This window comes from Scaptodrosophila lebanonensis, unplaced genomic scaffold (genome assembly GCF_003285725.1).
Source record: "Scaptodrosophila lebanonensis strain 11010-0011.00,11010-0021.00 unplaced genomic scaffold, SlebRS2 tig00001415-arrow-pilon, whole genome shotgun sequence".
In the NCBI taxonomy this organism is placed as follows: domain Eukaryota; kingdom Metazoa; phylum Arthropoda; class Insecta; order Diptera; family Drosophilidae; genus Scaptodrosophila; species Scaptodrosophila lebanonensis.
The window spans coordinates 5,123,924-5,249,180 of NW_022060742.1; the positions used below are offsets into that span (position 1 = coordinate 5,123,924).

Here is a 125,257-nt window from a genome sequence, read left to right on the forward strand (position 1 = left end):
TGCATTTTTGACTTTGAGTGTTACATGCTAAATGGAATATAGAAACATCAGCCACTCTGATCATCATTAACTTCACTGGCAGCAACAAGAAAAAACAGTAACAGACAGAGAAGCTTCGTCATCATCCTGCTACCGCCCTTTATTATTACTATTATTATTTTTTGTGCTTTAATGAAAAGTGCAATTTTCTGCCCACCCACTTCTTAGCGCCCACCCTTATGCGCTCAAAGCAGCTGCCACTCACTTTATAGCCTTATCGATTTTATGCTCAGCTTTTAGCTGCTTCTTTTAGCCCGGCCCTTTGAGCCCTTTTGGCTGTTTGGCTCGATGGCTCAATGGCTCTTTGTTGCCTTTTCCGTTATGCTTTATGCATTTGGCAGCCACTTTGATGACACATTAAGCTGAAGTTCGCTACGCTACTGAGTCATGTTTAATATCATTACACTCTCTCTTTTTTTCGTTAATTTATTTTGTTATTATATACATACATATACAGATATATATATTTTTTTGGTTGCCTACTCCATCAATATTGAACGCTTTTTACAATAGCAATAAATTAAATCAATCCATCAAGCGTGGGCTCGCGCTGCTGATTTTCTCCGCCACTCACCCTCTCTCATTCATTCTCCTTTTGCTGTCCAGCAAAAGCTGGACCAATCAATTATACACACACACAAGCAGACGCACACACACACACTGGCAAACATAAATACATACGTATATACATATACACTGACAGTTTGATGGGTCATGCAATAATTTTAATGAAATACAAATATAAATGAACTTGCGCACAAACAATGACAGCTGCATGTTCGTTTGCTGGCAGGCACCTCCATTCCCCTACAGCCTTCCCCCCTGCTCGACCACCCTCTCCAGCACCATCAAAAGTAAATGTATCTCATAAATCGGTAAAGTTCTCCACAAATGATTTGTGTGAAAAATTATGTGCAGCATTTGCTTGATTAGAGTCGAATGAACGAACGCTCGCCATATTTCAGGTTATCATATTTTTATAAGCTACTTCCATTTTTTTTTCTGCCCCATTTCCTCACAAAGCGTGTGGAGCGACGTGCGGTAAATGTTGAAGTAGTGCCGGCCTCTAAAGGAACGAAAATGCAAAACAAATAATGCCTAAAATGCCGAACGAGAATCAACAGAACGAATGACAAATTTTTAATGTCAATTTGCGGATCTTCCCGCACCAGTGGACTGGCTTTTTTTTTGGCGATTTGCTTTTCATGTTCGTTTTCATTTTGTCTGGAATATCTTTGCACGATTTGTTTTGCTCGCCAATAGATACGAAGGCTTTGCGTTTTATTTGTATTAATGAAATGGACATTTTGGGGTCATGCTAAAGTGATTTTTCAATGTCTGTGTCCGATACGTTGCTTATCTTTTTTTTCTTCTTTCCTTCCCTTCCCACCGATCCAACTTTCTTTTATCCAACTATAGTGCTTGCTGTTTTCCCTTGTTTATTTTGCCTTTGTCTTCAACCAGTCCACCCCCTCCCCCACAACAACCCTTACCACACTGAGGACACACAAATATACCGAAACATACAGCTTTGCCTCTGGGCCACAGCTGCTGTCGTGGCTTTTCAGCGACACTCGCAGCAAAGTGAAACTAATGGCAGTTAGTTTTGTTAAGTCGATAAAACTGTCAGTGATATGGCAGATTGTGCGGGCGCATAAACTCAAGAGTTGCTGCCGCTACCCGACGTTTTATTTTCGCCTCGATTTCATTCATTTTTTTCGACTTTCGTTCCTTTTCTTTTTTTAGGACAACACCTAAGAGTGTCGCGTGTGTGTGTGTGTGAGAGAGAAAGGATTTGCCGCGCGTTATAAATTGTTGAGTTGGGTTAAAAAGTTAAATGAAGTTAGCGTAGCCATTAAATTTTTGTGTTATCAGCGACTTGGGCGCCTTTTTAATGAAGAAATGTGTGTGCACGACAATTACAACAAAAGTGATAAATTTAACCACAAACACACACACACCCACATGTGCTTATACACATATATACAAATACTAAGAGAGTGACAGATATGCATATGTACATACTTTCATATGCACAAATATGAAATTTATACAGAAATAAGTAAAATGCAAGCATAAACACATAACGCAAATGCAAATAAACAGAGGCGACAACGACTCCTGACTCTCCTCCACCAACTACCAACTACCGACGACTGTCGAAAGCAACGCAATGCCAGTTGCTGGCAGACGCATAATAAATTCTACATTTTAAGCTGCACCCACAGTGGAGATGGCATTAAGACGTGACTATGAGAGACATAGATTATGGAAACTAAAATGACTTTCTTTTAGATATTGTAGCATAAAAAGTATTGTTTTTTACGTATACAGTGTATTGTACAAAGCTGCATATATACAAGTATAGTTTACATTTCCTCCTATTCAAAATTAGTTCGTTTTTTTTTTAGTATTTTTAGTTATCATTGTGTTTCTGTATTAACGTTTTTATTTAACGTTTTTTCTTTGAACTGAACTGGCTTCGAATTGCTAGCACACCCTACTCTAATAAATCAAATCATTATCATATCAGATTTGGTTTGCGGATTAATAATGTTTCCTCAAGTATTATGCATGTTTACATATATCCTGCATAGTCTAGTTGCCATAATTCTCATTTAACTGTTTGTAAAGATTTTGAATGTTGATTGCTTTTGGGTCCAGATAGCTTTTGATTGCAAGTGTAACATTTACTGTATATTGTATGTATGTATCAATATCTGTTTATTAGTTTCTCCTTTACAGACACCTAAGCGACTTAGTCGACCAGAATCAAATTTGAAATGCTATTGTGTGTATGCGTGATTGAATTGAAAAAGTTTGTTTTTGAAAATTCAACACACATGAGGGGTAAAGTCGTGGTTGAAGTTTATATGAAAAAATGAAAGAAGGGTGTTCTGTTATGTCAGTCTCTTATTAACCATGGCCTTGGTTGATTAAGCATTAAAATTATTAAAATATTTTATTGAATCTTAAATGTTTTGGGAGTCAGTCATGTAAGTCCGCTGAAATATTTAAAATATTGAAAGGAATGCGTAAATTATTTTTTAACTTATTAACTAAATAAAATTTTGTGATTTCCATTTAATTACAAGCTGTAAAAAAGCACACGAATAATTCAAAGTAAAAAATCAAGATTACCAGCAAATGATAAATTTATTCCATCAATCATTATTTTAAATTGGTTGTGAATAAATAAGCAGACGCTGCGATTTATAGTGAATAAGTACCATGAATTGAGTGTACACATAAGGATGAGAACGTATTGGCAAGGAAGTTCACCTCTCCGCGGAAAATAAATGGTAGAATAAATTTGAAGCAACCCAATTTATTTGTAAAATAACCAGGATATGAAAAAGTGTGATGGGCGCAATTACTCACCCATCTCTAAGCACACACACAAACGCATACAAACACACACTATCACACGCATCTAGCCTGCTCTTCCTTTCACGCTCGCTGCTTAAAGCGACACTTTAGCGCGTTGCGCATTGCCCTGTGTTTGCATTTCTGGGTGTGGCTTTTGGCCATGTTTGGTTAAAGTAAGTGGCATTTTATGTTCCTTTGCAGCAACGGCAACAACGCCCCGAGCTGTAACAGTTGCAGCTGCAGCTGCACCAGCAACGCCAAAAAGCATGCTATGCATTTTGTTTTATGCGCCTGTCTGTGTTATTTTGGCAAGGAGCGTGTGACATGCAAGGAAAATGGCGCACATATTTCCTTCTTTCTGCATTGTCTTCTTCATCAAATGAAATGAGCTTTCAGCTTATTACTTTTTGCCTCTAATGCTTCTGCTGCAACTGCTACTGCTGCTGCTGCCAGTTCCAGTGCCAGTGCTCTTCCTGCTTTTGTACTGCCACACATGGCGTATGCGTAATTAATTATACAGCCTGCACACCTTGCAACCTAAATCAAAGCATTTAACGTCGCTAATCCGCTTAATGTACAACAATGCAATGGAAAACCAGCTGCCATTAGTCAGTGCAGGTGCACTTCGCCAAATTCTAAAGCGGGCGAAGCAGGCGGTCTCCTATTTAGCAAATTAAAATTAGGGCAGAAAAAAAGTTGATGCTTAACCGCAAAGCAAGGCAAAAAATAACAGAATACAAGTAGGGGAAAACACCATGCGTCATGCGCACACATTTTAAAATTCTTGGCACCATATACTGTGTTTGTGTGTGTACGAACTTACATACGTACATATATATATATATAAAGGGATTTTCAGAAAAAAACACAAAATGCCAGAACACGGGCTTAAGCTTGGACAGAGGGCGGGCGACTGGCAGCAGGGAACGACAACGTCAGGTCGCTGTGATTGGCAGCAGCCATCAAGTAAGTTAATTGCCCACAATTTAGTGAAGTGGGTGAACGACGTTCAGATGGGGCCCAGAACAAGCTGTGCGAACATCTCCTATTTATTTCCACTGCCGACTGTCCCCCAGCTCAGCCTGGTCGGCCTGCTCGGCTTGTCCTGCTGCTACTACTGCTGTTGTCGCCGCCATGCACTTAATCGTAAGTAAAACTCATCAATCGAATTGAAGTTGTGCGCCCAGACTGTCGTTCGAGCTAAGCTGGGTCATTCTCTTTATATTTCTACACGCAGCAAAAAACGTACCCAATAAAATACAAGTAGACTTTAAATAGCTGGATCAAAAGCTGCTAACAATTCTCGTTCTTGGCAGATATATAGCTTTATTATTTTACTTAGAAAATGGGTAATCATTGCTAGTCTTGTACACATTTACCGAATATTGAGTATATCTTCTCTAGAATGGGACGAGTTACCTTATGATGCAAAGTAAATTAATATGCTGATTATGGATTATGATGTAAAATTAATTATTCTGAAAGCTATTTGATCCGTACCTCACACTTGTGCTTTATGACGCAATGAGCATTATTTTGTATATCCTCCTACATTATGTAAATGGAAATTGGTTCTCTGATTACAAATTCCAACGTGACATAACAAGATACGTAGTTTCCCTCACTTGGAAGTCGGAAGAAATGTGATAACGGCATCATGTTGATATACTTGTATGATCTGTTTCAAAGGTTGCTTAGAAGGTAGCCCAAATATGATAAAATATCAGCTCAGGCATCAATATTATAATTCTAAAATCGTCCTTTTAATTGAGAGATAGTTAAAAATTAAGCTATAATACTACATATTTTTTCATTTATGGTATACATTGTTATTTTAAATATTTACTTTAGTTCTTTCCCCTTCTTGTTCCAGTTTTTTTTTAGTGTCTGAACTTCTGTTCTCCATTGCAAACTTTTAAAAATCCGTTTTGGTTTGAGTGTGTTTCTCTCTTTCTCTCTCTCTCTCTGTCCGTGTGTGTGTGTGGATGTCTTCCTTTTTTCTTTAGTTGATGTAGGTAGACGGCCAGGCAGAATGACCGCAACGACTGGACTCGACTTTCGTAGACTCAGACGCTAAATCTCTGCCATTTGTGACGCTATTAGTGTGGCCCGACTATATTTGTATATGGTAACGTTCGCCATTATCGTATATTGTGCGTTATTAACTTTTGCCCGCCTGTCAACATTGAAAATTATATGGCAGGCATCCACACCTACAACCCTCCACGCACAGCAACTACTTTTTTTGGTGCAATTTTTTATGCTACGTCTATTCATTACGTGCGTTGGTTACAGAGCAGAGCAGAGCAGCGAAATATCCCAGAACGGCAGAAATGGGGAGGATGGAGTCTAACACTATGTGGTCGCCATTAACGCAGCATACGCGACCGGGCGCTGCTTAGAACATTTCCATTTTGTTATTGTGGTTGTTCGCATGGCAAATAAATCAAGAAATTTTTTACAAATTGTTGTCATCATGTTGACATTTCCGACGTCTTTATCGACCAGACCGACGACGACCGCACGCTGTGTCTTCTTCTATGCTTGTTTTTGGTATAAATAGCTATAGCTGATGTTGCTGTTACTGCTGGGTATGGTCAAAAGGCCACAGCAATTGCCATGTGAAAGAGAGTCAGAGTGCGTTTTCTGTTCTTAGGGCGTGGCGTGCAGATACAAAGCGGAGATTAAAAAAGGTCCTTTGATTCAGAGTTTTTCTACAACAAAAACGTAGGCCATAAATTTCGTTTCATTTAATATTGAAGAGTTTGGCTTTAAACAACTCAATGAATATAGAATAATTGTAAAGGAATATTTCTCAGACTTTTGCCTTATAAAAAACATCGGAAAAATTAGATTTCCAATATGTGTACAGCAGTTTAAAAAGACGAAGATTCCGAAAAGGGAAACAGTTTATAAAATGAAGCGAAACAGAGGCTTTCAAGAAGACTTTAGATGCAACAGAACTTTCACTTAAGCTTTAGTTGAGGTTCCCAATACAACCAAATGGGCTCATGCAGTGTAGCCAGTAAATGGAGCTGGCATTTGTACCAATTAATCTAGTTTTTGATCTCTGGCATACCCGTTTGAAGCTAGGGCCAGCGAAACTGTGTGTTTCAAAAGGCATTGTTCTGCACTTGAACTAATTAGTCTACAGACTTCCTGCACAATGGCCTTACACCTTCAGCTCCTAATTGAGCCCAGGGAGTTGGGAAGAGCAGATGGCTATGAGTAAAGTGATTTAATTGCACACCCGGTTAGGCTGTGGTCACTCACATTATTACAATTTTTGAATAAGAACAGAGTTGCTATTCAGTCATCAGCAAGCTGTCGGCAATATTTTCTCATTTTAAGCTATTATTAATGTTAAAGCGCAACTCTGGTTGCACTAATTATATCAATTATGCTCAAGGCACAAACTTTAAATGACGTGCAATGGCAAAAGCTGCAAAAAGTTTCATTTGCCGTTGTACCACAGAAAAGGAAGGAAGTAAAAAAATAAAGGAGCATGGGAAAGAATGGGTAAAACATTACAAAACAAAATTATCAACGCGGCCAAAGTCAAATAACAAATGGCCAAGGCGGCAACGTTGAAGGCCGCGACAACTTGCAAAGTGAAGTACACCTACCACCACACCCACACCCCTCTTTCCCCTTCCCATGCAAATTCTTGGCACTGCAAAATGTGTTAGGTGGTAGAGTTTTTTACTTTTGTAAGAAATTTAACACTTCCGTTGCAGTTTGTTGCCCGTCGTGTGCTTGACGGGCAAGTTCTTTTAAATTAAAAGGCACTGGGAGAAGCAAGCTGCCAGGGTAAACGAGGAGGCAGGAAGGAGAAGTAGAACAGCAACAATAACAATAGCAACAACAAAAGATGAGGCCAAATGTAGACAAGGCGCATAAATAAGAAATTAGGTTTTTATTTTTATTTATTATTTGCATTTGCCATAAAACTCAGCATAAACATCGGCAACGACAACGAATTGCCAGCATGCGCAACATCATCATGAACGTCTGCTAAATGACTTCCGCTTCCGCTTAAGATGCAGCTACACACAAACATATACGCGCACGCTTCCATATATTCATCAGCATGCAGTGCGCCATTTGTTTGAGTTGTTTTTATTTTCCTTTTCGTCGCGTTTCCCTGCACACTTTCCATGTCCATTTTGACGTTGCTGGCATGTTGAAAAATTACATGAAATATAATGTAAATCGCGTCATTTGTCAAAGACAGCTGTTTTGTCCTTCCGACACACAACACCAACACCAACAACGACAGCATCTGCCTAATGACAATCAACAGCCATCGCTTTGATAACACTTAGTTGGCTCACATTACTCATACGCCCTGTACACATTTAATTGCTCTTTTGAAAGTAATTCGAAATTTCGGGCAAATATAGACACACTCAAATACACACTCACACATACCCATTCATAGAGCCAGCCATTAGACAGAAGCAGAGTGGCTTCACGAGCAGTGATGACGATGAAATATAATTAAATAAACTAACTTTTAGTAAGATTAATTAAATATTTCTGTCTAATTTGCAGCGGAAATTTATGCAAGAGCGCCAAAAGACTTTGCCCTCAGACAAGACGCACAGCACAAGAAAAATGAACAAAGTTTCCAAGCAGTAGCCATGGTTCTTTATCCGTTTATAAGAATGTGGCTGTGGGTGTGCGTGTGTCGGAGCGTGTCTGTGTGTTAGTGTGTGCAGCACTGTAACTGAAACTTTTATTAATTACAAAAGATACCAACACACACGAACACAAACACTTTGCTTCAGCGCGCACTTTCATTCGTCGAGAGCTACTATCTTGCCATTTTCCATGTTTTCCGAATTCCATTCTCTCTCCGTTTTACACCCCAGCTGACTGCAAAGGATATTTGTATTTCACATCTGCATTTGTAGTTCGAAGTATAACACATTTTGTTAGATGCTGGTTAGATCCCATAAGTTGAAATAGCTACGCACGTTTATCTCTCTTTGCAAAATATTTTATAGGAGTATACGTTGATCAACTTCTCCATCAAATTCTCTATCGCTTTCTAAATGTATGTTGTTATTCCAAAATATACTTAACATAAAAAATAGTTTTTATAGTTTAAGGTAAATATTACAACAAACTTAAATTCTAAAAAAGGGCCTTCTCTATTCCTTTTATTCAACATATAACCCGGAGATAATTAATTGCTACAATATACTAAGTACAAGCCCAACTATTTATTCAAGTACACTTTACTAAATATTCATAATCATCTTCGAAAAGAATATAAGCAATTATAAACCCCTTTTTTCCGTTTATATTACAGTGGCTATCAGGATGTTTACCCGCGCACATATTGTGAGCAATCGCCTGGGATTAGGCTTGGGTAAGTAGAGAATCATTGCATGTGTGTGCGTGTATGTGAAATTATGCAACCTAATGCGATTGTATACATAATGCATAATTAATTTGGCTTGACATGCACATTGGCAAACGGCAACTTGTTGCACTAAACAAACGAATGAATGACTTGCACCCATTCCTCCACTAGTAGACCCGTTCCATCGTCTACCTGACACATTCGAAAGTGGCATAACGAGCACTCATGCAACGGCTTAAAAGCGCTTACAAATTGCTACATGAAAATGGCAGTCTGTGTATGTGGGGGTGTGTGGAAAACGAGCGAATGGAAAAAAAGAAACGACTGAAAGCGCAAATGAAGCCGGCTCAACTGCTTCGGCGACGGGTGAAGGGCGCCGCTTTCATCAACACTTTGGGGGCCAGTTGAAAAAGAGTTGGAAACTGAAACTGCAATTGAAGCGCTTTTCACACAGACACGCACAGAGCCAGATGTGTGTATTTGTGTGTTTGTGGATGAAAAAAGGAAGCGCCATTTTAATGAGTCAAGTGGCCAACACGACAGTATGCATGCCAGCTTGTATGGGAGTGTGTAATGGCGCGCATTTGGCGGGCTTTTGTATGCGCGTATTCGCACGAAATAAACCGTTAGCATTCGTTTTTTTGCCTTTCAGCTGAGGCAGTGATGTTAACTTTGCTTTTATAATTGCAAGCCACATGCCGTCGTCTCTCTCTTAATGAGCAGGCAGGCAGGCACTTTGCATAGCTTACATATAAACCGTGCACATAACAACTTTTCGACCACTTGAAGTTTCCATTGGTCGCACACTCGCACACAAACACACACAACAAAATTGTTGCCAAAAAAAAGAAAAGAATGAAAAAAAGAAAGTTAAGCTCAGCTCAACGAGCAAATGGATTTGGCTCGTAAACGAAATAAAAACCACGCAACGAAATGAAATGAGTAAATTGCGGTTTCAAGTTCTCGCTAAAGCGCTGCCCGACCGCACCCGCACACCAAAGCACTCTCCTCCATTTGTACACATATAACAAGGGTTTTCACACGACCGCAGCAGCACAACTGGAGTTGGGGCATTTTTAGTTAGTTGCCTTGGTTATGGTTTCTCGCTATTTGCAATTTTAACAAAACCGCTTTGGTTGCTACAATTTTTAACACATGCTGCATACTTTTTGGGGCTATATCCTATACCAAGCAGCGCCATTGATGTTGTTGCTTTTGTTTGTATACCCTTTCAGGGGCATATAAAGTTACCAACGGTGCTTGAAGCAATGTGAAAAACAATTCTTTTCTGATACGCGACTTTATGTGACAACATTAGTTAATCAAGCTAAATTGAATGGATTTTTAATAATGATATTCAATATGTATCTATGGTAGACTAATATAGTACATATAATTCGTTTTAAACAGTCTTCTATTCATATAGTAACATTATTTAAAATATATTTTTCACCTGCTAAATGTATTTTTTAGCTGCGCTGAATTACTTAATTATTAGCTTAACCGATTGGTGTTCTTGTTTGCAAGAAATTTCATCAGAACAATCGAATCAAATCAAAAAGTTTTTATAAGACACTGGGAATTAATACTTAATGTATTAATACTTATTTATTTATTTATAAATAAAAAACAAAAATGTATAACCAGTTCCCAGCCCGGTATGATCAGAAATTGGCAAATATGGAAAAGAGGGCTTTAAATTAGGAAGGAAAAAGCTTGTATTAAAAAAAAAGTTATTGTAAAGTAAAAAGAGCGTATAAAATATTCGGTGCGTTGATGGTTACAATATTTCTTGATTTTCCTGCTATTGTTAAAGGCCAAATAACAAACATTTTTCAACATGGCTCATATACATGCATACTAGTATATAGAAGCATGTGTACAGGCGGCCTTTGATTGACTTTTCACACATACATGCAGGGGTTCAACAAAAAGGTCTTCACAATTTTTCTATGGAATTTAATAACAAGGGAATCACGCACAATTCCTTCACAACTTGCGCTTCTTTAGCGTTCTCTGCTCATTTTTAAAGGTAAAAAAAAGGAGTCTAATAGTCAATATCGCACAGTAAACAATGTTGACTAGGGACCTGGTTTAGTTTAAGACTTGTGCATAAAATATTGCGCAATATCGTCATGCACACGAGCTAAACAATAAATGTATAATTAAAAACAAATTTTGCTGCATGTATATCGGCCTTGTGTGTGGAACTGAGTGTGGGTGCACTAGGCTGGATATCGATAACAAATGCCACAAATTGAATTTAAATCATATTACATTCGTACAAGGGCAGGCACACGCACACATAGAGAGAGAGAGAGAGAGGAGGAGACAGGCAGACAGATGGATGATTCTGGATGGTTGGCTAGCCCGAGCGAGCATGTTTGCTTGTTTTATTTATGTTGGCGGTAGCAACACGGCATCAGTAAAAACAAAAACTACAAGTGCACAACAATGGAAACTGCAGCAGAATGAAAAACAGTCAGGCAGGCTAGAGACGACCAACTCGTTTCATTTGATATCGTTTTATGCATTCAGAGCACATGCCTGCAAAAGACAAGCGAGCCAATCTGCTTGGCGCTGCCTGCTGCTTCAGTTCTTAATTGTCTGTTATATGCTGAGCTGCCAGTGGGTGTGGGCTTGGCTTGCCGATGAGTATGGATGCGGCATAAAATTTATGCATTGCATTTTGGGATCATTTGCCGCCCTTCTCGTCACTCTTTGAAGCTACGGCTGCTGCAATTTTTGCCAAATTCCCAAATACACAAAAGGCAATAAATAAATGTTTGATAAGCAGTGAATGTGCAGTCACACCACCTCTCCTTTATCTCCCGCCAGCTACCGCATTCTACTATTTGCATAAGCAATTATCGCTTGTCTGTTGTTGGCTTAAATTTCTGTTGCCTACTTTTCTGCGTTTGCAGTTTTAAGCCAATTAGTGTTTCTGTGTGTTTGAAAGTTAAAATTTTGTGGCCTGTGGCAAAAGCTAAAAATGTTTTCAATGAAAAATATATAAATGTCTTCAAAAGCAGAGTTAGTTGCGCATAGTTTATGCAATAAAAGTAGTTCATATATTATTGAAAAATATTTCTATTTCATATGTTGGAGAAATATTTGAAAATTGAGCTATTTAACGCAGTCAGAAGCTATCCAGTTTGACTTGAACTTTAACAAAATACAAACAAACTGTGACTCAAAAGAAAAAGCTAATTGAAATTGAATCATAACATGTAAGGTGTGTGCACTTTACTTCATTTGCTTAAAGTCTTTTTACATTTGTTTTTATTTAAACATCATAAATTAGTTTGAGATTTATATTTTCATTTTGGTTGTGTTTAACATTGAATCTATACTAGAAAATGTTAATATTAGGAAATGTTTGGTCGCAACATAAGAAGAAACTATTAAGGAAAATAAATGATTTAAGCAATTTTCAATAGCTGCAATACTGAATTGACGCAAAAACAGAAATGGAAATGAAAGTATATATAGTACAAATAAAAGTATATTAACAGAAAAGTGCATATTCAGTGGAACATTTTATAATATATATATATATATATTTGAAAATAAATTGCAATATATAATGTCAATGTGATATAACAACTAAATTTCTGAAGCGCTTTTTCCTGCATCAATTAATTTATTTTCATGTTTAATGTAACATACTAAAAAAATGTGCACAAATAAATTTAAAAAAATCACACATTTAAAATATTAATTGTAATATAATATTTTCTTATCTACATAAGCTTTGAAAAAAAAAACACATTTATTAATATCAATATCATGCTAGCTTTGCTGTTCATCATTTAATTAAAAAAATAAGTCATTTTTAAAAAACACCATATTAAATTAATTAATAATTGGTATTAATATGTTGTTTTATAAATTGATTGTAGTGCAGTATAAATATATAAATCAAATATAAATGTTGAATATCAATATCGGGTCGAAAGAGCAGCTTAGGTATATGTATCAAATTTCGGACTTACTTTATGAATACATTTTAGCATCCTGCACTTTTTATTGCATAAAGCTGCTTCTCAATGAAACGCAATAAATTATTTTTCAAAGCTTATCAATTTCTGTCAATAAGCGCTCAACTTTTTCACGGACGCTCATGAAGGCATGTGTTTGTTGGTGTGTGTGTGTGTGCAGTATGTGCTGTGTGTATCTGTTCGTGTACTATCTTAAGTCACTCAAAGCGCCAATTCATGTGAGCACGTTAGTTGGCATCTTGTGCTCTTACTCAGGATCCGCATAGCGGCTGTCGAACGTGTCCTCTCGTGGAACGTGTAGCATGGAAAGGAACGTGGAATCGTGCGTGCTGACTGGGTGACGGACTGGGAGACAGACATGTGTTGGATATTGGCGTTCAAATTTCTTGAAAATTGTAGCGTACAAGGCTGAAAGCTATAAAGCTATGGCCATAGTGGCTTTTGCTTTAGCGACACAGAAGCTGCAGAAATAGTTACGACAAATAAGCAGATTCTAACGGCAATGGATAAGCAATGAAGCAACGATATACGTATATGTATATAGTGTATAATATATATAAACTGAGCTGCAGTATGTCATGTGCATGTATTGTTGTTGTTGTTGTTGTTGTAACACGCGCCGCACGATTTTGCAAATAAATACAAATAACTTTGATTTTCCAACAGTTTCCCGCAGGAGACAAGAGCAACGTCCCTGTTGCAACAACGACAACAGTAACAACAACCACAATAACAACAACAACAACAATTGCGACAACAATAATAACAACACGTCCCCTTGCATCATGTGACGTTTGTGCCCAAGCATGCAAATTAAACTTTATTTGCTAGCCAAGCCACCACCCTCGTTGCATACCTAAGGGCGTCACTGCTTGAAATTGCAGATTGCAGGCTTGATCACATTGCCTGCAAATGAACGACGGACAAAACGGTGAGTAGGGAAAGGAACTGGGGCATGGCCGGGGAATAGAAGGGGCGCAGGCAGGCAGGCAGGCAGGCAGCCAGACAAACACACGAAACGTGCTGTGCATGCAATAAAAGAGCTCTTTTGTGGGATTTCTTGCACATCGATACTGATTCCAACTAACGTCGCACAATATGCTCAATAAATTGTCGATATACATATACCTATGTGGGAGTAGACTCGAACATATTCATACGAGAATACAAATGTACATGTGCGCATGCCTTGAAATTGCATGGTCTATACCCATTATTGAGTCAATATATTTTCAAATAGCAGGAAATATAAATACAAAGGTAAATACTATATGTAGTTGTACATAATAAATATTCACAAAGTTCATACTACACTTTAATAGATATGCCTGTATCAGCAATGCAATAATGCAATATGGTTACCATCATCCCTCAATAATTACTTATTTATAATACTTTGTGGCTTGAATATTTTCCCATACAAATAGCGCCTAAATCCAAAAAATGCAACTTTCCTGCTTTCAATATTCTTGTATATATTGGATATTGTTGTACTTATCACTTAAAGCTAACTCAAATTGTGGATTTGTAGATTTATTTTAATTGGACTCAAAAGCATTCAATGACGAATTTATTTACTCTTTTCATTCAATTTTTTATATACATAATAATTTTCAAACAATGTTGATTGATTTGTGGTATAATATGGTAATGTGGATCTGAAATGAATAAAGGTTTCCAGAATAGTAAGATCGTTGTTAGACTTTTGAATTTATTGTAGTTATAGTTTATTTGTAGTTTTTTTTTTTTTAACAAATATAAGAAAATGGATGGAATTAGTTCCTTTTGATATCAGTTGCCGACTGCAGAAATCTCGTTTCGCTGTTTAATGTTGAAATGCTTAGTTCTTATCCAATTGATTAATGAACTGCGTAGTTTGTTCAAGTGTAGGTATTATATGTTCTCGCTGTTTTAGAATTCTCTTCAAAGTTTACTTCAACAAACCCAAGCACACTAATAAACGTGCGCATAACAATTATGTGAAATTACTCCTAATTGCAGCAACATAAAGAAACCACTAGTACGAGTACTGTGTGTGGGATAACAGAAAGCAAATCGTGTGCATGTACATGTACATGTGCGTGTGTGTTTGTGAGTTGGTGCCTTCCAGTTATTATTGTTTGCCATTTGGCTTTAGCGTTTTTACTCGTAATGTGAAAATAATCCATGTGAAAGTTGCAGAAACTAAAGAAGCAACAACAACAACAACAACTACAATAACAAAGTATTAGCAACAACTTAAGCACACACCTATTTGTGTATACACACGTACGTGTGTAGAGGTAGCCAGGGCAACTTCCGTGGAGCTGCTATTACCAGGGCTGCCGCCATATTGCACAAACACACGTGAACGGCGACGAACGAAAAACTTTTCACGTGCACAATTTGTATTTTATGTTGTTTTATTCATACCGCCCCTACCCCTCCCCCTACATCAACACCAACACCAACACTTGTTCTCTATGACTATTACAAGGGTTGGCTGAAACTCAAATTATATTTTCATGAGCACAAGGCCAACTACAACAAACACGGCGACAAGAACAACAAAAGTTAAGGTAAGAGCAACAGCAACAGGGGAAAAATTAAGTTACGCCACTTAATGATGATGTTGCTTAGCAAATTGAAGCAACTAAACACAAACATAATTGAAACAATTTTCTCATTATAATGACGATGACGATGACGAGAACGAGAACGAGTATAAAGGCCAAAGCATACAGCAGCAGTAGCAGCAACAACAATAACAACCAGTTGGTAACAAAAAACAAAAGAAGCAACACAACCAGGAAAAAAGGGCAAAATGGTTGACGCCAACGTCAACGCCAACATCGACGTCGACGTCAACATCAACGTTGAAGGCACGCAGGTGGCGCTGACGCAAATTGTTTGGCTTAGACGCTACGTAAACAAAGCTGGCTATTGTAGTAGTTGTTGTTGCCGCCAAGCAGGTGAAATTTCAACAATGGCAGGCACACCCGGCCGCCATCGTGTCAAGTAAATATGCGTCGTTTTATGTGTGTAAAGTAGAAGTAGAATGAGGAGCAAGGAGCAAAAGCAGTAGCACTAGGAGCTGGAGCTAGAGTAGATGATGATGAAGTGGGTGCCAGGACATCGTTGGCATCGTCAATGTGGGAAGTCATAGTAGAAGTTAAGCGCGCGCGCTTTTTATTGAAAAACAAAATGAAGAAAAAAAGCATCGTGCTCCTTGAAGACTTGCAAAAAGTTGTGCGACGATGGGCTTAGTAGGTCTACAACTAAATACATATTTATATATATACTTCTTAGTGTAGGGGCGCGGCTTATGCATAATAGGTTCCAACATTTGAAGCCCAGGCATATCGCAGGAAGTTGCAGTCGTTGTGTCTAAAGGAAAAAATAAGCTTAGTCTCGGCACCAGCGGAAGTTGTAACAAGTTAATGGCAGTTTTAAAACAGCAGCCGTCAGGGTACAGTGGTGCCAGATTGTCTAAAAACAATGCTACAAAGGCTAGAGGGAAATATTCACGATAAGCCACAGTTTAGGCTCCATTATCAAAATAATTTCCTTTCAATTTCTTACAATCTCTGATTGTAGGACATGAAACTCTACAAAAGCTATGTACACAAATGCTTTAGTTAAAGGGGAGAGAAAGTTACAGGCGAGCTAATCGACCTTAAAACAATCTGTACATAAAACTGTCCCCTCTAGTGTGCTAACATAACAGAAGAGGACAGAGCAGATGGGAAAAAATGTATTCTTCATGACCATATCGCCTTGCTGACAAATAATACATGTATTTTTTGGATCGCAGAGAGTACTTTGCTGCAGTTGCAGTTATTGGAATCCGATGAGGAACCAAAGGTATTAAAAAATTTCTTCCTGGTATAAAATATTGTTAGTTCCAATTAGTTATAACTTTAAATGCCTTTTAATTCAGCTTTGATTTTGTATTTCACTGCCAATATAACCAATACGACCTTTTAAAATATTATCATTCTGCGAAGGAATGATAAGTATGTATACGCAAAGGAGGCTTTACAAGATTCGATAGGAATGTACCATTAAAGTTTAGTCCATATTCGCGCCAATGTGCGTCTCCGCGACTTTGCAATTCCCGACGACGCTGACGACGACAGTCAGGCTCAAGTGCGCTTTGCTCTAGTGGCTGTTACCTGTGAAGGCTGGTCCCTGTGCTCTGTTGCTCGGCATTTATAAAATGGCCCACAACAACAACAACAACAACTCTATTTAGCTGCTGCCTGAAGTGTATATTGAAGTTGGTGCTCAGATGCCTTGAAGTGGCCGTTAACGTTGCCTAATAAAGTTGGTTAGAAAAATAATAAAAAATAACACAAAAATTAAGTGACTGAGGCGTCTAAAACGAGTTATGCACATACAATATATGTATATGTATGGCCACAGGGCGTATGCGTAATGCTTATGGCTAGTGCTTATGTTTATAATGTGTTTTGCTTACTTTTGTTGGCTTTTTGTTGTTGTTTATTGAACAGCTGGCATTTGGTCCATTGTATGAAGTCCACTATAAGTTGTATTGTGTTTGTAGAAGTCTATATGGATGAGGATGAGAACCCAGCAGAGTGGCGCGGGTGGCACCCATTAGCAGCTCAATTTTCACAACCGACACTTTGGCTTGTTGGCCAAGCTTTTTGGTCGGCTGAGCGCAAAACAATATTTGACATTGGCCATTTCTGTTTTGTTTTGCACCAGCCCTCTCCATTCCCCATTCCCCGTTCCCACATACAGCATACGACATACAACAAAACTGTTAAAAGCCCAAAGCGTAAGTGGACAGAGCTTAATGGAGCGACCGAGACGAACTCAAGAGCATTGCAATTCGATATGATAGAAATTTGAAAGGCCGAACAAGTGAATTAGGAGGGTGTGAGGAAGTTGGGGTAGAGGAAAGCGTATCGCTTAAAGCGAGAAACTTTTCGGGACAACAAGTTTCGCTGATACAAACAAAATCAAATTACTTGCAAATGGCCAAACAAAGGGGTAGCTAAACAAAAGAATATGGAGAGAGGAAGGGGAAGGGGGTGCGTGGTTCGAGGTGCGGGGTTCGGCGGCATGCGTTGGCCAAATTATGTGCGAAAACAATGAAAAAGTTTTGGAAATTAATAACATCAGTGAAAGTTTTCCTTTTCGGTTTTGTTTGTTTACTTGTTATTTTTACTTAAGATGAGCGAACAAGCCTCTTCAAAGAGATGCGGGCGCGTAAACACTGAGCCAGCCAACAAAAAAAAACAGCAACAGCGAGCAGCATGACGTATATATGTATGGGTGTGTGTGTGTGTGTGTGTATGTGTGTGTGTAAGTTGGACTAATGCCTGCAGGTTGACGTACGTGCTGCGGCATTTTTATTAGGTTCGCCCTTCGAAGCGCAAACATTTTTACGAGTCTCGCTACCCCCTCCCCCCTCACAGAAGGCATTCCCAGCCCTCTCCTCATGAATCAACCTTCCCCAGTCTGTATACCCACGCTGTCAAGACAACCAAATCAAGCATAGCCTCACACAGTCATTGAAGCCTTTTAATATAAGTGGGTGTTGGTATATTAGGGAGTTTTGTACCGCTACGTTTCATTGCTCATAAAAAGCAACAGCCCCCGCCAAATTTGTATGTATATATGTGTGTGTGTGTGTGTGTGTGTGTACGTGCACGCGTGAATGTGTGTGTCTGTATGTCACTTTTTGTTTAATTTAATTAGTCATGGTTTCAAAGAGCCCTTTGGACGGCCCTGCACGTCAAACAAATTGGCACGTCTTTTAAAATACTTATATTATTATGCATTATTATTAGGAGTACGCTTTTTTTATTTTTTATGTTGATGTTGTGGGAATTGGGCTGCGACGTCACGCACTGAAATATGTCGCTCAATTAAAATGAAAACACTTAAAATTCAACACTTGAGTATGTGCGTAAAATTAATTCCGAGCACACAATTAAATTATGTTAATTACTTTTTGCCAAGTCTATTACTGACAGCTCCAACCGATTCCCATACAGTGAGGAATCCATGATTGTTGTTGCCGTCCCTTTAGAAATGGGAGACAAACATCAAATAATTTTCAATCAATGCCAATTAAAAGAAGTGAACATAAAAAGGGCAGCTGGAAGAAGAATGTAATTTCAAATTTAATGGCAAGAAAAAAGTGTACATTTATAGAAAAAAGCTGCCATTTGATATTGTTATCAACACAAGGAGAACAACAGCAATAGCAAAAACGACAATCACAACAAGGACGAAGACAACAATGATGAAGGCAAAGAGATATTGTAATAACAGGCAGCCCTGACACGAAGCAAACACCCACAACTATCAAGTTTAAATGCAAGATTGTCCAGCACAGCAAGCGTCAAAATTGCCCGAAGCCAAGACAGTCGACCAAAGGACTGACGGCCCAAAGGAAGCCATGCCAAGTAGCGGCAGTCAGGTCAGGCAATGCAACGCAACCAGACCAGAGCGGAGGTTCGAATGCATTTAGAGACAATGGGCATGGTCAAAGCCGCAATAAAAAGCGACAGCCACAAACGCGCAACGGCCAAGACGATCCGTGGACGAATGTCTTACGGACATGCCGCTGTCTTTCTCTTCAAAAACGGGACAGCAAGAGCGGGAAGTAGAGGCTGGCAGGATGTGGCCACAAGCTAGCGGGTGAGTTCATTTTCAGCGCAAAAATTTAATCAAGAAGTGCAAGAGCTACGTAAAAGTGTCATCCCCCGCACTCTTCACCTACCTTAACCATCCCACAACCTTACTCCAGCACAATTCTTCTCAACCCCCCGAGCCAACCGCACACATTCCTGAGCATTGTTAAGCGCTTGATGGCAATGGCCAGCGCCAACCCCTTGCGTGTAATACGAGATTCGTTCAACATTTACAATGATTTTGTGATTCTGTCGACACTTTATGGCCAGCCAAGCTGACAGGCAGCCAACTGGGCACACGGTATATACTTATATATATATATATATATATATATATACTATATGTATAGATGAGAATGAGTGCGTGTATAGGTGTAATAGAGTAAGAGACTTTAAGCAAGAAAAAGTAGAATCCAAGTATTAAGTTGCATGACGAGAGAATTCCCTGTGAATGCAGTTCATTTCCCAAGATTTTAAACAGCTGATGATGCGGATGATAGCGACAGTGAAGAACGCGATGATGATGATCATATGATGATTGCGATAGAGGAAGAAACGAGAGCGTCCAAGCTATAAACGCAGATTAACATGTGTGTGTGTGTGTGCAAGCTAATGTGATAAAAAGCAAAATGGAGTTCGTTTTCGATTTTTAGCTATGATTGTCCAAACGCAATTCTTGTTTGATTTCAAATATTCAAGGGTTGCGACTGGGCATCGCGGCTCGAAATAAAGAACACTACAACAACAACGAAAAAAACAAGGAAGATGATGAGAAAAAATAAATGCTTGTTATACAAAATGTACGGCTCCAATTAAATTAGCTTATGCAAGAAATACAATTTATGAAAATAAATAAAATAGTAATTTACAATAATAATTGAGAGTATGTGAAGAATGTGGTTAAATTTAATGCTTTTAAAAACTTGTATACCGAGATTACCATACATATCCTAAATATTTAAATATCTTTTTAAGCAAACAATACAAATGTTTAAAAAATAAGAATACAAGTTATATGATGTTCAAAATAAATCATATTTTGCTCATAATGCTTGTTTCTTTTAAATGCTAAAATGTATGTTTAGGGTTACACATTTTTCAGGTGATTTTGGCAGCTGCAAGCCGCCTACATTCAAACAGTCAACATATTAATACTTTATAGTTCAGACCAAAATCACTTGTAAAATAATTACAGTATTTTTGTGTGCTAAATAAATGAACACAGAAATGGTTCTTGCCAAAAATCAGAATTCAATTGTGTAAATGAAGCACAAATGACAGAGTCAAAAATAAAATCGAGAAACACAGAAAAGAGCGATCTTGATGCTGCAGCTGCTGTTGTGGGCGTATTCTCGGAGTAAAATTGTTTCGCAAATAAATTGTCTTAGAATTGACCGATTTTGATTTAAATTTAAAACAAGAGTAGATAATTGTACTTAAATTGCTTGTATATACATTATTTTTCCTAAATTTGTATTATGAAGCTTTTGAAATCAGGATATCATTGTATACATATAGTATATAGTCATTCTGTAAAAATAAAATAAACGCGTGTTGCATGGGTTTTATAACAGTATTCATACCACTTTTGGTGATTGGGGCTTAACAGTCTCTGAAATCCAGGCGGACAGGCGGAAATGGCTCTATCGATTCGTCTTGCCATGCTAATCATAAATAATAAACATTTAACATAGTTTCAAATAGAGCGCCTACCTAATTTTTTTCTAAGTCTGTTGAAGCTCTACGGTCTTCAGAATTAGTTTATGGTACAGAATAGAACCGCGGAAGATTCAATCGCACAATGTTGTACGTCGAAAGCTCTGTTCTACAGCATCTGGACCCTTTTAAGGTTCGACGCCGCCAATCCCAAAATCTGGATACCGTATATCAGTGTTGGCGCTATAAGGCGTTTCAGCGCTTGCAGCATAGGGGCCTAACATCCAGTTGATTCCGGTTATTGGTGAGTTTGGTCTGGATATGAAGCTTAAAGGTGTTGCTACTTGTTAAATAAAACACCTTGGTAGTTAGCTTCCTCTGCTGAGCATTAACATCTACTTGCCCAACTTTCCTACTCCATGAGCTTTACAACCAATGAGTGGATCAGTCATCCCTGATTAGTCCGTAACATCTGTTATATATGTATATGCAAGTAGTGCTATTGTCGCTAGCGAGCTTTTAATAAAGTTGATTAGCAAATAACTTCTCTATTTATTACTTTACAATAGCGGCCACATTCTTTTTTAACAATATGCAGAGTTGGGTCAATAAAAAGTTTATACTTTATTTGACAATATCAAATTAACACTAAGCTTCAGCACACTATAATATTACTTGCTCGATCCCATCTATTGTTACATTTTGCCATTTCATAACTTTATTTCTCGTTGAGAAGAATGGTAATAGGAAAAGTTTCAAGCATTATTCAAAAAAATTTACTTAATAAACGCAACAAATTGTTGTTTAGCATGTTGCGCGAACAACAAAAGGTTTGACAGCAACAATAGCGACATCTAAAATATAGAACATTCTTTGCACATTTTTCCTCAATTTTATTTTATTATTTTTTGTGTTTTTTCTTTCATTCTTTTTTTGCTCTGCTTACCACATCCAGTTGGGGCAAACCACTTTTGACAAATTATGACTTGGCTGCTATGGAGCTTGCTTCCTGCTCTTTCTTCAGTTTTTTGTTTCACACAAACTACATGGCAAGTTGCTATGACAGCGTTGCCATATTATGCAAAAAAGTGCTCGAAATAATAAAGTTAACAGCACTTTAATAGTTAGAACGCCCCCAAACCGCACCCGGCACGAATTCACCCACAACTTTCTGCCAAGTGGGTGGTGAGTGGTGGGTGGTGTGTGAGGGAGACAGCGGCCGGGGGCAGAAGTGAAAAACAGGGGCAACATGTTGCCGAGCAACGTGCGCATAAATGAGGCGCTTATCCTATCGAGCAGCACAACTTGAGCAATAAAATTGCTTCTTCACATGACCAAGTCTGTTCAGCCCGGGAGCAATGAAATATTTTTGCGATGTGCACACAGAAAGCATTTTCCACTCCCCACTCTCCATGTCCCGTTTTCCGTTTTCCGTTTTCCATTTTGCTATTTTGATTTTGCGCGCTTAATAAAAATCGAATTTAAATGCGTCTGACAATGCACAGCATTTGCTTTTAAAGACAGCCTGACTGGCCTCCCATGTGTGAAGTCTTCAGAAGCAGCAACAGCAACAACAACAAATATACTGTCGGTAGTTTTATGACTAGCTGATGACATGACGTTGGCGTAGCCTGCCAATGTAATAAACTTGTAGCGCTTTCGTTTTTGTGGCCCGCCTCGGACTTTATGGGCATGCCCATAAAAACAAATCAAATGCTACCAGCCGCCGGCTAAGGATGGCCAGAAGAGTACGACGAGCAGGACGAAGCGAAAAGGAGGCAGAAGGAAAGAAGTCAAGTCACAAGCCAGCAAGTCGCACTCACTTAATGGCAACATTTTCCGGAGCTAGGGATAACACATACATACATAATAAGCTCCATGCATGCACGCGACTACCGTGGTGTACACTTAATATTGGCAGCAGAGCCACAGGATCGGTTGTGGTGGCGGCTGCTACTGCCACCGCCACCGCCTCTGCACCGAAGTGCTTAAAATAAATGCTCGAGCCCAAAGCGCCAAGCTACAAAGCAACAAAGCAGCAAAGTTGTGCATTATTCAATTAACTGAAAACATGCAAATGAAAACTTCAAGGCGACAAAGCCTCAGGGCCAAACGCACTGCCAATGGGGGCGCGCTGCAAACGGGAAAACCGCAGGGAGCGGGCGGAGGTTCCAGGCTTCCTACAGTGACACGAAAATATTCAATTTTTAAAACATTTTAACTGTGGTTTTCGAAGCAGTCTTAATTTAATAACTTTTTATTGCTTTTCCGATTAACACTTTACGACTATTTATCTTCTACGATACTTGTTATTACAGTTATACTATGTACTTTGAAGAGCAAATATACTGTTTCTCTTTAAATTATTTAAATTACTTATTAATCTTTTGTTGAGTAGAGTAATATCAGCATAATTGGAGATACATTGTATCTTTTAGTTGATATAATAGAAGAAACATTTCAGATAGCTATCGATTGGATTACGCGAAACTGTTGAGAATGGTTTTAAGCCATATATTCTACCAATAATTGGGAGACTTCCCATAAACCATTCTAAGCTCTATAATGTATTAAACAGTGTAGATGGGAAACATTTACATGCGGTATGAGGGATAGGTAGGCTAAAACGTTGAAGGTGGCCGACAAGATAATGGCCACTTTTTGTCGATGTATGTACATATATGGAATCAAGTGCATAGAATTAAAAAAAAACGGTCGGACGAGAGTGTTGTCCTTCATTAAAAAATCAAGAAAACGATATCCCATTTAACACAGAACTGTTCCCGTAATCACTGTATTCAACACATTTGGTCCACAGTGGCATTTACCTGTTTGCAGAAAAACAGAAAACTAAAAATGATTAGGTTATAAAATTGATTTGTTATTGTATTGATCACATTAACTCAATTTATTTTGAACGGGAAAGGTTGTAAATAAAAATAATTAATACCAGCTTTATAACTTAAGGGTTAAATGATCAATAATAGCAAGTTAATTAAGCCTTGAGTGCTATGCATCAAATACATTTGAATGGGTACACTGCCATTTCAGATCTTTGTTAGGTAAATGAGTGAATATATTTGTAAGTTGTGCCATTTGTTCTACAATTATGGGCTTTTGTCAAACGAATAAATTCAGAATGCACCACTGTTCATTAGAGGGGATTAGGGGGTCCTGCTGCTGTTTCCATGCATACATAATTGTGAGACTCTAAAGCGAAACTGCGCAAAATATTTCTAATTATTTTCTCACAAAGCTAGAGCAGTTGCTGGTCGAACGAAGAAGGGAAGCGGGAGGGCAGAGCAGAGAGTTGGTTGGAGCACTCGACCAGCTGCCAAGTTGCCCCGAGCAACGCCGACAGCATTTGCCTTTGAATTTGAGCCCCGGATGCGTTTGGGAGCGAGCGAGCGGTGCTTAGTCAACTATGCGTGTATATCAGAAGTATGAAATGCAATAATGTAATGAGTAATTGCGTCGGCCAGCGTAATAAAGGGACGGCGTGCAGTTACGCAAAAGAAAGAGCGCGCAATGAAATCTGGTAAGGATAACAAGGATGTTGGCAACGTGCAGCGGTAGCAGCGGCGGCAGCGGTTATGGCTGCCATGATTGCGCACGCTGTGTGCAGGCGTTTGTTCGCAAAAGTTGTCAACGACAGCAACTAAAACAAAGGACAGCACGACAGAATGTAGCATGAGGCAGGAGCAGCCAACCACTCAACCAGCCAGGCAACCATCCAGCCCTACAGTTATTCTGGCTAGCGTTCATGCAACGTGGTCGCAAAAGTTCAAGCTGCGCTCACGCGTTTATGCCGCGTGACTTCAGCTGGCTGCCGGCTACTGGCCTGGTCTACACTCGTATTTATAAACTGTATATATATTTTTATATATGTATATGGAAATATATATACATGTGTGAGTTTGTGTCTGTGTGTTTGCGCCTCGTGCCAGCACAACAACCAAAAAGGATATTAATTTCCCAAAGGTGCCGTTTTTGTAGCGAAAATCACGCGTCGCTTCGCGTAGGGTTTTCAACAGGCGGGGGCCTGTCGCCAAAAAACAGCACAGCATTGGCAACAGCAACAGCAAAAATAAAAATTAAAAATAAAATGCACGCACACACAAATTAAAAACTTTCAATAGCAACCATTTTTATTTAAAAATTCAACGCCATGCGCAGGGACAGCAAATGGCGATAAAGGACAAAAATGTTGATGGGTAGAGGTGAGGGAAGAACAAATGGGCGGGATGACTGGACGCGCGATGGTCGTGAGTGGGAACAACGCTTCAGAAAACATAATTTTTGCTGGCAATTAAAATGTCGGTGGCAGGATCGAAACGAAATGGCCTAAAGAATTATACTATCAAAATTACGAATTCGAAACTTGTACACGGAAATTCATCTTAATATGGGAAAAATGATTTGTTTCCTATATTGGTAAACTTTGATTATCATAAAGTTTTCATTCAAAAGAGATGAATAAAAACGTATGTAATTGAGATTGGGGAGATTCAAAACGTATTAACCTTGCAACAAAACAAAAAAACAAACATTAACAACATTACCTTAAATACGTGAACGCTATCTTATAAAACCACAATTTATTTATACGCATCAAATCTTTTTTACGAAGACCTGAGGCTTCTACGTCAGCTGTAGTAGTAGCCTTCTATTTGGTCTTTGTGGTTTGAACTGCGATCTGAACCTTCGATTGCGTCTCTACTCAAGCAGACTTCTGCTCATTAAGAGAGGAGAACTGTCCTTGAAGTTATCTTAGATGTAAAAGGGCCATCTACAAGTGCATCATCGTCTTGACATGGAGTTCCAGATTTAAGGATTGGCTACACCGTCGAGCCGTTTAATAAAGCCTTACAGACAACTACAACTTGGTAGTTAAGTTATGGCCATTTACGCACTCTGTTGCTCTAATATTTAATTAAAAAATTTTTTTTTAATTATCAGACAATTCAATTGTAATTAAAAAGTTGTGTTTGTCGACATAAATTTAAAAAAAAATCATCTGATATGGTTAAAATTAAGGTACATATATATTTTAATATAATCTAGAACTACCTCAACGGAATTCGGTTGAGAATGCTTTAGAAACATAAAATCAGCTGAACAACAAAAACATCCAAATATTTTCTTCTTGTCAAGAATATATATACGAAATCGCTTCTTTCTTTCCGATACACCCTTTCATCATAAAGTAATATTAGCGAAATTCACTTTTTCGGAGATGTTTTAAATAAACACTAAATTTGTACGATTTTTAAAAGGTTGGGTCTTTCTTCAGTTTCGTGGAAAGGAAAATCCAATGTCTCAATAAGTATAGACTCTCTTGTTCGGACACACAATTTTAAGTAGACACGTTTAGTGCAGGAAACAAAATATACAAAATATAAGAGTTTACGAAAAATGATCACAGGCAATTAAAAAAAAACTATTCACAGACTTTTATAAAATTTTTGATTTATTAGTTGATCTTTGTAATATCAACTGCATGTGAATAATGGAACAATTTTTAACTATTTATAAGTGCTTGTAGCACGGCAATGCTGCCTAATGAAAAAATTAAATCAATTATGTCTTCACTTGGTTATTTTATGTAAAATCCTTCCATACAAGTATTCAGGCGCATTTTCAGTTTTTGCAGCAGTTATCATTACGAAAACAAAATTGATAAATCAGTTCATTCTCATGAAAGAGTATTTAGAAACAAGTTCGTTGCCAACAATCGATATAGTTGGAATCCGGTCTAAAATGATAAAGCATTGTTCAAAATATGTATTGTAAGCACAAAAATTGCAGCGAGCTATTAGGAGTACGCTCAAAATTGCGCGCTATAATTAAAACGATGTGCACACACACACACATACGCACACACACACGTACACGCACACACATGCACGCGAATATGCGTACAATATTTTGACCAAAACAATATCGATGCTTTTCTGTTATTGCCGTTACTGTTGTTGCTGCTGCTGCTGCTGCTGTCATTGTTGTTGTTGCTGTTTGTTAGCTGCCAGCATTTCATTAGAGTGCCCGAGGCCAAACCGCGGCTGAAACCAACACATACACAAATAGTCTGAAACACTAACACTCTGACAGCCATAGGGTGAGATAAGATAAAAGCTGATTACTTGCTGTTGTTACTTTTGTTGCTTTTTCCGCTGGTCCTGCAACCAGTGACAGAGATAGGGACAGGGATAGGGACGGGGACAGAGACAGGGACAGGGACCATGGACGTTGGTCGTTCAAGTTGGGCGTTGTTTTACGCTTGTTTTGCACGCGTTGCAAAAATCCAAAGCATGTCCTTTGGCAAAGGGATAAACTACAACAACAACAACGGCAATGAGGACGTCAGCAAAACACAACAGCTGTTGGCGCAAAACAGCGATGGACAGGCCACAGAGAAAACCCGGAGAAGCATGGAGAGAGACAGGGGCGATAGAGGAAGAGAGAAGGGCGCTAAAGTCCCACAGTTTGCTGCCAACTCTTAATTTTACACGCTCGCCGCTGGCGATGGCAGCAGCCACGCCCCATGAAAACGGCAAAACTATGGCTTTAAAACTTAATTAAGCATGTTGGCCAGCCCCCTGCACCGCTCCGCATCCTACCATATTCAACAGACAACGCATCAAACAGTTAGCCGTCAGCCAATGCTCTGTGTATTATCCAACTAATAACAACTTAATAACAAGTTCGAATCATGTGTGCTTCCTAAGCCTCACTTGCACAAGTCCTGCATCATGTAGCCCGGCGGTGGTGGCTCGTGGATGAGTGTTGTCGGCCCCCCCATGGGCTCGCTGGCACAGCGTCCGCTTTTCGGTCCCGCTGTTGGTATCTTGCCGCACTTCAGGTCCGTAAGTATGATCTCCAAATCGAGTTGGGCTACGTCCTCAAATAGGTCATCGTTCACGGCCAAGCACGGCGCATTCACGCACGCACCCATGCAATAGGTTTCCTTAAGTGTGAACTGCATGTCCTGCGAATACATTTATTAATTTTTGACTGAATATAACAACTTATTAATCGTGACATATTTCAAGGTTTTTGAAAATGTTTCACGTTACCCACCTAAAATGTCAAAAATTAATTTGTACCTTCACATATTTTATTGTTTTGAAATTGAATCGCAAACAAATAAAGATATTTCAAAAAAAAGTTATTACTTAAAATTAGAGACACAATACTTTTAAATGTGCGATTAAAATTCCTTGATCTAGAAAATGTCACTATTGAAAAATGTCATGTAAATTATATTCAATAGCCATAACATGTACCAAGAGTATAATAACGGGAGAGTGGGGGATGCATAACGAATAATTATTCTAGCTCTGACCTCTTATAATTAAAAACAGAATGTATTTATATAAAATGAATGGTTGTTAGCTCTACATCGGAAAAAAAAACTTACTAAGCCCATCCCGCTTACGGGCTAACTGATAGTACCAATTTCAATTATTCTAGCTGTTTGACGGTCTGATAGTTGGTTAGGACATATTCTAAGTCCATAGACTTTAAACATTTAAACAGGAAGAATATGAAATGAAAAATAATCACATTTGTTAGGAGGTCCATATATATCTAAGACATATTAAGAAATGGGCTGTTAAAGGAGATGTAGATGAATTACTTCAATTTTAAAGGAGATTTAAAAATATCCTTGCACTTTCGTTAAATATCATATTAGAATATTCTAAAATATGTGTGTCATGCATCCTACCTTGGAGGTCTCGCCTGGCTTCAGATTGAGCATCGACTTGCATGTCTTTAGCAGATCATCGGATCCACGCAAATAACAGGGCGTTGTGGTGCACACGCTCACACAATACTTGCCAACCGGCTTCAGATTGAACATGGTATAGAAGGTGGCCACCTCCCAGACTGCAAAGGGATCCAGCTTAAGCATATTGGACACCTCCTTAATGGCCGTGACTGGCAGCCAGCCATACTGGCGCTGTGCGATATCGAGCAAAGCCATTAAAGCTCCGCGTTGCTCGGCTTCTGGAAAGGTGCTCATTATCATTTTGGCACGCTCCATGTTCCGCTCATTGAACTTGAACTTTTCTGGACCCTGATCGGAAGCATCTGGGGCTGCCTTCTTGCAAAGAGTGCGATTGGCCAGGATTGAGATGCGAGGCAGAGCTCGCTTGAATATTCCCAGCATGTTGATAGATTATAAATAAAGGTGTTTTATTAGAAAGTTGTCAGCTTGCCTTCCAAATACTAGAATAGAATGGAATGAAATAAATACGAGCGCCACCTCATTTGACAAAATAAGCGCCGATTGCTCCATTCAAAGCATCGCATTTCAATCTGGCATTCATTCAACCAAACCCTCTGCGCTTTGATGTTGCTTCGGCCGCCATTTTATTACCATTTATTGGCAATCAAATTTGCATTATATCAAGACTTTTGCCATGGCAACAATTGTCATACGATACAGAGCTAGGATGTAATCACGGCAACAGCTTCCCTACCTAACTGGGACTATATATAACCAAGTGGCGGCTTCTCTCGCCTCCCCATTGACGACTCAAAATTGGTCAAATTGCTCAAATTGTTCAAATTGCGTGCTACACTTAATTGGCAATATGTACGGGAACACGAGAGCAGACATCAAAGTGGTGTGAGTGCGAGTGCAACTGCAAGTAAGAGCCGTGAACATGTGGCATTCAAAGTCAATCACATTGATTGAAGCGATGCTGTTATTAACACCTGTCCGGGTTGTTTACAGCCCCCTGTCCCAGTCCCCGTTTTATTGTTCCTGGGTTAATGGCGCTGTGGCCTCAAAGTCATAAAATCGAATATGCATGTATGCACATATACTTGTACATATACATGTACGTAATAAACATCACATCATGTAATAACCGATTAGGATAATGGCTATTGAATGCATAAAGCAGGTCATAAAATAAGCACAGATATTCATTTTGTACTTAGGGCTTGGAGTGGTTTTAAACAAAACCGATTTGTTGGAAATGCCCTAAAGAAAATGTTAATTATACTTTAATATCTCACAAACAATCTACGGACAATATTATGTCAAAACTTTTAGTAAATATGTATGTTACTCGATTAGAAATCGACGTAATCGAATAGAAAAAAGAGTACCACTTCGACAACTAAGACATGATTTATTTCTCAAAAGATCATCTTTTTGTGCTTCGACTTAAATTCAGTATATTCAGCCAAACTAAGGCAGATTGAAGGCGTTTAATCCTGAGAGTATGCAAAGTAAATTTAAATACCGTTACTTAAGTTCGTCAGATTCTTGTTCCATATGAAACAGCTTGTTAATTATGGAAATAAATCCAATAAATGCACCCGGAGATGATTTCTTTTGCGTGTTACATACTTTTTACAGACCTAATATACCTTTTCTACTGTTACAGGATATACAAAAGTCTATCGAAGTACGTTAATTTGCAAGACCAAGAAATGAATAAAAATGTCAACGAATCGAATAAATATTCAACTTTAATATGGCAATAAATTTTCGGAGAAAGTTGCAGACAATACTCCACAATAGACGGGCACTTTGCTTAAGTTTTATTATTATTATTATTTTAAATATGAACAACACAAATAAATGCACCCTATAAACAAATTAACAAATACGAACAAATTTGGTTTTTATATAAACCCAGGCCTTTCATTTCCATTATTAACAATTACTTATTTTTCAAAATTAAGAAATTTACAACCTCGCAAAGTTAGCAAAAAGTTTCGCGCCTTTTTTATACCAAAACGCCTTGCAGATCGAACAACTGACTTTGAAGTGTTATCAATATTTCAATGATGCATAAAGACCAAAAATATTTATGTGTTTGTTGTTGTTAGGGTATGTGTTTTAAGAAAATAATATCAAAATAAGAATTTGTTGCTACGAAATTTTTGAATTTATGCCAAATATTATTTTGGTTAAATTGCTGTCGCAGGGAAGAGAGTGGGTACAGAGTATAGATCGAATACAGATAAGAGTCCGACTGGCATGATTTTAACATTCTACTTACCTTAAAGCTAAATACAACATTTTAAATACTGCTTGCGTAGTTTTGATTAAAATCGGACTTCATAGTGTAGTATGACCTTGATGAGTAGCTCAACCGAGATGAATTGTATTAAAATGCAATATGCGGGTATATGCAGGTAATGAACTTCACTGGTTGGCTCTGTCTTCTTGATTTTTAGTAGCCCATAACTTTCCATAGCTAAATAAGCTAAACGACTGCAATTGGCCACTAAGCACTTTCCCAAAGTCTTTTGCATGCCACATAACTTGTGCCCCACTTGTCTCGCTTTACTTGCTGGCTGTTAAAGTTTTTGGCAGCCGTTTTTGGGTTTTCAGCACTCAAAACATAATTAAGTGCTTAACAAGTTGTCATAACATGGTGGGGCACCAAAAATGTTTACGTTCATGTACTCGTACTAGGCAGGCAGCAATAAATTTTACTTTTATAACTAAATGCAAGAGTGAAGAAACTCAGAAAGACAAAATCAAGTACAAGCAGAAGCAGAAGCAGAACGAAAAGTGAAATGGGCTATGGGTTATGTTTGAGACGGAGACTAACGAGCTCAACAAGTTGCAAAGTTCTCGATGTTGACGCTGACGGCGAAGGCATAACGACTGACGAACTTCAAGCTGATGGCGAGCTGATGAAGTGGCAACCGCCAAGTGTTGGACATCAGTAGTAGTTGGCAATTCGAGCGCAAAAGTTGAAATTAAATCAAACATAAAGCGGAGCAAGGGACCCGGAGCACAAAGTCCAGTGACGAGTGGCGCGCGTTGACTTTGGAGCGGCTAACGTACTAAGCAAGCAAAGGACCAAAGGACCAACAGACCAACAGACCGACCGAGCGACCGACTGCTTCGCAATGAAATGAAACAAAATGGGACGCAAACGGTGGCAGCATGTGGATGGCGAAAGTGTTAGGAACTTTGTTATATTTTTGTTGATTTTACAAAACTGTGGCCGAGCACGCGCCCAACGGGCACATCAGCAGCAACACCAACCGCACCAACAATCGGACCAGTCATTGCAGTTGCCGCAGAGGCGTGATGGATTAGCAAAGTTCGAGTTTATTTGCGAGCAAGCGACGGCAGCGGATAAATCGGATGAGGCGGATGAGGCGGATCGGGCGGATAAAGAGGATGAGGGGACTGCCGACGGCACAGCTTTGTATGATTTTAATTTTGCGAAATTTTATGAAACTTTGTGCTCACAATTGTTGCAAAGCCAACTAGACCCGGCGGGCATTGTTGGTAATGGGCGGAGTACGCCCCAAGCACAGCTGCTCTGGAAACCGGAAGCGCAAAGGGCGCCCAGCGCACACAGGCGCCTTGTGCTTATAACGACCAAGAAACCATTTCATGTACTCGAACAATTGCAGCACGACTTAGAGGAAAAGCTGAAGAGAACGACAACGCTGAAGCCCTTTCATGTGCTCGAGCAATTGGAGTTGGATGCACAAATGTTACAGCCGCCCAAGCAAAATGCTAGCTTTGATATTGTCGAAGCTCTGGAAATGGACCATGCGGCGCATTTAAAGCAAACAACAACGATAAAGCCTTTCCATGTGATCGAGCAGCTCGACAAAGATCTATCGCACTCCTTGAACCATAGAACGACCACAATTCGCCCCTTTAACGTTATGGAGGAGTTGCATGCGGAGGCGCACCAGGAATCTTTGGCCGAGCATTTGTTGCATGCAGCGACCAGCTCCGAAGAGGGGTTCGAAATCTTGCAGCCGGTGGAGCAGCACAAGGGAGTAGAGCCTGCAGAAGCTACACGGGCAAAGGACAGTCAGAAACGAAAACGCAAGCGCATTCGGAGACGCCGCAAACGAATACGTAAGCGACGAAAGCGCAAACGTAAGCGGGGCAAGAAAAAGCGGAAGAAACGCAAAAAGCGCAAGAAGGGCGACAAGAAGAAGAAAAATAAACGCAAAAAGCAGACCCATTCAACTGTTGTGGGTCAACCAGCGCAGTTGATATTCGCCAATCCCACCAAACAGCCTTATTACTATCCCCATCATTATCCTGCACATCCTTCAACTACTGCAGCTCCCCTGACAACCAAAAAACCCGCGACAACTCACGCACCCTTTAACAAAATCAAATACATTCTTCGGCACAACAGTCTGCTGAAGAAGAAGAAAAAGGAATACCTCAGCCATGTGGGCCATGTGGTCTATCCGTTCGTCAAATTTGTCGCCTTCTTCACCGTCCTAAATCCCTTCACACTGGGCGTATTCCTCTTTAGTCTGCTTTCGCCAGTAGTCTTCGGCTTTCTAGGCTTTGTGGCGCTCAGTGTGCTTGTGAAGCCCTTCCTGCATCTTGTGTTCGGCGTCAAACGGAATGTGGATGACATTGAACGAAAGCGTTGGCGTGCAGCCAAGCGAGCCGAGCGATGGCGCTTGGGACAGCGACCCATTACCATACACAAGCATTACTATGAGCAAAGGCCGCTCCACTCAAAGCCACCCACCGTCCTCCGCCCCGTAGTGGTCAGTGACTGGCGACGACAGCAGCACAACCCGCTACTGCCGGAGCAACGCATTTCTCTGGCCAACAACAGCGATAATAAATTTCCATTTCTTTAGAATAATTTCCCTTAAAAATAAGAAAGCTTCCCAGTGGCACTTGTGTCCATATTTTAAGAAAAACTAACAATAAACAATTTGAACTGTTAGATTAGTTAGTTTTTATACCCTTCGTGTATTGTTCTGTGTTTGTTAACAGCCGTAATAAAGACTTTTAAACAACAAGGGCGTAAGCAGCTTTTTCCAAAGACAGGAAAATATTGATTGAAGGCGTTTAAACAATAATTTATGCATATGATCCATAAACAAAAAACATGAACATCAATAATCAATTAGTGGTCGACTTCATATTACGAAATTTTTTTAGGATTGGGCAACGGCCCCCCTGCGTACGCCCTTGGTAAAAAGCGTATGTATTTTAGCTACGCACATGCACAATGTTCGCTTGTCTGCTTCAATCTGTCTCGAACTGTAAAACGATCCCACAGAAATTTTGCCGTGCCGTTATGGAGAAGACATAGAAGTTCTATGATAGAACATTAAACTCCATCAAGCCCGACTTTCTTGCAGGCATATTCAGAAACAGAAGAAGAACGATACAGATGCTGCTGATTGGCAGCTATATAACTATACTACTATAAGTACATACTCGTATGTATGTATAAACAAGTACATACATATCGTAGCTATAACATAACGCCTGCATCGCCTGCTTCTGTCTGCTATATTCAAACTTTTTAATATAGTCTTTCACACTTGCTGCGAAAGGCATAAAAAGCAAGGAACACAAAGTATAAAATTAAAAATTCCCATTTTATACGACTTGTCAAAATTTTGGAGCTTTTTCCAGCTGAATCGTAGGTTCTTTCTCTGCCCAGGCATATAATGCGTACACTGCGGCGCTGGATGCTCAGTCTGAAGCTGCTCCTGCGGCAACACTGCGACACACTGGCCGTTCTCTCCCTCCTCTGTCTGATGGGCGTGGTGGTGCTGGACTTTAGGCATGTGGCGGCCCGCTGTGAGTTAAGCCATTGGTGCCAGCTATTGGTGCGCATAGAGGGAGTGCCCATGCTTCTGGTGGTGCTGGCGGGGAGTCTGAAGTTGCTGCTCTTATTGGGCATGCTGGTGTGGAGATTTGTTTACATAAAACCGCAAAAACTTTCAATGATTGGAGTCAAGCAGCGCTATAGGCGCTTCATATTAATGCGTCTGCTATCTGCGCTGGATCAGCTACTCGAGATGCGAGTACAGCGCTCTCCGAGATCGAGGCAGCGCAGCTATGAGTTTCTGCGCCGTCGGGAGACGCTCATAGGGGCCATCGAGCTGTTCCGGTGCGACGCTCGCAGGATCTTCGAACGCACAGACGAGCAATTGTGTCTGTCTCTCGAGCATGTCCTGCTCATTGACATGCAGCAGGAGCAGTGGCTGCTGCAACAGGGATATGGCAAGCGGCTGTCGCAGCTCAACGATTCAGACATTTATAAATTGCTATTCGATAGAGAGAAAACTTCAATGAGCGCGTGATGTAAGGTATAACATTTTCCGAACAATGAGTAAAACAAAATTTAATACATACTCGTATACTTGTAGTAAGTATGTGTGAGGTTATGGAGGGGAAAAGGCAATAAAATACATACTATACATACCTAATATTAATAACAATGGCAAACATGCGGCTTCGTAGAAGGACCAGGGGAGAGGGCGGTTGTAGGCTGTTGCATGAACCGCAACCAAGGCAACAATAGCAGCACAACAACAACCATAACTTCAACATAAATGTGTAGCACAACATTTACAAAACTTTTTAATTAGGTTTTACAACAACCAATCTTTCCTGCCTCCATTCATTGTTGTTGCTGATTTTATTGTTTCTGTTAATTTTCTCTTTGCCAACAAGGTAATTTTAATTCCACTCACGCACGCACACATGAAAACGCCTAAACATTGTCAAATTTAAATCAAATCGTGTCGCCAACTAATAATATTAAAGCCAAATTATGCTTTCATAAATCATTTATACACTGAATAATCTGCCAATTTCCAACTTTGAGTCAAAACTGATGGTCTGATATTATTATTATTGGAATTGTTTCTTGCACGAACGCAAGTTCTCGTATGTTTAATAATTTAGTTAAATATGCATAGGAAAATTCAATTTCGCAGTATCTAGGATTATGCAATATACCAGCATAATACATAGATAAATACATAGTTTTCAATTGCCTATTAAGGTAATATGAATAAAGTCCTACTACCCTTTAATTAACTCTGAAACAGAGTAGAGCAGAATTGAACAATATTCCTAGCACTTCTTTACTTCACTTTCTTTATCTATAGCTTTATGATAAGCAAAGACTATCGGGCTAAGACCTAAAACACTGTTTGTCCCAGGTGGCTAAGATTTTTTCCTTTCAAACCAATATGTTCTTTTGCTAAAGTTTCCGGTTACTCATTGCTATTCTGCTCAGCCTTTTTCCTCCATAAAACAAAATATGAAAGGTGGCACACATTTACTCAATTTTATTAAAAAGAAATAATTAAAAGAAATGCGAAGTAACGGCACCAGCTTCAGCATTGGGATTTGCAAACAAGAAGGATGTGCTTGCAAGACTTTAAAAAATAACTAAAGAGCATATGTGACGCACATTGATAGGTTAAATTTGTTGAATACCTTTGTTGAATTTGCTTATTTGTTTTTTATTTTTATTTGGTTATCAGCAACTAGGAACTATTTTGCATATACGAGTAATTTTAAAATAAACCTAATGTACATAGTACAATTCAATAATAATTAGAACACACAAAAGTTTACAATACATTTTCTCTAAATTATTTATCCCAATAATTGTTGAATTACTAAATTATAAATTAGCATCTCTTAAATATTTATCAATAATAGAAAATAAGCGGCAACATACTCTGCTTTTGCACATCTTTTCGAGTTGTCTACTCATTCCTATCGGTCTTGTCTTTATTATGAGATTTGCAATTTAACCTGTTGCTGGCTCCACAAAGTTTAGCTAGTTGAACATATTATTTTATGGACATGAACAAATTACAATTGGTCCTCTAGGTAGTGATTTATGCTCACTCCTAAAAAGTATGTATAAATAACATTTTTCCATATTTCCATATTTCCATTTCGTCTCAAGCATAGAATGACATTCAATGCTGACATTCACTTTCAATTTGTTTTTCTATTTGAAGCTGAATGCAGAAGCAAAGTTGTATATAAATATGTACGAGTATATGAACGTTTATTTGCCGTTTACTCTATTTTTTAGGCTAATTAATAGTTGAAGCTATGATAGAAGTTGTTTTGATAACGTTCTAGTTACCATTACTCTCATTGCTTGCATTTTGTTAACACAATTCAGAGCCAATATCAATTGCGCCTTTGCAATTTGCCAAAGATTTTTACTCTCTATTTCTATCTTTTTTGCTAACCATAATGGAATTGCCTTGGGAACGTCATTTTGTGCGCTCAAAACAAGTTGATTTGCCTTTCTTGGTAAGTACGTTTGTGTGCATTGATGGAAATATGAGAAAATATGCGACTGGGAGAATGAGCTCTCTCCCACCCGTGGTCCCTCTTCTGTCCCTCTATCCTGCTTGCGTCTCGCCTGTAGCCAGTCAATGCCACACAATATGGCGAGGCAACAAATAGTAATAATAAATAAAATTGTAGCCAATTCATAAGGATTTTGCTGCTTCAATCAGACAGGAGCAGGGAGCAAGAGAGTAGTGTGCGACGGTGGCAAGTTTGGTGCAGAGTGCGCATCGTGCAAACAACATTCATTCACTCAGTCATTCACTCCGTCAGTCATTCATTCATATTTGCCAAGTGCTGTTGCTGCCGTTGAGAGAACAATGTGCGTATAAATAACGGATTTCCTGTTATAAAATATTTGTAACGACATTTTATATGTGTATGCCGATTTACACATACTTGTGAGTGGGTGTGCGTGCATATATATATATATATATATATATATATACCCGTACATATTTATATATGAATGTATGTCTTGCATCCTGACAGCTTCGCATATTCCGCAACCAAGGCCACCCACTCCCATACTACTCTCCCAATCATTCGGATGCAATGGCAGCTATATAACATCTTTGTATTGCAGCTGTCAATGCAGCAACAAATTTCATTTTGTTTAATGGCAAATGCTTGCAAGGCAGTGCATTTATTTGTCAGTATGTGTATGTGTATGTATGTGTGTGTATTGTCTGTGTGCTCATGGCCTAAGCATAAATCACCAATACACACATATGCATGTAAGCAAGCGAGCAAAGGTCAAGCAGCTGCAAACAATTGCACTGCAATTGCAATTTCTTGAGCAATTACATTCAGAGGAAAAGTCAATAATTGAAGACATAAGGAGACACTCAAGGTGTGGCTGCGGTTAATGCAAACACTATGTGACTTATCAATGAAAAGCAGCCAAAGCAGCATAATTAAAAGGTAAACTCCAAATTTGCAGTGCCACAAATGAAAATGATTACTTAATAATAGTTCCCAATTTAACTCAATATAATAATAATAATGGCCCAATGCATGAAATGTTTGTGCTCCATGAGTATAGCATCATAAATTGAGCCACAAACACATATACAATGATAACCAAAATGCACACATGGCGTATGAGCAATATATTTTTAATTATCACACATAGCACATAGAATTGGAAATACATATCAGAAATGGCAGCGTGATATTCTTAATTGGCACGTAAGTCGTGATTCGCAAATCTGTATGATAATCACATGACTATTCTTATAATCGTTTTATTTGCCGGTGGAAGTCAAAAGATTTTTATCCAGATCTCGATCCAGATTTTGATTAAAATCTCCACAATACAAAGCTTTAACTAAACAACATCATATTCACCAGAGAAATCCCTTTTCTTTTTGTGAATTCAATAATTTATCTGTTCTAAAAATATATTCTAGTAGTGTACAGAACTGAAATGAAATACTTTTATAAAGTGTTACAAATCTTTCATCTTTCCTTTTAATCGATTATTTACTTAATCATATTAACACAATATTTTTATATATTATGGAAAAAAAATATGGAAAATTGTATATTGCGCAAAGTCTTGACCAAAGGGCTTGATTTTTAAATAAACCACTTTGGATTTCTTTACTTTGAACATGTAATTAGTTTAATTCCCAAATCAAGTCCCAGGTACCACAACTTTATAAAGCCATAAATATACAAAAATATAGATATGAGATATATGAGCTTTTTTTTTAAAGCCGCTTAATGCACAAGACATTTTTATAGCCATTATTAAAAGTAATGTTTACCTAGTGACCAATCAACATTCAATTACCTTTGCACAGCTTTGCCCCATAAAGGACACGCTGAAATGGACGCTCTTCTCTAGATCAAAAATTTGGCACGCCCAAAAACCTAAAAACCCTAAACAAAACAACATTTCCATGATTGTGCCAAAATACATAACACTGACATAATTCCAATAAAAACTGACACGCAAACAGAACTTGTGAGCAAAAAAGAATCATAGAAAACAAGCAAACAAGGAGAAACCTGTGCCTCTGCCTGCTCTTTGGGCGCTGGATAAGCAAAATGCAAAACAACGAGAAGAAATCCTAAAAATTCATATACTATGAAGCACACCGTCAAACCCACATATGAACACAAATTGTATATGTGCTATTTAATTTTGAGCACACAGCGCCCGAAAGTATGCACCTGGGAACGTGCAAGGATACGTAGCACACCTACACACACACACACACACACACAAGTGCAGAAACAGACGCTGTCATATCAAAGACCAAAAAGGCGTTGAAGCACAACAAATTCAATTCAACTACTGTTGCTTTGGCTATCGTTGTGGTTGTTGTTTTTGTTGCTCTTGTTTTTATTTCTGTTTGATAAAAGGATGGTAGCCCGACCAAAACGAACTGAAGTGAAGTGAAGTGGCCCAAAAGTAGTCGCAGGACAGCAAAAGCGGCAAAGGCAACCCAAATAATATTAATATGCAAATTGAGTTTTTTAGTTGAGTGATCTAAGCGGATAACTGTGGCACACGCAGCTGGGCAAGCTGGAGAGCTGGAGGTCGCTTTGGGAGCCAAGCAGGCATCCATCCTTTGTCGTAATGCGAGCACTTTGCTTTATTGATTGCCAACTTGTGTTCGAGAAAGGCGTGCAAGGCGCGCACACGGCAAGTAAATGGCGAATTATATATATTACACGATTGCTATTGGGATGCGACTGCCATGAAATCAATTCAAATCATATTTTATTAAACGTTTACGAGGCCATTTACCACACAGTCAATGCCATCGGCACAAGCGATATAAACTCTATGTACATGTATATGTCTAAACACAAATATACGGGTACATGTATAAAGGCATGAGCATAAGAAAGTGCGTCAGTGTGCTCGGGGGTGCGTTAGTGTGTGGGTTGGCCAAATCAATATACAACATAAATCGGATTGCACTACCAAAAAAAAGGCAAAGATCTAAAAAAAAAAAACATACAAAAATATTTACAAGATACTTTTGCTGAAAAGCGAAATGTTGAAGCCAAATGCCTGCAGCGACGCAACAAATATAAACATATAAATATAAATGCGTCGAGGTTGAGCCAAAGACGGACCGGAGACGCTTGCAGGAGTTTGCATTGGTGTGGGGAGGCGTGCTGTGGCAAGTTATGAAATTTGCTTTTTTGCATGAAATAAATTCCTAAAGAAATTGAAAACGAAAAGCGCAGTAAGCGCAGATTGAAAGCAAACGAGCAAGGACGTCGTCTGATGAGCGACGAGCGGACTGGTGGAAGGCTACGGAACGACAAGCAAATAGACACGGCGACAGGGCTTAGACAAACAGCCGTGCAAATGCGAAGAAATGGCACGTACTGTCAGACCGGAGAGCGATGATTCCATCTGCTTTTCAAAGCTAGCACAGCCGGCAGGAAAAAACCATCAAGTGCAAAAAGAAAAATGGCCCAAAGGATTTGGCAAATGTCACGCAGTAGTAAGGCAGTTGGCTGGTTGGCCACGTCAAGATTTACTTTCCAGCTGCGAATTTAATTGGTTTATATAATTATAGACGGAACATTGGTAAGTACCAACCAACTGCCATCAAAACCCTCGTTCATTATACTCTAAATAAATGGGACATCTCTTTTTTGTATGACCTTAAATAATTCTATATAATGTGAACAAAAAGAATTATATTTGTTTTGGTTATAACATTTTTTAAAATCCATAATAATAATTTGTAGTCTGCTAGCTATCAAGAAACTTTAGTTAAGAAATATTTTACAAAATATTCAGTACTTCGACTCTGCTGCAAAAATAACAAAAGTGAAATAAATAAACTATGATTATTTATTAAATTCTTAGCAAAAAGGTGAAGTCACATTTTTGAAAAAGCTTAACTAAAAAAAATTCACGTGCAAAATAGTAACTAGTTGTAAATATAATACTAATACCCAACAAGAACACATTCTATTGCTCAGACCACGAGTATTATGAGTATGCATAAACAAATGTTCACAAGGAAGCCATTTCTTTATACAAAATATTTATTTTGTTGCTAATTTGAAACGATATTTATGGTCGACTGGCTATAAGTACATACAAACATGCATTTGTACAAGTGCTCAATTAGCCGAATGCTAAATGCGAATGAAATTTCGCCATTGAATTTTGTGGTTGTTTGTAATTTCCGCTCGGCATGCTGTTGTTTATGCTGTTGTTGTTGTTGTTGCTATTCTTTTCAGCATGTACAGCATTTCATGCTTCTCTTTCAAGTCATTTACGAGTACTTTCCACAGTTGCCAGGAGTTGTGAGCCGGCTTGTGCTTCTTCCACCTGTGGCGCACATTTTGCCTTGAGCCTCTGTCTGCCTCGTCTTTTTTTCTTAATATGCGCGGCTTTGCTTTTGTATATACTCTTATGTATGTATGCATGTACATATGTATGTATGTATATGAATATACGTGTATGTTTGCCAAGCAAAAATCTCGTTTGCTTTGCCTCAGTTTTTTGGCTATATTTCGTATTTTTTATTTAACATATGCAAATTAGGTCATTTGCATGTTCCTCAACTGAAGCCGACGCTTATAACGTTGGACAGCTTGCTCTCTAGGAGTGTGTATGTGTATATATATATATGTATATATATAATTTTGGACAGTCTACAAATGTTTGTTGCTTTAAAAGGGGCCGCCCATGATTTTGGCCAAATTGCGTACAGGAGTTGGCATTGTCTAGACATAATTATGACAGGCTTTTCTAGTAAATGTTAGCCCAGAAAATTATGTATAGCTTGCGCAAAGACTACATACTTAGGGTTGGTGGATATTATAAAATGAGGTGTCCCAAAGGTTAGCCATTCCAAATATTGGTTTTACATATTTTTGTTCACTTTTTTGATTTTGAATTTGAAGCAAAAATGAGCAGACCCTCAAAGCTTATGCGTTACTAAAACAATTTAGCACTCTAAGGACATACGTGTATATGATTTGGCACTGACACTCACATAAAAAATAAAATTAGCTGCCTTGGAATTAAGGAAGTGCATTTTAAATTATCTTAACATTAAATAGCTACATGGGTAAACTTCATTAGTGTAACTTTTATAACGTGTACGAATTAAAAACTGCACAAATACATTACTTCAGGAATTTAATATACAAGTATCATTTATAGTCTATGAAATCAATGCGAACCGAAAGTCATTTCACCAGCATTACGAGTTCTTAAGAATGTTTAAATATTTGCATTCCTTGGGTGGACCCACAGTTGGACTCCCCTTTACGTATGCATTCCGTTCCCAAAGTTATTCAACCTATTGAGCGTACCCTTAAATAATTAATTCTCAATACGGGCATAACAGGGTTAACTGAACATCCTTGTATATACGAGTATGTACGTACACCATCTGCCTGTATCTTCCGGATAGGGAGGGAAATAGAGAGTGCGCATAATCCCAATGTCGTGTCAGCAAATGGCATTAGGTTCACTTCACGCCGATATGCCTTCAAGCATGCCTGTTATTTTGTTTACAAGAAAACATAAATCTCGGCGCGTGTGTGCGGTTGCTTGGCAAAGGGAAAACTGCCGCTAGGTGTCTGTGTCTGTGTCCGTGAATGTGTGTGTGTGGGCGAAAGGATTGCCGAGCGTCGCCGTGTGAAATGAAACATATCATCACTTCAAGTTCCACAATCGAAGGACGAGCACGAGGATGAGGATGAGGATGTGGAGGCAAAGTCTGGCGGGCAACCGAAAAAAAGGCCACATAAAAGGCAGACGGCTATCAAACAGACTTATGTAGGAGTGTGTATAGTGGGCATGTGTGTGATCGAGTGTATGTATGTGTGTGTGTGTGTAAGCATGTCTCCATATCTGTGTGTAAGCTTTGGTTTGTGCGCGTCAACTGTAAAATCCTTTTTGACATGCACGCCTTTCGCAGTTGCCGTTCCACATTGACTATGTCAAAAGTAGCCAAGAGGACGCTGGATAGGGCCGACTATAAAAAATGCTGGCACATTGTAGAGATAGGAAGGGGGCGGGCAGCTTTAACAACGTATGTAGATGTAGCAATCCAATTATAAGGAATTTTAAACTATGTAGCGTAAAAAGGACATTTAAAGCGTACACAAGAACCAGGTTATTAGCGCTTTCCCATGTGTAGATGGGAGCTTGTTGGATGAATGAGTGTGGGCAAGTTATTAAAAAGGACCAAGTTCTGCAGAGCTACATCAGTCAACGGCTCACACACACCCTCACATACAGCTGAGCTTCTGTGTATAGAAATTGACGTGAAATTTATATGGTGCCTTTTCCCTGTTGTTGTTTTTCTTTTATTATTTTTCGGGTGAAGAAAAAATATAGCAACAATCCATAAAGTAAATGCAGCATTTAAACAAACAAACAAACAAATAAACAGAGATACGTTGAGTCAAACAAACAAAGCTCTCCAACGACGGAGACAAACAGTGGAGGCCAAAACTGACAGTGACAACTGGCTGAGCGGCGACGCCGATGAGGATGATGTTGCTGCTGCTTTTGCTTTTGCTGTTGATGATGCTGGTCTTCAATCCCCATTCTCCATTCCCCAATCCCCATTCCCACTTGACTGTGGCAAGTATATGGTACGAAAAATTGACATAAGCGGATATGTTACGCAGCGCCTTTCCCCATATGTGGGAGTCGAGTATGTGATGTTGGGTGTGGTTGGCTTTGGGTTTGTATGTGGGTGTACGAATATTCGTTTGTATACCATAGGCAGTGGCTGCATGCGCAGATAAATTAATGTGATTTTTCATGCTGCATGTTTGAGTTTGATTTATGCAATTATATGTCTCAATGTGCATGTGTTCGTCTCTATGGGAGTGACATACAGCTTTTGTCAAATACGTCTAAAAGCAGTCATTTTTTATATTTGATATAAAGCGGAAATGCTAAGAACATTTCCGCTTCGTTACCTATGCGCTGTCAGTAGCAAAAAAGGAATAAATAATTTGGAAATGCTTACTATATATGCAGAATATAGATATACTCTTTCCAACTTGACTATAGATAACGAGGGAAAATATAACAATTGATGTCCGATTTTTTTTAATACCAAACTAGTCATAAGTTTACCATCTACTTTAAATTAAACAAAAGTTTAGCGAAAATAAAATCTACGCATCGCTTTAAATTATATATTACAAGTTTAAATATATGTACTCATATATAATGATGAGCCATATTTTTACATATGCCTGGGCATATAAAAACTTCCTAAATACTTTCAGCATCTAAAAAAACTATTTTACAAGCTATGAAAGTGATAAAACAAAGCCTGAGAATATCATTAAAAAATCCTATTAAGGGCTTCATTTGGATGGATCGAAAATACTTTACACAACTTTTTGCTGACAAATACGGCGCTTAATTTCCTAATTGATAAATGCGAAGTGTTTTGTCGTTCAAAAAGATTCTCAAGTGCCACAAATTTGCAATTAAATCATGCAATTCAAAAATATTTGTACATGTATTTTACTTATAAAATGTTTGAAACTGCCACTATCCGAATAGTATAGAAAATAATCTCTAATCCCAAGATACAAATTCTGTCGTGGTTTGTATTAATATCGACTTTAAACGCAATATATGCGATCATTATTGATCGAACATTTTTATTTCCCTCAATAGCATATGAAGTGATAAAACATAAGCTGCCAAATTCTTGGCAAGAGTATGCAAAAACAATAAGTACTTGTTTGAAGGAGCAGCAGCTGCTATGCGAGCAGTCAAAACAACAATAACAACAACACAGAACAAGCGACTAAAGCATCGCAAACATCTACTCGTACGTTAATTTGTCATGACAGCAGCTTGTCGTGGTCGTGAAGAAGGTTCTGCTGCTGCTGGCCAGTGTGGTCGTTGGAAGAGAACACTCAACTCGCTCGCAATATTACACAACAAATGATATTCTTTTTGCTTGTGCTGGCAGCACAGAGCAAATCAGAACTACCTGAATGTAATCTGGACAGCCATAAGCAAATCCGATTAAATGCAAATGCTGATGCAGACCCACACAACCCGGGCGGTGGCACTGGCGCACCCAATCCGAAAACTAAACCTAAAACACACAGCTTAGTTGCGTAAGTTATCAGCATGAGACTGAAATTGGACGGCATGTCGAGTGACCAGGCACTGCAGCACTCGTCATTCAAATGCTCCAGGAACTGGCACATATGTACATATGTATGCAGACACTACGATGCCATCAGATAAGTTTGAGGCATACTCACACACACACACACACACACAAACACACACAGTCACACACATATCTGTGCACATCAACTGCAGCTGTCGGGCACTGCAGCAATTCCTGTTGGCTGCATATCGGTTATTCTACTAATTATTATTTCAATAGCCTCAGATGCATGCATTTATAGATAGCACATCCATGCTCGTGTAAGACTTACGTACACTTAAAAAAAAGGTACCTCAAATCGTGTTTGTAATGCGATTATGAATCTCACCCAATATTCAGTTGATTGGAAAGTTTCGCAATTTTCCAACCCTTTATATGCATTAAATCGTATGTACGAGTATATGTTGAATCCAAACATAAAATGCATAAATCCAGCACTAGGTAATTCTTTTAACTACCAGTATCCCTATGCTACTTTTGCTATTTTTCAGTCAATATTGTCAGCTTACTTTTAAGCATTTAACATCTCCTCATTAATGAAACTCGTATGTGGTTTCGAAAGAGTACAATTTATAAATGCTGTAATATAACATATGGGGGGGGGGCTAAAGAAAAATCATGTCTGGAAGTGACATTTAAGGGAGTTGAGAATTCAAATGGAACGTCATTAGGATAAAGAACATGTAAGCGCCTTTGAAAAAGAAAACCTTGTTGCACTGGTTGAATTGGTATTATCTTCGCTATAGCCAGCAATTAAAAGTACAGATATAAAAGTAGATATTTCTTGATTTACCAAATTTGTACATTTTTAATTTACATTCATATGAGTATTATATTAAAATAAACACTTGTGTTAAAACTTGACTTAAAAAAAAGAATATGCTTATTTTTTTATTTCGTGAGTATGTTTTAAAACTAATTTTGTATGATTATTACAGTACTAAGGCATGTTATTAAAGAACTAATTTTTAAAAAATTGTTGTAAAAAATTCGTGTCGAAAACTGAAAAAGAGGGCAATGTTAGTTTTTTGAAAATAAATAATGCAAATTTTAGCAACATTCAGAGGATTCAGAGGAGTAAAGTATAGAACAAAAATGGTTTGAAAATTAATAAACAAAGTTGTTATCTATTCCTATGTTGCCTTACATTATACAAGAGTTTGTTCAGTTTTTAGATTAAACACTCATCGGCAGTGTCTTCATTTAAATAAAAATTACAAGTAAAACAATCCTCAATTCATGGGTCATTGTGTTTTTAAGTTAGGAATACGTTTCCTACATATTACTAACAATATGATAATTCTAATGTTTTTAGAATTTTAACTTTTAGTCTGATGTTAAAAGTTTTAAAATTGTCAGAGTGTATTTGTGTATTTATTACGGTGTTGTGTGTTGCGCCTAAGCTCTGATCTGCGGCTTACTGTCATAGCCACTTACATAAGCAGCCCGCTCAAAGCTACTTAATTATTTAGCCGTTGCATACTGACCGAGTGGTCAACCATTGAAATGCTCGGAGACCTGTAAGTGTCGCGCCCGATTGGAACTTGTGATTTCAGCTCTTTTGTATGCGAGTGCATGTGTATTTGAAATTTCTTAAAGCGTTTGCCAATAGCTGCATTGCTTAAAACATTGCCAAATTGTTGGCATAAAAACTCATTTTAGCCATTAACGGCGTCTGACAGTAACAAGAGCATCGAGCCAACCAACCAGCAAGAAGAGTTTCCAACGGTTGATCGGTAGTGGAGAGGGGGTGGCGAAGGAGCGAAGCAGCAAAGTAGCAAGCCAGCTGAAAATGATACGCAGCTTCAAAAGAGGAAATGACAGCCATTTCCATTTTCTGCTACTATATACAAGCAAGTGAGCAGCAGGAAGAACAGCAGCGACGGCGCACAGTGACGCAAATTGCAATTATTTAACGTAATTTTCTAGTAAAGCACTGTAGCTTGCAATTATTATTTGTAGTCTGTATCTTTCTTTCAAAAGTTAATTAAGTAAGCTTTTTAAAGAGTGAGACGGTCATGTAGTATTATCGTTTTATTTCTAATGTCTTTGATTTCTTAGAACTTATTAGGTATTATTACGTATCTAACTACGTTTGATTAGAGTCCGGATGGGGAAATAATATTTATTCGAAGAGTCAAAGACTTTTTTAGATACATTTTACATTTGCAAACTATGTTCATCATAGGTTTAGTTTTGCACTTTTGAGACGAATTGATTGATTGAAATATATAAATAATTTTGTGTTACATTTTTTAAACACCGGTATTGCACATTTAGTCTAGAAGTGACCGTTTTTTAATAATTATAAATTGTTCAACGTATAATTTCATTTCATTACATATTGATAAATTCTGATGTTTTCTAATCTAAGCATATTTTAATTCATTTATTTGAAACGTGATTTTCACATGCCGTACGAAAAAGAATCTGTAGTACGATATCGTCTACTGTGCGGCGTTTGGGAAAACGCACAACTGGCATTGATGGCGTTGGCGCCACGGAAGTGGCAGCCAGTGGGCGAGTCTTTTAAAGTTTAAGCTTGGAAACTACAAAAAATTTCTTGTTTTGTTCAAATGCGATGGCAAATATTTGCTTCAACGTTTAAACATTGTCGCAGGAGGCGCACCAAAGTATGCAACACGCCACCAATGCGAGAGCTGAAGTTTGTTTTTGGGGGCAACACGCATCAGAATTTTATGTAGCGCACAAATACGTGCTAAGCAGCTGCGGGAGGGGGCACGAAGGAAGGCAACAAAAACTGGCAGACAACGGCAAGCATAAAAACTCCACTTCCGTTTTATTTGCGCCAAATTAAATAAACCGAAATATGGATGACAATATTGGAGAATAATAGCGAAAATATTTTTTTTCATTAATGTGCAATGATGGCAAGAAGGGCAGGAGAGTGGATAGCGGCAACAACAAAAAGGACAATCAAAATAAATAAGCTGCAAAAAGAAAAAGCCGAAAAGTAAAAGCTTTGGCAAAGCCGGACAGCCTATTGTAAGTGCCTCTGAATATATACATACTTGTACATATGCCCGTATACTAAGTAGTATAAAAATATTTATAAAGCGTTAAGTTGGCTCTCATCCTTATCGGAATATCCTTATACTCTATATATATGCAGATTAGAAAAGGTCGTAATCAATTCTACAATTCTGATGCAGAAATTGACAAAATGTAAATAAATATGGCAAGTGTTTTATTAAAAAAAAACAACATTCTTTTTATTGTAAGTGGCAAGTCCAATGTGTAGTTTACCCTTCTGTGTACTCTATCCTCCAAACAATCCTTCAAAACATATTTTATTTCTAATTTAAATTGAATCAACTTATTCACTGTCTTTTAAGGTATACGTAGTTATAGGTACTATAAATACTATATGCAAAAAACAGCAGCAGATCGACCTGATATGAGAGAGAAATACAAGAAACATTTATGTAAACCTAACTATAAATCTCAACAGATTTTATGTGGACTCTTCATTAACTCTTTCATTGAATATACATAAATAATTTTACATAAAATGCATATACATATAGTATATATGCATAATATATTGTATATTAACTCTTTTTTTAAATAAACTATTATATATATGTATTGGAATTTAAAGATATCGCGAATTTTATGTTTTTATTTCTACCGTTCTATTTATTTTAATACTTCTTTTTTGAATATAATTGTTCCATTTTGTAAAAAAACGTACTAAAAGAACAAATTCTTTCATCTGTTATAAAAATGTTCTTTCTGAAAATGATGTCTAATTTAAAATGGTTATTTATTACAAAGATTTAAATTACAGTTCCTATTTCTCAGTGGAACACACTCAAGCCACAAACCATACCATACATTCTTACACTAATCAACACAATTACAGCTCAGTCGAAGCAAAAACTTTTCTAATTGGATATGAAGACGCGCACATGCGTTCGCTTGTAAGAATTCCATTCCATAAAATGGCCAAATATTTTGACAGGCCGTTGTGGATGGCAATGGGGATGAGGGCGCAGAATGGCCGGAACTGCAAATGTAGGCGTCGCTGCGGCTGTCAGACATTGCTGCCGCCCAACTGTCTGGGAGCTTCCCATCCAGATTCCAACCGCCTCCTCCTCTCACGTTGAAATGCTTTGACAAATTATTTTTAAGCCAATTTACAACTTGAGAAAAAGTATCAGGAAAACATATCACACCAAAGTGGCAGGCGGGAGTGGTTGGCAGCGGGAGGCGGGTGAGGACAAGGGCGTGTATGTGTGAGTGTGTGTAAGTTTGCAGAGTAGCTCGCGCGTAGGTAAAGCAAATATAATACGAAGGATAAAAGTGTAAAGTTGACAACCCAGGCACATTACTCACTCATGGTGGCAGCGACGACGAGTACTGCGATGAGAATGGCGACGATGGCGACGGCATTAAAATAACCAACCAACCGATTCAACGTCAAATGAACAAAGTACAGAAGCTCACACACATACACACAAACACACACACTGACGCATACAAGAAGGTAGTAACAGAAATGAGCATGGTGTTAGGAGAAAATGGTAATGCGGAATTGCCGGCGAGCGGCGCTAGGCGGAGCCCAACAGAGTCCTCTTCTAAGTATATGCAGCAGTCAAGGGTTCATGTTTGCCTCCGGCGTTGGTTGGCACTTCTTGGCCATGTTCGTTTTGTTTGCGCAGGATGCCCCTTAATATAATATTTTCTCAGTGCTTTCTCTCTAGCGCGGACTCCTCGACAAAATGTCGACACTGTCAGCGGAAGCCATTAATTTTGTCACTTTCGGAAGTGCAGAGGTGCACATGAGACGCTGATGCCAGCGACACCAACACCAACACTTACACTGTCTAAGTCCAGTCCAGGGCAATGCTTGCTAAAGAATGTAGAAAGGACTGGCTGACTATTGACCAGACAACAACCAACAACGAGCACAACGAGTGCCACAATATTGAAAATCATGAAAAGCAATTAAAGTCGTGCACCTGCGTTTCGAAGCACAATTGATGAACATGGGTATGGCTGATGGAGCAGCAGGAAGATAGGAGGAGGGATAGTACATCACCTCACGACAGTGCAGAAGTTAATTGTTGCTTAAGCGCAAACCACAATGACCGCAGAAACAACAACAACAACACCAGCTGCAAGTGCACTGTCAAAAGTTCGCATGACACTTTTGATGATGGCAGCCAACCAACCAGGCAACTGGTGACCGCAACTCAGAACGGCATTCAGTGAGCAGCGCACGCAGGACGCACGATAGACAACTGCAAGCACTCATACTTAGATATACGTGTACGTAGTTGACTTTGCAATTTACTTAATAATAACTATGCATAATTTAATAGCGGTTTCAAACTTGAAATACGTCACATTAAACATTTAGTATCTAATAGTGGCCAGTGCTGGTGCCCGAGAGCCTGAACGATAATTTACATAAGCAGCACAGACAGCTTTGGGCTCGTCAATATCTCACTCTATTAATTAAGAACTATTTTGCTCAGTCTTCGATGACGCACATTATGTTAATGCCGCATTTGCCGAGATTAACGCCCTCGAGCGCCGAGTCTTGTTGTGTGCGCATATAAATCAAAAACTGTATGATAACGTAAAACAGATTATTTCTATCGTAGGCACAATTGTGCAGCTCCTTTTCACTTATGAAATTGAACTTTGGGTTGAGATAATTGCCTGTGCAGAGTATAGCGCAATGAGCTTTGTTGTGCACGGCATTAACGATGTCCTTGGTCAAGCGTTTCTCATCGCGCGTAAGGACATAGCGTGAATAGAAAGGACGACCATCGCCTTGGGGCAACGGCATCAATTGACTGTCCAAATAAACACAAAACAAATGGAAGAGTATCTATATGGATAAAACATTAGTAAATATATCAAACATTTTATAGCGTATGTCACTTACCGCAGCGTCTGTTGGCAAATGCTCCCCCCACTCCTGGCCATTGTGCGCATTTCCCGAATTCCAACGATATGCGGCGATACAAGAGCCTTGCGCCAACTCCTTGATGCGTTGCACCAAATACTCCTGATTGCTGAATGTGTCCAGAAACGGCAAGAGCATTGGCAACATAGGCGCGCAAGTGTGCAGAAATTGTTGATTCTCAGCCATTTGTCGCAAACGCTCCAATCCAACACTGCCGATTTTCATGTCACTAAAGCCGCGTTGGCGAAACAAATCGTCTACATGATTTATTTCTTTGGCCAAACGTTGCAATATAGTTGTGGATATCCACTGCAAATCGATAAATAGTGTTTATGTTAGTAAAGATATACATAACAAAGGTAATATACTACTTTTATACGATGCTAGAAAATCGTTGTTTTTTTTTTTTTTTTTTTATACGATTTGCAAGCCTCGCATTTACGTGATTTTATACAATTTACGCACATATCGCAAATTAGCCAGATATTGAGATAATCGGTCTGTGGAGATGCATTTGATGACTTCAGAGTTACTGTCCTTATATTGGGCCAACCCAAAATCTTCAATGGACGATTGAGTATTCTCTGCCGAGATGGGAGGCGCCGGTGCTAGGTGGTAGATGGTGTTCCTTAGCATGTAGGCTGCATTGTTGCAGTAGTTCCAGAACGAATTTACTGAGCCATTACTGTGCGGGTATTGAGAATCATTCGCTTCCACACGGCTACGGTCTCGCTCACCCCAACGCATAAACGCTGGCGTTTTGCGTACATCATCACGATTCATGTCCTCATAGGGTGACTTGTACGCCGACTCGTTGCTAATATTGCTGATATTCAATGAATTATTGGTGTTGTTAAATGAAGTGTTTGTATTTTGTTGTTGCTGTGAGCTGCGCATTGGACTGGGACTGCGACGCATTGATTGGGAACCCCAACGAGACTCCTCAAACGAAGAATGCCAGTTTACAATAGGCAGATCGTCCTCGACATCGGTGTCAGGCTCATAGCTGCGACGTTTCTTCTGGTGCAGACTTATAGTTTTAAAAGAGTTGTCTGGAAACATATTACTATAAGAAAAGATAGCTGTTGTTGTTATTCTACACCTACCATTTCCATTGTAGAGCAAAGTCCGTTGCTGTTCCGTTCCAAAGTTATAGCCGCTGCTACAAAGGAACCACATATACTTGCCAAGGCACGCCACAGCACACATGAAGATGAAGATTGCGATCGCGTACTCAATCATATACCATAGGCTTTTTTTGAAAACGCCGCATGTCTGAGATAGGTCTAAAATAAGCAGCACCAGAATCACACTGTGTAGACAGCCCCACTTGAGATACTTTATCGCTTGGGCACTTCGGAGACGTAGGTTAAGGCTACGCTCCACGACGGGGCTCGGACAGAGCGGTGAACTCAAGCTTTCTCGCGAATAATTCATCCTGCTTGCCAGTTATTTGCGAAAACGCTGTAAAATTGGCGGCCTATCGAATAAAGTGTGTACTCATCAAATAAAAGTAAAAAATTACAAAACGTGTGTTGGCTACCAAAAGCTCAACAGCTTGCGAACAGCTGTTGCGAATAGCGTAATCAAGCTGGCTGATACAACACTCAGCAGCAATGTGAGCGCGGTTTATATATTTGAAATTTTACTTTGAATATTTTACATTAAAAGAATTTATTTTTTCATATTTCTTGTTTATTTTGATATTTGCATTAATATATGTATATAATTGTCACTTGTTATATGTTTTTGAAAAATATGCACAATTCATCAACTTAGTTAACGTTCCTAGCATATGTATAAAGCGATATTATACGGTAATTACATATATAGAATGTATGCATTGGGAAAAACTAGTGCCATGTTCATTAATACCGTTAGACATATTAAATATAATACTGATTTGATACATAGTACAACACAAACAAAATCTAATCAGATTTATTAATCGATTATCATCTAGCGAGCGCTTTCATACATTTTCGGAATTGACATGAAATTGGTTTTCAAACAGCTTCCATCCTCCTCTAGCCGCTATTTTAAAAACAACGAGAATTTTTGGAAAATATTCTTTTTTTTGATTTTTTCCCACACTTTTTTGTTTAGTAATTTGTCTACCATATGTATTTGTGTGTATAATTTATATGGTTAGTTTATAGCAATGCCTTTTATATATTGTATGTTCAGCTATATATGCATGTTTGATTTATTTTCGAGTTTTCTGTTGCCTTCATAATTTCGGAATAAAATTTAGTTCATAAGTGCACGTTTTCCCCAACCAGCATGCAGCTTCTGCCAGGGATCACGCTTGCCCCACATTCCCTTAAGATTGTTCCAGGTTGGTTCACGCTTGCCCCAGGCTCCTCGGAATTTGTTCCAGCCCTGTGCCTGTCGCCGCTTTCCCCATGCCACATTCATGTTTTTCCAGGCGCGCTTATCGACTGTATTTGCTTCTCCCGACAGGTCGGTCTCCTCATTGGACAGCTGTGTTTGCTGTTGTATTTGTTGGGGGGATTGCTGCTCCTGGTTTCCACTGGCTAAATGCTCAAAAGTATTCCAGTCCAGCGTATTGGTGCCGTCGGTTATGACTAGTGGCACAAAGTGGCCCGTAACGAAAAGCGTTTCATCCGCATCCAATGGTGCCGCCTCTCCTCGCTTACCCCACGAGCTCTGCAGCGATTGCCAGGCACGTTTATTCTTGTCGCTGTACAGATCAGTTTCACTGAGCTGATCCACTACCTGATCCGATAGAGCCGCCGAGTCACTGGAAGCTGCCAAACTTTGAAGACAGCTGAGGAGCATAAGCAACAGGCTGATAATACAGCTCGACGTCTTAAAGTTGAAACTCACGTTGAAAGTCATTTTACTGCAAAATAGAAAAAGACAGAGTACACTTGAGTTGGAGCGGTTGTGAAAGTGAAAGCCAAAGTAAAAGTAAAAGAGCAATGCAAACAGAGTTCAACATTCAAAGTGCCAAAAGGCGCGCCAATTAAGTCGAATGCCAACCACAACATTCTCAACGTGCCGCTGCGCTTTTCCCTCGGGTGGCTGCGGCCTGTGCGCTTTAAATACGAGTACATTTATATATACATGCACGAGTATACAAATTCATATTAACACTGTTTATTCTTTTTTTTTCTGTTTTGTTTTTGGCGTAGGCAATCATTTCCGCCTACGCTTCAAATTACAACAACAGCGCTAGCCAAACGATTTAGCTAAATAAGCACTCTAATTGAAAGCGACCGGGATGGGGTGTAGAGGTGGGGTCGGCGGAGCACTTAACTCCCAGTGGTGTAATGACGACGGCGTTTGAGGTCACGCCGACTGCTAAACTGTTTGGCTGTCAAACTGGCTTTCTGACGAACTGACGACCGGTCGGGGCTCCACTCTAAAAGGCAGCAGCGCATAACAGTTAGAATTTACGGCCTATTAATGCGTTCCTGTTGTTGTTGCCGCTGTGCCAAGAAGTGGGCGCGTACATGCATTACACGGATATCTCAGCAGGATATTACGCGCACGACACGTTAAGCCAAGACTTGCAGCGTGCTTTACTTTCTTCTTCAAAAATGAATTTCGTGCGTGCCGCGTAGGCATCCGCCCCGCCGTTTCAAGTGCCCGAAAATCGCAAAAACCCCATCGTACTTATACACGCATGTACAAGTGTACATATAATTGAGTATGTGCTTATCTTTTCAATGCGGTAATTAAGCCTTATAGCAGGATTCTTCATTTAGATGGCTTGTTTTCTACTCCACTTTGCAAAAATCCTAAAACCTACAATGGAGGAAACCATAATGCACACGTGTGTGTCTTGCGTCCTATTATAGAAGTATCTGAGGTGCTTACTGTGGGATATGCGACTCCCAAAATTGTTGAGAAATTGTACTGCGATTGTTTAAGCAATACATTATACTTATTGGGCAAAATTATAATTTATTATAATTTGGCTTCTTATATGAAATATATCACTAATTTGGAAATGGTGTTCAACAATTATAAACGCTGAGCTGTTACCGGGTAATCCGAAAAGTGGCTAGTTTCACAATGATAGAACAGTTTTAAATTCTTTTTTTTTAGTCTCCTTTCAACTTGACTCACTCTTCCTCCGACTCTCCCACCTCTTCAACTCCTCAATAAATATTCGCCGTCCTGCTCCTCAAAATGGTGCTAAGAGTTAGAGAGCCACATCGTTTTAATAAGTTTTAACAAACTATCTAAGTACACTCTTTGTTTCAAAATTACAGGTATATCTGTAATAAATTTGAATAAGTATAATAAAATAATTCCAAAAAATAAAATAAACTCGTCCTTTCCCGGACCTAGGAAAATCTGGATACCAATTTTGGTTATTCTAGGTTTTATAGTTCCTGAGATCCTTGCGTTCATCCATACGGACAGACGGACGGACATGTCTAGATTGATTTCTTTCGTCATGCTGATTCAGAATACAAGTATATATACTTTATGGGGTCGGAGATTCTTCCTTCTGCTAATAAAAAGCGCACATCACAACCATTCCTATATGAAAACAGAAAGTCAGTTGCTGCTCACTCTGATTATCACAGGCGATAAAGAACCGAGAATAACCCAATTTGTCGATCTACCTTGCCATAACCAACGGAAATTGTGTGATAAGATTCATTGGTTCATAGGATTAACCATAAATTACAAGTATTTATTAAAAAGCCGTAAATGGTTTGTTTAATACCAATTTTGATGGATAAGGGCATGGCAGCTTTATGTTCAGTATAAGGTACAACCTTTGAATACATGGTTAAATCTTATCGAATATAGTAAAATTTCTCAGAATGCCTGTAAGTTTTTCTTGAAAATGCTAATGTGCAGGCAATGCTCAAGATTACAGCCGTGTTTGCTAAGAAACTAAAATATTTCCTAGGCAGGCTAGATAAAAGAGACGCTGCTAAGCGGCTTGCAATTGTTTGTGCTCGGTGCTTGAGAGAGAAAGTAAGTAGTTTGCCGTATGCGGCTGCACGAACACACATATTGATTAGCATACTTACGTGGCAGCCAACGTATCAGCATACGACAAGGAAATGTCCTTTGACAGGCGCACTCGCCGACTTAAGCGCCTACATAGAAATGCTTTTCTAGGCGCAAAATCTTTTAAAACCCCCAACGCGTCAATCATCGATGGGAGCGTGTGCGGAGCTATCTACGCGCTTATCTACCCAATTGTTGCGCGCGTGTTGACTAAGTGATGGCCCGCTTCATGCTGATGATGATGTAAATGCGAATGTGGTGAAAGCGGATAATGTTATGCTTGCGAGTTGGATTGTTTGCTTTTTGTTGCCTACTTTTCTGCGCTGCACCGTGAGTTTAAGTGGAAAGAACACATGCCTTAGCATACAAGTAATAAAAATGTGTAATAGAATAACATAGAACCAAATTTAATACTCTCGAGAATACCTTGATAGCCATTTATAATTAATCTTAGCTAAGAAAGTTGGCACGGACTATTTTTGAACAGCTGCTCGGCCGATCTAATAAAAAATTAAATCACTTGCAGAAAACCACATACACAGTTTTTTACATGAAGTCACACACAAAATTTGTTGAAAGAGCCAGCTTCGAGTTCAAATTTCCAAATGCAAATACAATGCAATGAGTCGGTAAAATCAAAAATAATTTTTTATAATTAAAACTTTTAATTTCGTTGTGGTTATCTCCGAATCATTTCAATTGCTCTGAATAATAATTAATTTTTTTTTATCTTCAGTCATAATATGCTAATTCGAATTTTGTGGAAATCTTCTAGGTTCAGTTACCTCTGGAGAATTACTGATCACCAACACTATGAATAGGGGCATAGCTTGCCGGACTGGCTAATAAACATTCGCCTGCCGGGTGAGTGATTATCCACCTTTACGCTTTTAATTATATTTTATCTTTTTTAATTTAAGTATTTTAATTTTAGTTTATACTTGTTTTTCATTTTTTATTGCTATTTGTTCATCTTCATTTCTTTTTTGTTAGGTCTTATAACGTCCTTGACTATATTCTGCTCTTTCTTCATAATATAAATAAAATACAAATTAAAGACACATAACTCAAAATGCCGATTTTTTAACCACAAACTGCAAGTCTGACATTTTCACTGTTTCCGTTTTCAAATCAACAGGTTGTGCTACTTCATTTGTCGATGGCAATTTCGAAGACAAAATCATAACCACAACCTGTTACTGTCTCCATATTGGCATGAAAACAGGAAATTATTTCTTCGATTGGGCCGTAAATAGCTGTGGAAATAAGGTCGCGAAGCAAACACAACAAGTTGATTAACAAAAGGACACATCGAAGCAAGGCCCTGTAGATGTAATAAAAACAATTTGGCGTAAAAAATCATATATTTTTATAGCAACATAAGAATATTCTAAATATGCGTGTTTGAAAACTATTTTTCGGATTTGTAAATTCATGAAAAAATCTAACCTTCTAATGAAACTTCTACTTATGATTGCCTGTTTTTAATTGAATTTTTGTATTGGTTTTTGTTGATTTTCTGCCCACTATGCAGGTTTGGGTATTCAGTTGGGCCATTAAGTTTAAGCGTTGGTCAAAGTTAACTGTGTGGATTGACTGATTGTTCAAATGCCTTATTGGGTGGTGCCAGTTGAACTTTTGTTGGCCTTCAGTCTTATGCTGCCTTACTTTGCATTTAATTTGTGAAGCTATCGCTGATTGATTGACACGCTCACCAAACTAGCATCGAAACTTTGAACGGCTTTGTGCGCTGTACTATAATGCCTATATATGTACATAGTATATACATACACATCTCTTACTCCATAGCTAGATAGCTACATAGCTGTGGAATAGATAAAATGGCGCGCATAAAATTTTATGACCCCATGCGAAGTGAGTTCGAAAGCTGGCACGTCCAACGCAAGTTGTAATTGAAATTAACTGAAAATATTTATGGCCTTGCTGCTGACATTCTTGCCAAGTGTGGCAGATGAGGGAACAAGCTGGCAAACGGTTGTATTATTTATTTAAGCGCCTGCCACCGCATTATTCATGTCGCCTGGTGCGTTGAATTTGTCTGCCAACAATTTGGCCCAATTTGTTCCATGACCGAGTATTGAAGGCAGATCCAGCAACAACTACTTGTAAAGCACCAGCAATGGCAGCTTGTTTGCTGTAACTCTTCGAAAATAAATTTAAATAATATATGCGCGCTAAAATTAAACAGTTTTCAATCAAGCAAAAATCGCTCCATCCTCATCAGCTCCTCATCATCTTCATCATCAGCATGCACCCACGTGTTGTCTGTCTACTGAGCTATTTCTTCAGCTCCATAAGATATTTTTTGGCAGCGCCTCAATAAATAACAATATCAAATATTTGCAAAAGGATGGCAGTTGCCTATAAGTACGAGCATTCTGTTTAAATAGGTTTTTCCTGCCACTGCTGCAAACCGTAGTGCTGCCCCAGGGCCCATCAAACACCACAAATTTTCGACAGCGATGGTGCAAAAAATCGTCAATGGCAAATTCTATTGGCATTAAAGCAAATTCGTAAATAAACAACATTTCCACAGAAGTGTAAATAAATTCGCGTTCCCGTGCTAGGCGCGTTCGGCCATGCAAGTCCGTGCCTCGTCGAATGATGTCTGAATTTTGCATTTGCCGGTACGACCCTTTATAGGAACCCCAACAAGCGCTTCGCTCTCTCCCCTCACCTTGGCTGATCATTCAATATTTAATGCGTTGAACGTTTTTTTTTCTTTTTTTGGCCACAAACTTGTGCATAATTAAGTGATACATGTGTTTGTGTGGAGCCATAAATGCCTAAGGAAGAGGCAAGGTGGTCCTTCTTCAGGGAAACCGGTAGTCTTGATTGACTGTTTTTTTTTGTTGTTAAGCATCGTCTATGAGAAGGGTGATGAGGAGAGGAGGAAAGCATTTAACGAGTCACTGTGTTTTATTATACAAATGCTGAATCTCGGACCAAAAATACACACTACAGTAAAACCGTATGTACTTAAGTTATATTTCATATTTTTTTAGAAGCCCATATAACTTAAATGCCAATATTTATAGTATTATATTATTACTATTATTTGCTTTAGAATTTATTTTGGCTCCAAAATTACTTTTTGGTTTTAATTTGTATATCTGCAAATCAATTTATTTTTAAAATTGGATACCGCTCTGAAACGTTGCATTGATTCTTCATATTGTTCCCAACAGATAGTATGTTGAGTTCGAACACACATATAAGGCAAAGAAAAAACTCTTGCCGATGTTGCTGCATTTGTAAGTCTGGAATATCGATCATGGAACGAAGGAATCAGTCAAAAGGAACTGAAGTAAGTGATTTGGTTGGCTAACAGCCGTTGAAGATTCATCTTGATGTAAAATATGAAAAAGGGTACACAGTCATGAGGCATTTGCGCTATTTCAATCTTTTTAATGTGTAAAAAGATCCATATTTTCCGGCTAATTAAGTTTAACAATTTGACTCTATTACATTCATCTAAATAATAATAAATTTGCCATTTCCATTGATTTTAGAAAAGAGACGATGGCAAGCAGCGTTAATGGCCGTTAAGCTTTATAGCTGGATTTTGCTAGACTGTTGTAAAACTCCTTATTTGTCTTAAGTATAGTTTATAATACTTATTATAAGGCCATTGTAAACTTGTGAATTGAAAATTTAGGTCATGTTTAGACTTAATAAGCATTATACCAATGGGATCAAACATAGATATTTCGTAGACTTATGTTGTTGTATATTACAACAATTTTTAAATTTTTTTTTTTCTAGAACTGAAACTGATAAAGCCTGCAGGGGTGAAGAGAAATACATAAGATAAATAAAATTGTTGCTGTACATATTCTAGTATCCTTAGATAATGCTGCAAACAGCAGTCACAAAATTGGAAATTATATAGAGAATACATATTGAGAATTAAACTGGAGCTCAGACCTGAATATAGAAGTATCAACTCAATACTGCCTCTAATTTCAAAAATATTGCTCAATTATGTTCAATTTGGCAAACAACTTCCTTAAAATAGTTAAAATGCTTCATAAATGTGATTAAAGTGTCAGCTTGATTCTAAAATGTTGGGAGTCGACCAGCCCATGGCCATATGCATTTATAAAATTAAATTAAATCTGCTGTCACTGTCAATAGTTTTGCCTAAAATACGATTTGCAGCATAAACTCACCTGGGTAGAGAAATTGTATTTTATATGAAAATTTTCGCCACAACGCTGCGTATTTTTTCGTGTTCAGTTCAGCGGATATTTCACAATTCCGTGCACCCCTATTTTATTTATATTATTATGTTCTGTTTGCATATATAGTAGGTTTGCACGTGAAATTACTTTTATAATTGAGTTTGCGGTGTTATCGTGGAATTCAATTAGCGCACAAATATAGCTGCTCGATTACTCTGGCTCTCTAACACTTTATGTCTGTGTACTTTTTCAAAATGAACCGTTATGTTGGAGTAAGCGCTCTGGCTTCTGCATAAACCTGTTGATCAACTGTTAATGGCACACAGCAGTGCCGCGGCTGCCGTTTATAAATCAAAACGGAAGCGAATCGACGAACGATTGGCGGCCGACAGCGTTACACGAACAGCAGCAACGAATGGCGACACGAGTACACAAACGCAAACACACATACACTTACACGCGTACTCATAGAATGTACAATAGGAGCGTGCTGTCAAGCAGCTTTTGTAGTTGGCAGTTGCAACGGAAGTGGCCAAAAAGTGTTGCCTACTTATTGGGGACAACAACAAAGAGCCGCCCGCCTGCTTGCCTAACTACAAGTGTAGAAGTATGTATGTGTGTGTACACTGATAGAAAAAGAGCCCTTCTAAGGTCAAGGGGCACCCTACTTAATGTTGTTACATTTCCTGCCTTAAAATTTCAAGTACGCATCGTACTTGAACCTACTTACTATAAAGCCAAAATATAACAAAATTATGCTAAAAATTTAGAGCAATAGAACGTTGATTGTGAAGAAAAACTATTAAATTAGGAAAACAAATATGTTATAAAAATATGAAATACACTTGAAGCGTACTGAAAAGGCTAAAAATATACATACGTCAAAATATCCTGAATTTAGTACTTTACGCTCTAATCAGATATGGAATAAGAATAAGTTGCAAAACTTTAATTTTCTTTTTCGTCTAGTCCGAACGGCTTAAACCTTTTTGCCCGAATTGGGTGATAGACAATTTTTTTTAGCATACAAATATTTCCAAAGTGGGTTTGGTGTGTATTTACGTTGATTGAAGACATACTTAAAAAAAACATGAGTGGGTTAGTTGAATTTATTTTGTCTGCACAGCTTTATCTTAAAGTGACTCTATTAAATCATTATTGTATGAGCCAAAGAATCAATTACATACTTTCAATATACATTTGAATTGTTATATGTGGTACATGGCATGGAATATTAAATTCTATTACAACTAGAGGTTTTCTGTCCGTGAGTTCCATGTTTGCGTCCGTTGATTGGTTTCTTTTAGTGTAACTTTGCAAATATTGCGAGCGAACAGGTTTGAAATTGGTGGCGGACGCTGTTGGTTTATCTGCCAATCCACCGCCCCTTTGCTCCCCTTTTGGAACATACATACTTCTGTGCCAATGCAGCGTGTTAGACTTTGCTTGGGGCAAACAAACAAACAAAAAATCGTACATACAAGCAGGCACACATACATACAAGTAAATACACATGCATATGCGTGGGCTATGCTCATTCAAATTCATGTACATGCCCCGCTGCGAAACCAACGCCCATGGCAGCATTTGAAATTAAACATTTTTATACCAAACCTTAAGCACTTCTTGAGCATCGAGCATGTCCCATATGCAATTGCACTTATTTCTTTGTCGGCGGTCCCAACAATTCTAAGGCGACGAGGTGATTGCCACAAACCGACCTGCGCTCAAAGTGAGTTTGTGCGGCTGTTCGTGTGGTTTGTGTGTAAATACAATTTTTCCATTTACCGTCAATTTGCGCTGTCAACGAATGTGCACCCCTCCCTCCCCATACAACGATTCCTGACCACATATTCGCAGCCACAGCATGACCAACCTAAATGTCTAAAAACCCTTTTAGTGCTTCATGAATATTTATGACGATACTGTACCGTTACTTCTCTCTTTTTTTATTTTGCAACATTCGATTCCTTTCGAAAACAGGTTCTTCAATTACGACAAAAACGTCAGTAAACGGCATAAGACACCTTTTCGTACACACCTGTGAACACACATACATATGTACATGGGTGGGTTGTGGGTGCTTTGGATATCAACAGGTTTCCATCGATGGAGATGACGACGATGTCGACGATGTCGACGAGGACGGCGCCTGTTGCCCAATAAACGATGATGGGAATATTTATGACACTGCTACCGGTGCGTATAATGAATGGGTTATGCGTCCGACCGCACATCGCTCAAAATGCTGCCTCAGGAAGCCGCCGTCAGCTCAAGAGATAAGGCAATGCATACGTAGTTACTAATTGATTTGGCCGCTGATAAATCGCGTCGGGGAAATGGTATCACGATACAGACAGATACATGTGTTTTTGCCACGCTTTGTTGTTATTTTTCTTGGGACTGTGTAGATTGTAAATCATCTATTTATTATTCATATACAGTCCTGTCTAATTGTTGCTATTAACCTTCGACTTTTAGCTTGCCCCTATTTACGAGAGGCCAACAGTTGGTAACAGCTTTTTTTACAGCACCCTAAACGCAGAACCTTAAACATTAATAACGTGCAAGGCATATACATACATATGTACAAGTATGTACATAATATATGTATGTATGTTATGTTTGTGTGTGTTCTTATTTGACTCATGCCTGCGAGATGCACAACAATGTGATGAAGTTGTAGCTATGCTAGATGTGGTGTGCAGGCGTTAGATGAAGCCTTGGTAAACACCCAGCTCTTTTTTATCCCCTCAAATGTCACATTTGTATGGAAATACCCAGGGTGCTTGCATTGTAAGATGAAGTAGTAGTCGTTGTTGGCAGCTAATAATAATTTGTTTGCACTTTGCATATGGCAGCAGTCAACAATGCCTGCAACAACAACAACAACGTCCTTACATTTTATGTTCTTTGAAATATTGTCAGTAGCTTGCGTTACGGCTTTGTAATAAACATGAATTCATATTGTACTTAAGTTATGAAAACTACTGCATGCAAAAGTAATTATAGGAAAATATCCCATAAATGAAAAAGAAGAAGAGTTAACCGAAGCACTTGCAGGAAATTTATTTGAAAGTAGCGCCAAGATCTTATCGTTGACAGAAGCTCATAGGTACAAAAATGTAATCACACAATGTGTACACTGTAGCATTATTACAACCTTGATAGGTATGCACTTTTTCTCTTTTGCAAAACAATACCGGCTATAGGACTAATGTATAAAAAAGTTGGATAAATGGAAATAATACTACCTTTGGAGCTTCACAACGAGCAGAAGTTCCTAGACTGTGCTTCTCAAATACAATATGATGAGTTTTCAGCCGTAAGTCCTATATTGCCCCTTAGTCTTTTCTACCATTAACTGCTGTTGTTTGTAGAGGAAATTTGTATTTTACAATGGCTACAGCGACTTGGATATATACGAAAACATGGGCGATGACCGCATACAGACGCTCCTCTATGGCTGGGAGGTTTGCAGTCTGCACTGGCGCGACTGCATCACCGAAGAAATATGTCATATTGTGAAGGTGTTGGCCCATCATTCGCTGCAGTTGTGGTTTAGTCAGGAGTGGATTGTGTGCTCTCCCTGCTTGAAGAGAATGTTGCTTTATTACCTTCAAAAAGCGGCTCCAGCATTCAACCAGATCGCAGATCTGCGTGAAATTGATTGGACGTATTTATTACATTTTCAAACAACTCCCTGGCGTGTGCCATATCTTCAAAAAATGTTTGCGCAGCTTAAACAGAATAAACAAACTGGCATAGAGCCTCCCGTTCCAGCACCTACAAGCGAAGGTAAAAGCTTACCCATTGCCAATCATCCACATATTCAAATTCTTGAATTTTTTAGATTTCACATTTCTGCAGCAAGAGGATCTCCATCTCATACTGTTGCGTTTAATAAAGCTGTTCGATGCCGGGAGCTGGGAGGCGGTCAAGCAATTGTCGCTCCGCGTCTTGAGTGCTTGGCTGAAGACGCATGCCAATTCCCGTCTCGAAGACTTGCAGCGAGATCAGGTCTACATCATATTGACTGCACATACTTATCTAATGACTGTCTTCGTGGCAGATGATAATCGTGGCTACATTATAGACAACATGGTAAGAAGCTGAAACAAACCGTTTATGCATTAATCACTCATCTCCTCGAATCTTAAACAGATGTACAACATACGCTTCTATACGCAGAGTATGCAGGAGGCGCGCAATTCGGAGGGCATTATTTATACTCCAGCTCGACTTATTGCCCAGATTTGTGTACTTCTGGGTTTGGGCAAATACGGGTTTTTTGACCATATTATGTTCAAAAAGTTCAACTTAAATCTTGTGACATCTTTTGCTGTTGTACTGGAGGCTTACTCCAGTTATGTTATGGGCAATCAGCTGCTGGACTTCATGGCCATGAATGACAACGACTTTAAGGCTCATTTGCCACAGTTTAAGTTGCTGATGCATCGGTATGTAGAGGAGCGCGAACATAGTGAGCGCTTCCTGCTCAACGAGCTCACGAAGTTGGAAGCACAGCGCAATAGTCATGCAACACCAAATACAGTGCAATTAAATCTAAATCACCAGCAACAGATTTGCAAAGGAAATCGCGCCAGCAACATTGGCAATTATAAAAATTGCGACGATGATGCGAAACCACAACTGGATCTTGACGAAGAACACGATATCCAAATAGATCCCGTATTTCAAAACGTACCTCTCACCGATGAGGTGCTTGAATTTGTATATAATGTGCTAGCACCGCGGGTAAGATCACGATGTTGCTTATTAAAATGTTCAGCTACTAATGCATGTTAAAAACTTTTCAGGACTACCATGGCTGGCAATTTGCTAAAATTGTACTGCTTTTAAAAATCATTGGCCATAAGTTAAATACAATTGAGATTTGGCGCTATCATCCCGGACTCACCACAACATTTATGCTTAATTTGGAGCATAAGTTAGCCGACAACTATGCCGACTTGGCTAAATTATTTTCCGAAATTGCATTCATGGAGGCAGAGTTCTGGTTGACGGCGTTCTATTTGCATCCAATTCGTTCTTACTATGGTGAAGTAAAACGTTGTTCGCGTATAAAAAAGAAGCGTCTGCATGATGATGAGCTATCTCAACCTTCTCCAGCTAAAAATAGGCGTTTGGAGCCAATACCCAATATCAAATTTGAGCTGTTGAGCTCGACAATTGATGTAGATGAAATTGTTACAATTACCAATCACAGTGCGCCCGTCGCCGATTACGATCCCCTCTATAAAGCTTTACAAGCTTTGCGCTTACCACGTAGTATTGTCAATGACCTTCTAACGGTGGCGTTTCAGCCACGCAATAAGCGCTATTCGTGGGCGCTGGAATGGGAAACTCTACATGATCGTTGCAGTGCACTCCTTAACAGCAAGGACTTAAAGAGAAAGTTTGTGGCACTAAATATGGCAGAGGCCAATGATAAATTGAAATATCTAAAAATTGATTATGCAAAATACAAAAATCGTCCACAACTGGACTACGGCAGTATTGAGGAGGGATATGAGAATGCTGCTAACATACCCGAGACTGAAGTCGAACATAGTCCTGACGAGGATGCTGAGGAGAAAAAACCTAGGCGACATACTCGAAAATATTGGGATGAAGGTAATTTTTTTCTACTATATTATTATATTTTTTTGGGTACATCCATTGGAAAGCTAAACTTTAATAAAACTTATACCTTGCAGTTATATCTGAAGAAGAAGAAGAAGAGGCATCAAGTGATTCAGATGAGTATCAGGAAGGCACGGGACGTCGAACGCGTACGCGTGCTGCTGCTGTGGTTGCCAAAGCAATGATTACGGACATGGAACGTGAAATACGAAGTGGCCATCATTCGCACGCACTTTCACCCTCTTCCGCAGCACTTCCGGAAGAGGAAACGCAGCCGGGCTCGCCAGAAACTGTGCCCAAGGATTCATTAACACAGCAAGAAATTGCTCCTGAGAAGCGTCCATTTGGCGAACTTTTACAGGCGCGCGACAAGTTCAAAAACGACACTATCGGCTTTAAAGCCTTTGCAGACATTTGGAGCTTTGAAAAAAATGAACTATCACGGGTAGAAAATGATAATAATGTGCTCTTAGAAAGTAACACATTGTTAAAAAAGTTCAGAAACCTTAAATGTCTGAAACGGGATACCAGTACTGCAACAGAAAAAATTGAAACTATGCCACCATTGCCTGAGGAGCATTTTTCGAGACCCAGAGAAGCCATACGTGTTGAAACCGCTTCTGATATTTTTAATTTAGCTGGACCGTCAATACCAATCGAATATCCTAATGAAGCGGAATCCGATAATGCTATGAAAATGATAAAAGAGACGATTCACTCCCCGTCGACAAGTTTATTGACAGATAAAGTGTTAAATGAGGAAATTGAGATCTCAATAACACCGCCTTTGCGTGAAGAAATCAATGCAGTAGAAGCTGATTTTGAAACCATAATTGTAAAAGAACCCAAGGAGCCTAGAATTGAAACGGAAATGAGATCAGTAATTGAGGAATCTGTAGAGGTTAAAAATTCGACAGGTGCGATTGGCACGGAAACCGCAGCTGCGGAAAAATCGGTCGAAGTCAATATGCACGCTGCATTGAGCTCCGAAACAGAATCGGAGACCGAAACGGCAAGAAATGAAAATAAAATGGTGTTGGTAGAAGTCATCTCAGGAGAAGAGCCCAAAGACGGACCAACAATTGGAGAATTCCAAACGGATCTCTATAAAACTCCGGAGGAAACAGCAGTCGTAAAAGCTAATGTTCTTACACGTGATGAACCCGAAGATGACGCAACAATCAAAGAATTTCAAAACGAACTCGTGGATATAGTATCAGCACAAATTGAAGTTTCTGCAGAGAAGGAATTAGCAGTCAAAACTACAACGTTTGAAACTAAGGTGGATCCCCTTGACGCTCAAGAATTGGCAGATAGATATGAAACGTCAACGGCAGAACCATTACCAAAGCGCCTTAAGGCCATTCCAGACGATAATGTAACTCCCAACACCGGTATAACCGTAAACGAGGAAGAAGATAGCGAGGAACAATACAACGAGCAAGCTGTTTCTTTTAGAAGTCCAACAGTGCCTCCCTCTGTAGAAGAAACGGAGAGTGAAGAAGAAGCTTCTGAAATGAAAAAATTCCGAGATCGACTGATACACGAATGCCTAACACGCCCAGCTAAGGTTCATCTGGTTAGGCTTGCACCACAGGATATCGAAACTTTGCGGGACTTTCGCGTACGGGTCAAGAGAACAGATTTCGAAAACTACTATCGCGAGCAAACTCAAGCGCAGCAACAAATCAAGCGCAGGCGAAGACCGAGTGCCAAATCGCGCAGCAATACAGAAGACAGCAACGCCTCGACTCCCACGTTAGAACTGAAGAGTGTGCGGAAGCGCTATAAGAAATTCGTACATATTACATCCGATTCACCCACAAGTTCACCCGCAATGATGTTGGTTAGACAACGCCTTAAGCACTTCCATCATGTCACGTCCGACTCTTCAACGGAGGCCGAGGAAATATCACGACCGGCTCCGGCTACAGTTAAGCGTAGACGCGGTGCAAAACTTTACACGACACCGCGTAGCTCTAGCGGCCTAAAAATACGAATTTCCAAGAAACGGGCCGATAATGCGATGGCCGACGTTATAGAGCTGTCCTCAGGGTCATCAAGCTCATCGTTGTCCTCGCCAGTGCCAAGCACCTCAAGGGGTCACTTTAATCAGGTGGCCATGCCGCTAGAAATGGATCCGCTGTACGAAGAGGAAATTGTTCCTTACTGCTAATCATATATCAGCAATTGTTTGCTCAGATTTTCGATTTCAATTCTGTGAATCTAATACTAATAAATATGCTCTTCTGCATATCTGGAAAAAAACTCACAGTTTACGGAGTTTGAAAGTTCAATGAATAGGAATCGTTTTCCTACGACTTGGTCAATTGAAAAATACCTCTTATATAGTAAGATCTCTTGCCCCAGATCGACCAAGATTGAATTGGGTAAGAGGCGAAGCCCTGCGTGTTATTATATTTAAGTGCTTATATATATACTATATATGTTTAAATTTAAACGAACCACCAGCAACAACTTCGAGTGCCAGGTGTTAAGGATAACAAAAACAAATAAAACTTAGCTATATATTCTCTACAATCCTGACATAATGTAATAAAATATCGAGTTACTCACACACATAAAATGCATTTGAGGCGCATTCGCCTGACTCAACTGGGCGGACGCTCCCCTTGCCATCGCTCTGGTTTTCGCCCGTGGCAATGATGCTACGTGCTTGGAACGAATGCAGGCGGGGTTGAACATGAACAGGCAAAGGACTGCCGAATTGGACGCACAAGCAGCCTGGAAAATTGAATTTGCCTCGCTTGTTAGAATGCAATTAGCCTGGGGCATATTTGATATTTGCTTTGGCTCACAATACGCATGAATTTTGATAAAATTATATATGTCCACACCGCTCACGAATTGTTTTGTACGGCATGTTTGTTTTTATGCCAATGCTAGCGCCCGAGGCAATGGCTCTGGATATGGCCAATTGTTGTGTCGGCTTCTTAAAAGCGAGCACAATTCGGGGCTGCTGTAAGAGATTCGATTGAAAACCAGCGCAACATAATTTAAATCTAGATTTGTTGGTCAGAACGAATGTACAGAATTCAGGCATAGCGCTTACAATTTACATCTTTATTGATTTGCTGCATTTTAATGTAACATCATTAAATTAGCCGTCACCAGCCACTTGAAGCTTACCAACCATAACAAACGCGTGCGGTGGCGACACGTGGCGGCGCGGCGTTTGGTGTGAATTTTGGTTGCCACTCATAAGTTAATTCCGAACACTTGAAGGGAGTAGGATGTTAATAATGAATTATTATAACAACGCATGAGAAACGCTAAGGGCGTGAGGCTTACACAAACTATATCTGAGAAAATAATTGTGTATTATGGGAAAATGGCTCTAGTAACTTAAAAATCTATGCCAATACTTGTATATGTTTTTAAATAAATACAAAGTATATGTATATTGGTAAGAAAGAAATACTGTTCCAATTAATCAAAGAGTTTAAAACAGCAATATCTTAATATATCGCCAAATTTAAAATAAATAAAGTGATGAATATTCTACTATTTGTTTGCTTTTTTTATTTACTAGATAACTTGCAGAAGTACAAATATTTAAATTAATATTAAATCTACCACAGAGAAAGGTATTATCATGTAATCTTAAATTTAGTATGCAAATTAGTATTTGAAAAAAAAAGAAATCAGTCAGCGAAACATCTTACATACTTGTATTGTAAGCATATTTGATTTTACTAAATTATAAAATAAATTTAATATTATTATTTTTGTTAATTTAAAAACATTTTATGGAGATCACATATTTACTCCGAACTTTTCTTACATATTTGCAGCTGTAAGTCAGCAGTAATTGGTGGAATCTGTTAACTTCATCAAACCGCAGCCCTAAGGATTATCAATTGGATGTTGGGGATTTTCACCAAACATTATTTACAATAAGTTTCACAATATAAAAATGTTCTCTTTGAAAGTCAAACACAAAAAGCTCTATACGGTCAGCTGAACCCAATTAATTAATTAATTTTACTTTTCATTAAACAAATCCTAGTAAACTTATTAACCAAAGGATTTCGAAAAATTCTCAGTAGGATAGATTGCTAAAACACTGTCATATTTTTTTGATTTTAAGGAAATAAAAGAGGTGTTGCTTTATCAAATTAAATTTAAATGGTAGATATACTTAGTTTAACTAAGGGATTTTGAATGATATAAAAATACGTAATACAATAATTTTAGTCTAATGATGAATAAGTCCTGCTCAATGAAGAGAATTAATATATTTCCCATACAGTTGAACTACAAAATTTCTCATAATTTTTTAACCAAATCCATTAAATGGCTTAACAAAATATTCATATGCGGATCAAAAAAAAAACATAAGTTTAAGGGCGCACTTATATAAATAGAACCAACTGGCCTTTTTATTTTCTTGCTGCAATTTTCCACTCGAATTTCAAGCAATAGCTCGTGCCGATAATTTGCACACAATTGACGAGCATATCATGACAAATCTGCGGGGCGGCCTCTTCAAATGATATCTCCTCTATTACAAAAGCCAAAACTGGCGACACACGCCGCCACTTGAGCAGCCGTGGTGGCGCTCAACATCGAGTAGGACACGTGCCGCCCCTGCCCCTGCCCCTGGCACCGGCCACGGCAGTTGCGGACCGGAGGACACATGTTGCGTTTTTGGAAAGTGTTGGCGGCGAGTGCCACGTGCCTGTAATTCGTTTAAGCCCAAAACGATTATTGCGGTTTATTGGCAAAGCTGTGAAGGAGTTAATGAATAGGTTATTTGTACTGGGCGTGAGTTCAAAGTTGTGACAGCAACAAATTGATGATGGGAAGACCACAACAGGAATAAGAGTGCGCTCATGCACTATGAACTTGGCCGATCCTCGAAGCAGAAATAAAAACATCCTTCCGATTGGTTTGCATGTGAAGCGTAAAAAATGCTCGTGTTTTAACTGGCAGTGGTTACTATCGTATGTGTATGTGTGCGTGTGTGTGTGTGTGGACGTTGCAACCCTCTGGCGACAATCACTGCGCGCATATCTTTTGGGATTTGTGCTATGGCGCCGTTCTCGCTGCCCGGACCGACGACAATGCGCCGAGGGTTGTTGCCGCCTAAATCAATGGGCTTACGGCAGCCTTTTCCATCAGTGTATAATATCTGTGTGTGTGTGTGTGTGTGTGTGTCTAGATGTCTGTGTGTGTGCGCTAATGGCTGGCATAAAACCGACGCGCACACTTGGTCAACTTTTAGTTGGTACGGGCACGCGAAACGGTTAACAACAACAAAGCAAATAAGGAAGAAATGTACCAGACCGAACGATAACTCCGAGCTTTAATCAACATGTCCGCCTGTTATAATACCTACAATGCGCAACCGTTCGAGTTTGATGAGGTCGAGGACGATGACGATTGTTCCTTCGACAGCGGCTATGAAAAAAGCTTCGAAACGGATGTGAGCGCCAACGGCACAAATCTCATCACATCGCGCAGACGTCTGGACTTTGATAGCGTTGCGACAGCTCCCTTGTCTTATGTGCCGCCCCCTGCGGGTAGCTGGGAGGCGGGACAAGTGGCAATGGCAACCACCTCGCCACCGCCCGGCTTTGCAGCCCTGCTGGACACGAGCAGCAATCACAGCACGCGGAGCGGTCGCACCCTTGTGGAGCATCTGAACAGCAGAGCCGCTGCCTTCGAGCCCCAACTCACTTCGACGCCCGCCAAGTCTCCGCCGGATGAGGAGACGGCAACGCCACGGGTAAAACGCAAATATGCCGTCGGCAAGAATCGTGTCACGCGCTCCCGCAGCCCCACCCAAGTGGTGCGCATTAAGAAGTTCCGCCGCATGAAGGCTAACGATAGGGAACGCAATCGCATGCACACTCTCAACGATGCGCTGGAGCGTCTGCGCGTCACGCTGCCCTCGCTGCCGGAGGAGACGAAGCTCACAAAGATCGAGATCTTGCGCTTTGCGCACAACTACATCTTTGCGCTGGAGCAGGTACTTGAAAGTGGCGGCACCATTAACTTGGATTTGGAAAAATTGCAGAACTTCACGCTGAGCGGGGAGCGCATCACTAAGGAGCTCTTCGATGCGCTCTTCGTGAATCCACAGCCCTTTCCCATGTTCGGCTGCGGGCGCCTCAATTTCCCCTATGCCCAACAGCATCCGCATCCGCATCCACATTCGCATCCTCATCAGCATGCGTCACACATGCAGTATCCGCATTCCTTGGACTACCCACCATCCAATGGCGCTGCTGTCACAGACTCTCCAACCTCGGTGCATCCTCAGCCTCCTGGCTTTGACTTTGGCACGAGCATGCGTTACTACCAGCAACAACAGCAGCAGCGGGAGGCGCCACCAACGAGTCACTTCTCTCAGGAAAAATATGAGATTTTCCGCAGCAACTTCGAGGTAGCTGCCAATCTGACGCCTTCATCCATAGACCAGGTCAATGCTACGACGTCCATGCATCAGCAAAGCAGCTTCTACTCGCAGACCCCGCCCTGGAAGGACTACAGCGAGGAGTTGGCTCCACAGTCGCCGGCACACACATTCAAACAATTTACCCACCAGGTATAGCACAGTTTTGGGGGTCAGCGCTTTCGTTGGATCATGTTTTTCGGGAGCTATTGTGGTGTACTCGTAAGTTTTCAATGCGTGATATGAACAACTATGTGAAGTTTTCAAAACGGAAATGGCACAAGGCAAAATTTTGATCAATCTTCTATCAAAGATTTCTCATATTCAGAAAGGTCGACCGCAACGGAATCGAAATCTCCAATGCCTTTATGCGATGTAGGGAATGAGTTATACGATCTTTTGCATTTAAGAGCATTGCGAGTAGTGATGACTGCATATGTGTTTCGATTTCTAATGGTTTGATATTCTGTTAATATATTTTGCCTTGTTTCGATCTCGTTAAGACTCAGTTTTTAAATATTACAAGTAAAAACTAAATTAATTTTTGCTATTAGCTTATCAAAGCTAATATTAACAATTAATTTAAAAAGAGAGTGCGGGCTATCGGTAAATTTCAATAAAAAGCTTGAAAAACATTTTAATATTTTGCAAATTCGAATATTTGTGTAAAAACTGAGTTTGAGTTTAATGTTTATTCTTAAATCAAGACTCGGTTGATATTAACATACAAGCTGAATTTTCTTTAGCGATTGCCTGATATGAAACAAAATCTCCATATTTATTCAGTTCCACAAAAGAAGAATCAATTTTATTCAAATCATGTTCCCCCAAATATTTAATTTGTTATTAAATACGTTTTTTATTACAAGACTTTTATGGAAATTGAATAATGCTTTCTTTATACTAAAAATACCTAAAGTATGAAGTATTTTTCAACTGACTTAAATGTAATTTTCGATCAAACTTAAACAAAATCTTTACGTATTTTTATAGCAATAACTTCTATATTCATCATTGCTTTATAGATTGGCCTTAACTCAATTCTCCTTTAAAGTCAGAATATTTTTTAGCTAACTGGAAAGTAACTTGTAACAAATCTCTTTTTTAAAATAAGTTTTTGTAAGAAGGCTTTTGAAAGATCATTAAATCTGTAAAGTCTGGTAGCTCTCCCTTCACATCTCTTATATAACGAATATATCTGGAATCAGTATAGTTCCAAATGTTAACAAATAATACAAATGATATAACTTCCGTCCGATATTAATGTGCTAATCATCGTACTTCTTAATATGAAACACCTTTTCTATGAATTGGATTCTTTTTTGTGGAACCGAATGACTGAATATTTCAACCAAAAGTGCAAATAGCGTACTTTTAGTTCTTATATTCCTTATCGAAGCTCAATCTAAATTAAGTGCGAGAATCTTATGTACCTTGCCATATATACAAATGTATCTCAGCTCTAACTACTAACTACTATAGTATGTATATCGAACACTACTTTATAAACATAAGCTAGTTAGGGCGTTACGAACTGTTGCAATGCGATAACAAAAAAAAGAAAGCGAGCTAGTCATCTTGAGTCAGAGTCAGGTTAAAACTATTACGTGATAAGCCTAAGACAAAGAATTTGTGTAAAATATAAAAACTATTTATTTTTGCTAATAAAGTTGATGATGAAGAAAACCGAGACCAACACATTCAAACTAAAGTCAAGGCAACTAGTTAACGGTAGCTAAAATAAACAACCCTAAGCAGATCGGGCTGTTGTTGTGAATTTGTGTGTGTGTGTGTGTGTTGTGTGTGTGTGTGTGCCTGTATGTGCAGATTTTCAGCTTCAGATTCAAACAAAAGACTTAAATTCAAATAAATATTGTATATTGCCGAGCACACATAAAATCTATGGCTTGGCATTGCTGTATGTGTGTGTGTGTGTTTATTGTAGGGGGCACTTTTGCGCCCTTACAATTCGACATGGGGTGAGTTGAACAATGGAGGATTGCCCGTCACCTGCCACAGAATTACAAAACGAATGTACCAGCAACAGCAACACAACCAACAACAACAACATCAACTGCAGTTAAAGCAGCTATTGCTGCGAGAAGACTGGCAGGCTGGCAGGCTGGCAGGAGGCAGCAGGAGTACCGAAATATGAGCCAGTGGACCTGCATGAATGGCTCTCAAATTATTTAGTTGAATGAACCGGCAAGAGTCGAAAAAGCATTGCCCGCTCTGACAGCCTAACTGAGAGACTGACTGAATGACTGACTGACATTTTCCGTTACAAGCTGCAAGGGTGAGATGTTGCTGCAGCCGTGTAAGATGCCAGGTTTTACGGAACTGCCCCATTTACTGAGAAACGACACAATTCGTTACTGAAGAAGTACATGTTTTCATATTTCTAACAATTTCCGAACGGTTCTGAACAAAGAGCACTTAACGTAAAGCACTACTTTCAAAAGACATAAGAAATTAGGAAAATTGTATTTTGCGAAAGCAACAATTCAAATGATATGAACTGATTTAATTAATTTTAAAGCAATACAGTACGTTCAATTCTCTTCAAATATTTTTGACAAATATTAAAAAAATATTGGCATCTAATATTTGTTTGTCCTGGAAATATAGTAGTTTGTATTTAAAAAAATAAAAAGTCCGGCTAAAGCAAACTTTATCGCAAATATTAGATGACAATATTTGCTTCAAATACTATTTCAAAAAGTAAACAAAGGATAATAGGGATTCGCAATTGGGATTTTATAAATAAAAATATAACATGGATAACACAAAAAATATGTAAGAACCATATTAGTGTTTGCCTAAATGATAATCAGAGTAGCGCATTCTTGAAACACACTTCGGTATTGCATATTTTCTTCCTTCACAGTTTTTAAAACATTTTTAAGTCTTTCATTGATTCGAATGCTTGCAAATGCTGTTGGAATTATAGTATGTGATATGATTGCAGGCATGGTATAGAAATGACTGTTTGGGAACCGGACACAATCATGTTGACTTTATCGAGTCAGCACTGTACACGCTTCTTAAACATAACTAAAGACATTGCGCTTATTCCGCTGCTGTGAGTAAAGCCTTTTTGTCATCTGAGCAGCCGGCAGTCTGTCACATCGGCATCGTGGCGTTTGTCATTTGTGCAGCTTTGTTGGAGGTGTTGGGATTTATCTTTACAATCATCATTATTATATATACAAGGCTCGGGCGCAGCATTGTCCTGATGCTGGTGCCGCATACAAAGGCGCAAATACGCAGCGGGTGTCCTGCTAAGCTGCATTCGATTCCAGGACTGAGGGTAGCCTGAGGGGCGCATTATAAGCCAGCCGGGCATCATTAGCGAGAGCGAGTGCTCCATAGTTTTGCCTCGGGGTAGATTGCTATCGAAGCATCAATGACGGCATTATGCGCTGTACGACTATGCTAATGTCCTATACGATATAGAGACTGGAAAAACAATTTTGCGATGGCTCGGAGACGATAAGGAAACCAAAATGGAAACAAATTGTTGACAGGATGCCGCACAATTCGTCAAGTGCAGGTCCTTTGGGGGTATTTTATGTGCAGCTCAGTGAATTTGTTAACACAAATACTCGCACAGAAAACGAACATTTGTGAGCATAAAAAAGATAAGCCATAAATTTGTTTTTACAATTTGTCATTGCTATTGCCATTGCCGATTGTCAATGAAATGCATTCCAAAACTAATCAAAATTTATTTGCCAAAGAGAACATTTTACGCCTTTTTAGCGAAAAACTAACATGCATGTTAGTATCGCAAGCATAACAGTGCAATATGAATTCATTTTTAACCCTTTTCGCACACGTGCAAAATCCTAACCCTTAGCCCTTGGCACACAAAATTCGCTTTGGTGCTGCAGCCAACTACACGTTCATTTTTTACGAGTAACTTACTCGACCTTTTCCATTTTTTGCACAATATTCATTGCCCTGCTCGAATTGGTTTATCTGTGAAATCTCTGACTGGTTGTTGTTGCAACACTCCGGGGTTTGTAACAGTTTCGGTTTCGAAGGTTGCCCTCCGCTTCTACCTACCTTGCTTGATTCTGAGTTGTGTGCTCATCTAACCGAAAAACATTGGATAAACAAACAGCCGTTCGAGTATTTTGTTACATTTTGTGCCGACTCTCTCGAAAGTGTTTCTTTTTTGTTTTATTTTTTGAAGCCAGCAGCCAATCTGTCGCATTCATGTGCATGTTGACTGTAAGGATAACGAGCGCGGGGAGTGTGTGCATTTGTTAGAGTTTCAACTCTAAAATGTTATGCAAGTTTTCAGCCGTAATCCGATCAAAGCGGTTTTAGTCAAATTTAAGTAGATTTGTGTCACATTGTAGCTGTTACGGGAAAAATGGCACACAACTAAATGTAAACACGTGTAAAGCAAAAAGCAGATCTTGCCTTTTTAATATTAATGAAATGACAAATTAAATACCCATCTCTAAATATTGTTGTTATTTACTGCTTTAATTTAACATATTCTTCGGCTTTTCGTGCTTAGGCTATAAATAGGTAGAAGCCAGAACCATTGGTTCAGTTTTATTTATTTTTATTATTTTGAGTTTCAAGTTAACTAATAAAACTAGCTATCTTTTAGGAATTTCTTAATAATGATTGAGCTTTCGAAGTTATATTCTCTCCATATCCAATTTATTGGGGACGTTTATATTCTTTCGAAAACTATTGTCTTGTCGTATTTTCTGCTTTTAAAAAATAATCAGGAGCTACAGCATTAGAGTATCTTGAACATCACCTACATCAACTTTTATTACCAGAAAAGGAGTATTGTGAAGCATTCAAAAAGGCATAATGGCTTTGGAAAATGAAGCTGTCGATGTACGGATGAAACTTTACAAATGGACAAGGACTTAGCATGTAAAGATGATAAGTTAAAAATATATAAACTGTGTATTATAATGTTTTGTAGTGAGAATGCCTCAATTTACATAAATCTATATATAACACTTCATACCCGTTGATTTCAAAGTGAACGCCGTAAGTAAATAAAATTAAATGCAAATTACGAAAAGCTGACAATGATTTTGAATCCCCTTGTATACTATATAAAGGTAATAATATTTTGTTGATATTTTAGGCGAATAGACTAGGCAATAGTTCTAATTATAGATGTACTCGATGACATTGGGAATATAATTCTTAAAAAGGGCAATATTAATTGTTGTGAGTACGCTTTCTAATGCATAGCACTTACGAAGCATAATACAAAAATTCTATCCGACCACTGCAGATGCTTTCAATTTTTTACTGAGTTATGTCTCCTCGCTTACCAAGCCCTCTGCAACCCCATTAGATATCCAGGCATAGCATTTCTTTTTCCAAATGAATAAACTGTTAGACAAACAATATATTAAACTTTACAACTTCACACCCGCTGCCAACATTGTATGCCAACCATTAGACCTGCCGTTGCCGAGAACGCAACCCCAGCGGCTCGTCCTGCTGCTGCAGTCTGTACCACAAACGATGACTTGATTGTTATGCAAATGAGCACAACCAGGACGAAAGCATGCGCGCAACCCCAGTGCGTGAAGATCCCAACTAGCTCTTGGCTCTTTTCGGCTGTAGTTCATCAAGTGCTCATAAATATATTTGTGCGATGCCAGCCTAATTAATATGCAGCGCCATGTGCATAATGAATGTGACATTTGTAATTTATATTTGCGTATTACTTTTTGTTCATCCTTTTTGTTTTTAAAACTGTGCGCTGTGCATAAATTGAATTAAAGGTTGGCGCTAAAATGTCGTCAAAACATCGGTTTCATGCCCAGTTATGGCTATTGTAAATAAAGGACGAGCGCAAAGGACCATTGAAAGTGCGACTGTAGCCGTTGCCTGATATGATGGCAGTGGTGGTGGAAAGTGATTAATGTCTAAGAAACTATCGAGCTACTGAAATTCTCATTGATTAGCAAACATGCGATGGCGGCTAATCTCAGCTCAAAGGACACTTCCGGCTTAGTGCGAAACGCGCGAAAAACTGGCGATTATATAACTCTATTCATCATATTTTCCGTGCACACCATAAAAAACTTGCAAAAAACTGCAATTTTTACCCCAAATTCCGAACAAGTATTTAACTGCAATTATTGTGGCGTAAATTGCTCGGTGGTAAGTCCCTTTTTATGGCACCTCGGCACAACGGCAAACAATGTGAGCGACCGTTATGATTTTCTATGTCCTGCTAACACGCAAGCGCAAGGCTTTTCCTTTACAATTTATTGTTGCCAGTGCAAAAGGAAATGGTCGATTTCCCCCTACGAACTGTTAGCTCATTAATTGCCTGCATTGTTTGACTTGGACATGTGGTCCGCTAGCTGCCCGACTGACTGACTGCCTGTCTGCCTGTCAAAAAATGAATCTAGGGTAAAAAGTTGATTTGTTTCTATTTACTCGGCACACCTGCGCAGAGTGTCGAACAACTTACGTATTTTTTGTCAGTTTCTTTAGGAATCGGCAGCAGTTTTAGTTACACAAAGCAATCTTGATTCAAAAGCAATACAATTATTTCTTTTTTAACTTACGTACACATTTTAACTGTAATGTCTAATACTTTGTTGTTTTCAGTCCAAAAATGACAAATGATTACAGAATATGTTATGTACGAAACTTAAAATAGGCATTCATTCAGTAATAAATAATATCCTTTTTTAAAAAAAACTGTGTTAACTCAAGCCTTAGAGTTTCGTTATATTATTTCCAGGCTTGGATTATATAAGTAAATTCTCTCTGGAAAACCGAAGTACTGTTTAATTGTGATCAACGAATATAATAATATCAAAAATTTTTAAAAGCAACAGAATTTTCTTTTATTTAAAAGCTCGGTGTTTTGAAAGTATAGAAGAAAAATTTTCCATGCGCTTGGAATTGACATTTAAGGCTACTTAAATTATTGTTTAATGAGTTTTTAGAAATCAGAAATATGCCAAAGGCTAGAATGTGATTTCAATTACATGTACTTTATATTTATATTTATTTTTATTTGTTGACATTGAATATTTAAGGTTTACAATATTTTGTTTATGGAAGCAACATCTTTTCCATCATGTCCATTGTGGATGAGAGAATATTTTTGGGCTTTAAAGGCCTTTCATTTTCTCACATAATGAATTTCCTAAGCCATTCTCTTAAAAGTTAAAATATGCTCAAAAATCATTTTAAAAAAGTTCTGCTCTTACCGTTCAGTTTGAAGTTTGAATAGTTCGTTTAATTTTCGTATTTTTTAGTTGAACAGTAAAACAAGTTAAACATTTTCCGACTTTGTTACATATTTCTATCGGAGCTATTAAGCCCCTGGCGCCCCGGTGTATTGTGAGTATTAATTACTGATTACTTCAGTTTTCCAGCCAGACCAGTCGTTGTGGGGTTGTCATGCTTTCTAGCAACAACAACAACAACGCAACAAAATCAAGCTATGTTGTCACTGTGATTTGTGAGTGTGATTTATTGCATTGACCGACATCATCAATCAATGCTCAAGTGGCAAATGATTAAGCAAATATTTGAAGCAGCCATCCTCGTGCTCTTTACATGGATCTTATGCTAATTGCAAGTACCAAAATAAAATCAATTCTAAACTCGCTGCCCGCTACCCGCTGTCCTCTGTCCGCTGCCCTCTGTTACTTGGCTGGTGTGTACTCGTACTAATAATTACAATCTACCCCCATGAGTGCGAGTATGTGAGCGAATGCATGTTTAATTTACTTTACTTTATTTTTCTCGTCTGCAGGCCAGCACTTGATTTCATGTTGTTGCTGTTGTTGTTGTTTTTCCGTTTTAAATAGTTATAAAAATAACTCCATATATGTGCAGAGTTCGCTCGAGCCAACTAGCAACAACCCCTGCGGACACTTCATCTTACTGTTTACTTGCCACACATCGTTGCACCCTTTGATTTGGCAGCATCATCCCCCGTGCCCGTTATTTTCTGCCCCTGTCCCTGCCTGGCAAGGCTACGCAGTTTGAAAATCTCTCTCGTCTATGCAGTTGCCAGGGGCTAATGAGCGCCGCACATTAGTTTTAACAACATATATTATTTATGGGTTTTTCGCTCCTTTTCCCCCTCTTCGGGAGGAGTTTCTACTGCGTTTTCAGAATTACACAGTGCCACATTTTCTGATTTTAAATTAAAATTGCAATCATTTTCCACATCCCAGTTTTAATTGCAAATGAGAAAGCTCGAGAGCAGCTTGGATAACTTGGGAGTGGATGGAGCTACTGACGCTTAATGGTAATTGAAAATGTTCAACAATTTGTTTCGATTTTGAACTTGGGATTTAATCGAATAATAGTAATAAGAGCAGCTTATGCTTTAGATTGCCTTTGATTATGTTTCTCCAAAACGGAATAAAAGTCGTGTTCCAAAATTTTATCTGATCAAATTGTAAATTTTGCTTTAACTGTATATACCATTGAATTTCTTCTAACTACCCCTTCTCCTATAACCGTTTAATCCCATCTGGTTTATGGTTGAAGACGCATTTTATAAAACTCATAAGTAACGAATGTGCTTACAATATCTTTACAAACTCCTAAATATCAGATTACCTTAAGATATCTTTAGATGAATAAAAAAGTTATTCTACCTATTATAATAATAGCAATGTATTTTCTACTAATTGATATTGTAAACATGATAAGGATATAGAATACTGGGGAAATTGCTTTCACAGATGTTCTCCATTTTCGCGATAGCAGTAAGTGGTATTTCTAATTTCTAATTAAAGGCCTCTGATACCGAGTGGTTTTACATAGATTTAAAAATAGAAGATCCGCTTTGATGTTTTGTGTTAAATGCTATATGAAGAATGGCTAAAGTGATCATTTAATTTTTTTTTGTTTGGCAATTTGTACTTATATCTCAATATTAAAAAATAGTTGTCTTGTACATAGCTTTTTATGTCTTTTCTTTGTAAACATTTAAGTCTAACGTAAAGTATGAGATATTCGAAGACTAGCAATAATGAGAATATTTGTAAGAAAATGAAAAAAATAATCGTTGCGCCAGAACCCTCAATAACATACTATTATTTTGCGTTTGGAGTAACCTTCAGTTTAGTTCTGCTCTTTTTTGCCCCGCACCTCACTTTTTGTTTTATGTTGATGATTAAAACTCATTTGCATAGCACTTCACATATCTATAGTATAATGAGGAGACACGAAAATAGTTGCGTGTATTTTCCATTACAATTTATTTGCACACATGTTCACATTCCAAACCTACTTATACTAACACATACAAGTATACTATATACACAAACACATTGCGCACATAACATTTATAAATATATTTACTTAACGAGAAAATAAAAACATATGCATTCTGTGTGTGGTTTGAAAACTAAGCTTCGAAAAACACGCAAAGGGCGCCCTTTTTCAAGAAGAATGCTGAACTACTACATTTAAATGTGTATTTATTTTGCAGCCGTTTATCATTTTATTAGCAAACAAACTATTGGATAAAAAGGCTAAAATATAAATCTAGACGTGTTAAAATTATCGCGGCAACAGGATATCATTTAAGGGCAAATGACACAAAGAAATGACTCGCTCATTTTTGTAACTTAATTAAGACTATTATTTAAATTGCTATGTCGACTTTATACACTTTAGTTTAAATTATCTTAAGGCGTACATACTAAATCACATGCATACTAGTAGTAGTATGCATAGTATGGACTGTTTGGCGTGCGCGCTCACATTTCCAACCCGTTCCTCGGGCTAGCCCAGTTTGTAAGTCTTTATCATTAATCTTGAGCACTAAATTTCTAAAGTTGTGTTCGTTTGCGTGGTCAGTACACTACGCTAGACCGGGAACTGCTGGGCCATCTGCTAGAAGTGCAGAATATTACTTGCGGCTACAAAGGTCCGTAGATGGGCTCCGAGTAGAGGACGGCGGGCATGGAGTAGCTATAGGAGGGAGTGTGCTCTGTCGGTGAGCGCAGACTTGCCTGAAGACTGCGTTTGCTGTGCTGCTTGAGTCTGTAATAAGATAAAGAAGAAATATAAGTTTTAGTTAAGCTTAACTTTTCTAAAATTATATACTGGAATAACCCATTTTTGTTCCTAATTTAACATGGATTCCTACTATAAGGCTGCTCGAATACAAAAATGGAAACCAATCAATTTTTTTAAAAGACATTTTTTAAAAGAAACTATACTATTTCCGAAAAAACGTATTGAATGCCACCAAAATTTATAAATTATTTTAAAATAACAAAATTAATCAGCAAACTAAGTTCGTCCAAAATTTCACTTAATCTTTACCTAAAACATGTTTGCAGTAATGCAAATGAAATATATATGTACTTTGAAATAATTTTAATGAATTTTAGATAACGTGTATACAGCATTCATTAAGCAGACCTATCAGTATATTTTACGAAAACGTATTTCCTTCTTTAAAAGAAAATAATCCAGAAAAATCAATATACCTTAGCTGGGGATATCCACAACTTTACAACATCGGCCTGAATATTCTTTCCATATTTGTATAAGGCAAGCTTTTAAATCGGATTGTTTAATTCATGAACAAAAGTATCAACTACTATTATTACTGAGAATTTAAATATTTGATAATGTGTATATTATTCCTAAAAACTTCAAAAAATGAATTGCCTATAGGTATCATTATTTTATGTTTATATAGTACTTTTAATTAATTTATGCAATTCATCAATATTCCATATTTGAATTGAAACAAAAAATGCCACTAGCTCAACTTTAAGAAGCTTTTCTAAAAATGAAAAGTTGGAGTAATACTGCTTCCGGTCAAGACTGCAAATGTAACTGTTTTAGAGCAAATAAAGTGAGTATTGCATCTGGACTTAATGTGATGTTATTAATAAGTTTCATTGAAAAACGTTTTTCTCGACAGGTCTCTTTGAAAAAGGGCGGTTACATTTGGATAAATTCCAGTATCATTATAAGGTAGCATTATTATTATTTATTGTATGAAATATTGCTTTCCATGCATACGAGTATATTGTAATATTTTATGCTATAATTACTGTATGTCCCGATATTTTTAGTAAAAGATTAATGAAGTTGAGGTTGTAGTTTGCTACTCACTTCTTCTTCAGGCAACAGGCTGTACAGAGAGCAACAAGGGCAGCCACTCCTATCAGCGCCGCAAGAAAGACCAGCCAGGCACCTGCAGATGTCAACATGCCGGCAAACAAGGCTGCAGTGTGGACCTTTCGGACCGAACAGGACTCCACTTCGCTCACTCCATGCGCCGCATAGATGTCGAGGAGCTCCTGACGCAGTTGCTGCGAGTTCATCAGCTTTTGCATTTCCTGCAGGGGCAAGGCCATGCCGTTGCGGAACATTTGAAAGCAGGAGCTCGTGGCTGTGAAGTCCAAACTCATGTCGGAACGCGTAAAGACCTGTGTGTCGAGCACATGCAGTTCCAAGCCTAGAGGTTTCAGCTTCTTCTGCAACTGCTCCTGGAATGGGCGAATGTTGTGCTGTATCTCGTTGGGAGGGCGTGCGAAAACAAATTTCAACAAGGACTTGTCCCGTATGACAAAGACCTTGAGATTATTGTGCGCATGGCGCTTTGGCAGAGCTGAGTTGTTGGCGGTCACACGCATCAGGAAGTAGCCATCGACGTAGTCAGAAAAGGAGCCACCAGTGCGTAGTTCACCCGTGCGATTATTGAGCGTGAACAAGTTTTGAAGATTTCCCATGGCGAGTTTGCGACTGCGCTTATAGAACTGTGGCACAAAGGTCACATTCTCAATGGACAGAGTAATCGGCGCGGCCTCGGCATCAGCATCTCGAGCCCGCAACGTGGTGACTACTGTGTCGATGGGCACATTAATCCGAATCCCCACGGTTGCGTCCTGCTGGTCGAATTGCGGCAAGTTGTCATCAATGTCCAACACTTTAATGGTGAGCCGCATATGCGAAGGGTCATGTCGATCGTAGGTATCGCCTATGAACTTAATGCCCGACTCGCCAACCTTTAGGCATTTAACTGTCAGCGTGAACGATTCAACGAGCTCGCGATCGATGGGCTGATTGGTCTTCAAAATAGCAACGCTTTCGTTGGTCCGTTCAATAGCAAAAAGCTGCTCGTTATTGCCTTCGATAATTACATAATCTATGGCTGCATTCTCCCCCAGGTCCTCATCAATGGCACTAAAGTTACCCACCACAGTGCCCGCCGGCTGCTCCTCGCTAACAGACAGCACCAAAGGGCCCTCGTCCTAAAAGAAATTAAATATTAAATATATGAATTAAATATGCAAGTCAAACTCAATCGACATACAACTTCTCTTGGAAATCTGGGCACATGATCATCCACATCCAGTACTTCAATCTGCAAGATGCGCGTCACCGACTGCTTCGGTTGTCCATTATCGCTGACCTCCAGCAACACATTGTACATGTTCTTTTCCTCACGGTCCAGCGATTGTCGCGTAGTTATCAGTCCTGTGTGCGTATCTATGGCAAACACTTCGGCATCGGGCGTATCCGGCAATATGCGATAAGTTATGGTGCCCGATGGCGTGCTGGCATCATCCGGATCGCTAGCCAGCACTTGGAAAACGGGCGCACCAACAGCAGCATTCTAGAAAAAATGAGATTTTGAACTCAGTAAATGCATAGCTACCATAGTCAGGCATGGAACCAACTTCTCTGCCTCCTGAATCTACCTCTTTAAAGATTGATTTCAGAATTTACCTTTAAGGGGCTTAACGCTTCTTTTTACTATTTCTTAAAACAAACAAAATATTCGATATACTAAAATACTTGTTCCTATAACATTTGCCTAATTAGTCTTACTATCGAATCTGAATGTTTAACTCACCTCCGTCACATTTGCCATTTGTCCGACTCGAGGCGATACGAAGTAGGGTACACCGTCGTTGGCGCTCACATCACCAATGAAGATTTGAACATCGACATCGGTTGAGAGTGTGGGCTGCTTGGGCACCTGATTTCCATTGTCCTGAGCACGGACAATCAGTGCGTAAGGCTCGGCACGACCTTTACCAGTCAGATTGCGACGCGTAGATATCAAACCGCTTTCTGGGTTGATCTTAAACAGACCGTTGGCTTCACCCTCGTTTGCAAGCTCGTAGCGCACTTCTCCACCGGGCCCCTCATCGGCATCGGTGGCCTGTAGCTGCAGCACAAACGTGTCTATGGGCGCATTCTCCGGTATTACTGTGCTATATTTCTTCTGTCCAAACTCCGGAGCATTGTCATTCACATCGAGAACATCGATAAGCAGTTCCACCACGCTCTGTTTGGAATCGGTGGGCTTTCCCGGAGAGTCCTCTGCCTTCACCTGCAGTCGGATGCGTGGAGTGCGCTCACGATCGATGGTCTGATTGCGGGCCACGATCACTTCCCCGGTGGTGCTGTTAATCTCGAAGAGCGCTGCATGCTCACCCTGCAGCGAATAGACAATTCTGTTATAACCCAAGAGCTCGTCGTGTTCATTGAGCGCCGCATCTTTGTCCTGTGCCTGCACTCGCATCACACTCTCTGGGTACATTTTGTTCTCTATGATGGTGGCGTGGTAAGAGCTTTGCTCGAATAACGGACTATTATCGTTTACATTCTCAACGGTCACGTTAACACGAGTAATAGTGCTTCTCTGACGATCAGCGGAAGTGGCCCGAACCTGCAACTCAAACTCAGCGCTACCACTCTCCGCCAGAGCTTCATAGTCCAAGCGCTTTTTCAGAATGATCTCACCAGTGCGCTCCGATATTTGAAAGTATTCCAATTCCTTTGGCTCTACCAACTCAAAGCTAGTAATCGGTTGCTCATTAACGGGATCTTCAGCTTGAAGTATGAACAGCGCGCTATCAATTGGCATTTCTTCCTTGATTTTAATATTGACAACTGGTCGAGAGCTCGTCCAGCCAGGGTTATTGAACACAGGATTGGTATCTTTGAACGATTGCACATAGACCGTAACCTCAGTAGTATCAACTTGCTCCTCCGGTGCCACTTCCGCATTCAAATCCCGAACAGCTACGGTAAAAATGATAATGGCTGCCACATCATGACGCAGCGTACTGTTCACGAAAATCTCGCCACTCTGGCTATCAATGCGGAAGGCCTCCTGCACCTTGTAGTTACTTCGATTGGCAATGCTGACGCCGGCTTTGGTGGTTGCCTTAACCAAGCCCTGCAGACTGTACTCTAGTCGGGAGTTGAGATCCTTATCTATAGCCTTCACCCGCAGTACGCTCTCGCCTATGGCGGTTCTTTCTGAAACATAGGCCGCATAGTTGGAGTGTTCGAATTTCGGTTTCTCATCGTTAATGTCTTTAACATTCACATAGACAGTCGTGGTTGCTGTTTCAGGTATGGGCACGCCCGCATCCACCGCATTCACAATAATCTCAAAGCTATTCATGTTAGAGTCGCGATCGATGCGTGATTGCGGTGAGACTGTGATCAAGCCGGAGCTGTAAGCAGAACGAAGGTCATTAATATTACAAGTTTCAGAGAGATCTTACGGACGCACTAAGAAAAGATTTTAGCGGAAGAAGCGCGGCATAAAAAAGATATATTTACCACTAAGTATGACTCTAGCTCTTTGTCATCCATTAACTCTCTATTAATCATTACACATTTTTTAAAATAACAGACATTGAAAAAGTTATATTCGATACAGAGAAATAAAGAAATGATTAGGCACTTATTTAAGTAAAAGATAACCCCTTTATAAAAATAAAATGGATAAACCTGCCTGTCCTAGAGGAACCTTTACTTGAAGTTGGGGCTTGTTTGACTTTCTGATTAAGAATAGTATTAATTTATTGTTGGACCCAACTTACATCTCATTTATTTGGAAGTTATCGTTGGCGCCCACAATTCGGTATCGTAGCAGGCTATCCAACCCATCGGGATCATGGGCAGATACTGTGGTAACATTGTAGCCTGGGGCTGCGTTCTCGGGTATGGAAACACGGTAGCTGGGTGGTCCCAATACTGGAACATTTTCCACATTCTGGAAATGACCTCTAAAAATGGGACGCTGATTGCCTGAGATGCCGACTCGAACCAACACTCGTGTGGTAGTGCTCAGTGGTGGTATACCTAAGGTAAATAAATTATTATCATCGAATCAATCGCAATTAGAGATTAAAACTCACCAAAGTCAGTTGCTGACACCTGCAGCTCGTACTCGCCCCGTTCCGTGTCCATTGAACGCGCTGCCTTCTGCAGCGTTATTTCGCCCGTCTCCTCGTCAATGCGGAACACATTTCCCGCAATGCTGTTCTCCGACACAATGGCATATTTCACACGCCCATTACCCTGACTGGGACCGTCGGCATCGCGAGCCCGGACGAAGAATTGTGGCTCGAAATTTGAAGCACCTTCGCGTATAGTTCGGCTGTACTCGCTGTTTTCGAAGCTCGGATGATTGTCATTCACATCAATGACATCTACGAACAGGTTGGCGTTTGACTCACGTCCTCCCCCATCGATAGCAACAACCGTGAGACTGTAGCTACTCTGCTGCTCGTAGTCCAGAATCTTGCGTAAATATAGGCCACCAGTTTCGGGATCCACGTAGAAATTCTCAGCGCCAAATCCCTTCAATATGTACTGCACATGTCCAAACTCCCCTGCATCCGCATCCGTGGCATTCACATAGCCGATGAGCTCATCGGCTGTGAGATTCTCTGGAGCCGCAAACCGGTAAGTTTGCTGAGCAAACACAGGTGAATTGTCATTGGCATCCAACAAATGAACTTCTACACGTGCTGTCGACTTTTCCAGTCCATTTACTGAGGCCACCAAATCGAACTCGAACTTGCGTCGAGCTGCGTCTGGTACATCATAATTCAAGCGACTCGAATTGACGACCTTCACGACAACTGGTGTGCGACCCTGCGCCTCGGCTGGCGCCACCTCAAAGACACCCGCTGATTGCCACACATCACGTAGACCCAGTTCATAGTGACTATTTTCGCCCATGTCGCGGTCGTCAACAAAAATTGAAAGGCCCGGTAGCGGCATGCCATTACCTAAATTCTCCGTGATCGAAACATTGAAGTGTGAATCATTAAATTCTGGTATATGGTCGTCTACGTCCGTTACTACGACGGTAACACGTGTGAGCGAGTAGTCTGAAGGTATTTCGCCATCAATGAGTTCCGTGGCGCGTATGGAAAACACATAAACCCCGCCATTCTGAAGTATTTCCGGGTTTTCGCGATCCAATGGCTCGTTCGTGGTCTGCAACATAGCAGTGCCATCTTTGGGATCACCATACGGGATCAATTCGAAGTGACCAAATGGCTCGTCCTCTAACGAAAGGAAAATATCACGAGGTATTCCGACATCCCCGTCAATGGCTCTAATGGTGAGAATGCTTATGCCTGCCGGCGTGTTTTCTGCCACGGTTGCCGAATATGGAGCATTTGTGAACACGGGCGGATGATCCTGCACATCGATTACATTAATGGAAATGGTGGCAAACGAGCTGAGACGATTCTCCGAAGCACTGTCCGATGCGATGACAGTCATAATGTACGAAGGTCTGCTCTCAAAGTCCAGCGGCTGCTTTAAAGCCACGCGTGCCGTGTAGTTACCCTTTCCCAGTTTGACAGCCCGGACCTCGAAGGTGTCGCAAATGTCGTTTTCCTGTACAGGATTTGAGATACGATTGACTTTTATTTAGTAGTGCTAACAATTTTAAACTATGTAATATCACAAAAGTGGAGAACGATTAGTATTTTTAAAATGAGCAGCGGTAGAATAATTTTGAACAGGGTCCGGTACTGATTGCAGTTACTTGGTTGAGGTGTTCACATCTAGTACAAGAGTTGGAAACATGAAGATATTGGCAAAAATACAAATTAGTTTAATTGCGTGGGTTTTGGACGAATAGCATTTTCCAATACCCTTTTTGTCCGAGAAAGGGGGTCTTACGAGTATATACATGTAAAGGAGATGTAGTAGATGGAGTTATTGGGCAAATGCTTTTACAAGAACAAAAGTTAAGCATTTACGTATAAAGATAGTTCAAGGACGTCTCTTGTTCTTTGATTTCTATGTTGAAAATAAATTGCAAATCTAGCTCTTTCACAATCGTAATAATTTAAGTGCAAAAGTTTCCACTGCTTATTTCGATGATTGATTCAATATTTTATCGCTTGCTCCAGTTCAATAAGATAAGATAAATTGAGATTTGATTCCATAGCGCTATCTTGCGAAGCTGCAACTTACCTCCACACATTTCAGTTGCACCTCCGCATTGATGCCCTCATCGCGATCCATGACAATAATCGGCGGTTCGATGGTCAATTCAGCTCCCACGGGCAGCGATTCGCTGACACTCGCCGAGTACGGGCGTCCGTAGAAGGTTGGCACATTATCGTTGTAGTCGCGGACTGGAATCTCACGGCGCAGCGAGACCGTATTTGGTTCGGTGCCATAAACACCCTCATCCGTTATGCTGATAATCACCTCCACAATGTCTTGGGCCTCACGATCGAGCTCCTGGCGCAAACGCACAACTCCCGTCTCACGATCCACTGAAAAAACTGGGCCGGATATACTGTACTTGAGACGTCCGCCCTCCGGGTCGATGCCTGACGTGAGCATGGAAGAAAAGTGTAACAAATTAGTTGAGTACGAGTTGACAAAGAACGCACGCGACTTGGTAATGTCTACATAAAGGTGTGAGTTCGTTTGTATACATAGCTCTGTGTAAATGGCAGTAAAAGCAGTTTGTCGCTTGCCACTTTAATTACATTCGCTCTCGTGTGTGTGTGTGTATATTTATATGTGTGTGTGTATGTAATTTTTACTGTTCATGGAAGTCGTTCAGTAGTACTACGTTTGGCGAGTGTTTCTGTAAAGAGCGTGTGAAAAATGCTAATTAAGTTCCCACAACCTTATTCATGGCGTTTCTAGTCTAATGCTCTCTGACTTTTAATGGCCTCGCCAGTTTAGTTGGGCGTGGAAATGGTGTTGCTGCCTCATCTGTAAGTTTGGTCATAAACCTATGTACATATGTATTAACAGTAGGGTCTAAGTAAATGCAAGTGCCGGCGCTGGTGCTGGTGCTGATGCTGGTACCGTTTCCCTACAAATTCTGTGACCCATTCCAGTCATACGAAATTTCTCTTTCTTTCTCTTCTGCCTTTTTTGCTCCCTCTAATAACAGGAAACTCACATGCATACATATTTACAATATTCATGCATCAAAATTCCAAAAAGAAGAAAAGAATCACTGCTGGGGGCAGGCACGAAACCCATTAGAAAAGAAATAGACGGGTAAAAAGAAAGAAAAACAAATGGCCTACACGTCCCCGTCGCACCGCGCTCCAAAAAGCTTACAGAAAAAACAAACCCTAGACATAAATACGAGTACATCGTCTGCAACTCCAGACTAAACAAAACAAGAAATAACCAAATAAAAAAATAAAAAAAGACACGGCTTTTGGCACAAACACAGATTTTTCAAGTTTGCTTTAAACATTTTGTGACCACGACGGGGAAGATTCGGTTGGGACTGACAATTGCAGCACGACAACGAATACGAAAATATACAAGCCACAAAACGGGAAGCAAACAACACGTTCTCCAGCTTACACCAACTTACCAATTGTGGTTGACCGGCTGGCCGTCTGGCTAGCTAGCTGGCTGCCTGGCAGTCCAGTCGAATGGGTGTCTATCTACTATGTCCATAAGACTGGCCCCATGCATTGGCGCGTGAGTTGTTGTTTCCACTTTTAATGTACATAATCATTTTTGTACATATTTCTTTTTGGACTTTACACATTTTTCATGATTTCTTGCCACCGTACGTGTATTGGCGTGATTCAGTCTATGCTTGGTTGCCGTCATCAGCGGCCTCTCTTTTTTGAGGCGTGGAAATTTGAGTTGGCTCTGTAATTGCATCTATACTTATGTACTCGTACTCATATGTATGTTGAACAGCTTTTCTACTTTTCACTTAATCGAAAGAAAAAAATACAGACGACTGACGAGCACCTGAGGTTGTTGGTAAGAAAAATAACTTGTGATTTCATGCTTGGCCAAGCGTATTTGTTAATATTTTGTTATTTATTACTGCGCATGGAAACAGAAAACGAAAATCACCCGTAACACCTCATAGCCTTCCAGCTGGGTGTACGTGCAATAATTAACATTACTACAGTATTTATTTTTTATGCTCTGTATTTATGGATATTGGTCAGATCTTTTTAACCGCCACCCAATCATTACCGAATAATCAAATAAAACCATTCTGTCTGAATTAAAATCTTACCAAACTACACTACACATCACTTATTTTGAATATAAAAGGGATTTAAATAAAACATGTAAGCAATTATGTGAGTTTTGATGTTGTTGGATTTCATAAAAATTAGTTTGTGGGTTTGTGGAAATGTATCTACGCATTTCAATATAAATTTATAATATTGCCCAAATTTATATCAGAAAAGGAGGAATTTTAATATTATTTCTACACTAAGTCAAGATAACATTATATTGATTACTATTACAATATACATTCATATAGTATATCGATCAAGAGGTTTTCTATATTGTTAGCACATTACTATTAGAATATAAATACATACATATACTATGATTCCCTTTAACGAACAGACAAAAGCTTTTGTTTCAATTCGCATTTTTCCGTTTAAGATTTATTTAACATATATAATATCTTAAGGTTCTGCCTATGGTTATATACTCGTCGGGCAACAACAGCTGTATCACCTTTCGGGACTGACAGGTGATGTAAAATTATAAATACTCTCCACAATATTCTTAGTATGCAGTTCCAGTCCCACTACTTTTATAAATAAACAAGTTATTGAAACATAAAATATTTTTATGTAATTAAGTTTACCAATACTGATCTGGGGGTTTTTTGCGAATACGGATTTAAAAAATATATTTTAAAATAACACTTTTTAGAGTATAAATTTCTTACACTCATGAGGAGTTCAATGTTGTACGTTTTTTAATTTTTGGGCACATCAATAATAACAAGATACTTTGATAAAAATGCACTTTGGGTTCACCCCTATATGTATCATACTAAATACTGCTTTGCTCTTTCCAATAATTACATTCAAACAGAAAACAAACATGTTTATACAAAAAATACAAATAGCAAAAACAGTAAAAGTGAATTAAATTATCTTGAAATCTAACAAAATATATACTAGTATATATATTATCTATGAATTTGAATAAGAAAATAATATCTACTTGAGACAAAAGACGCTGCAAAAAGCATTGAAGAAAGTCAAATATTTTGAGAAAAACGTTTTTTGTTTTCTATATTTTGTTTGTCAGCATTATCAGCGTTTTATTTTTCAGTTTCCCTAGAATAGTGCTGTTTTGTTTATCAATTCAAAAATTCTCTTTAAAGCACGCCTCATATCTGTTTCCCCATTTTGAAGTCTGATTGCAGACCCAACATTTGAGCGTAAAAGCAAAACGAGTTCAACTTTGGGAAATTGTTTTTGTTAATTATATTAAAGACAATGGCATATCTCTAAATCTTCACATCTAATTTATTAGAGGCTTGTAGTTGGCACTAGTGTCGGACCCAGCCCCAACTAGGTCAAGGCAACTAGCTTAGTCACTCTTTTTATGAAACTATAGCATAATATGCAAAGCTATAATTTACCAGACACTATCCATGTTATGTAACTTTATTCATGGCTGCCAATCAAAGTATTGAATTATATCAAAGTATGCGCTCGTTTCAATTGCTTCCTGCCCACAATTTAGCAAAAGCAATTTTAGCATTTGTGGCCAGTTTTATGTGGCAGTCTTATTGCTTTTGATTTTCCCCCACAACTTAGTTGGAGCTCGGCGTTTTGTCGTTTTCCATGAAACTTTTCATTTCAAACGCAGCTAGCTGTAAACGTGTTTTGTATCTCACGGATGCAGCTTGCAAAACCAACCAACTAAGAGGCCGCTCACCCAACGCACCACATCGAAACAAGCACATACACATACACACACACACACACACACACACACACACAAACTATAAAGATGCATTACTAACACACATCGACATTCATTGAGCTTCCAGTGCAATTTGGCACACGCGCAACGCCAACAGAGTCGACTAAAACAATGAAGTTGATGAAGTTGCTCCGGCGCGACCCACCGATGGTGATGGTGATGGCATCGAATTGCAGAGCCCAGGCAACTGGAACTGGGCTTCTGTGTTAGGGTGTCAACGGCATGGCTATCACACTTTTCAGAAAAACATGATCTCGTGCAGCTTTTGTTTGACTGCAGTTGCCGCTTGCCGCTTTTGTTGAATAATAAGCAGCGACGAAATGTAATACCCGACACTCTCATACGAGTTGGTAAAGTGTTAAACCACAAGCTGCACTCTTAATGAGCTGGCAGCAGTGGCTTTCGAAAGGAAGCGATTGCACCATACTAATGCTATCACTAACACTGCGAATAGACAGACGACTTACCAGCCTACACACTTCTTAATGGAGCTGGTGATGTCTCATGGTCCGACCAAGTAAAAGTTTCGCACGTTCTAGCTGCAAATAAAAGTGAGCGCGCCTGGCCATTATCTCTGGCAAATGGCCAGCACTTGCATCTAATGGCACCACAACAATTGCCGACCACAATTGTGGTCATTACCATTGTCATTATCGTGGCTATTGCTTTATATCTACATATGTGTATTGCAAATACGCATATACGTGTTCGAAGCCATTTCCGCGTGCTAATTCATATTAATGCACACATACATACTCGTAGATACTCGTACATTCACGTAATTGTATTTAAACAACTCTCTTCATTTTTTGTCTCCGGCATTTACATGGTAATCTGATTGATTTGCTGCCCAAATATCGTCAACAAACCGCATTCTTATGCATACACCGATAATGCAAAGTAAACAAATCCGAAAAATAATCAGTGCAACCGCTTTTCACACAAATTCTCGTGCACACGCCATAATCACTATGTTTATACTTGTAGGTTTATAAAATCTAAATTGACTGTGTTTATCAGTTAACTGAAAATTTCGCTTCCCAATTTTTTTATAATCTGCTTCAAATTTGTAAGTTTTACCATTTCCTACAATGCGCATATCCAATATCGTTTAAGACAGTCAAAAGTGAAACTGATTGGTGATTTCACTTAGATAAGAAGGAATTATAAAATACAAATTTGTTTATGCTTGATATATACTTGTATATATATTGAATATTCTACTATGATATTTAACTGTGATACTACAAATTTTGATTAGAGAGTAAAATGTAAAATAACATTTAATCAATTGCTCGAGTATCTAAGAATCCAACCAGGTACAAAAAAAAAAGTAACCCTTTAACCAGATAGTGGAACTCTGCGAAGATAAGTCAAGAATATTTCCTTCAGATAGGTATTAGGAAAAGTTAAGAGTGGGGTTATCTCAATCTAAGCTATAATTCCATTTTTAAGACAACTACTATTAGAAAAAGTTCAAAAAACATTTATGCATAAATTACACATTTTTCATATCAATTTTTATACCCTGTATTCGAGAAGTCTAAACGCCAAGTGTCCGTCGATATGAATTCCGAGAACTTTTGAGCCTCACTATATCATATAGTTTCCATAGAAATCATCCGTTTATAAATTAATCTTATTTTGTCTTTTCATAACCCAATGTCTTAAAATCTCAAAAATAGATAAACAATATCATCAAGCAGTTGTTTTAGTTAAAATCATCGCATCTTTATACTTGTATGAAAATTATCAAATTGCTTTTAAAACATAAAATTCGTCGATATTATTACTTTTACGACTTCAATGTTATATTGTTGTTTAAAATTAGTAAGTGTTGAACAATTTTGAAGACAACAATTTTAAGAAAAGTTTTTTTTTTTTTGTATTATTCAATTCGGAATTTGATGTTTACCCAACGCGCAAAGAAATTAAGTAATACTTTTTAGATACTTTTCTTACTAAATATACGAGTATATTCTTAATATAGTATAAAGTTAGTTGCAATCTTTTTCTACCGCTTATAGCGACTTGTAAGAGGAATAGAGCAGTGTATAATTTATGGATTTTCGCTCAACCCACCTCCTTAAATCTAATATAGATATATATAATTTAATGTAAGCAATATCCATCACTGTATATGTACATGAAGAAATATTAAATACAAATCATACACAGTAGTGTGTGGACAAACCCCCAAATATAACGCCACGAGGTTACGAGTACGCCAAAGTAGGTGGTGTTGTGGCGAACCAAACGCTTAATTTTCAGTTACGAGTACTATGAAGTGAGTTTTGAAAGTCAGCAACGGTAATTTGAGGCATAAAAGTCAACTTACAAAACAAATACAACAACGTCAAATGACCAGAGCAGTAGGTGAAGAGCGCGTTGAACTGCATATGCATAGATGTAGGTAAGTATATAACGGTGTATATAACATATTCAATTATGTACTTATTTCATCTTAATAAATAGACAAGCAACGAACTAACAACGAACTTGCACACTTTTGCCATTGAGCCACTTAATCAGAAGACAAAAAGCTGCAGCTATGCCAAATAAGCAAACACACACCAATACATATAGGTATGTATATAAACATGTACATATATAAAAAACTTTTTGCAGCAAGTGAAAGGCAGTGGCCATTCGGTCACCACAGCGCCCACTAATTGCGTGGGAATGGGGTTTTTGTTTTTCACATTTTGCCACCATGCAGCGTAATTAAATAATTTTTAGTTATGAAACGTGACCATTTGTAACTTTTTGCGTAGCTATTAATTACAGTTGACCCTTGCATTCAAACACATGCCAACCACGACCTCTGCACCATATCTGAGTAGAACTATTCATAGTATAGTAGTATTCTACAAAGGCCGACATACTATACAACCTTCTGTTTCGAAGGAAAATAAGAAAAAATATCTGTATTATAATATTGCCATGTTACTGTTGCTTAATCAACCGATTTCATTAGAGTTCTGGTATTTTTATGGATATTATTGGGTTCAGCTTCCAGGTATCTAGAGAAACTACAGAAGCACACAAAATTTGTATAGAGTTGATAATGTCATCTTTCGTTTCTTTATCTACATATCGTTTTCTCTAGCATCTTATGACTATTATATTATTATATTCGTACTTTTATTTACTCACTAGCTATTGCCAAGATTTTAATTAGGCGATAATATCCGAATCTAAACGAATCTAATTAATAAAATAACACAAAATACAAACTGATAAGCAAATGGCGCATAATTTTGAGCTCAAAGCGGCAAAGACTTTTACTTTCACCGAGCAAAAAAGTTAAGTATTTTGCATAAGAATGAACGCAGCGATTCATGTATATAGAGATATTTAATCCTGCTTCCCAAATATATATATATTAATCAAATTTAAACTTAATTACGCGGCTTTTCTTTTGATATTAAATTTGATTTATAATTCACAAGTAATTGTAGCGTAAGAACCGTAAGAGCATGCTATATTGCCGTAAACAGCAACTGGAAGATAGCGACACACAACCGGAACATCGGATAAATGGGGACATTAGACTCTGTGACTCGACACACTTTTGGAGTTTCGTGTAATGGTAGCCCATTTCAGCTTCAATTCTCATCTCTTTTAATGTGTGTTTATTTTTTCCCAATAATCAATCATTGTTACTCACCTTTTAGCTGATAAACTGGACTGCCGACTGGCGTGTGCTCCGAAAGGCTGAACCGCGCCATATCTCCAGTGCCGGCCACGAATTGAGGCGGATGATTCAACAGCTGAGCCTTGGCCAGACCGAGGCAGCTGCAACCGAAGAGCAGCAGCAACTTGAGCGGCAACATGTTGCTGTTGCTAATTTAATGCCGTTATTTATTTATCTATCCGTTAGCTGGAATTATTTCTTCTTTTTTTTTGGTATTTTCTTTAGCATTTAGCACAACACTTGGCACAATCCACCGAACAACATTTGCTTTTGTTTTAAGATTATTATTGTGTTGACTGTCCGCATGAAAAAGTGTGAATATTCGGTTAATTAAATAAAGCATTTTAAGTTTCAATGCTACAGCAGCACACCCAGACAGCCTTGGACAGTTTATCGTAAAAGTATTAACAACAACAATGACTTCAACAACGCAGCCCATTTGCGCCAACTCAGCGAAACGGGCACTACGAAAAAGTCGCCCGCGTCTGCATATTTTCAAATTCATCGGCTAAGTAGTCTCTGGCATTTGAAATGTTGTTCAGTTGACCTCAATGGAAAAGTCACGCATGCGCGTAACTTGGACAGTGTTTAGTGAATTTGGATAGCTATTAAAAACGCATTGTTTCCCAATTTTGGTAAAATATTCTAAATGAATGCTGAAGAAATTTGCCTGTGCTAACAATTTCACTTTACACTATACTACTTGTATATGCTCGTACGCACACACATGTGAAAAGTGGCACATAATTATGAGGATGATGATGATGCTGATGCTGCTACCAATGATTGGACGGACGGGCGCTGCTCAGACCAAACGATTGGCAAATGTTGCGATGGCTTTCTCGCACAGCAGCCATAAAGGCCATAAAGAAAGCAAGCAGCCGAACACCGAAATGTGCAAAAGCAGCTCAAATAAATAAACGCGAAAACGCAGAACTGGTTGCTGTGCAAACACAGGCTCAGGCGCATACTAGTATGTACATACCGACATATATACGATATGTACATACATATAGTAGTATTTGTGTACATTCGAATCTGTGTATGAGATACACAGCACGTTATGTGCGCTATGGCTGTGCTTGGCAAAAGGAAGCAAACACAACTGACGGTCAAAACAATGGATGCAAAAAGAAAAATATGTAAATGATTGCAACCAAGTTCTAGGTGACGAGGTGACGAAGTAGACTCCTTTAAATGCTTCCTGTTGACTGCATACTTTTAAAAGAGCCTGGTAAGTAGCGTTACTCCCAATAAATGCTTACTTCTATTCAAAAATTGCTACAATTCGACACTGCGCTGCAAAAAAAAAACGCAGCGCAAATCACACACTCATACACAGACTATTAAGTACACAAAAAAGTATGACGCCAAGTCCGAAACTTGATCTTGCCTGACCGCCGTCGCTTTAATATTTTGTGTAATTCTTGAAATAAATTCGCTCCGAACGCGGTCACATGCGAATTGCAAGCGCGATAAACGTCTGGACGGCCCAACGCTCGCTCAACTTCTGTTTTGTGGTCGTTTTACCTGTTGCCGTTGCCGCCTGCCATTCTTGGCCAACTGCTCGCTGTGTGCGGGTCTTGAGAAATACTGGTTTTATGTTATTGCCGGTTTTGTTTTGATACTCATTCCGCGCATGCGCACCGCTCTTTTGGCAATGAAATCCACGACCCGATCTTAACAAGCTACTGAGAATGCCCAAACATCGAAGGTGGCGTTAATTCTGGCTCCGAGTGCCTCATTCTTTAGACTCTCATTTGGTTAGCAGAGGCAAGAACCACCGACACTATACGATATATACGATCTCTCTCTCAATTTAGTAATATTATTGAGTTAGTGAAGACATGTACTGCAACATCTTTTAAATGGAAAAACAGTATTTTTTTAAACTCATAAACCTTAGCTCAGTGTTGCGATTGAAAATTTTACCTTTAAAAGAAGTTTTGGTAAAGAATTTTAAAGTTTTGGAATCATGAACATGAGTAAGTTGGGAAATATTTGTTTGAGGTAACATTTTAGAATTTTAAGTTGACACGCCTTTTATAGGTTTGCTACTATTTCTGGCGCTTGTTCTGATATTTTTAACATCGGCACTTATTACGACCTCTTATCAGCAGAACGAATCGATATAGTCATGTCTGCTTCTTATTCGGCTCGCTTGCTTGCTTCTTCGTTTAAAAGCTATCGCACTAAAGTTTTGAGCTTACGCTGTTTATTCCTACCAATTGAGAACTGATATCAATTTTTACCCTGATTTCATTTTTGAGATTCAAACATATTTGATTCAAGTGAGAACAAAAGACGATAAGACCACGGCCTTATCTGCATTACAATTTTTAAATATCTTGACTTCCACTGCAAGTAAGTTAAAAATGTATTAAGCTGTATGTTGTTAAAACAAAAATTGTTAAATTTGATAGTTGAAAGAGTTTGTTAGATTGACAAAACTGTTACCCAATACGTACAACTGGAACCTTTTCATATCTGATACAAACATAATCGCAAATTTTTCATAAATCGTTTACTCTCAGCCTCTCACGCCTGTCGCCAACAAAGGTGCTTTATTAATAATTTGCAGTCGACATCATAAGTAGCTGGCACTAATCGTAAGTAGCAAAATCAGCAAAGATCCACATGATCATGCTTACGAAAGATGATATCATGGTTTAATGCTAGTATTGCTACCAAAAGCTCTATAACATTGCCAAAAAGAAGATAATGATCGAATGAATGTTAGCGATTAATGTTTGTCAAAAATTATGACTTCAATATGCATATCAAAGCACCTTGAATCGTTGTTTAACAAATTTCACTTTCATTCGTGTTCAACAAGAGCCGTAAAAGTATGACAAGTATTTCTTATAATATTCTTGTTAACCATTTGCCCATCATTGGATTCAGCATTTATACTTGTACCTAATTAATAATTGAAAATCCTTCATAAAAGCAAAAGCGAAGACGCACCAAACAAGTTTATCTTCTCTATCGTATTGGAGTAGGTCGCCTATAAAAGCAGACAGATTTCGGTAGTGGTCAAGCACTCGTTGTTTGACTACCGCACGGAAAACTCAGATACAATATGAAGTTCATCATTCTTTTCGCTGCTCTCTTCGCCGTTGCTCTGGCTGCGCCCGCCCCTGATGCAGAAATCCTACGTCAGGATTCCAATGTACAGCCTGATGGCTACAATTTCGGGTAAGCTTTTGACATCATGAATACGACTGTCGACTAACTCAAACGAATCAATCTTATGTACATCAAATATTATCCGTCGCACAGTCTTGAACTCACCGATGGCACGAAGAAGGATGAGCAGGGAAGTCTTAAGAACGTTGGAACCGAACAGGAAGGCATCGAGGTGCGCGGCTCCTACTCTTGGGTGGATGAGAAAACCGGCCAAACATACACCGTTAACTACATTGCCAATGAGAACGGCTATCAGCCCCAAGGAGCCCATTTGCCCCAGTAAATAAAATAATGTTTAAGTAAAAAATAAATGTTTTATTTCAAACTTTTAACGCCCTGTATCCGGAGAATGAAGCTTAGACGCCACGTTTGATTGTTATAATCGGTAACGGATGGACATAATTGCTGGGCCATCCGTGTGAACATTGATAACTTTTATTTTTCGATTCAATGTGTTCTGAAAGTATAATTTTATCAGTACACTCCATCATATGATTCAAAACAAAAGTCCTTAGTCGCAACAAATTGCATTATTATTGCGACATCGAAACAGTGTCTAGTATTTATAAAGATATTTTGTTCACATTTTTTTTAGCTTTATGACTGTTTCAGCTTATAGTATAAAAGTAAAATAGTTCGATTCGAGAAAAACTCTAAATTTCCTAGAGCATTAACTCTTTCATAATACAAATCTCATTAGAGGTGCTTACAATTGAATGGTTATTTAATAGAATAATCAAATCTTATTGAGATTCCGATTATTCTGTATCGGTGTAATCATGTCATGAGCTTTTTATATACGAGTCTCCCACAACAGAATACAACACTATTTAAACAGTAAGCACAAAATCGTGCAGATAATTGCTGCTTAGAAATTACAGAAAATGTCAATTTACGAAACACCTGAACACTTGATTTCCAGCATCAATACTTTTAACTGCTGCTTAAAGTATGTATTTGTAAATATTGAAACGTCTCCAAGAATCTATTTGATTCAGAAATTGATTTAAAATGAATGTTTAATATTTTTATTTGCTACATATATACAGAGCACTAGGTTCAAGTACTAACATTTAAATGATTTATACTCGCAAATTATGATTATTAATTACTTTCAAATTTAAATATCATCCTTCACTGAAGACTCTGCCATGTTTGCAAGAATGCTCAACGGTAATATGACAATTATTTTCACATATTTCCGCGCTAAATGATTTTTGGTGTTGCAATTAAACGACCCAATTACTTTTTAACTAGAATCATTTTCGCCAGTCTGAGACTCTCCAATGTTTCTTTTAATCCAATTTTATGTATATGTATGTATATGCACATATCTAGAAATTATCTTCAAAGGGACCAAACATTTGGGACGATAAATTAATGCTTACGATTATCTTGGTATACTTATCTTATATTGTTGCACAACCTCTACCCACTACGTCAGATAAATAGAAAAGTCTATTATTAAACCAAAAAAAAAAAAAAATAAAAACAATACATAGAAAATCATAACCAAGACATAAGCCGGAGAAAACATCAAATTTATTTGATATATGCATATCTCGATCGCTCGATCCACAAACGCAAACATTTATAATAAATATGATGGGATTCGCTCACCATTCTTTTGTATCAGTAGAAAAGAACATTTTTGACAGAAAAGTAAATTATAATGTGTATATTATAATGTGTATAACGAATTTGTTATTTTGACAAAACAATTTTAGAATTGCATTGAAAGTGATTTGTGCCTGTGTGGGGAAAGCTTAGTTGAAAGCTTTATCAAGAATCAACGGACAGTAAAAAGCAGCGTTGATTAGCGTCAGCACAAAGCGGAGGCATAAACCATTTACTTATTCGTATTCATCAAGCCCCACATATGGATTAAAATCACTGCGATGACACCAAAATGAATGCTGACGACGCAAGATTTAAAGATTTGTCTCACTTTATATAAAAATATGGGGCTAAGGGGTTTTAATATGGGGCTTTAAAATAGCACATGAAATAATAAACTTTGTGTTCGGAAATAATGTGTTAAGTACGTAACTGTTATGTATAAGGTATAAACTGTACCCAAAATATGCATGGATTTTGAATCATTAAAGCTAATACAATTTCCAGTTACTTGTCTAATATTATAAGAAAACTATAAGGAAAATCGAATAAGCATATAGCAACATTTAAAGTTAAAGTTCAACAAGTCTGCAAGCTCATAAACATAACCAGCTCTAAGTTAATCAATCTGCATAAGTTTTGCATACATTTAATAATAATTAAATTTTATTTTACCATTTATGAGAGAGTATTATTCATCCGAAAACAAAAACAATTTTTGGCAAGTCGTTGTTTTTTTTTTGTTGAACTTTTTTGGAGAATCTAAAATATTTTCTTTTGTACTATTATTTTTTATTTCCCTATTCATTTAATTAAAAAAATCAAACTAAAAATGTACATATATTAATGCTACATCTTAATGCTCACTACTATCAACAGCAAATTAAACTTTTATTCCGTTTTCTATCTCAAGAGATGCATTTATACAAAATTTATCGATTGCACAAACGGAACTATGCCCATTTTTGAGAACTTTTGAACTAGACAATACTTTAGCCACAATTGCAAAATAAAACATATACCTTACGTATATATCCGACCAAATAGATAATATAAAAGAAAAAAGACCACATCCAGAAAAATGTTAAGTTATTCAGATATCCCAATAACATATTTTAGTCGAACGGATTTAAAATGTTTATATTTATAGAGAATGCCAGTTTCCAAACGTGTTTTTTTATATATCACCAAAGACTGGATTATAAATTTATTTCATTCTTTACTGTATAACTTTTTCTTCTGAATAAATACAATTTTCCTAATGGATTGAGGTTTCATATTTTCCTTATAATATACAAGTATATTGAGTTTTTAATACCATTGCTGACAATATGTTAAATTAAATTTTTGGAAAAATAAACTTCATTTATTATATTATTAAAATGCATATAATTATTGTGCAGGTCACGACCACTGTTACTTTCATGCATCTTCAATGCTCGTTTGATGCCAAAATCCTCTTTTTTTATTGTTCTCGTTAAGCAGCGGGCGGGTTTTAGTTTCTATTTCCATGTACATATGCAAATGAGAGCGTCATTGTATTTTGTTAAGTTATATACTTATTAATATTCGGATGACATTTGCAATATGATGGTTAAACTAGCTGTGGCAAATGCATTCAACTCTTGATCGGTGAAACTAGTTTAACTTGTGTAGCATATGCTTCGGTTACCTATAAAAAGTCGCGAATTTTGGCAAAAGTCAAGCATTCGTTGTTCGACTGACCTACGAAAACTCAACTGAAAATGAAGTTCATCATTGTATTCGCTGCTCTCTTCGCCGTTGCTTTGGCTACCCCTATCAACGATGCATCGATCATCCGTCAGGATTCGGATGTGCAGCCTGAAGGCTACAAGTTCGGGTAAGTTATCTAGAAACATAATTGAGGACATAGTATTAAATTAATTCTCATGCCACCGTAAAGAGTTGAAACCAGCGATGGTACAGTAAGGGATGAGGATGGACAGCTGAAGGACGTCGGAACAGAACATGAGGCCATCGTCGTGCACGGCTCCTACTCCTGGGTGGATGAGAAAACTGGTGAAAAATTCACCGTGACCTATGTTGCTGATGAGAATGGTTTCCAGCCACAGGGCGCCCATATTCCCGTTGCTTGAATAAATTAAAAAATAAATAGAAGAGTTTTATTGAACATTTTTGCCTTTTATTTCCTACAAAAGTGGGGTATGACATAACCTAGAACACTGTTGAATAACTAACCAGTTTTCTACAACAACAAAAAAAACAACAGCAGGTTATTTTCAAGCTCATTGTATTTAGGATCAGATCTAATTTAAATCTTTAAGTATAACCGTATATGTTAGAAATGTTCTATAGTATAAATCTCGATTACTATTGTTATTAATGACATCACCCCCAATGCATATCTTTGATTAGTTTCTAAAATTCAATATCGCACAGTTGACAAGCTAAAAACTGTTTTAAAGGTCTCAATATATTCACACGACTATACAAGTAAGCAAAGAAACTATAACATCGCAGGAGGAATAGCAATACATCCGCGTCGCAAAGAAGTTTTTCTTCAGATTATATTTCATTATTTTTTGTATAATTTCTCCAAAGATTATATATTATGTTTTTCTTTATAGTTCATCTAAAGAAATATAATCTCTGCTCTTGCTCTGTTACGGTCTACCTATTTCTTTTAATGTGTATGTATGTACATTTACCTTGTACCCTCAGGAGTTAAAGGCTATATGTACTTGGCTTGTGCGTAGTATAAATATTCATGACAAAACCATCCGTCCATCTGTCTGGATGATTTGGATTTCAGCTGACTACAATAATAATTTTGTTTAAAATTTTCAACGTGTCGAGTTCTGTAGCCGATTAAAATATATTTTCTTCACATACTTTTAGGCTGTAAACTTTAATTAATTTGTTTATATTGGATTTATGAATAAATGAAAGACAACTTAGAACCAATTGCAAAATTGCAGTATATAACAAACAGTATTTGAATAATTAAACCTACTACTTATATTTAAAGCGCATCATCAACCTGAAATTGTATCAGATCTTCGACGGGAAATCGAAATAGCGAAGCGGTTTGCGCCTCCACCGCCAGCTGATCAATGTGCGCATTGCTGTTGTGGCGGAAAGTATTACGTCTTTCTGTCGTCGAGGGCAACAACTCCAAATGGTTGCCCGTTAGTGCGGCTGGTTGTGGCAATTCCGGTGGCAAATCAGCGGCCACAATCGGATGTTCAAAATCGAGAAGTGGCAATGGTTCAAAATTGTCACTACGAGAGATGGTATGATTCGCTTGTTGCTGCGTTTGATTCATTTGTATGTGCTGCTGCTGCTGTGGTTGCTGTAGCGCTGCAGTGCTCGTGGAAACTGAAACCTGGCGCGGCTCTATGGGACTGGGCGGTGCGGGCAACTCATTCGTATTCGCATTGCTGGTGAGTCGCTGCATATTATTATTGCTGTAGAATGGATTGGTTGAGGCTCTCACAGTGGCCGTGGGCTTTTGTTTGGGGAAAACGTTCAAGTGCAGCATGATCTGATTGGACTGGGTGTCCGGACCCTGTTGCCCGCCATTACTGCTCGGATGGGCATAGACACAGTCCTCGGGCACGAATGTCTGCTGCGGAGGATATTTTTGAGGCTGATAGTACATGTGGTGTTGAGTGTAGCGTGTAGCCTGATCCGGAAATCGCACTGGCATCAGACTAGATGCTGGTGTAGGAAACTTAAAAGGTGTCTGATAGATTCCACCTCCCTGATGTCCATGTGCGGCTGATGCGGCTACCAAAGGGGCAGCCGATGGCGCATGTGGGGCCATGAAGTCTGCTTGAAAAGGATGCCGCAGCACAGAGACGGGTCGAGAAGGTGGCAAGTGCCGCATCTCGTCCTTCATGGTGGGTTTGAATTCCTTTGTAGGGGGCAGAACAGGATAAATATCAAGATTCACTTTGAAGGGAACACGTTTTAGATGGGGTTGGTGTGTGGCATTAAGCGAAAGAAGAGACGGAATATTTGCAATGCCGTAGGAATCTGTAACAAAATGTTGCTGACTACCATCGGGGGCATATTGTGGATATTGCTGCTGTAACTTCGATTGTTTCTTTTTCTTCTTTTTGGCGCCCTTACTTGATGGCGGCAACTGTTGCTGCTGTAGGGCCAACAAATTGATGTCGTGAGGAGAGCGCGGCTTGAATGGATACAACTGATCGATGGCTACACGCTGATGAGGTAGTGGTAGACCATTAAAGTATCCACCAGGTTGGTGTGGTGGTCCGAAGAGCTGCATTGGCATGGCCACGGGCATGTGCATGGGCATTGACAATGGAATGCTGAGCTGCAATTGTTTCTTGTGACGTTTGCCACGAAAAAAGTTCCCCAATCCACTAGTCTTAAAATTTTTAATACTGCCTGCAATATGTAGTCCTGTAGGCATCATCAGTAGTTGTGGTAGCGGCGGTGGTGGCAGCTTATTGGGTGCCTCACTCAAACGCAAATGCTGTAATATATCCTGTATGTTATTCAGCTCGGGCGGCGCACCCTTCTTGAATTGCTCCGGCAACGGACCGTCGTACGGAAAGTGGAAGGGCTTTGGCTTTGGGTCGTCTCGAAGCGCCAGGCTGCCCGCTGATTCCGAGTACTGACGTCGAAGCAACGCCGTCGAAGCTGGTCGCTGTGTCGACAAAAGGCGTGGAGGGCGTGGCAACTGATCGCGCAGGATGTCTTTTAGCGGTGTCATTGTCGCCGAGCGCTTAGGCAGCCGTTCATAGAAGTGCTGCTGTTGCTGAACGCCAGGTTTCGATTGTTCATCACTGAGTGCATTATGTGTGGCCATCGATGTTGCATGATGCAGTGATGCACCTCCTGCTGCTGCTTCTTCTGCAGCTCCTCCAGCAACTAGGGGCTGGGGTCGTCTCGCTTTCGTGCGCCATGTTCCGTAAATGGGCTGCTCGCGCGCAGTGTCGTCGGCACGCTCCAATAAGTATGCAGTTTCGCCGCCAGTCGCGTGTTGTATTTGTTGCAGCTGTTGCAGTTGTTGCTGCTGCATCTGCAACTGTTGCTGGCGATATTGTTGCTGCTGCTCGTGCTGTAGCTGCTGTAACTTGGCACGCATCTTGTCAATGTTACTGCGTTCCGCTTCGTGCACCGAACTGTAGCTAGTATTGTCACTTTCAACGCTGACTTCTGGCGTTGTCTCCGCCTCCACTGCCTCGTCACCTGAAGCTGTCACAAAGGGGTTGTTGACTAATTGCTGTTGCTGATTTTGTTGCTGTTGCTGCTGATATAATGCTGCTGTCGACGCGACCTTGACTATCATGAGAGACATCTGAAAAATTGAAAGTTTCTTTTCATATTGTAATACTTTTTTGTTGTAGCTTGCTCACAATTGTGTACACTAGTAAGATGCCCATAATCCAATTAGGTCTGGGTCTTTTTAATTTTCCAATGCAGCGCTTCAAAGGATGCAGCAGAGTTCTATAGCTTAGCTTTGGCCTAATAAACATGTTTCACTTCGGCTGCAAGGTGTGTCTCACTCTATTGCTAAATTTCAACCGTTTCGACGCGACTTCTGCATCATCGCGAATCACAAAGACGACTGCCTGCAGCTTGGATATTGCAGCTCCTAAAAAGCTAAGTATTTGTGTTCAAATAACTACGAGTACATGCTACTGTTGGCTTTCAGGCTGCGTACGTCTGCCACTAATTAGAAAGTTTAATAGTTTGGCTATGAAAGCAAAATGGGCAAGTAAATTAATTGCTCAAGTGTTTTCGTGACGGTGCCGTGCAGAAAATAAAGAGATATTATAGACGCAGCGACCATGAAAACTTTAGATCTGATTTACACAATGCAACTTTTTTAGCATGCGCATGCGCAGCCCAATCTACCGGACATTGTAGACTCGTAGAGTGGCAGTGACGGCGTGAGCCCATTTCCCGATTATCATTTAAAAACACATTTTCACACATTCGAAAAACTTAATTTATTGTTCAAGATTCAGCAATTCGAATAAAATAAGTTCGTTTAAACAGTTTAAAACATAGCTACATAGTCTTGATGCACAGTAGTAAGAAGATGGGGAAACAATGAAATACATTGAAAAGTTAGAATAGACAGTAAATTCACAATTGATACAAAGTGCTCTCTAATTTTATACGCTTCTTCAATAATTAATAAAAACAAACCAGTTTTATTCTTGCCGACGCTTCAATGGTTTCGCGATATTATAGCACCCACGTGAAGCGTTGAAAAATCTTTAAGACTGTATTGACTAGATGTATCTAGCCCTGGACATGTGGTTGGTAATGTGTTGCTAGATATAAAGCATCAGTTACATGCATCTCCTCTTAGTACAATATTATTTCTAGTACAAAAGCGTCACACACCGATCCCCGTCTGCTGAATCGACGGTGACGGGTGTGCAAACTTAGAGGTTGCTTAGAACTCGAATGGGATGCTTGGCTTGGGATATTGATAGCCTGAATGTTTGGTCGTTGCTGGTGGGAGGGTCGGTGGACGAGTTGGTGGACGAGTCGGAGGAGGTGTAGCTCTTGTGGGAGGTGGAGTTGGCTTACGCGTGGTCACTGGAGGGGCTGGTTTGTTCGTAGGTGGCAAGTACGTTGGTGGAGGACGAGTGGGGGGACGAGTTGGGGGAGGAGTGGGAGGACGAGTTGGGGGAGGAGTGGGAGGACGAGTTGGAGGACGAGTGGGTGGTTGTGTAGCTCTTGTGGTCACTGGAGGCTGTGGTTTGTTCGTTGGTGGCAAGTACGTTGGTGGTGGACGAGTGGGTGGGCGCGTTGGTGGACGAGTGGGTGGCTGAGTAGCTCTCGTGGGTGGTGGAGTCGGCCTGCGTGTGGTCACTGGAGGCTGTGGCTTGTTCGTAGGAGGCAAGTAAGTAGGAGCTGGCGTAGTAGCACGAGTTGGTGGTCGAGTTGGTGGACGAGTGGGTGGCTGAGTAGCTCTCGTGGGTGGCGGAGTCGGCCTGCCTGTGGTCACAGGAGGCTGTGGTTTGTTCGTAGGCGGCAAGTATGTTGGTGGTGGACGAGTTGGAGGACGAGTTGGGGGTTGAGTTGGGGGACGAGTTGGAGGACGAGTAGGGGGTGGAGTAGCCCTCGTGGGTGGAGGAGTCGGTCTGCGTGTGGTCACTGGAGGTTGTGGCTTATTAGTTGGTGGCAGATAGGTTGGCGCTGGAGTACTTGAAGGACGGGTAGGTGGACGAGTGGGTGGCTGAGTAGCCCTGGTGGGTGGTGGAGTAGCTCTCGTGGGTGGCGGAGTTGGCCTGCGTGTCGTCACTGGAGGTGCTGGTTTATTCGTAGGTGGCAAGTATGTTGGTGGTGGACGAGTGGGTGGACGCGTTGGTGGACGAGTTGGTGGACGCGTTGGTGGACGAGTGGGTGGTTGAGTAGCTCTTGTGGGAGGCGGAGTTGGCCTGCGTGTGGTTACTGGAGGCTGTGGTTTGTTTGTAGGAGGCAAGTATGTTGGTGGTGGACGAGTTGGAGGACGGGTGGGAGGACGAGTGGGTGGCTGAGTAGCTCTCGTGGGTGGCTGAGTAGCTCTGGTGGGTGGCGGAGTCGGTCTGCGTGTGGTCACTGGAGGTTGTGGTTTATTAGTTGGTGGCAGATAAGTTGGCGCCGGGGTACTTGAAGGACGGGTAGGTGGACGAGTGGGTGGCTGAGTAGCCCTGGTGGGTGGTGGAGTAGCTCTAGTTGGTGGAGGAGTTGGCCTGCGTGTCGTCACTGGAGGTGCTGGTTTATTCGTAGGTGGCAAGTATGTTGGTGGTGGACGAGTGGGTGGACGCGTTGGTGGACGAGTTGGTGGACGCGTTGGTGGACGAGTGGGTGGACGAGTGGGTGGTTGAGTAGCTCTTGTGGGAGGCGGAGTTGGCCTGCGTGTGGTTACTGGAGGCTGTGGTTTGTTTGTAGGAGGCAAGTATGTTGGTGGTGGACGAGTTGGAGGACGGGTGGGAGGACGAGTGGGTGGCTGAGTAGCTCTGGTGGGTGGCGGAGTCGGTCTGCGTGTGGTCACTGGAGGTTGTGGTTTATTAGTTGGTGGCAGATAAGTTGGCGCCGGGGTACTTGAAGGACGGGTAGGTGGACGAGTGGGTGGCTGAGTAGCCCTGGTGGGTGGTGGAGTAGCTCTAGTAGGTGGCGGAGTTGGCCTGCGTGTCGTCACTGGAGGTGCTGGTTTGTTCGTAGGCGGCAAGTATGTTGGTGGTGGACGAGTGGGTGGGCGCGTTGGTGGACGAGTTGGTGGACGAGTGGGTGGCTGAGTAGCTCTGGTGGGTGGCGGTGTTGGTTTCCGTGTGGTCACTGGAGGCTGTGGTTTGTTCGTAGGAGGCAAGTATGTAGGAGCTGGCGTTGTAGCCCGAGTTGGTGGGCGCGTTGGTGGACGAGTGGGGGGTGGAGTAGCTCTCGTGGGTGGCGGAGTCGGCCTGCGTGTGGTCACTGGAGGCTGTGGCTTGTTCGTAGGAGGCAAGTACGTTGGTGGTGGGCGTGTGGCTGGGCGCGTTGGTGGACGAGTGGGGGGTGGAGTAGCTCTCGTGGGTGGCGGAGTCGGCCTGCGTGTGGTCACTGGAGGCTGTGGCTTGTTCGTAGGAGGCAAGTATGTAGGAGCTGGCGTAGTAGCACGAGTTGGTGGACGAGTTGGTGGACGGGTAGGTGGTGGAGTCGGTCTCCTTGTGGTCACTGGAGGCTGTGGTTTGTTCGTTGGTGGCAAGTATGTTGGAGGAACCGTTGGAGGACGCGTTGGTGGCCGAGTTGGTGGCTGAGTTGGTGGACGTGTTGGTGGCCGAGTTGGTGGCCGAGTTGGTGGCTGAGTAGTGCGCTTCGGCAGCTCAAATGGTACATCGGGAGGTGGGTAAAAATAACCCTCGGCTGCACGAACCTTACGCTAGAATTCAAATAAAATCCATAGCTTATTCAAATGTTTCCTTCAGCTAGTTGGGAATGCTTACCTCATGCGTCTCAGCTATGGCAGTGCCAACAGCCACGACGCAAAGCGCCACGACAAAAAGTGCACTTCTCTGTGAATACAAAAGTTAAAGAAAATAAGAAAACAACAGTTAATTGTTTGCATAATAAAAAGTAAGTAAAATAGACGTATATCCGCTGAAGAAAATAGTACATATACGAACATCTTTTATTCCCACACTGAAAGTATGAAGCTCAAACAGCAACGAGTAACTGTGGCTCGACGATGACACTTAATTGCCCAATCGAAATATCAGACACTTAGTTTTTCACGCTCTTGTTAAAATTGGTCAGAATCTGAACGGAGAGCATAAAGTTTAAAGTGCTGAGCCGCCCTGCCATTGAACGCTACAGCTTGCCTAAAGATCAAAGAATCATTTGCATACAGCATTGGGCGCCATTTTAATTCGGCACAAAAGCAACAAATGCACTCTAAATCAGCTGAAATGTATATGGGTAAAACTGAAGACATTCAACTTTGACAGTATCTCTAGGTCACGGCAGTCGTTTGTCGCTTTGCCGTCCACTCCACGAATATCTGTGTGAATTTTGTCATTCGCCACTGCTGCGGTTATTTTTGTTGGGCTCCAAATTTACCCACGGGCTGATTATAATATAACGTGTGATCATTTATCAGCACTAAATAAATTAATAAATATAATAAATTCCAATTTGTAAAATAAAGGAACCACCAACTCTGACAAAATAAACATATAGCTTCCGCCTTAACATCGATCCAATCTCGGCTCTCAACTCTTATCTTTTGCATTTAAAATGCCAGCCATTTACATTTCGGCAAGGTCGTCGATCGTCGATCAGCGACGCGCAAACAGCGCATAGTATTGTCAACGAAAGTGGCCAATGTTTGGTCACAATTAATTAGCTGATTCTTTTATTAAACATGGGCAAGAATCTTGTATAAATTTGGATATAAAAATAGCTATTATGCAACAAACCGGCTCTGCACGTATCAATTTATTTTAATTCATCTTGTCTAGTTCTGGCCACAATGCCAAAAAAAATTACATAATAGCCGCAACACACCATAAAATCATTTTCAGCATATAAGCTGAAATTAGCATAGGCACTAACAAAAATCATAGACAGCCATAAAAACGCCTCGGGTGTCGTTTAAAACCAAATTTTGTTTAATCATAATATATAATATACGAAGATTTCAAATCCATATGTCCATACAAGTTCTACTTAGCAACGTCTTTTCGTTTTTCGTTAAACTTTGCTAAATTTAAAAGATGTTTTAACTTTTGTATGTAAATGAAATGAAATAATTTATGTTAATGAATTTCAACTTTTTGTTGTTCTAACTCGTTTGATGTTTAGGAATTCCAAAAATCAGTCGGGTTTGCATCAACTGTGTGCAAATGAGGGAATTGAGAAGGAATTGGTAGAACTTGGACTTGAAAACTGAAAGTGAAAGGGTTGCACTGTTGCAAGTATTTTGGGCGCCTTCTTTACATTGAATGTGTGTAATGGAAACGATGGGCCAGACAAGCTTGCAACTTTGTCAAGTTTTAATATTGAATGAAAATAAGTGGAGATATGACACATTTTTGGTTATCTTTTTCGTTAATTTTTGCCATTAACAGGTTGCTTTCGATCAGTAATTATGTTAATTTACAACTAATTATCTTGTTTCAGGGGGACGCTGATGCCTGCAAAACTACATACAAACAAGAAAGGCCTTGCATTCATATCGATATATTCAAGGACGCACTTCTTTTTAGGTCATATAACATGTTAAGACAATAAAATTAAATTGAAAAAAAAAAAAACGAACTCCAAAATGTAAACCATTTTCATTCACTGTTCATTGGTATTGTTGCTCAACTTGACCGCTTCATTGATGTAAATTGATTTTGTCAAGAAATAGCTGTCATTTAAATGTTTACAGAGCAGATATTAAGTCTCACTGCCCAAAAATTATAAGCTCATTTAAATTTGAAGTCTTCAAAATGCTGTTATTAATTTTTTCCACGCTTTTTATTGTGCATGCGAAACAAAAGACTTAAGCAACGAACTTGAAAACATAATTTGTAAAGTTTGCTCAAATAAAGCTCACATCAAGTGTCGATTTAGGGTTTTAGCAAATAAGTGTTACAATTGCAAAGTATATTTTCAAAATTCATTACTATTAAATAAGAAATAGTCAAATGCTTAACAAAAGACGTTGGTAACAAACTTGATAGCAATGACAGCATGAATAACTCGACTTGGAGCTGATTTTATGGTTGTTTGCCTAAATATGTCAATTTAAAATGTCAGTTACTGAGAAACATATGGAAAAATGTGCAATGTAAGAAACACGTTTTATTATTTCTTGAATTGCGAAACTGACTTATCAACAGGCAGAACAAACTATATTCTGTAGCTGTTAATGACTTAATGCGCGAAGATTGACAAAAAGTAGCAGTTTGCAATTAAACTGCTGAAGATTCACACAAATAGTGGAAAAACACACACCTGCGTAGCGCAACACACTCTATAGCGTAACGTGTGGGCGCACACGGCGTATGCATAATATTGTGGCTGGGGCCATAAGTGACAACAACAACGTCTCTGCTTGTGTATATTTGCTTCATCTTGCACTTGCACAATTTTCTTTACCACCAAAACGTAAATCATAGACTGTTTGAGCTTTAAATGTCATCGGGGCCCATCGTAGGATGTCGTAAAATGCAAATAAACAAATTGAAAATCGAACTACAGCACTCTTCGACTTTAATTGGTTTGTTCAGCTGCTGCACAAACATGGAGCAATATATTTGTTTATTGTTCATCTTTCTCTCTCATTCCACGAAAGGTCTCACTTGTTTCACTGCACTTTGCACAATTTTGAGTTTTGTCCCTTTCTTTTATTTATTATTTACCATATTGGGCACTTGTCACTGCTACAAGCTGCTGCTGTAGACTGCGAATTTGAGGACAAAATTTAGTTCTCGAATTAAAAAAGTAATCCTTGTAATCCTTGATGCGGCGACCGATCGCATCAAAATTCAATGCACAATTGAATTTGACCGATGCTAAGCTAAAGTTGGTTTAACTTCTAGGTCGAATGTGGGATACCAACTAAAGCAGCAAAACTTATAGATTTTCTATATATACTCGGGGCGTTTGCTGCGCGCGTCGACTGAGCTGCTGCTATCGCTGCTTCTGCTATGTCTGCGACTTGGGCGACAACTGTTAACACACACAGTCTGGCCGAAAACCAAGAGTATCTCACATTTAGCAGCAGCAGTTGATGAAGAAGATGCTGTTGCGGCTGCGCTGTCGTCGTCTCTGCCAGACTGGCTGACCAACCAACCAGTCCAAGTCCAAGTCATTTAGCATGCCAAAAAAGCTGGCTTCGCCGCTTGATGCTTGCTGCTTGCTGCTCGCTGTAGATGTTGCTCTTGATGTTAATGCTGTTGTTATTATTGCTGCCCGATGTTTGCGACTTAACAGTCAAATAACATTGCGAAGATGGTCGCGCACGCGTTAAAACAAAAAGCACAAACCACGTATAAATTAAAACAAAAACAAAAATAAAAATACAAAATCAACAACAACAATAACAACAGCGCGCAATTGCCGCGTGCCTAATTTATTTCTGTTGTTGTCACACAGCTGTTGTTGTTGCTTCTGCTGCTGCTGCTTCTGCTGTTGTTGGCATTTCTACTTAGCTATTTTTATTTAAGCAAATAGCTTATTAGTTATCTACTCGCACACTTAAAGCAGACACTTGGCCGGCAGCTAACACTTGCGCTTGTCTTCTTGAACTCTTGAACGCCTAAACCATTTTTGCTATGCATAGTTTTTTGTATTTTTTACTACCCAGCTTGGCGCACTCGTCGCACTCGTGGGGTGTTAAATATTTGGTCATGCAGCGCTTAATTTGTAAATGAGATTAACAGTGTTTGTCATTCGGCTTGATGTTGTAATTTTGGCAATCCAGCCATCGTGTTCATCAATCGTTTGTACCCAAGGCTTTGAACGAATCGCATCAGTGGCCAAGGTAAATAAATAATAAAAAAAAATATGAAATTTCTTGGCTTGCAATGCATTAATCACCCCAAGCGGTCACTTATTTTGCATGCTTGGCATTGTCTATGATCAAACCAAACTTACAGCTGTGCCATCGCAACCACATCATCGCAACTCCAATTAGGCCTAAATGCAGCTGAACCGGTTGCCAAAGATGCGTGCTTGCATGCCTCGTCCATCGCCCAACTGAACAGTTTAATGTTAAGGTAGGCACAGCATCAGCATCAGCATCAACATCATCATCGGCATCACCATCACCATCGGCCACAACAACGGTCACAGCACCAATAACCAAATGACCTTTAAACACAAACTGCGCTGTCAATAATGCTATATATGACTAAAAGTTGAAGAAGAAGATGAGAAAAAAGTAGCTGCCCGTACACATTTTGTTTTCATTAAAAACGAAGAAGCTACGCCACATGCAAGCTGTCGCATCTTTTTGCGCGTTGGCCGACGCCGGCCCGAAACGAGTTTAGGTGTTGCTACTGGCCGCCACCGTCCCATATCGTCTGGCCCCCACCATCCGTCCATCACCCGTCACCCATCCGCTGCTTCTAAGCCATCATCTGTAGAATTGCAGCGCGTCTGCTTTTGTGTTGTATAGCATTTTGTCTTTGGGCATTTAAAATTAGTTGCATTCTGCATTTATTAATACTTATCTGCAACAAACACAAAATCAACTTCACCTACTGGCAGTCACGCAAAATGCAAAATGCTGCCATATAGCCGTTTAGACATGCTCAAGTAAATTATTAATTTTTTAGCACTTGTCTCCCATGAAGCAATCAATGACTGCCCACGCGCCAAGGCGGTCGAGACATTGACAGCCACCCCATGTTGGGCATACACCGAGATGGAATCGCACTCAACTCCACCAATTGTACTAAAACGACCATTAAGTACACAGTACATATAAAAAATATTAATCCTAATTATAACTTTACAAATGTAGCAGCATTAGCTCAAAGTTTTATTTGCAAAAAGATATTAATAAAGAGGCAAAGCAGTTATAAGCGTCACTCTTTAATCAGTTTCAAAAGACTGAAGTAATAGCTAAGACCTACACACTGAGAAAATCTGAATACGAAATCTAATAAATAAAATCAATCAGATAGATGTTCTGCGGACGAGAAATACCAAACATATATATTTTTGCCTTATTTCAATTATAAAAATGATTATATTTTAGTTATTGTTGAGTAAATGTATAACAATTACAAATGCTATATGCTATATTCAAATTATCGCGAGAAACTGTACAGAAAACTGAATTCAGAGTAATTTTGTTAAAGAATCAAAACATCAATCCGAAATATAGACTTAGTAAGTTTTGATAAAAAATTATCGTTTTCCCTTTCACTGTTGTTGGCACAGTTAAGTAAGATGTGCCGAGTCCTTGAGCGGAATTGAATTAATTAAATTCCGTATCAATGAATTAGTAAAATACTTATACTACCACACTACTATACTATACTATACTATACTATACTATACTATACACTCGATGCTCAAGCATTAAGCCTCTACATTTTATTAAAAATGGATTAAAATGCATATTTTGTGAATTTAAAATGAGCTTTTTAGTCAAGGGAAAAAATGTGCAATTAAATTGTTATTGGATGTTCAACTACTATCTCCAGCCTTGAAAAAAATTAGAAATCATGGAAAAATATACGCTTCTGCAATGCCCGTATGAATTAAAAAGCATAGGGTTTTTCGAGATGTGCGTAAAGCTTCAGTTTTTCCAGGCTTCTGGTTTTAAATTTTAAATTCTGAATTCTAATTTCCGTTCTAAATACAGTTTCCTAAATGTGTGCTGTAAAAACTACGGAATATCGTAAATTTAAAAAATCAAAATAAATTGCACAACAACAAACCCGGCACTATCATGATAACCATCTTTCTTGTATAGGTATATACAAGTGATATATGTGTGCGCCTTCAAACACACAATAGGTGCTAATCCGACGCACAATTGAAGTTAACTTACGTTTACAATCAAACGACTTTGAACTTATTTTTTGATGCTTGCTACCAGACCTCTTTTGGCATATTTAGTCACCACAATGGTTTTGCGTATTTTTTTTTTATTTTATTAATTTTTGTTGCTTCTTATATGTTGGTGTTAGCCCAATAGAGCTTAGTGTGTTAGTAGTGCCGGATTGCGCTATAGAGCTATGTATGTACTTGGCCACTTGTGCTAGTCATTTCAAGTATATGCAATTAATTACAATAAAATGAAGAGAATAAAAACTCATTTGACTTGAGGAAGTCACCCTTTAAAACAAAATTGTATTTGAAATGACCGCCAGCGCACATTTATTAATTGTTCTTTTTATTGCGTAATCTTTGAGAAACCTCCACCCAGAGCGAGTAACTACAAGTAACTTAAAGTTGATGACGACGACGACGACGATGACAAAACGAACAATTCGGGTCACAACTTGCTGTGCACATTTGTTCGGAAAGGCAATGACACTTGTTGTTGTTATTGCCCGCCTGCTGACATTTCGAAATTGTCATTGTGACGAATTTTCAAATTTTGTCTTACATGGCATAAAAGCGTATTTAGATGCACCCAAGAAAACAAACACAAAAGTTACAAGCAAACTTTGCTCTAGGAAAAGAATTTTTTGTCACATCATGGATCGCTTGCAACGTGAAAAGTTTATTATATAATACTCGTATTGCTAGGGAAGTTGATTTTATTTCAAAATAATTTATTTTAGTTTTAATTTTGGCCTCGACGAAGGACGTTTGAATGTGTTGCGTTGTTTGTTTTGCTTCTCAAAGCTTCAGCTATCGTTTATGATGTCTCTGATCGTGAAATCTTTAGCCTGATACCGATAGCGACAGCATGAATAAAATTGATTAAAATTAATTACAAAACTTGCTTCTCAAATTAACGCACTCGATGTCCATGACATGTGCCAATAAATAGAATTCGTGGCGTTGACGCCTGTCTAACCAGATTTTCGACATGTTTAACACTCTATTATGATGTCTTCACAAAACTAATACCAACAACAACGACAGCAGCTACAACAACAATAGTGGAAACTAAAATCCCCTTGATAGTTGTTTTCATTTGATGATTAGAAACATTTAGCTTTTGTATTGGGGTGCGGAAATACTTGCTTGAAAATCAAGCCACATTTTAAGTGTGTATACTAACTATTTCTAAACATATTTTTATCGGAGATCTAATTTATAAACAAAGTATTTAATAACTAATCTATATACTATTCAAATATATATATAATCTATAAACATCTATGAACATTAGGTTTTCTTCTGTAAGCTTTCGCTTGTGCCTCAATTGAAAGCCATTGCCCCCACCAGTCAACGGACAAACCGCAAACTTTTTTCTGCATAATCCACGTAATTAAATACCCTCACGCACAAACTATTAAAATTGAAATCAAGAAACTTCCATAGGCCGACAAATGTCTGCTCAAAATAGTTTCGCTGAATATTTATAAGGGCCGCTGTGTCTCAGTCACAACAAAGCCAAGAACACAAGACATTTGACACTGTGCCTTCTTTTAAGCAAACGTTTATTTAAATTTTGCGGATCTCAAAAAAAAAAAAAAGAATCACATAAGAATCATAAATTTCCCACTTAAAGCCGCAGTCTCAGCAACAAAAAAATAAAAAGAAAAAACAAATCTTTACACAAACTTAATTATACCTGTGATTTATGCAAATTTGTCCTTTATTTACATATGTGCCCATTTATGTATGTTTTTTATTCATGCTATCTTTCAAAGACAAACATGGAAGTACAATACCAATACCTGATATTCAGTCAAACTTGCGTCATAGGATCCACATATTAAATTCGTTTTTGTCACTTGTCAAGCTACTTTAAAAATGTATTTAAATCTACGCTAGGGTAGTCAAACAACCAAACCAATTACTAAGCCCCATTCAGGAAGTTAAAAGGTAATAGTCTGTCTTCAGTCGATTCACACCTTCACCTGCTTCCCTTACGTCTCCTTTGCCTCTCGCATCAAATGGTCTAATAAATGAGACGAAAACGAAAGTTTGTAAGAAATTTTTTCTTGCTGTCCTCCAAAATACTATTTGATTGGTTAACACATCCATACAACATTTTGTTGCTGAGCATCATGGCAACGCCTTCAAAGATTCTGCCATAATTAGCGGCACAATAAATAGTCATTTCTCATTGACATTTTGCAAAAATTATCATTTAAATCCCGCCATGTGCTTTACGAGGTACGCCTTTATATACATACCCATATATTGAACAACATCTTATAAGTATATACACGATTATACATAGACGTTTCTATATATACAGCCACCCAATTAGGCAGAAACGGCATTTTTGATACAGTTTAACAAATTAACCAGTAGTGCCATTTTTCTAATAATATATAAATACATATACTTGTATATGTAAATACTTGATTTATTCCTTCCTTGAAATGTAATTAAGAAAACTTTAATTCACATTACTGAGATGGGTTAAGAAATTAATTAAAATGTACGAGTAAGTATGATAAATGCCTGAATTAAGCTTATTAATTTATCTATTACTATTACTTTATTTCTATATTTATTGCAAAACCATTTTCAAACCATTCCTGAAAAGCAAATATTCTCGAACCAAATTAAACATTGAGAATGTTGTTATCATACCTTTTGATAGTGCGTCTTTCGTGGGCGGCTAATGTTGAACAAATACCAAAAAGAATAAAAAATATAATTATAATTCGCGGCCCATGAAGGAATATATTTTTTATTGCAATACATAGTCGGAAGCGTAGACAAAAAAGATCTCTTAACGCGTTTAAAATTTGATAAAAAGTACCGTAATTTGCAAATATATATAATAAATGAAAATGATTATCAATGGGTTATGAATGGGGCGAGATGTAAGAGTCCTTTAGAAGTATTTGATTGTTGTTCAAGGTAGGCATTAAACAATTTTATGTGTTGAAATATACACACTTGTTGATTAAAAATGGTATTTCAACCCATTATTTTGAATAAAGCTATAAACTAGATTACAATATATGGTAACGCAGAATATATGAGAAATATTAGCTTCTTTATCGATTATATGATAATTCATAAAAGAATACTGAACGCTTTGGGACCATTAAGCCATTAATTAATGCTAAAGTGGCGTCTTTCGGTGCAGTGCACTGTAAATTGCTAACGGCATTTTATTAATTCATACATGTGCGAGTAATCTTTAATTGCATTTAAAATTCATTAAGTAGCTATAAAATTTTGGTTGAAAGAAAAAACTCGTAGCCGCATGCCAGCGAACCTGAAGTGGCTAATAAAGCGTGTTTCCCACCGAAAAATACAAATACAAATGAATTCATTTGCCCTATCAAGGACAATGGCCGTTAACCTGTTTCTTGGTGTAAAATTTATGTTCACAGCTGCGGGCCCATATGCCATTGAAATCCTTGCCATCGCAAAAACAAAAACAACAAAGCTGAAGAAGAGTCGCACAGCTTAAATGCTGACGTTAAAGCTGGCCTGACAAACTTGCCGAGGGTCACGCACTCGAATAGTCTGCAGGTAGTTGATAACCACAGCAGAAACAAAAAACCAGTTCCACAGAATCCGATGTGGGTATTATGTAATCGCTGGAATCTTTAAAGTTTAACAAACTTGTTTGGCCTTTTTACTACACCACACTTACACATGCAAAAGCGAAAGTTTTTTAACAAGAATCTTACATCTTTGCGCTGCACTCATAAATCAAAGACGTGATCATTTGCATACCAGCAGCTAGCATCAGACTAAGAGTTAATGACAGCTGTCAGCAGCGCATCAACTAAACTGAAATTGAGCTAATTTGCTTTAAATATGGGGGAAACCTGAAGAGCTGAAGAGCATGCCAAAACGGAAGGTGCTCAAGTTGACAGCCTTAAGCCGAAATAGCATTTGATTGATGGAGCTACCAAAGTGTTGGCGCAGCGCCAGGCCACAGGTATAGCCTCCAAGCCATCCGAATTTGGTCTATGAATTAGCTGAACAACTAAAACAAAAGTCTCGAGTGCAAATAAATGCGAAAAATTAGAGCAAAACCGATTGTCGTTCACACGCATCAGCCTACAAGGCTGATTGTTTGCCATGCGCAAACATAAAATACTCCTACCCAAGAAAAAATCAAATTAGAAATGCTCATAGATACGAGGGTGGATTAAATAAACAATGTATACAACAACATCATAACTCTACACTCACAGGTCAAAAAATTAATAAATTCTTGATCGCTTCTTAAAAGCTCGTACGTAGACAACGTCAAATCAAAGGACCTTTGACTGGGTCATAGGTTAATTGTGCACGAAAGATGACAAGGATTTGACGTCACATCGTTCGTAGCCCACTGGTAAAGTATTACTAAACAAAATATAAAATGCTCATCCTTCGATTTGGCAAATTTGTGCGGAAATGATTAATTCCTGATTAAAGGACTTCTAGTTATTGACCTCATTAAATATTAGAAGGCATTACGAACATTTGGAAACATTAAAAGTTTATTGAACTAAAGGTAGACGACTTATTAATTCACCCTCGTTGAAATATAAAATGGAGACGCTGCTATGCGCCATAAAAGCTGCCCAATTTTGTGCGTCGGCAAACAGACAATCGAAAATAAAAACAAAATCAAAGATTTATTTAAACTAAGTTTTCGTACAGTCCGCAGCTTGAACGGGTTTTCAATTTAAATTGAAAATAAATATAAAACTAACTGGTTCAGGTAATACTTATTATATATAATATGTAGGTATATAATATAGCGTTATGTGCTCGACGTTGACAACGCTCCGCATTCTACGCCCAAATAATAAAACTCAAAATTAAAAGCAAAAAAATGCAAATTTTCCAGTTTTATTCGTTTGAACAGCAAAAAAGATACACATACAAAAGTTGTTATATATTACTGATATTGCTGTTGGACGTTGTTTTGGACAGCGAATTGTTAACAAATGGTTTATGATTGCAGATAGGCTCAATTTTGATGTTGTTTTGTCTTCTTGGCTTGGGCTTGGCTGAAATGTGTTAAATTTGGCACCAAAGCCAAAGCCAAAAGAGACAGTGATGGCATGTGCAGACTAACGTCTAGAACAAACAATTCTTCCAGTTCTAATGTTTCGACTGACCACCACTGACTGACTCGACCAAATTTGTGATAGCCAGCTAATTAGTTGGCTTCCGCATGTCTTGACTATATATATCATTAAGCAACCAAACATAAAACAAGAAAGGAATGCTATAGTCGAGCGGACTCAACTCTTAAATACCCTGTACCACACCACACAAAAAAAAAAAATAGTAATAATAATAATTAATTTTAAAAATTTTAATTAATTATCAATTAATTTAATTAAATATAATATATTCAACACATGCATATATACATAAGTGTTTGTGTACAATTTCAACATCATACATACATTTACTACAGAATAGTGTCTATGCGTGTTTGTGTACTTGTCCATACATATGTATGCTGCATACCAGCACAAAGTTGAACCAAAGCAGCCACAACAACAACAGCTGCGGGCAGAGCTTCGGCAGAGAATATATTCTTATGGCTTTAACTTCATTCAACATTGAGCTATCATGCTGAAAGCATACGGATACATAAGCACTAACTGGATGTAACTACCAAATTTTATTTCAAAATTCCAAGAATTATGGAAGTTATAAAAAAAACACGCCCTTTCTCAGACTTAGGAGAATGCGGATACAAAGTTTGGTTATTCTAGCTCTTGTACTTGCTGAGATCGTTGCGTTCATACAGACGGTCAGACGGACAGACAGACGGATAGACGGACACGGCTATATCAACTCGTCTTGTTATCCTGTTGTGTGGTCTGCCACGCCTCCTTCTGTGTGTTACATACATTCGCACTAAACTAATATAGCCTTTAAACCTTTGGATACAGGCTATAATAAACTCGATTTTCTGCTGCTATGTATGTTCGCAGCAGGTCCCACTCCAGAGTGCGGCTAAAAGTATGCTACACAAAATGTAATTATAAATCCTTGCCCCCCCTTTTTTATTGCTGTTGTGAATAATTCTTTGCATTGCCTCAGTAATTTATGAATTAGCTTACGCATTATTGGGATTAAATAGCTTTAATTACTTGTATATCTTCAGTTAAGTCTGCTTCAAGCGTCGCAGTCGCTCACTCATTCCGTGCTGTCGTTTGCTCTTTGCGGCTCGTCTCTTGAAGGTTAGACAAGTTTTAGATTTTTTCTGATGTTCAGCAGCAACCAAATTAAAATAAATTTCAGATAAAAATAAATAAATAAAATATGATTTTAGTTTAAAGCAACGGCCATAAAACAGAAACAACAATGAAACGCCTAAGTATTTATTAGCTTTAATTTGAATTTCGTATGCGATAGCGAGAAGAAAAAACCAAACTTGTAGTGGCGCTTCTACATAGATGCTTCTATACACACACTCGCATACACCACGAAATCAGGTTCACCTCGAATGTATCAAATTTGTATAAAATTCATCAGTCAGCTAATACGTCAGCTAGAAATAAATACAAGCTACAGAGCTACAAACTTTGTTGTTAGCGCTTTCGATTATGCAAACCAGAGGAAGCAGTATGCGGTTTGAAAAACTAGCCGCAGACATAGAAACATGTTTCAGTATGCATGTACCTGTTAGACTTTAATTAGCATTTTAGTGTGAGCATAAATGAGTGTCAGCTATGTCTATGGCTTGTGCGTCTTTCAGTGTAGCTCTTCATAATCTTGCTGTTGTCCATTGTATTTAGCTGAACCATTTATTATGGCCCCAATTAATTATACACATAAATCTGTCCTTTCGTCTAATTTTAATTTAATTCATATGGTCGTGGTCCTTTGTAGGCACTGCCTGTGTATATAAAATACTGCCGAGTTATTTAAATATATGGAGAATTTATGGGCGTTGCTAAAGCTTTTATCTAACTTCAAGTGGAGGTCTAACAATTCGTGGAATGGGGAAGAAATGGCTTACCAATCTTTCCCTTAGAATACAAGTTCTTCTAATTTATGCTATTTTTTATCTAATATATTGTACTGAGAATATTAGATTATTTCTGTGTTACTCGTATTTTTTTATGTTTTAGCGACTTTTTAATGTACATAAATTAACAATTTTCCCAGACATACTTGTAGTTCAACAACAACATAGTTCGGTTTCTATAGGAAACTTCATCGTTATAATTTATATTTGTATACTTATATTAAAATTTACTGAGCATAATATAATCATTGTCTGTTGTCTTCAACTAGTGTTTGTATGTTTTTAAGCGACTTTTATAAATTTAGTGGCCTTAGCCGGATGGAGGTCTTTGTTATACAAAATCAGCCATTGTTTTCCAGTTGCCCAATAAAACTGTTCTGAGATAAAATTTAGGTAATGTTGTGAGCTATACATTGTTGTAAAATATATTGCTTGAAATAAAAAGAAAAACACTTTCATTTTATATCTTAAAAATGTCCTGTCTGCTAAACCCTATAATATTTCCTTAAGTTGGTGTTTTTTTTTTTTTTAATCAATACAGTCAACATTGAATTCAGAACACACTTTTGCAGAAGATTTTTATTCGATATTTGATTTGACTTTTACTTGCTTTTACTTTGTTGCAAATTAGCTCGAAACCCTGCACCTCCTGAATAAAAATAATAATTTCTCTTCTTGGAAATTATGGTATGATGTTTTTATTTAATATTTAACAATGCCCATGGGTATGTTTCTTCATAAATTTTATTCAGATTTCAATCTTTCAAAATCATTATGAACGTTCCTCAAAAGTGCTGAAGTGTATTAACTGTGACATTCACATTCATATTAGCTCTTAATATCCAGTTGAACTTGTTTTTTTGATTCCAGCTGTGTGGTTCTGTATGAGTTTTATGTTTTACTGCGTCATGAGTACTATCCATACAACGGTATAGCCAGAATGAAACGATTCATGGCTATATTCACTTGCATTTTCGACCACGAGTTCTTGTACATAAATTCTGATACCAGTTTTAAATACTAATTGACATTTTAATTACCATGCAAGAAATTTCACTTTTTAAAAACCAAAAGCTAAACGCATCTGTTGCTAAATTTATAGCTGAATTGTATAAGTTGGACTATGAATATAA

The 125,257-nt window shown here is 38.9% G+C and overlaps 12 protein-coding genes across 12 annotated transcripts; 6 read left to right on the top strand and 6 right to left on the bottom strand.

Moving 5' to 3' along the window:
- Nucleotides 1-27,734: 27,734 nt before the first annotated feature.
- On the bottom strand, nt 27,735-29,299 carry LOC115632956 (NADH-quinone oxidoreductase subunit E). Its single transcript, XM_030530255.1, has 2 exons — nt 28,816-29,299; nt 27,735-28,074 (listed from the first exon to the last, which is right to left on the bottom strand). Exons 1-2 carry the CDS (start codon nt 29,257-29,259, stop codon nt 27,817-27,819), a joined length of 702 nt encoding a protein of 233 aa, XP_030386115.1. The 5' UTR covers nt 29,260-29,299; the 3' UTR covers nt 27,735-27,816.
- A 2,689-nt stretch (nt 29,300-31,988) lies between these two features.
- LOC115632706 lies at nt 31,989-33,701 on the top strand. Its single transcript, XM_030529947.1, has 4 exons — nt 31,989-32,098; nt 32,153-32,181; nt 32,266-32,326; nt 32,417-33,701. Exons 1-4 carry the CDS (start codon nt 31,989-31,991, stop codon nt 33,699-33,701), a joined length of 1,485 nt encoding a protein of 494 aa, XP_030385807.1.
- A 737-nt stretch (nt 33,702-34,438) lies between these two features.
- LOC115632959 lies at nt 34,439-35,216 on the top strand. Its single transcript, XM_030530259.1, has one exon. It carries the CDS (start codon nt 34,527-34,529, stop codon nt 35,163-35,165), a length of 639 nt encoding a protein of 212 aa, XP_030386119.1. The 5' UTR covers nt 34,439-34,526; the 3' UTR covers nt 35,166-35,216.
- A 15,448-nt stretch (nt 35,217-50,664) lies between these two features.
- LOC115632426 (transmembrane protein 209) lies at nt 50,665-52,728 on the bottom strand. The gene is made up of 4 exons (XM_030529566.1): nt 52,398-52,728; nt 51,757-52,343; nt 51,271-51,600; nt 50,665-51,213 (listed from the first exon to the last, which is right to left on the bottom strand). The coding sequence occupies exons 1-4, from the start codon at nt 52,726-52,728 to the stop codon at nt 50,851-50,853; spliced, it is 1,611 nt and encodes a 536-aa protein (XP_030385426.1). The 3' UTR covers nt 50,665-50,850.
- A 329-nt stretch (nt 52,729-53,057) lies between these two features.
- Nucleotides 53,058-60,790, bottom strand: LOC115632849 (allatostatins MIP). The gene is made up of 2 exons (XM_030530107.1): nt 60,486-60,790; nt 53,058-54,157 (listed from the first exon to the last, which is right to left on the bottom strand). The coding sequence occupies exon 2, from the start codon at nt 54,151-54,153 to the stop codon at nt 53,542-53,544; it is 612 nt and encodes a 203-aa protein (XP_030385967.1). The 5' UTR covers nt 54,154-54,157; nt 60,486-60,790; the 3' UTR covers nt 53,058-53,541.
- Nucleotides 60,791-63,700: 2,910 nt separating this feature from the next.
- On the top strand, nt 63,701-68,723 carry LOC115632150. The gene is made up of 6 exons (XM_030529168.1): nt 63,701-63,822; nt 63,878-64,295; nt 64,351-64,601; nt 64,662-65,255; nt 65,318-66,134; nt 66,218-68,723. The coding sequence occupies exons 1-6, from the start codon at nt 63,736-63,738 to the stop codon at nt 68,317-68,319; spliced, it is 4,269 nt and encodes a 1,422-aa protein (XP_030385028.1). The 5' UTR covers nt 63,701-63,735; the 3' UTR covers nt 68,320-68,723.
- Nucleotides 68,724-71,481: 2,758 nt separating this feature from the next.
- Nucleotides 71,482-72,723, top strand: LOC115632707 (basic helix-loop-helix neural transcription factor TAP). The gene has a single exon (XM_030529948.1). The coding sequence runs from the start codon at nt 71,482-71,484 to the stop codon at nt 72,721-72,723; it is 1,242 nt and encodes a 413-aa protein (XP_030385808.1).
- A 9,053-nt stretch (nt 72,724-81,776) lies between these two features.
- Nucleotides 81,777-98,747, bottom strand: LOC115632788 (cadherin-23). The gene is made up of 9 exons (XM_030530040.1): nt 98,693-98,747; nt 97,268-97,590; nt 89,821-90,185; nt 87,738-89,235; nt 87,420-87,681; nt 85,430-87,047; nt 84,887-85,189; nt 83,683-84,824; nt 81,777-82,593 (listed from the first exon to the last, which is right to left on the bottom strand). Exons 2-9 carry the CDS (start codon nt 97,431-97,433, stop codon nt 82,470-82,472), a joined length of 5,478 nt encoding a protein of 1,825 aa, XP_030385900.1. The 5' UTR covers nt 97,434-97,590; nt 98,693-98,747; the 3' UTR covers nt 81,777-82,469.
- Nucleotides 98,748-100,376: 1,629 nt separating this feature from the next.
- On the top strand, nt 100,377-100,766 carry LOC115632708 (larval cuticle protein 65Ab1-like). Its single transcript, XM_030529950.1, has 2 exons — nt 100,377-100,492; nt 100,577-100,766. Exons 1-2 carry the CDS (start codon nt 100,377-100,379, stop codon nt 100,764-100,766), a joined length of 306 nt encoding a protein of 101 aa, XP_030385810.1.
- Nucleotides 100,767-103,845: 3,079 nt separating this feature from the next.
- LOC115632510 (larval cuticle protein 65Ab1-like) lies at nt 103,846-104,217 on the top strand. Its single transcript, XM_030529700.1, has 2 exons — nt 103,846-103,961; nt 104,025-104,217. The coding sequence occupies exons 1-2, from the start codon at nt 103,846-103,848 to the stop codon at nt 104,215-104,217; spliced, it is 309 nt and encodes a 102-aa protein (XP_030385560.1).
- Nucleotides 104,218-105,104: 887 nt separating this feature from the next.
- LOC115632709 lies at nt 105,105-107,592 on the bottom strand. Its single transcript, XM_030529951.1, has 3 exons — nt 107,473-107,592; nt 106,959-107,414; nt 105,105-106,862 (listed from the first exon to the last, which is right to left on the bottom strand). Exons 1-3 carry the CDS (start codon nt 107,590-107,592, stop codon nt 105,105-105,107), a joined length of 2,334 nt encoding a protein of 777 aa, XP_030385811.1.
- A 797-nt stretch (nt 107,593-108,389) lies between these two features.
- LOC115632711 (proline-rich extensin-like protein EPR1) lies at nt 108,390-111,456 on the bottom strand. The gene is made up of 3 exons (XM_030529953.1): nt 111,442-111,456; nt 111,040-111,108; nt 108,390-110,975 (listed from the first exon to the last, which is right to left on the bottom strand). The coding sequence occupies exons 1-3, from the start codon at nt 111,454-111,456 to the stop codon at nt 108,525-108,527; spliced, it is 2,535 nt and encodes an 844-aa protein (XP_030385813.1). The 3' UTR covers nt 108,390-108,524.
- Nucleotides 111,457-125,257: the final 13,801 nt, after the last annotated feature.

Coding starts and splice junctions, on each gene's coding strand:
- LOC115632708 (XM_030529950.1), top strand. CDS start 100,377: ATGAAGTTCATCATTCTTTTCGCTGCTCTCTTCGCCGTTGCTCTGGCT. Junction 100,493..100,576: donor CCTGATGGCTACAATTTCGG/GTAAGCTTTTGA, acceptor TCCGTCGCACAG/TCTTGAACTCACCGATGGCA.
- LOC115632707 (XM_030529948.1), top strand. CDS start 71,482: ATGTCCGCCTGTTATAATACCTACAATGCGCAACCGTTCGAGTTTGAT.
- LOC115632711 (XM_030529953.1), bottom strand. Junction 110,976..111,039: donor CCATAGCTGAGACGCATGAG/GTAAGCATTCCC, acceptor TTTGAATTCTAG/CGTAAGGTTCGTGCAGCCGA.
- LOC115632510 (XM_030529700.1), top strand. CDS start 103,846: ATGAAGTTCATCATTGTATTCGCTGCTCTCTTCGCCGTTGCTTTGGCT. Junction 103,962..104,024: donor CCTGAAGGCTACAAGTTCGG/GTAAGTTATCTA, acceptor GCCACCGTAAAG/AGTTGAAACCAGCGATGGTA.
- LOC115632849 (XM_030530107.1), bottom strand. CDS start 54,153: ATGACTTTCAACGTGAGTTTCAACTTTAAGACGTCGAGCTGTATTATC.
- LOC115632426 (XM_030529566.1), bottom strand. CDS start 52,728: ATGAATTATTCGCGAGAAAGCTTGAGTTCACCGCTCTGTCCGAGCCCC. Junction 52,344..52,397: donor TTTGCTCTACAATGGAAATG/GTAGGTGTAGAA, acceptor ATATGTTTCCAG/ACAACTCTTTTAAAACTATA. Junction 51,601..51,756: donor ATCTGGCTAATTTGCGATAT/GTGCGTAAATTG, acceptor ATCGATTTGCAG/TGGATATCCACAACTATATT.
- LOC115632709 (XM_030529951.1), bottom strand. CDS start 107,592: ATGTTTATTAGGCCAAAGCTAAGCTATAGAACTCTGCTGCATCCTTTG. Junction 107,415..107,472: donor TCTTACTAGTGTACACAATT/GTGAGCAAGCTA, acceptor TCAATTTTTCAG/ATGTCTCTCATGATAGTCAA. Junction 106,863..106,958: donor GAGGAGCTGCAGAAGAAGCA/GCAGCAGGAGGT, acceptor CAGCAACAGCAG/CACTTCTATGAACGGCTGCC.
- LOC115632788 (XM_030530040.1), bottom strand. CDS start 97,433: ATGTTGCCGCTCAAGTTGCTGCTGCTCTTCGGTTGCAGCTGCCTCGGT. Junction 90,186..97,267: donor TCCAGTTTATCAGCTAAAAG/GTGAGTAACAAT, acceptor TGCTCACGTCAG/GCATCGACCCGGAGGGCGGA. Junction 85,190..85,429: donor AAATGGCAAATGTGACGGAG/GTGAGTTAAACA, acceptor CATTTTTTCTAG/AATGCTGCTGTTGGTGCGCC.
- LOC115632959 (XM_030530259.1), top strand. CDS start 34,527: ATGCGTACACTGCGGCGCTGGATGCTCAGTCTGAAGCTGCTCCTGCGG.
- LOC115632956 (XM_030530255.1), bottom strand. CDS start 29,259: ATGCTGGGAATATTCAAGCGAGCTCTGCCTCGCATCTCAATCCTGGCC. Junction 28,075..28,815: donor AGCCAGGCGAGACCTCCAAG/GTAGGATGCATG, acceptor ATGTATTCGCAG/GACATGCAGTTCACACTTAA.
- LOC115632150 (XM_030529168.1), top strand. CDS start 63,736: ATGGAAATAATACTACCTTTGGAGCTTCACAACGAGCAGAAGTTCCTA. Junction 63,823..63,877: donor AATATGATGAGTTTTCAGCC/GTAAGTCCTATA, acceptor TGTTGTTTGTAG/AGGAAATTTGTATTTTACAA. Junction 65,256..65,317: donor ATAATGTGCTAGCACCGCGG/GTAAGATCACGA, acceptor AAAACTTTTCAG/GACTACCATGGCTGGCAATT.
- LOC115632706 (XM_030529947.1), top strand. CDS start 31,989: ATGGGACGCAAACGGTGGCAGCATGTGGATGGCGAAAGTGTTAGGAAC. Junction 32,099..32,152: donor CGCGCCCAACGGGCACATCA/GCAGCAACACCA, acceptor GTTGCCGCAGAG/GCGTGATGGATTAGCAAAGT. Junction 32,182..32,265: donor ATTAGCAAAGTTCGAGTTTA/TTTGCGAGCAAG, acceptor AGGGGACTGCCG/ACGGCACAGCTTTGTATGAT.